We start from the raw sequence: 143,138 nt of genomic DNA, 5'->3' as shown, positions 1-143,138 counted from the left end.
GTATTGAGCATGTTCGTCAACCACAAATAACAGTGAAACTTAAAATAGACTGTGATTAAAGCATTCAGAGAAAAGGCAACCTCGGGGCCCCCACACAGATTCTTTCCATCCCCAGAACAACAGGGCCAAACAGCTGTGGGGAATGCGACCTTGCCAGAAACGGGCAGAACCCTGCCAAGATGTCAGCAACAGCCTCTTGGGCGGCTCTCTGGGTTTCCTGTCCATTCTACTACCCCTAGCCAAGAGCAAAGGCTTCCCATGTGGTTCAGTGGTAAAGAATCTGTCTGCCAATGCTGGGGCTGTGGACTCGATCCTTGGGTTGGGAAGATCCCCTAGAGGAGAGCATGACAACCCTCTCTAGTATTCTTGCTTGGAGAATCCCCTGGACAGAGGAGCCTGGTGGGATACAATCCATGGGGTCACAAAGGACCGGGCGCAACTCAGCACACACACAGGCACCCAAGTCTCTCCTGACTCATTTTTATCTTCCCAGCCACACACGGGACATCTCAGTAGCACGAAAATGTCTAAAGCCAGTGCAATCCAGGTGTGTGCATGCTCAGGTGTGTCTGGCTCTTTGTGACCCCCAGGGACTGTAGCCGAGGACTTCTCTGTCCATGGGATTTCCCAGGCAAGAATAGTGGAGTAAGTTGCCATTTCTTTCTCCAGAGATCTTCCTGACCCAGGGAGCAAACCCACGTCTTCGACATCTCCTGTGTTGGCAGGTGGATTCTTTACCACTGAGCCACCTGGGAAGCCCGAAGTCTTGGCAATAAAAGGCAATGAGGGAGGAGGTAGCTCTGAAACAGCTCCAGGTTCCCACCACAGCCCCCCAACCCTGTGGTGGACACACATAGGCTCCCAGTTACTCAAACAGTAACCTAGGTGCTGCTGTGACTGGAGCTTGTTGATGGAATTCAGGTCCAAAATAAACTGACTTCAAGATCTGGAGATTATCCAGGGTGAGCCGGACCTAATCAGGTCAGCCCATACAAGGGATAAGGTTCTTCCTTAAGAAAGAGATTGGAAGCATCAGGGGGACGCATGTGAGGGGGTCCCTCTGCTGCTGGCTTTGAAGATGGAAGGGGATTTCAGATGGCAGGGAGTGTGGATGGCTTCTGGGACCCAGAGTCCTCAGTCCTACAGCCGTAAGGAAACGACTTCCACCAACAGCCTGTAGGACTTGGAATCATAATCTTCCCTGAGCCTCTGGAAAGGAAGGAAGTCCAGCCAAGAGCCCAATTTCCCCAGGTGGGACCCTGAGCAGAGAAGGGCCCTCTGAACTGAAAAATTACGAGCTAACACAGTAAAGAATCTGCCTGCAATGCAGGAGATCCGGGTTCAATCCCTGGGTCGGGAAGATCCCCTGGAATAGGAAATGGCAACCCACTCTGGTATTCTCACCCAGAGAATCCCATGGACAGAGGAGCCTGGCGGGCTACAGTCCACGGGGTCGCAGAGTAGGACACGACTGAGTGACTGCATTTTCACTTTCTTTCCAGCAGCTTTTGGTGACTTTACACAGCAAAGGAAAACTGACGGAATCTGCTGGGTGATGTTCAGATGCCGACTCCCGAGCAGACCCCCACCGCACAGCTGCAGGATGTCAACGACCTCAGCAGAGAAGGATGACGGCTCCTGTCCTCCAGCCCCCTTGGGGGAGAGCAGGGGGCCGCCCAGAGAATGCACAGAGCTCGCTCGGAAGACTGGAAACTGCCTCCAAGATAGAGCGGATCCTGTCACCTTCTTGTCAATGAGCATCGTTAATTACACGTGTTTTCATTTTCACTCTTGGAGATATCATTTCATTTTCTTTTACAGTTTTGCTTGAAAAATTATGGTATCGGGAGACTAGCTTTGCCTGGGCTGCATTAGAAAGCTGGTGTTCACAGGCGTGCTGATGGCTATCGCTTGGAGAAGGTGCCAACGCAGCTGGCCATCATGCTCTCGGAGAGTCACAGGATGTTCGCAGATTAAAAGCCCTGAGAAGTCTGGCTATGAAGGAATGTGCTCGACGTGATTTATTTAACCAGGCACCTTCCAACCCTTCTGCTCCAGAAAGCCCTTTCCTCCAGCCACTCAGATAAATTAGGGGGGAGGGGGGAGGGGGGAGGAGCCCAGCGTGAAAAAAACGTGTTCAGAGATTAATAAAGGCAAAGAAGTAATACACAAAGATGCACAGACTCTGTGTTGTGTGCAATCCCGTCATGCTGTGTGTGATCATGGATGTGTGAGGGTCTACACCTTCCTTTGCCCAGGAGCCTTGACTTGGCCAGATTTTGGACATCCCCCCATGACCTTAAAGCTTGGGGGCTCAGACAATAAAGAACCTGCCTGCAATTCAGCAGATCCGTGTTCCCTGGCTGGAGAAGATCCTCTGGAGGAGGGCATAGCAACCCAGCCCAGTATCCTTGCCTGGAGAATTTCGTGGGTGGAGGAGTCTGGCCAGGCTACAGTTCATAAGGTTGCAAAGAGCCAGACATGACTGAGTGAGCATACCATGACCTTGAACCTAAACATTCTCAGACAATAAGGCAGAGGGAAAGGAGCTTTGGTAAGAATAGTTAAGACAGGGTTCATTGCCTTATATTGCACAGGAAGAAATTTCACTAAGAAGTGAAAATATCTTTCTAATAGGAAAATAGCTTGATAAGAAAATGAAAAATCACTGTCCTTAGAAAAAAAACTAAAGAATGCTCTTTTACTTACCTAAATCCTATACAAGTAGACAGTCTATCATTTGCAAATAAACGTTTTGATATTTCAAATGAGACCTACCCTGCCAGATAAAGAAGTCTATTATATATCAACAGTGATTTATGTTTTATGGTCTGGGGCCAAGACGCAGGCAGATCTAGAGGCCAGAACAGACAGTCCAGAAACAGGCCCTCCTGTACAGGGGCTTCACATATGAGCAATAGGACCTTAAAAATGAATTGTTACAGTTTCTAGAGTCAAGAAGGGGACAGCAGAGGATGAGATGGCTGGATGGCATCACAGTCTCGATGGACATGAGTTTGAGTAAACTCCAGGAGTTGGTGATGGACAAGGAGGACTGGCGTGCTGCAGTCCATGGGGTCGCGAAGAGTCGGACACGACTCAGTGACTGAACTGAACTGGAGTCAAGAAATTGGCTAACTCATTGGGGAAGAAATCTTATATCTCCAACTCTCATCCTATTTTAAAATGAACTTTAAGTAGAATACAAATTTAAATATAAAATAATAACTGCTAGATGTTTTGAAAGAAAGCACAGATAAATACAGCTGTCCCACTACACCCTTTGGTTACTGGTTCCAGGATACCCCCCATCTCACGCAAATCCTTCTGAGGATAATCATGAGAATATCTATGATGATACTTATGACAGTCCTTATGAAACGGAGTCAGGTGAACCATAATTTTATTCTTGGACTATTTTTTCTTGCTAATAAACTTCGCTGATGTTCAAGTCTTTTATATGAAATCGGCACAGTATTTGTACTTAAATTGGCACAGCATTTGTATATAACCTGGGCACATGCCCCGGTGGCTCACAAGGTAAAGAATGTGCCTGCAATGTGGGAGACCCTGGGCTGGGAAGATCCCCTAGAAAAGAGAAAGGCAATCCACTCCAGTATTCTTGCCTGGAGAATTCCATGGACAGGGGAGTCTGGCAGGGTACAGTTCATGGGGTTGCAAAGAGTCAAACACGACTGAGTGACTAATACTTTCTCTCTCAGGCATATACATCCCTATACTTTAAATCATTCCTAGGTTACTTGTGTTACTTAATGCAATGTAAATTCCATGAAAATCATTGCAAATACAACCAAATGCTATGTGAAGTGTTGCCGTGCGTGTGCGGCAAATTCGAGTTTTGCTTTCAGGAGCTTTCTGGACTATTTGTCCCAATTATTTTTGATCTACTGTTGGCTGAATCCAGACCCAGAGCCAGTGGGTACTAAGGGTAACTGTATTTTATCCGCATTTAAGAAAGGATGTTTCAACATAATCCCAGAGTTAAATCATAAGAAAAATACTGATCAATCCACTTATACACACATCTCTTTATAATTTTTTTTTAATTTCTTTGCTTGTGTCTGTGCGGGGCCTTGGTTCCTGCCAGGGCTTTTTCTAGTTGCATGGAGCAGAGGCTACTCTCTCGTGGAGGGCGTGGGCTTTCATTGCAGTGGAGCACAGACTCCAGGGCTCATGGGCTGCATCAGCTTCAGCTCCTGGCTCTAGAGAACAGGCTCAGTAGCTGCGTCACACAGGATTAGTTGCTCTGAGGCCTATGGGATCTTCCTGGACCAGAGATCGAACTTGCGTCTCCTTCACTGGCAGGCGGACTCTTTACCACTGAACCACCAGGGGAGCCCCTACAGACATTTCTGCAATAAAGAAAAACGAAACAAAAGGCAAAGGAACATTTAGAAACATATCTCTAACATTTAAAAGAAACACAGAATTGATGGATTGCAAACGAATGAGAACAAGTTGACCTCTCTAAAAGGAGAATGGACAAAGGACCTGAACACACACATTAGATCACGGATGGCCAGTGTGTGAAACTATTTGGCTTCAAAGGCAGTGAAATAAAGGGGGGAAAAGTAACGAGATATTCATACAATTGAATACAGTGTTGAATATAGTAAAATATATTTTGTGTGTATGTGTGTGTGTATGAATACCACTTGTGCATATGAATATATATTGAATATAGTAAAAAAAAGATTGAGAACCTACCCATTCATGCTGGGTACGGTTATGGGAGCTGGGTCAACTGAGATGAGAGCACACTTTAGAAAACTGCAGGAGGGCAATGTTAGGAGAAGAACCATCAGAAACGGCCAGTAGCCATGTAAGACCCACCTGACTCATTAGGAGCAAGTACCTTTGGTTTGCCTACATTACCTGTTGATTGGGGCTCCCCTGTGGCTCAGAGGTGAAGAGTCCACTTGCAATGCTGCAGAAGACACAGGTTCTATCCCCGGGTGGGGAAGATCCCCTGGAGAAGGAAATGGCAACGCACTCCAGTATTCTTGCCTGCAGAATCCCATGGCAAGAGGAGGAGCCTGGAGGGCTACAGTACCGAGGGTCGCAAAGAGTTGGACGCGCTTAACTGACCCAGCATGCACGAATCTGTTGATTACAGTATTTCACAGCCTTGGAAGAATCCGCACCCACACAAAGCAATGAGTGATGCTGGTAGCCTTGGGAAGGAGCCAAGGTTAGAGCTCACTTGTGTGTCTGATTGAATAACGTCCCTCTCCAGTGTCTTTGTGATGCTTTGGGGCACCATTTCTTCCCTTCCTTCTGAACCAGCCTCCCCACCCTGCTGGTTGTCTCACTAAATAAGACAAAGAAATCTTTGACACAGGTTCACTGTGTGTTTGTCTGAGAGTTGTGTTTTTAACTTCAAAAAAAAAATGATACTTTGACAGAAATTTGGCAAAAGGATATTAAAGTTCTCGGATATTTCTGCTCTGAGACAGTAATTTAGCATTGAGGAATTTACCCTCTGGATAGAATTGGATAGAGGTGGGAAGACAGCTATAAGGAAGTTCAGACAACTTTGTGTAATGAGAGCTGAGGGAAAAAAAAAAATTCCATACATCACTGGTTCTCTGTCTGGGGTGATTCTGCCTCTAACAGATTCTGAACACAGTTTTAATTGTCACAACAAGAAGATCTGCTCAATATCCCACCACACCCAAGACAGTCCCACTGCAGAGAATGACCCAGCCCAAAATGCCAGCAGTGCCAAGCCTGAGAAATCCTAACCAAACTGTACAACTGCCGGGACAAGGCTGAATCAAAGTGCAATACTTTGCAAGCGTAAGGAAAAACTATGATATTGTGGGTCTAGATTCATATTTATATTTAGAACTCGTTGCTAAGTGAAAAAAATATTTATAAAAATATACTTGAATCACCATATGGTTAGGAAATATAAATGTATTAATAAGATAGTTGTATATTTATAGACTATTGTCTCTCATATTTCCCACGGACAGAATAGATTCATTATATGGGTCTATAGAAAGTAGTATGCGAGTGAATGTGTGTGTGTGTGTGTGTGTGTGTGTGCACAGCCAGTCGTGTCTGACTCTCTGTAACCCCGTGGGCTGTAGCCCATCAGGCTCCTCTGTTCATGGAATTCTCCAGGCAAGGATACTGGAGTGGGTAGCCACTTCCTTCTCCAGGGGATCTTTCTGACTCAGGGATTGAAAGTGGTTTCTTCTGTGTCTCCTGCCCTGGCAGGCAGATTCCTTGCCACTAAGCCACCTGGGAAGCCATATGTACGTATTATAGTATTTATTATTCTGTATCTTTTGTCAGTTGATTTCTATATCGATTGATTTCCTCTGTGGTGTGATGATGCCTGAGATTCCTTCACTAAGGAGTCCTGTCTCTAAGACAGTTAAAGCTGTTATTATGCGTGTGTCTGGACAGATAGCACGTTGACCCCTTATAAACCATGAACCCTGCCTAGGAAGCTCCTGATTAAATCAGGTGGCCTGCCTGTCACTCAGCTGAAGAGCAGACAGCTTAGGTGTTGAGCTGCAGGACTGCTCCTTAGAAAGGTGGACCTCTGAGCAGCCCAGGGAAGGGACGCAGACAGAGTGGACAAGGGTCCTGTTGCTTTCCCTTAGGCCGGCCTTATCCATCCACTCACTGAATCAGCCTGAGAGCCTCAAGCTCATCAAGATGGGGGCACGCAGGATTGTCCAGCCCAAACCTGGCCTTAGCCCTGGCTCTGTCGCTGACTCCGGGTTCCTCGTCTGTGAAATTAGTGCACTAACCAGCAGCCTCCCGCAGTTTCCCAGGGCTCTGGTCCTCTGGATTCCCCATCGCACATCTGTCCCTGTGATTTCGCAATGAATGGGGTCCACCCTGAACACTGACGTGCCTGTTGAAATTGTTCCCTTGGCTTGACAACTTTCTTCTGTTACTTTGGAATGATCACAGACCTCAGGGAGGAGAGTTTAGGTAAACCTCTTTCCAAGTTCTGGGCCCCAAAAGTACCCCCAGAATTTCCTCCTTGCGAAGCCTTCTCAAGGTCCTGTGACCATGGAGGGCTGGAGGGTCGGCCAGCCCTGCTGCTCCCTGGGGAGGAGGCTGGCCGTGTCCTGCGTTCTCCAATTTATTGTGGGTTGCGAACCTTCACTTGATAACGTAATTTTCCCTTTTTTCCTTGAAGCCCAATAAATCTTCTCCCACCCTCCAGCAGTTTATTCTGGGAGTATACAATTTCTGCCTGATCTGTGAGTGCGTGCGACTATCTCCCTGAGATTGTCATGTGATTTAAAGAGTGCCGAATTCTGCAGATGCGCTGAAACCGGGTGGCTTTCATTCCGTATTTCCATGGGTAGAGCTGTGCAGTATGGTTGAGAGAGAAAGGGACACCTTTGAAAAGAAACAAAACTCCGATTGAGGTGAGTCGTTAACCAGTAAGTGATGACTGATACAGGCAGCTTCCTCTTCTTTGTGAATATATGAACGGAATAACCTTTGTAAGAGGTTTACAAAGAAAGCTGAGTGCGAAGAATTGATGCTTTTGAACTGTGGTGTTGGGACTCTTGAGAGTCCCTTGGACTGCAAGGAGATCCAACCAATCCATCCCAAAAGAAATCAAAGGACTGATACTGAAGCTGAAACTCCAATCTTTGGCCACCTGATGCGAAGAGCTGACTCATTTGAAAAGACCCTGATGAAAAGAAAGATTGAAGGCGGGAGGAGAAGTGGATGACAAAGGATGAGATGGTTAGATGGCAGCACCTACTCGATGCACATGAGTTTGAGTAAACTCTGGGAGTTGGTGATGGACAGGGAAGCCTAGCGTGCTGCAGCCCATGAGGTCGCAAAGAGTCGGACACGACTGAGCAACTGAACTGAACTGAACTGAACTGAAGAGGTTTATTATCTCCATCAGAGTTTTCCTAAAATAAAAGTAAAATTCAGGGCAACTTGTAGCTGGTGAAATCAGCTACCTGTCAGTGCTTCCTATCATCACTGATGTTTGGAATGAAGTGATCAGCTGAAATATGAAGCTAATGAGCTTCAATGTCATCAAATATCAAAGAATCAGCCAATAAACTATATTCACATAGTATATATGTGCTGTGTGCTCAGTAGCTCAGTCGTGTCTGACTCTTTGTGACCACATGGACTGTAGCCCGCCTGGCTCCTCTGTCCACAGGGATTCTCCAGGCAAGAATACAGGAGTGGATGGCCATGTCCTCCTCCAGGGGATCTTCCCAACCCAGGGATGGAACCCAAGTCTCCCGTATTGCAGGCGGATTCTTCACCATCTGAGCTATGAGGGAAGCCCTTAGTATATATATTGTACATTATACATATATTATAAATACTGTACATTATTGCATAAAGTAGGGCTTCCCAGGAGGCGCTAGGGGTAAAGAACCCACCTGCCAATGCAGGGTCATGTCAGAGAAGCAGGTTTGATCCCTGGTTAGGGAAGATTCCCTAAAGGAGGGCATGGCAACCCACTCTAGTATTCTTGCCTGAGAGTCTCGTGCCCAGAGGAGCCTGGTAGGCTGCAGTCCAGGGGGCCTCTCAGAGTCGGATGACTGAAGTGGCTTAGCATGCATGCACACACAGTGTAAAACAGGGAATTGTACTGTGTATTTTGGAAAGATTTGGGCCATAAAAGGAGGACAGGTAGAGGACTGTTGTCATGATCGCCACTTGCCCAAGCACTTTAGAAAGTCAGGAACGTGCTGCCCTACACAGAAACAGTGCATGGATTTTGGACCTCGGCTCCACCCATCATTTCCCACCTAAATTCTCTGCAGTGGTGACAACCAGCTGTGCCTAAATCTTCAGGCAGGAAGACCTTGTGCGGTTGCTTTGGGATGCTCCCTGTTCACTCATTCCAAGGATTCCCTGAGCCACAAGGGACACCCTTGCTCCCCACTGCCAAGCCCGCGCTGCCCCTCCGCTGGCTTGGCGGCGGTCATCCCCCTGGCTCCAGCTTCTCACACTGTCCGCACCCCCTTCCTCCCCAGCCCGGTCAGCCAGTGACGGGTGAGGCTGAGGCCGTCTCCAGCTCTGGCCTTCTGCTGTCCCAGTCCAGCTCACTCAGCGTTCCGTGCCTCTGTTGTTGAACACTGTGCTTGGGGGAGGCTCAGAACTACTCACCGTCAGAAGAAATGCGGTATCCAGGGAAGGAGCCTGTCTTGCCTGGGAAGATAAGGGCTGCGCCCCTTCCCAGAGGTGCGTCTTCAGGGCTGGGTGGCCACCCAGCCCAGGGCCGCCTGTAGTGTTGGCCTAAGACGTTCCCAGTGACTCCGAAGCACGCGTTCAGTAAAGATTTTAAAATGCTGATTGTTCCTACAATCGTGGGAAGTTTCTCTCTTACTGAGTAGGAGAGGAGATGGGTCTTTTTACGGCACCATAGGGAAATAGAATTCTGGAAGCCTGCTTTGGAGAATGTCTTTTTTTAATTAAACATTTTCAGTAATTAGCACAATGTACTCAAGCCTGGAAAAATTTAGATCTTCAGAAAATTTATCAAATTTTTCTAAAACTTAAAAAAAATGATATAGGATCAAAATCAGATTGTATATAAATGACTCAGTAGAGAAGATTCTGTGAAAAATTTTCTCAAGAAAGGAGAACTTTGTGATAGAAAAAATATAGTTATAAAATCCCATGATTCCATGCATCCTCAGAGACCATTTATAACTACAGCTATGTTGGAGGTACATTTGAGAAACCAGGTGATAGGTGGAGGAGGGTGTCAAGCACGGAAAATGTGAGCTGAAGCTTTGGGATTGGCCCAGCAGAGTCTTGCAGATGGCCACTGTCGTCAGACTGATGGCCAGTCACGGCTAAGGTCCTATTTGGGGAAAGTCCTGCGACGCTCACTGGCATGGGGTCAGAAGAGGGAGACAACCTTCACGGCTGACTCCGGGAAGTCATGCTGCCTTCAGTTTGCCTGCGTTCCCCTCACTAGCAAACCTCCCTCTTGTAAGAATACCTGAGATTACTACTAGGGCCCTCCTGGGTAATCGAGAAAAGCTTCCCACCCCAAATCCTTAACCTTATCACATCTGCAAAGTCCATCTTGCCATGCAAAGTAACAAGGATGGGAGATGGATAACTCTGCTGCTGCTGCTGCTGCTGCTAAGCCGCTTCAGTCGCGTCCGACTCTGTGCAACCCCATAGACGGCAGCCCACTAGGCTCCCCCATCCCTGGGGTTCTCTAGGCAAGAATACTGGAGTGGGTTGCCGTTTCCTTCTCCAATGCATGAAAGTGAAAAGTGAAAGTGAAAAGTCAAAGTGAAGTTGCTCAGTCGTGTCTGACTCTCCGAGACCCCATGGACTGAAGCTTACCAGGCTCCTCCGTCCATGGGATTTTCCAGGCAAGAGTATTGGAGTGGGGTGCCATTGCCTTCTCCAATGGATAACTCTAGGAACCGTTATTCAGCACTCCTCACCAACACTATAGCCAGGGACCCAGAGCTTCGTTGAGGATGACAATGCTAGTATGCAGTAGAGTCAGGACATGATGCAATGATCCTGTTTACAGCCCCTAGCGGTCCTCGGAGACACATGTCTTCAACATAGAGCCAGGAGCAGTGAGGCGACCAGATGGACCTGGGCACTGGAGCATCCGTGCAGTTGAATGCCCGCTCTTTGAAAGTCGCACCAATGCAGGCTGTTGGCAGAGCAAGGCTTAGTCTCCGCCAAGGAGCATGAGGACTCTACTTGTGTAATTGGAAATAGGGTCCGGCTGATCGCAGTTCACAAGCCAACAAGGCGGTAAGTTATTGGAAAGGAAAATTTGCTCTATTTTGTATGCTGGCGGGTGGGGCGGGCGGCAGGGAAGGGCAGACTGTAGTCCAAAGCCTGACAGAATGAAGGCAGCGTGGCTTGTGGAAGTCAGCCGTGAAGGTAGTCCCTCTTCTGTCCCCACACCAGTGAGGATCGCAGGACTTTCCTCAAATAGGACTTTAGCCTTGATGGGCCATCAGTCTGAAGACAGTGGACCTTTGCAAGATTCTCCTGGGTCAACCCCAAAGCTTTAGCTCACATTTTCTGTGCCTGATATCCTCTTCCACGTATCACCTGGCTTCTCAAATGTGTCTCAGACATGGTAATAGTTATAAATGATATCTAAGAAGTGGGCTGGAGCTTTTGTAGCTGCAGAGGGGAGCTGCTTGCAGGAACAGCACAGTCAGCTCTGACGGGCACCTTGAAATTCGCCATCAGTGGTCTGACCAGCGTCATCTTGATTGTTTTAGGTTCAGTTTACCTTCAGTTCCAGAGCTGGTTTGTCCAGTTTCTCAGAGGCCCGTTCTCAGAACTGTGGCAACTATCGTGGCTGCAGCGTGGTCGTCATGCCGTGAATTTCTCCACGTGGTGGGGGTCTCAGTATCTGTAAGACAGCCCACAGGATGTGGCCCAGAATAACTTTCTGGAATTGCAGGTCTTTGACTTTGCTTAATGAGGAAGCTATTGCTGTTTGGTCTCCTTTGACTGTTTCCCTCTGTTTCTGCATTTCTGCCAGAAGCGGAATTTTAATAAAGTATTCGGACAGTAATTCGAAGTAGAGGATTTATTTGGCAAAAACAGAACTATGTTCAGCAACATGGAACTGAACATTATTTTTCATACAAAGTTAAAAGCGCATTGTGTCTCCTTCTTGACCACTTGCCCAGTCCCCATCTCTTCAAGAGAGATAAGCTCCATCTAAATTATTTCATCTGATTGATGATTGTCATTTATAACTTTATTGCCCTTCTGTCTTAGGTATTCTTTTGGAAAAGGTATATGGATTCTTTATCTATTCTAATGTATTGTCTATAGATTGTAAGATAAAATCAAGCATATATCTGCTGATACTTTTTAAGTTGATCCGTCTTTATACTTGGAAATGTCTCTTAATAGTAAGCTTTTCTGGTGGCTCAGATGGTAAAGAATCTGCCTGCAATGCAGGAGACCCGTGCTGGATCCCTGGGTGGGGAGGAGTCCCTAGAGAAGGGAAGAGTTACCCACTCCAGTGTTCTTGCCTGGAGAATCCCATGGACAGAGGAGCCTGCGGGGCTACAGTCCATGGGGTTGCAAAGAGTTGGCCACGACTGAGTGACTCACTCACAGTATAGTTGCTCTCTGCCTAAAGTTTTCCCACAGACGAAAGGCAGCAGGGGACGTGGGTGTGGGAAGGACCATGGGGCGCTGCTCTGTTTCACCGTGAAGGCCTTGGACTCGTCTTGGAGGGGGGTGGCGCAAAGCAGGGACATTTATGAGATTTCTGATGTCTGGGCTAAGGCTGGTCTTTCAAAGCAGAGTGGGGTGGGATTGGGATGGCTTAAAGTTCGTGATAAAATATCTCGGGAGAAGCGGATTCAGCAAGTCTTGAGGACATATACACTACTATCCATCGTAGATTGGGCACATGAAGGTTCATTTAAATTCTTATTGGGGAAATTCCTGAGATTGGCAGTCAAGTTATTTGCAAGCTTACTCCTATCTGGAGAGAAGTCAGGCTGATGGAGCCCATGGGGTGGTAATCTGATGCAGTGTAGACAGTCAGTTCTGTGGGCATGCATTCCCACACTCATTTCGGTTTCCCAACACTCAGCCCACCACAAATTCCTAAATGAACCAGATTCAAGCAGAGCATGCTTATGAGGAGCCCCCACAAGATAGAAAACCCAGAAGGCACCCCTCGACACAGAGTCAGACCAGTGGTGAGGGCAGGAGGCAGCCCCGTGGGTCACTGGCAGCAAGGCCGCGGTCAGAGAAGAACATTCTCTCTGCATCGTTCCCAAAACCCGCAGCCAGATGGCTTCCAAGGGCGCGTGAAGACAACAGGAAGTGTGGACGTGAGCATGACAAGGGGGAAGAATTCCTAATGCAACAACCGCGCGTGTTGGAAGTGACGAGCACAGAGCTGGACGCCCTTCTGGGTGCCTTTCTGCTCTGAGAATTGAGCAGGTCAGCCCAACACCGGGGTGAATTCCAGATGAAGGCAAAGTGGGAGGCTTTTTTGTTTTATTCGAATTTTGTTTTGTTAACAAAACAAGCACTTTGTTAACCAGGTGGACCTGCTCCCAGTGAGAGCTCACCTGTGTGGCAGAGGAGTGGAGAGAAATGACCAAATTCTGGATCTGTGCACACGAGGTATGTCCACGATATAGCATCTACCACATACTAAGCATCTACTTGTAGGTCAGGTCTTAGGCATGCTCCTACGTCATGGACCAAAGGGAAGTCTCATTGCCCCAGCTTACAGAAGCATGAAGAAAGGTCCCCTCTCAGAGCTCAAGCGTCCGGCCAAGGCATCTCAGTGAGTGGCCACGTCCTAAGGCTGCGAGTCTTTGCATGGCCCCACGCTGCCACCTGGCATTCCTCAGAAGCTGCTGTAGTGGTTGCTGCTGACTCTGCAGGGTTTTGCACAATGCGTACATCTGATGTGTGCTGAGGTACCTGTGCAACTCGGCATTAAGCATCCGTGAGGCTGTGTGCACTTTTTGTCTGTCCTGCAGAGGAGGGAAGAAATCCACCTGAGAAGTTCCTCTTTTCTCAGTCCAGCAAGTTAGACAAACCCTTCTCCTCCCTGACTCTCGACAACACACAATATCCTTGGGGCCCAGACTGGTTCTTGGTAACTTAAGCACCCCACCACCCACTTCTTGTTCCGTCTTCCTTCACTTGGCCCTACACGCCTTCCCTCCTGCCACGTGCTATTACTCATCTCCGCTCAGAAAGCCGATACTTTCATACCCAGTGACTTGGCCAAAGCTGTTTCCTCCCCTGGAGATGTGCTGGCCCCAATGGTTCTGTTCTTGGTAAAATCCTTTCTTAACATCCATCCCTGAATTCTAAGCTTATCTCCTCCATGCCAGTTCCTGAATATCTGGTAAAAATCCTTACCGCACCCCCCAACGCTGCACCTTCCTGTTCTGCTCCTGAGGTCCCAGCACACAGGGCGCTCACCTGGCCAGGTGTGCCCCCCAGCCACCCCCAGAGCCCAGAGCTGGGCCCAGCCTGCAGCAGAGGCACTCAGTCCATGCTTGGTCAGCAGACCAAAGTGAGGTGAATGTGCTATTTCCAACATGGACCCTCACTTTCCTGGGGAGACGTTTAGATGAGGAAATCATGCAATCGACTCCTGTAAGAAATGGGAGTTTCATCAAACCTAGTGTGAAAAAGGAATTCCCCTCAAAAAGAACGAGAGAAACTTTTGGATAAGGGAGTTGAAAACATATGCTTGCAACAATAAGGATTCTTTTTTTTTTTTCCTTTTTCTTTGCCAAATTAGTACCATTTGGTTCAAAGACAATGGATCATATGTGTCAAGTTTAAAATTTGTTGGAACACTTTTACATTTCTCCAATTTCGGATCTATGACTTAAACACACTTCGTAAAGTAAATGACACCATTCTCTTCGTGTTGCTACTTAACAATGAGAAACAAGGTACTTTACAAATAACTGCATTTTGCAGGATTCCTGCTGCACGAGCCGATATACATACCTCCACTGGGGGCAGAAAATCTAAAACACGCACTGAAAAAACATGCTTTAAGCACACACGCAATGCATGCCCGCGTTGCTATTAGAACAGAAAGCATCTAACATCACCCTCCAAGTGTGATGGCAAGAGTTGCCGGGGGCCAGCGTGAGGAATTCCGCCCACGGCAAAGGTCATGAGGAAGGAGGCTTGGCATACGCAAAGGCGTGATCAAGCCTCAGGAAACCCCCTGTTCCCAAGCATCTAACCCCCAAACCAGAGTCTGTTTTATGCTCTCACCTACACCTCTGACTTTACGGGGGGCTCTCCCCCATAACCGTTTCTCTCTGAGAAGGAGTAAACGTGCAGCTCCAAGGCAATAAAAATTCTTGGGCGTGACAAGAGTGTTTCAGCTTACGGACTCCTCTGAAGGTTATCTAGCCCACCTGTATAGGTTCGTCCGGCCACATGTGATTGTTTACAGCCTCCAAATCTGAGAGGCATGAGATGTTTTAGACTTACTAAAGGCAAATTCTTTTGGGGAGTTGGAAATTATTAGTATAGTGTGTTGGTTAGGAATTATATTGGTGAAGGGTTCTTCATTTGTTGTGTCAATAATTGTTGCTAATTCCCTGCTCTGGGTGGGACAAGGATGTCTCAGGTCAAACGTCTCTGCTGAGAGACTAGCTTGTGTGACAGGATTATCCATACTCCTGCCACATGATTGTTTACTACCTCTCAACCGTAAACAGCACAGAGAGTTTTGGAGTATTTTGAGAGTCTTAATTAGCATAGGACTTTTTCTTCTTGTTGAGTCAATGATTGCCGCCAGGCCTCCATATCCTTAGGCACTTGGGAATATATTAATCAATGTATTTGAAATATAGCAAAGGGAAATATAGTAGTTTTTGATGTTAGCGATACTAGACTTTTTGAGTTAATGGATTTTCTCTTTTGTAATAGATCACTGTGCTTTGTTATATATCACTGTGTCCTTGCTATGTAAAAATGTAACTTTATCATATCTTAAGACTAAATAGATCTTAAGAGGAGCATTGGTGAAAGGATTTTCATTTGTTGGGCTGATGTTTGCTGCTAAATCTCCATGTTCCCTACCCTTATAATGAATATAACTAACATATAGGAGAAATAAGTATTAACCTTTAAACATATAGGAGAAATAAGTATTAACCTTTAAGCATATAGGAAAAATAAGTATTAACCTTTAAGGTTAATCATGTTAACCTTGGGTTAAATAAATTCCTTTCTTGATTGTAACTCACTACACCCTCACCCTATAGGAATGTAACTTTATTTGGAGGGTGGTGCCTGGTTTAAGAAAAAACACCCTTGGAAGAAATAAGTTTTTTGGTTATCAGAAAGAAAGGATCATAAAATGTCAGCAGGTCTCACTCATGGCCAGAAGATGATGTAATATCCCTAAGACCTTTTTTTTATACATTTATGTGAAGCACCTGATTTTGATAAAGGTCAGGACTGCTGACCCCTGCACGACTCTGTATTCATCCCTATGTGTAACAAAAGGTATATAAGCAAACCCAAAAATAAAGAAATTGGATCAGTTTCCGGAAAGACTGATTCCCCCATGTCGCTTCTTTCTTGCTCCCGTTTTTCTGGCTGAATTCCCATCTGCAGCATGATGCTATTTCAGGTAATCCAAGTTATTCAGCCTCCTTTTCTCCACTAATCTTCCTACTACACTATCCATTTCTAATCTCTCTCTATCTGTGATTAAATATGTATTTTTCCAAAGACGCCGACTCCGTCTCCCCACCTTCGAATCACCCTGGATCCACTGGGGCTGGACCCCGGCAAAGAGTCACGGTTCCCCATCCATTATCTCCAAGTGTTGAGGCCAGTTAAGTCATTATGGATTAGAGCCCGTCTTATGAATGGATTGTGATGTGCTTTGTGGAAGGTGGTGATAGCATGGACTTCTAAGCAGGAGGACCCTCCCGTTAGAGTGTAGAGAGACCCAGGATAAAACAACAGCAACACAGCACCCTGCGGGGTAGGGGGCATGGCCCAGCCTCACTCTAAGTCCTGTAGGAGTCACGGGACAGAGCAATTCCCCCCAGCTAGGTAAATTAGGGATTCCTCACGGAAGAGATGGGCTTGGCCGGGAGATCAAAGGTGTTGGCATTTGGGTGGATGAAGTTCTGGGTGGGCGGCACTCCTGTGAAGGAGTTGTGTGGCATGCAGGTACAAAGTGTGGCTGGGAGACCGGGGGGATTAAACGTACCCACTGGTAATAAAGCTTCAAGGAGGTGTGGGAAATGTGTGGGCAGGGGGAGGGAGCAGGCTTGAACCCCGTTCTATGACCCCTGGACTTTGTCTTGTAGGTGACCTTAGCGACAGCATTCTTAGGGAAAGAGAATAATTTGGTTTTGTTTTTGATTTTTTAAAACTGCTTTAAGAGAACAAATGCGTCAATGCTGTTAAGGACGAGTAGAAGGAGATGTCTGAGGCTGTGTGAGTCGGCAGTAATCTGGGTGTGAATGTGTGATGATGGAGCCTGCAGGAGCCAAGCGGTGAGGAGGCGGTGAGGAGGAATGGAGCAAGAGGGAGGGAACTGCAAGCTGGTGGGGGGAGCAAGGGATCTTTGAGGAAAATAAGAAAGATGGCTGAGAAACCAGCTCAGGAATTAGGAGTCCAGGTGTCGTTTGCATTTCTGCCTCCAAAGTCAACCCTCATGCTAACAAACCAGACACAAGAACCAGTCGATATTTCTTTTAAATATATTTATTTTTATTTATTTACATGGTTGCGACTTCCCAGGTGGCTCAGGGGTAAAGAATCTACCTGCCAATGCAGGAGACACAAGTTCCATCCCTGAGTCAGGAAGATCCCCTGGAGGAGGAAATGGTACCCGGCTCCAGTATTCTTGCCTGGGAAATCCCATGGACAGAGGAGCCTGAAGGGCTATGCGGGATCTGTTTCCCTGCATGCTTGATAAACGCATGCCTGCTCAGTCACTCAGTTGTGTCTGACTCTTTGCAATCCTGTGGACTGTAGCCTACCAGGCTCTTCTGTCCTGGGATTTCTCAGGCAGAAGTACTGGAGTAAGTTGTTATTTTCTTCTCCAGGCGATCTTCCCAACCCAGGGATCACACCCGCATCTCTTGCCTTGCAGGTGGATTTTTCCTGCTGAGCCATCAGGGAAGATCTATATCCCTGACCAAGGACTAGACCGGGGCCCCTGCATTGGGAGTGTGGGGTCTTAGCTACTGGACCTGATGGAAGTCCCCGAGAATCACTAGGTGTTTTAAACAAAAAGGGATTTAGTGCAATGGATTGTGTGCTTCCAGTAGAGTCAAAAGGAGAAGGGGTCTGTACAACTGGGCTCAGGGAATAACTTGAAGTCCTTTCTGGCTTGCACTTCTGCTACGAAGAGGATTAGAGGCATCGTGATGGAATCGGTGAGTTCAGGAACCTGTGGCCTTCTCTGTGTTCCAGGTACCAGAAGACTCAGCCTGCCGGTGCAGGAAGTGAGCGTCTAGACAGTGGACCAGGGCTGCAGAAGCCAGCGTCTTGGTCCCGGGCATCAGCTGACGTGGCTACGGCGGCAGCAAGGCAAGCTCTCTGCCCTTCTGCCTGGCAGCGGTCCTGGGAAGACAGCTGCTTCTCAGAAGCCAGTTTCATCCAGATCGTAACTGGAGAGGAGGCAGAGAAACATCGTCCCAACCTTGGCCCTCTGGGAAGGCACAGCTGGGGTTCGGGATGGACATTGAGAGAGGCACCTCGAAACGTGCCATAGCAACCCGTTCTGGCAGCCCCGGACCTGCGCCCACCACCCCACAAGGAATCTTCTCAGCCACCGGAAGGACAAGAAAGCTCTCACCAGACATAATGGATTTATTTCTTCATACAAATGAAAACTAACTCCATCTTCTCTGCACAAGAGGAGAGATCCGCACTCTTGTCCATCAGCACATCCGTCATCGGACCACGGCCTCAGCAGTCACAGTCTCCCCTTCTGCAACCGGAGACCGAGACGCTGACCACAGCCAACATGGCGCGTGTGAAATAAAAACAGCAGCGCGTGTGAAATAAAAACAGCAGCGCGTGTGAAATAAAAACAGCAGCGCGTGTGAAATAAAAACAGAAATGTGAGCGACAGAAAGGGGACTTGGCCAAGCCACCTGTACAGAATGGGAAAGAAACATCGGGCGTTACCATGGTGCTCACTCCTGCAAGTGGGCACAAAGCCATACATAGTATTTCTATCCATGTAACTATTTACAAATGACTTCCTTTTCTCCACTCGGAAAATACTGCAGCTATTTTCTGGTCAATCGCACCTTTACTCTTAGCAGACTTGAGCTCTTTGCGGTCCTGTTTCTGCCGGTTGATTGAATTTTCCGTTAGCCTTTGCCACTGGCTCGGCAGTTCTAAGAGTCGTCCCTGAGGATAACTGAGATTTAGCATTTCCTACCCAGGAATGAAAACCTTTAAGCAATGAAACCTGAAAGTTGGGGGAGCGGGAAGCAATTTTGCGTGATGGTCATTATGGGTAATAACAGAAGGACCCAGCCCTACCTCCAAGGGTCTTTGGTATGTGTATTTTTGCCTTTGGGGAAACAGCACCAAGTATCAGTCACCATTTCAAAGCGAGCAGTGCATCCTACAGGGCGTCACCCACTCTCACATTACTCCCACTTCAGCAATGCCCCCTGATGGATGTCTTGCCTGGGTACTCGATAGACTATTCCAGCATTATGAACACCCAGCTGCATGTGGATGTTTGGGTAGGAAGGGAAGACCACATAACCCCACAGGGATGTTGGAGTCAAATCTCGCCTCTGCACCCCAACACGGAAGTAAATCTTGGAGACAGAGATTTGGGTGAAACAGAAAATACAGCTTTATTGCTTTACCAGGCAAAGGGGGTCAGAGGGGACTAAAGTCCTGAAAATGGCGTGTCCCCACCAGTGAGTGAGTGTGGGGTTTTATAGAAATGCTTCAAAGAGGACATGATCAGCTTGTGAGCATTCTTCTGGTTGGCTGATGGTGACGTGAGTATGAGTCAGCATAATCGACCTTCAGGTTCCAATTGGTCTGGGGTTTGTGTGCTTGTGGGCAGCGTACCAGGGTTAACTGTTAACTTCTCCCGCCTGAAGGGGGTTTCCAGGTTATATAGAAGTTTTACGACAAGGGGCAGGCAGTCTGAACATCAAAAGCTTATTGTTAATTAAAGGAAGCCGGACATTTCAGGTTAAGGAATTCAGTGCTTTCCTATGTATGAGAAGATGCAAGAGTCTGGGCTCACTGAAACCAGTCCTTTGATCTGCACCTCAGCTGTCTGGGCCCAATATCCCTGCTTTCTCATCCTGAGCCTCCGCGGGCCGCCCAGTGGGTGGGGGTCAGTGGTGGATTCAGTGTGATGACGACTGGCTGGCATTCCTCCTGAGTTTCCATCCTGAGTTCCCTCAGGGCTGCCGGGGCGGGGGGGGGGGGGGGGGGGGGGGCAGGGCGGGTGGTGGTGGCTGCAATCGCTGATGGCTCTCTCATCCTTTGTTTTCTGATACAGCGGGCAACATTCCATTTCCCACTCCCCAAGGAATGACACTGTCTCTGACACTCAGCCCTGTCAGCTCTTGGCCGGGGAAGCCCGTGGCAGGCTGACAGATCAGCTTTGTGAAGGAAAGCCCGGGCTGTTATTCATCTTCATCCAAGATACCACGGCCAGCTTGCTGCTGGAAAACCAAGGTGGTGTGGGGAGAGGGTAACTGATCCACACAGACAGGTCATCTGAGCTACCTGTTTACTGAAGACTTTGGAGAGCAAAACTTTTGTAGGAAGCAGATTCTGTAGCTATGCCTGTGCTCCAGACCCCTTGTGACCAGGCCTCCAATCTTATTCCTTCCAAGTCCCTGAGCAGCCAAACTCCCTCGACTTCCCGTGGATCAGTTAAGGTCTACACCTGCGGCCATAGCTCCTTCCAATAAAAATGAGACGTTACAGGAACTGCTTGATTTCCACCCCAGGGAGAAACGCCCTTGACTACACATCAACAGGAACAAATGCGAGAGATGTCATTCTGCAAAGATCTATCCTAGGCTGTTCCTGGCATACTATGCCTGACCCTCTATTAATTAGGTTTAATGTTTTTGCAATTTTAATTGACCTTCAAGGCCTGCTAATGTTCAAGCTCTCCAATGTCATCTCCCTTTGACCCAGTGCTGTTCTGGAAGCCACACTTCATGACCAAATCAATCAGATCATAAGGACATACGATGTCCCACGATCTCTTCCGGGTTCCTGTAGCAATGAAGAGATATTTTAGAAAAACCACTGTGCTGAAACTCCAGTCCTTTCGCCACCTGATGTCGAGAGCTGACGCACTGGAAAAGACCCTGATGCTGGGAAAGATTGAGGGCGGGAGGAGAAGGGGGCCACAGAGGATGAGATGGTTGGATGGCATCACCAACTCAATGGACATGTGTTTGAGAAAACTCGGGGAGACAGTGAGGGACAGGGAAGCTTGGCATGCTGCCGTCCTTGGGGTCACAAAGAGTCGGACACGACTTAGTGAGTGAACAGCGATTTCCATAGAAGGCATTACCTTTTGTGCCGAAAGTCTAAGGCTCCCCAGCTCCTCCAGGAAGGCCTGCAGTGGGTCTGATGGCTCACTTGGTCAGTGCTTCCGCGTCTGCTAGGAAGCCAGGTGTCAGAGCAGCTCGCCTCCTGCTCTGCATTCCTCAGAAGCTGGTTGTCTTCCAGGTTACTCAAATAAATGGGTCAAGGCTGCATTGAGGAGCCTAGGGGTCTGGAGCAGAGGCCCTGACACAGAGTGTAAGGGAATCTACTTCCTGCAAGTGCTCCCCAAAACACCCACACGTAGTGTATTCTTCCTCAAAACAGAAAAAGCATCTGACCAAGCCCTGAGCTTCTTTCTCCATGGCAGAGTCTCAAGCACCCACGACTCATGCCCCGCCTCCCATGGAGGCTGCATGGGGGTCTGCAAGAAGCTCAGTGCTGGTGGCGACCCCTGGAACTCTTCATCAGTTCTATCTTGCCTGCTCTTACACGCGATAGGCTATTTCTGGCCCCCCAAGTTCAATGAGCACAAAGCCATCAACAAATTGAATAAATATGGCACCCTAAGGGATGATGGCGGTGGTGGTGGTTTAATTGCTAAGTCATGTCCAACTCATTGCGACCCCATGGACTGTAGCCTGCCAGGCTCCTCTGTCCCTGTAGGATGGTAAGATACTCAAATTTCCTATAACTAATTGTCAGAGAATGAAAATGTTGACACAGATTGAAAGTGAGAGACCAGAACAACTGATACATTTTGCCCAAACTAAAGATATATTCCTTTCCCTCTAGTTTATTTAGAGTGTTGCCAAATGATTCCAAAACATATTACCCAGGCTTCTCATCTAATTAAATACTATCCTTCCTAGATATCTAACCCTTCCCTTCCCTTTTCCTCTTGGCTCAGACCGTAAAGAATCTGCCCGAAATGCAGGAGACCCGGGGTTTTATCCCTGAGTCGGGAAGATCCCCTGGAAAAAGGAATGGCAACCCACTCCAGTATTCTCACCTGGAGAATTCCATGGACAAAGGAGCCTGGAGCGCTACAGTCCATGGGGTCACAAAGAGTTGAACATGACTGAGTGACTAACACTTCCTAGATATCCAGGAGGGATTGGTTCCAAGACCCCTCCCAGGATACAGGAGCATCTATGGATATTCAGGTAAAATGGTAAATGTAGAATGGCCTAGTGTTTGCCATATAAGCTACAGACATCTTCCAGCATACTTTAAATCATCTCTAGACGTAATACCTAATGCAAGGTAAATAATTGTAAGTATAATGTAAATTCTATGCAAAGAGCTCTAAATACAATGCAAATACTATTTACACAGCTGCCAGTGAGTGACACAAGTTTTGCTTTTTGGTAATTTCCAGAATATTTTTCCAAATATTTTCATTTCGTGGTTGGTTGAATGCATGGATGTGAAACCCACGGATACAGAAGGCTGACTGTAAAAACAAATGATGATTCTTTTGATTAGTATGTCTTCTCTTCCTGAGTCAGATTCTATTCTTTGCCTCTGAAGCATGTGGGGATCTGATTCTAATTACAGGTCTAGGGGTGACGAGGAGGTAGGAACAGGCAAGGAGAGAGCCAGCATTCCTTTCCAGGAGACTATGTCAGATGTCTATAAGATTGACCTCGTCAGACAAAGAAGGAGGAAGTTCTCTTAGCAAGGAAATCTCTCAACCAAAGTTCTCCAGTTCTAACTCTTAACCAAACAACCTCCTGTATTTCAAAGGAGCCCTGACAAGGCTTTGAATTCAGCTGACTCTGCAAGTCGGCAATGAGAGTGATCATTTCGGTCGTGTCCTCGGCTACCAGGAAGAAGCCCTATTTGTCAGACTTAGGAGCTCCTTGTCCAACTGTCACTACAGCAGAGAATGTGAAAACCCGGCCTAACTCTTTCTCTCTCTGAAACCTCGTTCAGCCACGTGCTTCCCGCCCACCCCCCACCTTGTGCTCCTCATTTTGCCACGAGGTTGCAGCAGCCGCTTGGTCCACTGGTGTCTTGCTTTCAACAGACTTCACTCCTGGACACTTCGGGGTGAGAATTTCTGTAGCTTTTCCTACTGTCTGCCACACCTATCCAATTCCTGTCATGGTGACTGAATCCTCACTGCCCTCAAATTCCACTGACAGATCGCCTCACCGTCTCAGTCCCCCAGGGTCTGTTGCCTGTGATGACTTTGATTGCCAACTTCTGGATGAGTGAGAATTACATTGCAAGGGATAAAAGACACCACAGCTATTTTAAGCATGAAAGAATTTAAAACAATGAATCCATAGAGCTGTTGCACACTGAATTGGAAGTGTCTCCAGGCTGGGTGGGCCTCCAGGAACAGCCCAGTGCACCACAGGTCCAGACTCACCAGGAGCGGCCACCTGTGCCCAGTGGGGAAGGTACAGGGTCAGAGGGACAATGTCAACCTGGCGGGACCTCTTATCCTAGGTGTCCAAAGATGTTCCAGCCGTCACTGCTGCAAAGGGTTCTCAACAGCTAAGAAACTAGTCATACCATCCTGGAATACTGCTGGAGAAAAATACGAACAAACAAACCTAACCCGATCACAGCAGCAGAAGCATGGCCTCCCCCTTGCTTCCTTCTTCTGTGACCACTGTCAATTCAGTTCAGTTCAGTTCAGTTCAGTTCAGTTCAGTTCAGTCGCTCAGTCGTGTCCGATTCTTTGTGACCCCATGAATTGCAGCACGCCAGGCCTCCTGTCCATCACCAACTTCTGGAGTTCACTCAAACTCTCGTCCATCGAGTCGGTCATGCCATCCAGCCATCTCATCCTCTGTCGTCCCCTTCTCCTCCTGCCCCCAATCCCTCCTAGCATCAGAGTCTTTTCCAATGAGTCAGCTCTTCACATGAGGTGGCCAAAGTACTGGAGTTTCAGCTTCAGCATCAGTCATTCCAAATAAATCCCAAGGTTGATCTCCTTTAGAATGGACTGGTTGGATCTCCTTGCAGTCCAAGGGACTCTCAAGAGTCTTCTCCAACACCACAGTTCAAAAGCATCAATTCTTCAGCACTCAGCTTTCTTCACAGTCCAACTCTCACATCCATACATGACCACTGGAAAAACCATAGCCTTGACTAGATGGACCTTTGTTGGCAAAGTAATGTCTCTGCTTTTGAATATGCTATCTAGGTTGGTCATAACTTTTCTTCCAAGGAGTACGCATCTTTTAATTTCATGGCTGCAGTCACCATCTGCAGTGATTTTGGAGCCCCCAAAAATAAAGTCTGACTGGCAGACGCTAATTCACATCCACCAGCCTCGCTGCAAGGATGTACAAGCACAGCTGGGTTAGCTTTCTAGACCCTCTAATCTGCGAAAGACACACCAGGGAGATCAGGAGAGGATGTGATCGCCAATTACCTCTTTCTACCACGTGAAGTCACCTTTAAACAGACAGCATCTACTCTCATTTTACGCAATCCATTTCCTTGCATGTGATTTAAATTTATTTACTATGTGTATAATTTTTCTCTCGACTCCAGGTAAAGATTTGCAAATGTGGGACCACTGGAGAATTTTGCTGTTTTCTTCTCTATTACTTCATCTACAATCTGATTAAATCGCCATAATGTAAGTTTTGGTGTCCTGGTTTTATAGCTTCTTAATCTGAACGACTAATCATTGTAGGGCAGTCAACTAAACAAGTGCTGAGCAAGCATTTTTGCTTATCCTTTAAAAATAACTGCCTGTAAAGGGCCAAGCCCTGATGTTCATGTAAGCAATGGCACCCCACTCCAGTACTCTTGCCTGGAAAATCCCATGGACTGAGGAGCCTGGTGGGCTGCAGTCCATGGGGTCGCTGAGTCGGACACGACTGAGTGACTTCACTTTCACTTTTCACTTTCATGCATTGGAGAAGGAAATGGCAACCCACTCCAGTGTTCTTGCCTGGAGAATCCCAGGGATGGGGGAGCCTGGTGGGCTGCTGTCTGTGGTGTTGCACAGAGTCAGACACGACTGAAGCGTCTTAGCAGCAGCATATGCCTCTTAAAATAAATATCCAGGTATGACTCAATTTCCCAATGCTATTTGACCATTGAGCTTCTTCAAGATATCCTTCTTATTCTTGTATGGTTTCAATGACAGACACTCTTCCCTCCTAACTCTCAATTAAGTGAGCTCCTGGGACAAGGTAAGATGAGCCTGCATCTCCTTATCCCAGCACAGAACACAGTGCCTGCCATAGAGGAGAGTGCTGTCCCCTAAAATATACCCAATAAATGAACAGATGAAAAAAATCTGCTTTCATAATTACCCTTTCAAATCTGGTTCCCTTTCACTAAAGCCCCTGCTACAGTTAGTCACCTGAGGAATAAAAGTAGTCACTGCCCACCCAGGGCGTTACATCCCAGTCCTGTCCACAAAGTGGGAAGGCGCAGAGGGCAGCGCAGTGGGACAGGGTCCCCCGGAATCGCCACCCATGCTGGAGGGTGGACAGCCAGCATCGTCTTCTCACAGGCGTAGAAGCACCTGAGTTCGTTTCAGTTTCTGGCCCCACACGCCATGGTCACTCACTAGAAAAGACCCTGATGCTGGCCAAGACTGAGGGTGGAAGGATAAGAAGCAACAGAGGATAAGGATGGCATCACCGACTCGACGGACATGAGTTTCAGCAAAGCCCTGGAGATGGTGAAGGACAGCGAAGCCTGGTGGGCTGCCATCCACGGGGTTACTAAGAACCGGATATGACCAAGCGACTGGACAACAACATACCCCACGGTGTGGGCGGCTGCCTGGCTGTCCAGCAAGGCGAGTGACCCAGACCTAAGCTTCTCCCAGCCGCAGAGGCTGGTTCAGGTGTGTGCACCTGGCCTTATGGAGCCAAGGTTTTGTTTGTAGGAGCAGGAACTTCGCTCCTAGTGCAGGAGAATCCTGAGGACACAGCTTATCACGTGCCTGGGCAGGGAGGGCCTGTCTGATCACTGACAGAGTTAAAAGCTCAGATCTGCTAACCCTGGATCAGACCAGTTAACAGGAGCCAAGACATTCCTTTAAAAGTCAAATGAGAGTATATTTCCTGTTCCTTACAACTGAATCATTCCCAAGTGACAGAGCTACCTGGCTTTAGCAGGGCCTTGGATCATTTGGCTCAGATGGTAACGAACCTGTCTATGATGCAGGAGACCTGGGTTCGATCCCTGTGTTGGGAAGATCCTCTGGAAAAGGAAATGGCACCCCACTCCAGCATTGTTGCCTGGAGAATCCCATGGACAGAGGAGCCTGGCGGGCTGCAGTCCCTGCGGCTGGAAAGAGTCATACACGACTGAGTGACTAACACTTTCAACACTTTCACTGAATCACTTTGCCTGTTTGAAAGGCCCCATGGTTGTTTCCTTGCTGTTGTTCAGTCGATAACTTGTGTCTGACTCTTTGTGACCCTCATGGACTGCAGCATGCCAGGCCTCCATCTTTCATTGTCTCTCAGAGTTTACTCAAACTCATGCCTACTGAGTCGGTGATGTCACCCAACCGTATCTGTTGCCCCCCCAACTCCTCCTGCCCTCAATCTTACCCAGCAATGGGGTCTTTTCCCATAAGTCAGTTCTTCGTATCAAGTGGCCAAAGTATTGGAGCTTCAGCTTCAATGTCAGTCCTTCCAATGAATATTCAGGGTCGATTGCCTTTAGGGTTGACTGGTGCAAGCTCCAGGAGTTAGTGATGGACAGGGAAGCCTGGTGTGCTGCAGTCCATGGGGTCACAAAGAGTCGGACAGGTCTGAGCGACTGAACTGAAGTGACTGGTTTGATCTCCTCGTAGTCCAACGGATCGTTTATATTTGCTGCAAAGAAAAAGGAAGCATCATCCCTCACCTCGCCTCTTGCCTTTCACAAAAACTGGATGTCCTAGTTCTTGAGAACAAGGATGAACTTAACAGCCTGCAACTTCTACTTCCAGAGTTAGATAGGATGTAATCTGTCTTCACAACAGCCCTTCTCAGATTTTACTTCTGAATTTTCAAAAAAATTTTAAACTATGCTTAAACAGATATTTAATTCTTTTCCTCAAAAGCTATAAAGTTCCTTACTGGCTACAAAAGTTCTTTTTTTAACTAGGAATTCAAAATATAACAACCAATTCAATAGGATATGTCCTAGAGGCATTTGGAGTTCACACTTTCCTATTTTTTTAAGGAAGAACATGCAGCTATTTTTTCACTCTAGTATATGTTGAATGATTACCTCCAAGACTTGGAGCGTCTGCCATATATCTGGAATGCATTGTTAAAGCTTAGCACCATTTTTCTTTATGTCAGGGCTTGAGGATGAGGCCAAAGGAAAATTTCTGGCCAAAGATGTTTGGTATCATTTTATCTAAAATTCAAACAATTGCTCAACATTTATTCGAAATGAAAGATATAGATATATATATTTTTCCCTCTTTGGCAATCCTTTCCTGCCTGGATAAATTATGGAATGGGCTATATTCTCAGGATCTTAGAATAAAACCATCCCAACTCACAATCTGGACCTTCAGGTTCAGAAATGAGAAAGCTTTGAGAATCATGGTTTCTTAAGGCCGGTTTTTTTGTAGCTATTAGTCTTGAAGTCTTGTTTGATTCTTTTTATGAACTGTAGCCCACCAGGCTCCTCTGTCTGTGGGATTTCCCAGATAAGAATACTAGAGTGGGTATCCATTTCCTTCTCCAGATCTTCCTAACCCAGGGATTGAACTCATGTCTCCTGCATTGGCAGGTGGATTCTTTATTGCTCATCCACCAGGGAAGCCATGTAAAGGCTAGTAAGAAACTTAAAATACTACTTTTCAAAATCTTTTTGTCATTCAGGGGCCCAGATAATTTTATTGTGTAATCTCTCTTGTGAAAGCCACAAACAACCTCTTAAGTTACACGCGTCTTTAGGGGAACTCATCCTTGCTTCTCTGCCCAAAGCTGATTACTCTTTCCCAACTCAGGAAAGAACTCCCAGTCTCCTAGGCTATTTCCATTAGACAGCCAGAATGAAATGTTTTTAATGTGAATCTTATTAGGCCGCTCCATTTCTTAAAACCTTCAATGGCTGCCTACTCAGAGCTATGGTTTTTCCAATAATCATGTACGGATTTGAGAGTTGGACCATAAAGAATGCTGAGTGCTGAAGAATTGATACTTTTGAACCGCGGTGTTGAAGAAGATTCTTGGGAGTCCTTTGGACTGCAAGGAGATCCAACCAGTCCATCCTAAAGGAAAACAGTCCTGAATATTCATTGGAAGGACTGATGCTGAAGCTGAAGCTCCAGTACTTTGGCCACCTGATGCGAAGAATTGACTCACTGGAAAAGACCCTGATGCTGGGAAAGATTTAAGGCAGGAGGGAAAGGGGACGACAGAGGATGAGATGGTTGGATGGCATCACCGACTCGATGGACATGAGTTTGAGCAGGCTCCTCGAGTTGGTGATGGACAGGAAGGCCTGGCGAGCTGCAGTCCATGGGGTTGCAAAGAGTCGGACACGACTGAACTGAATGACTGCCCATGGAGTGGGCTGCCATTCCCCTCTCCAGGGGATCTTCCCCACCCAGACGTTGAACACGTCTCCTGGATTCCAGGCACACTCTTTCTTTCCCATCTGTGTTTTCAGAAGGCTTCTCAGGTGGGACTAGTGGTGAAGAGGCTGCCTGCCAATGCAGGGGACATAAGAGATGCGGGTTTGATCCCTGGGCGGGGGAAATCCCCTGGAGAAGGGCATGGCAATCCACTCCAGTATTCTTGCCTGGAGAATCCCATGGACAGAGGGGCCTGGCAAGCTACAGTCTATGGGGTCACAAAGGGTCAGACTAGACTGAAGCAACTTGACCTCTTTACCATCTGAGCCACCAGGGAAGCCCAGTGGCTGACCATTGCACTTCAAATCTAAAGCATTTCTACCCTGGCTTACCAGACTCTGTGGTCTGTCTGTGCCCCTACCATCACTTCAGTTAATCAGTATTGCTGGCCCCGGGCTCACTGCACTCCAGAGGCCCTGACTCGGAGACTTATTGTGAGTCCCACTGCCTGAAACTTCTTGCATACGTATGTGAATCCACACACTATATATATATCAAATTTTAATTTTTAGACATTACAGGTTCTCTGCAAAATGGTAAGTACAGATATATCCCCTGTCCTGCCCCTCCTCCACACAGCCTCCCCCATTGCCAACACCTCCCTCCTTGTGGTCCATTTGTTATAACTGATGAAGCCACACTGATGAGTCGTCATCACCGAAAGTCCACAGTTTAGGTGAGTGTTCATTCTTGGTGATGAACAGCCTACGGATTTGGACAAACATAAGACATCTGACCGTTATTATCCTCTAATACAGAAACTATTTTCACTGCTCTAAAAACCCTCTGTGCTCTACCTGTTCACCTCCCCTCCCCAAGCCCTGGAGACCACAGTCTTTTCACCGTCTCCATGCACGCGTGCTAAGTCACTTCAGTAGTGTCTGACTCTTTGTGAGCCTATGGACCATAACCAGCTGGGCTCCTCTGTGCATGGAATTCTCCAGGCGAGAACACTGGAGTGGGGTGCCATTTCCTCCTCTAGTGGATCTTCCCAACCCAGGGATCGAAGCCTGTCTTAAGCCTCCTGCACTGGCGGGCTGGCTCTTTACCACTAGCACTGCCTGGGAAGCCTTTATTGTCTGCATAGTCTGCCTTTTCCAGAATGTCTTAAGAGTCAGAATCACACAGGATGTAGCCCACTAACACTGGCTTGTTTCACTTCGTCATGGGCACTTAAGTCTCCTCCATGTCTTTTAATAGACCCTGATGCTGGGAAGATTGAAGGCAGGAGGAGAAGGGGACAACAGAGGATGAGATGGTTGGATGGCATCACTGACTCAGTGGACATGAGTTTGAGCTAGCTCCAGGAGTTGGTGATGGACAGGGAAGCCTGGAGTGCTGCAGTCCATGAGGTTGCAAAGAGTCAGATTTGACTGAGCGACTGAACTGAACTTTTCATGGCTTAACGTGCATTTTTTAGTACTGAATAGTATTCCATTGACTGGATGGACCACAGTTTATCTATTTATGCGCCTACTAAAGTCATCTGAATTGCTTTCAAGTCTCAGCAATTATGAACAAAGTTGTTATGAACACCCACGTGATGACATGCATTTTTCAGCTAATTCAGCTGGAAAAATTGTCATGGAGCACAACTGTGGAGTTCCTGGTTTTTAATCTGACTAACCTATATTTTTTAATCCAGATATTTGTTAATTAACCGCTCATTTGTTAATTAGTGATTAGTTAATTGTTAATTGATCACTCATTAATTCTTTCCACAATGAGACCTGTTGAATAACCTGTTGAATGTTAGGCACGTGAGGCGTGCTCTAGGTGCTGAGGACCCGAAATGAATACAAAGAGCTTCTCCTCCACGAAGTGCCAGTTCCAGCCGAGTGAAGCCATCAGCACACAGGCAGATCACGTGGGGTGGTGACGAGAGCTCAGAAGACTGAGAGCCAAGCTGATCTGGACAGACTCCCCTGGCAGACCCTCTGTTTGGGGGAGGGGGGCTGCAGCAGAGAAGTGGATGAGGTGGGGGAGGGGCCCACAGATGGGGAGGAGAAGGAAGAGCCCCTTGAAGGGGGTCGGAGGTGCCTGGAGCCGGTCGGGGCACATCTGAGAGGGGTGGGGGACGGTGAGAACGCAGAGGCAGCGAGGTCGGCCTTGACTTCACTCTTTCCTGGTCCGCTGGGGAATCTGAGACGACTTGTGTGTCAACGCACTGCTGGGATGAGTAAAGGGGGACGGGGCGGGGGAGGGCGGTGGGCACGGTGGGAGCCTGGGATGCACGTGCTTGGACGGCCCAGCTGCCCGCGAGCTGGACGTGCAGGAGAGGAGAGGAGGGAAGGGACCTCCTCTGCTCTGGGCCTGTAAGTGGAGAACACACGGTGGCTAACCCGGCCAGATGGTCAGGACGCCCCTTCCCCGCTGCGGGAGTGCGCACAGAGGCGGGGACCTGCCCCTGTAGAGCTCAGGCCGGTGGACCACGCTGTGTGGTGTCAGCCGGGACTCGAAGCAGGGCAGACTGAGGAGTTCCCCGCACCGGGAGTAAACGCGGAGGGAGGGGAGGAGGCGGGCTGCTCCAGGTCTGCCCGCATTGACACCCTGCAAGGGCCAGTCCAGGGGGCCAGTAAGAGAGACTGAGGAGGAGCAGCCTGTGGGATAGCGGGCGTCCAGAGGAGAGGGTGTCTGGGCCCCAGTAAGACCCCAGGGAAGGGGGAAAGGGTCACCAGCAGCTACGACAAAGGCAAGCGGTGCAGGCTGAGATGCGCATCCTCCGTCTTTAAGAAATACTCCCTCACCTCCACGTTTTCCCTTCCAGCCACCAAGAAAATTAAAGACGCAACTTCCGTGAGGCAGTGCAGTGGTTCTCAAGCAGGGGTGGTTTTGAACCCCGCACCTCCACCCCGGGGATGTGAGCAAGGTCTGGAGAGAGTTTTCGTTTTCACAACGGTGACAAAGAGTGAGGGGCTCCTGGCATCTGGTATACAGCCTGGGGGCTGCTGTTTAATATCCTGAGGTGCACAGGGAGGGCCCACCATCACAACTCTCCAGAATTACCCAGTCCCAGGGGGAAGGCAATGGCAACCCACTCCAGTATTCTTGCCTGGAAAATCCCATGGATGGAGCAGCCTGGTAGGCTATAGTCCCTGGGGTCGCTAAGAGTCCGACACGACTGAGCGACTTCACTTTCACTTTCAGGGTTGCTGAAGCCGAAGCTCCAATACTTTGGCCACTTGATACGACTCATTGGAAAAGACTTGATGCTGGGAAAGACTGAAGGCAGGTGGAGAAGAGGGCAACAGAGGATGAGATGGGTTGGAAGGCTGAGTTTGAGCAAGCTGTAGGACCTGGAGAAGAACAAGAAAGCTTGGAGGGCTGCAGTCCATGGAGTCACAGAGAGTTGGGCATGACTCAGCAGCTAAAGAAGAGAACAGCTGGTGAGGCTGGGAAACCCTGATGTGGAGTGAGAATTTGCAGTGTGTGAGGCTGACGCCCAGTGCCCCTCAGAGCAGGGCCCAGCTGGGACCCAGGCTTAGAGGCAAGCTCACAGGTGCGTGAAGACACTTACTGGGATGGGACTGAGGCCACCAAGGGGCAGTGTTGTGTCAACCTTGAGTGGGGCTCACCGGACCTCATATTTAATAACCATTAAAAGATGATGGTGAAACATTGTTGAACACACATGCCAGTTCAGGAGATGTTCTGGTTATATTAGTGAGGATGGATCCCTTTAAATAGTAACAAGAAGGATGCTCAGTGCACAGAGGCCACGGGGATCACAGGCATAACAGGTCATTCCCAGAGTCATTCCCCAAGCGCTCAAAGATACAGGCCAAGCCAGCAGGGACTTTGAAGACCAAAGCTCAGCTCAGAGCAGACTCTGAAGAGGGCGGGAGGGAAGGTGAGGCCCTAGGGAAGGCACAGCAGGGAGTGGATCCATCACTGTCTCCATAAAACACTGGGACACAGTATGACTTGCAGCAAAAATCGGGGCAGAGGGTTTCATGTGCCTGCTACGGAGGTGCCCGCAGGACTCCAGGGTGAGGACTGAGCCAGCAGTGGAGTGTGAAGGGCCGGGGGGAGAAGGGAGGCTCCCGCAGCTCGTCCAGCTGGGAGGACAGCCTCCCTGGGCCTGGGGATGCTGCGTCCGCACCGGCTTTGATTCCCATGAAGCGGAAAAAGGAAGCCTGTCTCAAAGGAGCACCACTACCCTCAGACCGTGTCTGCCAGAGACCCTTCCTCCCTCTGGACCTGCCCAAAAGGATCAGGGGTTGGAAGGCGCCACGGTGCCCTGTGGTGACCTCTGTCTTCCCTCTCTCACTGTGGGTCCAGCCTTGCTGTCACCGGTGCTGGGACCCACTGGCAGCCTTGAAGTGCTAACAGGGAAGGCTATTCTTATCCAGAAATGTCCTGGTGGATTTGCCCTGGTGACTCAGGTGGTAAAGAATCTGCCTGCAATGCAGGAGACCTGGGTTCGACCCCTGGGTCAGGAAGATCCCCGGGAGAAGGGAATGGCACCCACTCCAGTGTTCTTGCCTGAAGAATCCCACGGACAGAGGAGCCTGGAGGGCTACAGTCCATGGGGTCACAAAGAGTCAGGCACGACTGAGCAACTAACACGACACAGAATGGCCTCAACAGAGCTCTCCTCGTCCTTGGACTGAGCGGTGGCTCTGAGAGAGAGACAGGTCCCCAGGCTTCCTCCAGGAGAGAGCGCTTCGCTTCAGGTGACACGTGGAGGGGCGGGCAGAGCAGACCCCAGGAGTGCGGCTGCTGCCGCCCGCCAGGTCTCCCCTGCACAGGCCTCCTCTGAGCTGTCCTCTCAGTGTGGCCCTGACCCCCGGGCTTCAGGGCTCATCTCTGCCTGGTTGGATCTGAGGCAGAGTCTTGTTCAGTCACTTGGATCAGGAGGCCCCACCCTGGGTACGGGACCCCAGAGACGTCTGATCATGCTCCCCATCTTCCACGTTCCCCATCTTCCACGTCCCCCACGTGAGATCTGCCCACCCTGCCTGCCTGCAGCTAGAGTCCTGTCAGGATGCTTTAGCCAGGACCCCTGCCCCCACCCCTGGAGGCTGGATGTTTTCTCTTAGAAACGCTCCACCCCCTGCCCCACCCCCACCCCGCTACCGCCCTGCGCTGTGGCTGCAAATCCCCACCTTTCCTCTTGGTTGCTGGCATGGGGCCCAAGCCCTCTCCTGGCCGCAAAAACCCAGCAGGGCTCCTTACGCCTGTCACCAGGGCATAAATAAAGGCTTTGCTGTTCTTTGTCAAGTGTCAGAAATAACATGTTTTTTTTTTCTTCGACAGTTAGAACAACATTTTGAGCCGTCCTTCAGAACTTTCCTGGGGTCACCCTGCAAGTTATCCCAGGGTTCCGTGGAGTTTTACAGTCACAGACGTAGGAGATGGGAGTGACCCACAACACGGGTGGCTGAGACCATGTGCAACCAGGATCACGAAGGGCCTGGACAGATGGATGGACAGACAGGGAGGAGAGACGCGAGACCTAGGATGAGAGCCTTCGGTGAAGCGAGAAGTCCGCCCACGATGTCTCTGGACTGGTTGGACTCTGGTGTTGGCGTCTCTTAGGACAGGAAGCGAGGACCACCTAGTGGGCTGAGGGTGGGAGCAGGGAGGACGTAGCTCTGCGCTCCAGGCGTCGGGGAGGGTGGACCATGGTGGGAGGCGAGGGGAGCTGGGGGCAGGTCTGGTTCCAGACAGGGAGGCGGCGGGGCCACTTTCTCAGCATGCTGCCCATTGTCAAGACTGACCCTCGCTCACAAGAGGACTGCCCCTGTTTGACGCTTTGCTGTTGCATCTTAGAATTCATCAGAAATTCTGAACAAGGGGTCTGGCATTTTCATCTTATATCTGGCCCCCCAAACAGTGTAGATGATCCTGGTGCTGGAAGGGGCCAGAAGTTACTGGGTCTGTAGGGTGGGAACTTTCAGGATGCAAATCCTGGAGACCATGGAAGAGTCCCAGGTGACCGGGAGTTACAGCTGCCAGACGTTCACAAAATACCTCACACTCCCCTGCAGAGGGCTTTAGCAACCAGGAAGTCCTTTACATCGCACTTCATCTGTATCAGCTGTATCAGTTCTGCCTTCCATTCCAAATCACGCTTGTTTTAAAGCAAAAGCTGGTCTCCCAGGTCGTTGTTCAGTCGCTCAGTCCTGTCCGACTCTTTGTGACTCCATGGACTGCAGCACGCCAGGGCTCCCAATCCTTCACCAACTCCCAGAGACTGCTCAAACTCCTGTCCAGCCCATCTCGTCCTCTGTCCCCTCCTCCTCCCGCCTTCAATCTTTCCCAGCCTCAGGGTGTCTTCCAAAAACTGGTTCTTCAGGTTTCTCAGTAAACTCAATCTTTCAGGTAAGACCCCTTGACTTAAGATGTAAAACTCATTCTTACCTGGCAGGCTGTGCAAAAACAAGTGTAGTTGTAGTTCATAATGGAAACTGGTGTTGGCCGCTGGTTAGGGAATGCTGGAAACGACATTTTTCCTCTCCCATTAGAATGGCCACCCCTGCTGTGTCATACTGTACCCCCTGATGTGAAGAGCCCACTCATTGGAAAAGACCCCAGTGCTGGGGAAGAGACTTCTTGATAGTCCAAAGGTAAAGAATCTGCCTTACAATGCAGGGGACACAGGTTTGATCCCTGGTCAGGGAACTATGACCCCCAAGTGCTGCAAAGCAAACTAAATCTGCACACCAAAACTAAAGAATCTCTGCCCTGCAACAAAAGGTCCTGCATGATGCAGCACAGATCTCGTGCGCTGCAATTAAGACCCAATGCTGCCAAATAAATAAATAATTTTTTAAAAAAAGAAGCAAAGGCATGGAGCCCACCGCTGATCCCTGGGGAAAACTCAGACATCGCTCCCCACCCGGAAGGGATTGTTGCTGTTGTTCATGTCTGATTTGCTACAACCCCATGGACTGCACAACGGCTACCCTTCCTTCACCGTCTCCCCGAGTTTGCTCAACTCATGTCCACTGAGTCGCTGATGCCATCCAACCATCTCATCCTCTGTCATCCCCTTCTCCTCCTGCCTTCAATCTTTCCCAGCAATTGAGTCACCTCCTTGCATCAGGAGGCCAAAGTACTGCTACGCTACGTCGCTTGAGTCATGTCCGACTCTGTGCAACCCCACAGACGGCAGCCCACCAGGCTTCCCCGTCTCTGGGATTCTCCAGGCAAGAACACTGGAGTGGGTTGCCATTTCCTTCTCCAATGCAGGAAAGTGAAAAGTGAAAGTGAAGGCGCTTAGTCGTGTCAAACTCTTAGCGACCCCATGGACTGTAGCCCACCAGGCTCCTCCATCCATGGGATTTTCCAGGCAAGAGTACTGGAGTGGGGTGCCATAAGTCATAAACATGGTTGGAAACTCCATTTAGGTCTAAACCAGAGACAGGGAAAGACAGACATCTTGTGGGCTTATGTTAGCATTACATCACAGATGCAGAAATTAGCACAACTTAATCAGATAACACCACGGAACTGCAGACTGCTAGAGTTACACACTATTCCGTAACGCGCCTCTCAGGAATTTAAAAGAAGGAAGAAACACAGTTTATTTTGCTTGTGGATAAAGGCAGCAGGTGAAAGAATAGCTCTCCATAAAGCAAAATATCAGAACATCCAAAGAACAAACAGCTTTCCATTCTGAGTTCTTGTGATATAAGCCTTGACTTCTAGACAAAATCTATTAGCCATTCAGTGGAATCATGTTAATAAATTAAATAATCAATTTCATTAACCTTTAAATTTTGTTATTCTTCAAAGCATTAACTTTGAGAAGCTACCAAGGATATGGGGGGTGATGATGAGGATGTGAGGCAAGAACTGAGATTATTATAGTTGGATTCTCTCAATAGCTTCCTGGACTCCAGGCACAGGGGTCCCCAAAATCAGAACCAGAATCTAGACATCCCTCCAGGTCTTAGGACAGTCTGACAGAAAAACAGTTTTCCTTGGAAGCTTGATCAAAATTTTAAAAAAATTGCAAAAAAAAAAAAAAAAAACCCAACCCAAACCAAACCTCTTCCCCCTCCCCCTTTTTCTTCTATTATTTTTTTTATGTGAGTTGGATGGAGATATTATCTATTTTCCAAACTAGATGACACCATCAATAAACTGTGAATACCTCTTCACTGTATGGTAGAGCTTATGGGCTTGGCCTTGCCATTTTCATTTTACCCTTAAATTATAGCTACTCCTCTGTAAGGAAATAGCAGCTCAAAGACATCACTTGCTTGAGAGTTTAAAGCCAGGTGTGTGGTTCCAAAGTCACTGCTTGCCATTTTCTGCATGTAGACATATGCTTGTGTGTCTCCATCACAACGACACAATGTTACTGTCGCTCAGTTGCTAAGTTCTCTTGGACTCTTCGTGACCCCATGGACTGTATCACGCCAGGCTTCCCTGTCCTTCAGTTATCTCTCAGAGTTTGCTCAAACTTGTGTCCATTGAGACAGTGATGCCAGCCCACCATCTCATCCTCTGCTGCCCACTTCTCCTCCTGCCCTCAATCTTTCCCAGCATCGGGGGCTTCTCCAAGGAGAGGGCTCTGCGCATCAGGGGCTACAGGATGACACAGTAGGGGTGGCCATTCTTACAGGAGAGGAAAAATGTCGTTTCCGGCACTCCCTAACCAGCGGCCAACACCAATTTCCATTATGAACTACAACTACACTTGTTTTTGCACAGCCTGCCAGGTAAGAATGAGTTTTACATCTGTAGATGGTTTCTCAAAAACAAACAAAGAAAATGACATACGCAGTAAAGACCTGTATGCTCCCCAAATCCTAAAATATTTACTGTGTGGCCATTTATGGAAAGTTTGCCCACACTACATTACACAAAACAGACTGCTGTCTTTCTTCCCCCTTTGAATATCTTATGATAAAGGTAGAAGATGGAACAAATGCACTTTCACTTCTGAGTGGAAGTACTTATTATTTTTCACTTTCAATTAGCCGCAGCAAATCTGACTCACTCTGCCATCCACGGAGCACCTACTGTGTACAGCACTTGCTGCTGCTAAGCTCCTGCTAAGTCGCGTCAGTCGTGTCCGACTCTGTGTGACCCCATAGAGGGCAGCCCACCATCCCTGGGACTCTCCGGGCAAGAACACTGGAATGGGTTGCCATTTCCTTCTCCAATGCATGAAACAGAAAAATGAAAGTGAAGTCGTTCAGTTGTGTCCAACTCTTAGCGACCCCATGGACTGCAGCCTACCAGGCTCCTCCATCCATGGGATTTTCCAGGCAAAAGTACTGGAGTGGGGAAGCCATTGCCTTTGCACTTTGCAGTGTTTAAAAGGAAAACTCACCTCTAAGACATAAAGAACACCACTATCCAAGTCAAAATGTGGTATTAATAAAAAAAAAAATTAGTGATAAGGAACAAAAAGGGGCTTCCCTGATGGCTCAGCGATAAAGAATCTGCTTGTCAATGCAGGAGACAGTTTCAGTCCCTGGGTCAGGAAGATCCCCTGGAGAAGGAAACAGCAACCCACTCCAGTGTTCTTGCCTGGGAAACCCCGTGGACAGAGGAGCCTGGTGGGCTATAGTCCATGGGGTCACAAAGAAGTTAGGATATGACATAGTAAGGAAACCACAAGCAGACAAAAAAGGACATACACACTGTGGTCGTGGAGGTAAAACGTGCGGCCTGGCAGGACAGGAGGGTTACAGAATGCCACGCTGGCAGGAAGGGCGTTCCAGGCAGGTGCAGGGGACAGGAAGGCAGCAGCGAGTTCCCAGTTCCTGCAAGGGTAGGGATGTCGTGTAGGCGGGTGGACAGTGCAGAGCGAGCCAACGCTGGAGCATAAATAAGCTGGTGCCTCCCTGGCTAAGATACCCTGGGCTGGGGAGGGGTGGGGTGGGGAGGGGGGTGGGGGGAAACATTTGGGGAGGGAAGCTACTGTTAAGACCTGTTTGTCCGAGGTTGGAAGGCAGACATGGAACATGTAAAGTCATCAGGACCACAGGGGCTCCTCTCCCCTTTCTCGCTTCTTCTTTCACTTTAACCCTACTCCTGTCTTCTGCACATCCCACATTAGCCCCTCGGACGAGTACAGACGTGTCTTCAGTGCCAAGGGCAGGTGATCTAAGCGACTGCTGGACACCTGGTCCCTCCACTTCACAGCCAGCTTCAACCGCAGAGCGTGTACAAGCAAGGACAGGGATGCCGGCGTTTGGAGAGGAACACAGACTGCTTTCTTGGAAGTGGCGGGGGGTGGGGGGGTGGGTGTGGGTGGGTGTGGGTGCTGTTTTCAGTTGCAATTTCCATCCGAAGATTTAGAAAGGAGCTGATAGGGCCTGGGACGTCTCCTTAATGCATGCAGTTCTTGTATGGGACGCTAAGAATTCGGACTTCCTAACCAGACGTCGAGAAGCGACGTCTGAGGCTTCCGAGCAAGGTAACCGATGGCAACAAGCTGGGATCATCCAAAAGATTCTGGTGGCAGCGGATATCGGGGGAAACTTCGATTCAAACAAGAGAATGAGGACTTGGGTGTATCCGGGAATTGCTGTAAAGTGAAGATTTTCTTTTTCCCTTTGCAAGATATTTTAATAACATTTGTTAGCAGCCGGCCACTGCCCAGGATTCGGCCAAGCGCTGTGCTTGGCAGGGCTTCCGGAGTGGGGGTGGGGGTGAGGAAGAGGCCGAGGAGCGCGGGGCCGGACGGCAAGTGGACACGGAAGGCGGGGGGGAGCTGTGAGAAGAGAGACGTCTGGGAAGAAGGGCTGGTCAGCGGCGACGACGACAACGTCTAACTAGGCGAACCGCCCCCTCAGGGGCGCCCGCGGCGGCAGGAAGAACTGCTTGGGGTCCGCCCGGCGCGCGGGGGCCGCCGGGAGACGTAGTCCTCGGGTCTCCGCCTGGGCCCGGTCGCACTCTGACGGAGCGCGCCGCTCCAGTTAAAACTTGCGCACCGGCCCGTCAGCGTGCGGGGTCCTTCAGCGCCGGGAGGCGCCTGCAGTGACGTCACCTCAGGTCACCTCCCCCTCGGCGAAGGTTTTAGGTGTCTATCGAAAGCCGTCTACACAGCAAGCCGGCAAAGGAAGACTAAACGCTACACGGCGGAAGAGGGGGCCCGTCCGACGCCTCTCCGCCCTGCGCTGTTTCCTCGGGGCGTGTGTCCCCGCCGCCGCGGCGCAGCCCCGCGCCCCGTTTTCCCTCAGGCGGCGCGGCGGGCAGCCCCGCGCCGCGGCGTGGGGGCGGGGCGAGCCGGGGCGGGGCGGGGTCCTGGCTCGGAGGCGTCGCACGCTCGGGGGGCCGCGCCGGGTGTACCGTTTCTGTCTGCAGCGCCTGAGGTGGCTCTGGCTCGGAGAGCCGTTCGCCCGGCTCCACGGGGACCTCGGTGCACGGATGGACCCGCCCGGACCCGGCGGGAAGCGGCCCGGGAGGGCCAGGCGGCCCCGGCGGCGTCAGCAGAGGCAGGACGGGGCCGAGGCCGCCGGCCCCTGAGGCGCGCGGGCTCTGCGGGCCCGGCGGCGGCACCATGATGCCGGGCGAGACCCATTCGGCGGCGCCGGGGACGGCGGCGGACCTCTCGCGCTGTCAGGGCTGCGCCTCTCTGCAGCAGGTGAGGCGTCTGCCCCTCAGGCCGAGGGCGCGGAGGGGCTGGGCCTGGCCGTGCGGGGCGCGGGGCGGGGGTGGGGGTGGGCCTCGGGCGGAAGCCCCCCTCCCCCTCCCCGTTTTGGGAAAGGCTAGGGCTTCTCTGGTGGCTCAGCTGGTGAAGAATCCGCCTGCAATGCAGGGAGAGACCCTGGTTCGATTCCTGGGTCGGGAAGATCCCCTGGAGGAGGGAAAGGCTACCCACTCCAGTATTCTTGGACTGCGCTGGTGGCTCAGCTGGTAAAGAATCCGCCCGCAATGCGGGAGACCAGGGTTCGATCCCTGGGTCGGGAAGATCCCCTGGAGAAGGGAAAGGCTACCCATTACAGTATTCTGGCCTGGAGAATCCCATGGACATAGGAGCCTGGCAGGCTACAGTCCATGGGCTTGCAAGAGTTGAGCATGTTTTAGTGACTTTTCGCTGCGTTCTTCAGGCTTGGAATCTGGGATTCATTTCCTAGGTGCAGCGCTGGTGGAGGGGTGGGGGGGCCCCCCGGGGTTCCCTTCTCCAATCCCGGTGTTTCCCCCAAGGCTGACTCCGAGGGAGATGAGTGGTGGTCAGAATGCCGAGGAAAGCTAATCTCTCCCAGGAGAAGGTGGTTGTTTTTTTACTGTGCTGGCCAGTCCTTCCGTATTTCTTGCTTGTGGGGGTGGTGGGGGCGGGTGCTCATGTGGCCTGCGGGTTGGCCAGGAGGGTCATTCGTCCCCCGAAGGCACGTGGACGCTGCAGGTCTCTGAAGTGTAGCATGGAGTGTGCGCGCCCCCGGCAGAAGAGGAGCCGCTGCCAGCGTCGGCCTCAGGCCCTGAGGAGTGCCCCTCCCCAGCTGGACTTCTCGCAGCCATCTGATGTCAGGAGTCTCTCTTTTTGCTTCTGTCATCAGTGTTTTTCGGTGGTAAAGTAGCGCTGTGCTCCGTCTGTGCCTGTGTGTGCAGTCGTGTCCAGCTCTTTGTGACCCATGGGCTGTATGTGTAGCCCTCCAGGCTCCTCTCTCTGTCCATGGGATTTTTTTTTTTCCAGGCAGGAATATGCTGGCGGGGGTTGCCAGTTCCTTCTCCAGGGGGTCTTCCCAACCCAGGGGTCGAATTTGCGGCTCCCCCATTTGGCAGGTGGAGTTTTTACCATCTGAGCTGGCAGAGCCTCTGGTTGTAGTCCAGCGTGGTACTGATGTGTAATTGAATTACTCCTGTTGTACCCGGTGTTCTGGGCACCAGGGACATAGTGGTGAATAACGCAGTGGTGACCAGAGCGTCTTGCAGATGTGCTGTGTGTGTGAACGTGAGACTTCAGAAGGCTTGAAGTGTTAGGAAAATAAGGGAGGAGTTGGAGTGGTGGTGTTTTCTCCGCTGGGGGCTGCCGGGAGGGCAGGTTGCTCTTGAGCTGGTGACATTCGGACACGTGAATGGTGAGAAGCAGACTGGATAGGTGTGGAGGAGCTTCCTAGGTAGAAGGTTTGACAGGTGATCGGGTTTGGGGGTGAAAAGGAGCGAGGCATCTGAGGAACCGGAGGAGCTCCGGCTGGGGCAGAGGCAGAGCTCTGTGAAGGCAGGAAGGAGTGTAGGCCCCGAGGCCATCAGAGAAGCTGAGGGTTTGGGGCTTTGTTTTTCTAACAGCATCATCTATGAGCTGATCCCAAACATTTTAAGGGCTTGGGAGCAGGGAGGGAGAGAAGAAAGTCCTGCCCTGGCACTCTGAAATAGAGGGGGAACAAATGGGAAAGTCACTGTCTGAGCTGAGATGTCTCATGGAGGCATTCATAATGTGCTTTTGTTTTCCCCTCAAAACCCAGGTCCATGAGGGAAATTCTCTTGAATCGTTTGTAAGTTGTATTTATTCTCTGGGCTGTTTATTCACTCAGCAAATGTTTTTTGATCCCCTGCTGTGTTTTAGGAAGTGCAGTTACAGCAGTGGGTGAAAAGGCAAGTATTCATCTCAGAGCCTCTGTGTTAGGAGGTGGGGGGAGGAGATGGTCAACAAGTTATGTGAGAAGGTAATAAATGTGCTGGAAATAAATTGAGCCGAGAAAGGGAGAGGAATATAAAAGGCTGAGGAAAGGGCCAGTGTCTGGTAGAATTTAAGTAGGGAGTCCTGGAGGCTTCAGGGAGGTTGTCTTTGGGCAGGGAGGGTGAGGATGAGCTCTGGAGACGTCTTTGGAGAGGAGCACCCCAGACGACCGAGAGGTTGCTGTGGTGGCCAGTCGCTCGTGTGCTTGGGAAGACGTGGAGGCACGGCAGCTGGGGTGGAGCGCGCGCTGGGGTCTTGGTGGGTTTGGGGCCATCCTGGCCGGGTGACTCATAAGTGACAGGGATTCACTCCTCACAGTCACGGCGGCTGGCAAGCCCAGGATCCAGGGGCTGGCGGGTCTGCTCTCCGGTGAGAGCGGCACTCCTGGTTCGTGATTCCTGCTGCGCCCTCAGTTGGCAGCTCTAGGGCCTCCTTCATGAGACCACAGATCCCATCCCCGAAGGCTGTGCCGTTCTGACCTGTTCACCCAGTGGAGGACCACCCTGCTGTGCCTGTCCTGTAGCTGATTATACGTCAGTGTATGAATTTGGTGGGGGGCACAGTGAGCTACGGAATTTGATGAAGTTAGAGGAGAGGCTGACGGGGGATGCCCTTCGAGTCTGTTGTAAGGATGTTGGCTCTTCTGAAAGGACAGTGAGTCACAGGTTTTTCTGTAGAACAACGAGTGTAAATAACAGTGTCCAGTCATGGGTCCGAATCTCCTTCAAAGACCTGGTCTTCGTTCAGAGTAGGAACTGCGTCCTCCTGGTGGCTTGGCCAGAAACTAGATGTCCCCCTTGGTTCCTTGCTTTTCTCTCACACCCTGCGTCCAGCCCATCAGCTTACTGTCGTCTTCTCCTGGTCCACCTGTTTCTCCCTGTCCCCACTGCTTACCGCCTCGTGTGAACCTCTGTGATCTCTGGCCCAGAGGCTGTTGCAGCCACCTCCTGGGCACCTCCCTCCTTCCTGCTGCGCCACATTCTTCTGTTGGTTCTCAAGCCAGCCAGCAGCCGTAGGGGTCGTCCTGTGAGGTCTCTAAGTACAGGAGTCTGCAGGCCTTTTCCGAAAGCGGCAGGATCATAAATAGTTAGGTGCTGTGGTCTCAGCCTGTAGTGTGGAGACACCCACGGGTAGCACTGGAGGGCTGGATGTGGTTATGCTCGGGGGAACCCTAGTTTGTGGGATGGAATGGGCACTGGAAGTGTGGACTGAAACCCTGAGGGGTTTCAGCTGTGTTCACGCCTGGTGTGGAGCCTCCAGGTACCACAGGCCCCTCTGGGGAAAAAGCGAAGCGGCTACGTCAGATGTGCTCTGAGTTCACTGTGAGAATCTTCGTTGGGGAGAAGCGGGGACGGGAGAGTGGAGGAGGGTGTTCGTCCACGCCTGCTGGTCACTGAGGTGGGTGTGGGGTCATGAGGCCAGGAGCAGCAGACAGACGGAGGTAAAGAGGATGCGTGGGGGAGATCAGGGTGGGGAGACCGGAGGGTGAGGACAGGCATTTGCCAGTCAGGCCCGCGGTCGGCCCCGCAGCAGAGACGCTTCTGCAGGGTCGCGGGGCACCACAGCACGTTGTGGGCCTCAGAGAGAGAGGGTCTGTGGCGAGCACACCCTGCTGTGAGCTCTGGCGCACCGGGAGTCCTGGGTCTTGCAGAAGTTTCCCGTGCACATCAGGAGGGTCTGCCTGCAGGAGCCCCCGGGCCAGCGCTGTGGCTCCCCCCTGAGCCCATGGAGGCCAGCTGTGCCCGCAGAGCAGCGCTCTGCGCGGGCTGCGCGGCTTCCTCCCCGTCTCTCTCCTCCCGGCCCTCTTCTCTCTCCCTCTCTCTCCCTCTCTCTCCCTCTCTCTCCCTCTCTCTCCCTCTCTCTCCCTCTCTCTCTCTCTCTCTCTCTCTCTCTCTCTCTTCCCTGACCAGGGATTGACCCCGAGCCCTCAGAAGTGAAACTCTGGAGTCTTAACCACTAGATTGCCAGGGAATTCCCTGCCCTCTTTTTCTTCAGCGGGTGCAGAGATACATTGCTTTTGTGGCTTGATTTAGAAGTTTATAGATTGACCACGTTTTCCTCTAGTCTCTCGTATCACCTCATCTGTTTTCTCATCCTTACTGGTTACGATGGTTGATCACTGATCTGTAGCCCAGTGTCTGTATGGGTTGCCAAACTTTGGAAATCCTAAACCTGTGTGGATCCTCACACTGGTGGTATTATGTACTGTTAAACAAATCTTAAGCTGAGAGATTTTAAGTCAAGCTGGTGGAAGCCCCTTTATTCTGGTGAAGGAGAGGGCCTCTCCACCCCCACCACTTTTTTTTTTTTTTTAACCAGTTTTAGTTATTGCAGAGTAAAACATTTTAATTCTCTGGAGAATCCAGATGAGAGTTTGAAGCACATAGTCGTACTGTTTAGCTTATGTAACTAGAATAGATTCAGAATAAATGGTGTTTGGCTGTCCTTGGAGCAGCTTTGAGCCAATTGTTAATAGAAATTTGTGTTGGACTTCCATTGCTAATCACCAGTGGTTTCAACTTCCCTTATTTGCGACTTGAAACATACCTGTTCCGAAATGTAAGTGGTGAGAGCAAATGCCCACGGAGTTGAGATTCATTCAGTAACTGGTTTTCGAGCGCCACCGTGTTTGTGAGGCGGTGGTATGTGTTGGAACGTGAGCATGAACAGAAGAGGCACGGAGCGTGTGTTGTGGTTGAGGTTACAGAGGATGAGACAGCACCCACAGTGTCCGTGTCTTGTAATGAGTTCTTAGAGAATCTGAGTAAAAGGTGGGACCCACACAGTTCAGACCCTGTCGGTCAGAGGTCAGCTCTTCTCTTCCAGGGGACGTTCAGGGTAGGCGCCCTGGCAGCATCCAGGAGGGGCAGCTGAAGGCTTCGCGGAGGAAGTGCGTCGAGGCCTGAAGAACCATTTGTGATAAACGAGAGGGAAGAGATGGAAGGGGTGTGGTGTGGGCAGAGGAGGTGTGGGCAGAGGAGGCTTCACGGGCAGAGACTAGGAGGGGAACGGAATCCCTGAGTGATTAAGCCCCAAGCAGAGGGATGGGGAAGAGGCCCGTGAGGCTGGAGCCTGCCCTTCCCCGGAGCCAGAGCCGCTCAGCGGTCCCAGCAGGTGTGTGCACGTGGAGGGGTGGGTGTTACCACTGTGCCAGGGGCATCACCCGGGGCCCTGGCTGACCGCTCGGGGACAGGCTTGGCCCTCATGAAGCTCGACCGGACTCCATTCACCCGCAGTTGGTAAAAAGTTAGCAAACAGGAGGAGGAAACGCGGCTCACTGGAGAGGATTCAAGCTGGTCATTTAGCCAAGTCACCCACAGCACAGCAATCAGAGAGATTTGTGGTTTTTAAAGAGTTCATTTTGAAATAGTTTAGAACTTCCAGGACAGTTGCCGGCAGAGCGCAGAGAAGGCCGATATTCTGTTCCCCCCGCTCACAGGTGGCCAAGGCGCCTGGGTTCACGTCCTCCTTGGTCTGCACACACACACAACGCACACGCACACACTGTCTCCCCACTCCACAGTCTCGCTGGTCTACACACACAGACACGCGCGCACACACACACACACACACTGTCTCCCCACTCCACAGTCTCGTTGGTCTACACACACAGACATGTGTGTACACACACGCACACGCACACACTGTCTCCCCACTCCACAGTCTCGCTGGTCTACACACACGCACACTCACACGCACACACTGTCTCCCCACTCCACAGTCTCGTTGGTCTACACACACAGACGCGTGCACGCACACACACACACACATACACACACACACTGTCTCCCCACTCCACATTCTCGTTGGTCTACACACACACACACACACACACTTTCTCCCCACTCCACATTCTCGTTGGTCTACACACACACACACACACACTTTCTTCCCGCTCCAAATTCTCGTTGGTCTATACACACAAACGCGCACACACACACTTTATTCCCTTTCCACATTCTCATTGGTCTACACACAAACACGCACACACACATACACACACACAGTTTCTCCCCGCTCCACATTCTTGTTGGTCTACACATACACGCACACACAACTTTTTCCCCACTCCACATTCTTGTTGGTCTATGCACACACATGTACACACACTTTCTCCCCCTCCACATTCTTGTTGGTCTACACACACACGCACACACACACACACACACGCACACACACACTTTTTTCCAGCTCCACACGCAGTGTGCTTCCTCGAGATCTGAGCGCTTTCCAGCAGAGCCTCAGCTCTCCCATCGGGCCAAAAGCCTTCCTGCCGCACTTTCTCTGGCCTCTCCGTGTGGCTCGATTTCCCTCAGGTCACTGTCTGCAGACCCACCTGAGGGGCCCACATCACGGCCAGGTGTGGCTTCCCCCTCCTGGTGCGAGGTCCTGTCAGGGAGATGTATTGTGTGTCGTTGTGTCTCTTCTGCCTCTTGCCGTTGGTCTTTCTCCCATGTGTTGGGAAGTTGCAGGGCAGCTTTATATTCTCTGCGGAACACTTGGCCAGGTCTGGAGACGTTTAAGTGGTTACCCTGTAGTAGCGAGCCCCATGACCGCCCCGGGTTTGGTGATGCCCAGGAAGGACTGATGCAGGGTTAGGTTAGTGGTTTATTGTGGTGAAGCACACCCAGGAAAGGCGAGCGAGGTGCCATGTGGAGGAAGCCAGCTGAGTGCTTGACTCAAGGGTTGTGTAGCCGTGTGTTGTGACGCATGTCAAGTATTGTCCGGCAGGGCTGCTTGTTAGAGACTCCGAGCTCAGAGGCTGCTGTGGGCTGGCCATGTGGTTACGCCTGCCTACATGCCCAGGCGCCAGCCTCCCGGGAGGAGAGCAGGTTTCAGCAACAGCCACGTCGCACCATCGGGCCACTGGGTACCACTCTTACTGGTTTGGGGAATGGTGGGAACCCTTCAGAAACCCAGGTTCCCGGACGCCAGCCAAGGCCCTCCTCCTCGCAAGCAGGCCTTTCTGAGGGCTGCAGTCTCAGGCCTGCCCTGTGGGCTCTGGTCTGCACCAGTCCCGGCGGGTGGACAGCCTCTGGCTGTGGGGTGAGGAGTGACCGTGAAGGTGGCAGGCCCTTACGGCGGGAAGGGCACTCCAGAGTCAGCCAAGAACCTTCCCGCCCCAAACGTCAGTGCTCACAGGCGGACTCAGGCAGTTTATTTAGCCCGCTGTCATCCGTGTGTTTCCTTATTTGCTCGATGTCTGTGTCTTGTAACTCCGCTTCCCTAACTCAAGGGCCGCCCTGCCCGCCTCTCAGCCCTGGGCCCTCGGTGTGCCCCCGCCCCGCGTGCACAGCCGCTGTGTGGAGGGAAGGTGGGACTCAGAGAGGACCGCATCTCTCCCCGTTCTCTCGGTGCTCATATCCTCACTGACTCGGGGCCGGGGGCCTGGCTCATGGAACCACGTGCTGTGGAGCAGGCGGCAGGACTCGGGGGCTGCCCTGGGGGCTGGGTCAGCAAGCACGGGAGTGAGCAGCGTGGGCTGGAGCCCGAGGAAAGCCGGAGGAGGGAGTCAGGACAGCAGAGGAGACTGGGGGACGTGAGGTTTCCAGGGGATGCTGAGGCAGAAGCCCCCGAAGGAGAGGAAGCTGTGTCCGCACAGAGACATAGAACAGAGACAGCGGCAACGGGGTTCCAGAGGAGAGCACGGGCTGCTGGAGAGTGGTCTCAGGACACCTCCGCCTGGGCACCGGGAGGGCACAGCATGCACGTGCGGGCGATCAGTCAGCCAGGGCCTGCCGCCCCCCGCTCCACAGCGCGGTCACGGTTCCCAGACGCATTGCTAGCAGCCCTGACTGCGAGCGGGGTCGGAGAAGCCCCAGAGACTGTTCCATGAGGACAGCACAGCGGCAGACCTGTCATTCGGGCCAGAGGAGAGGTCAGGGACTGGGGTGCGGTGGCCGCCACGGCATAGTCCTCACCTGGTGTTGTATGCTGCTTTCCTGGGTAATGCTGCGTTTTGTGATTTTAAGTTTTTAAAGTCAGAGTACTGTGTGAGCATAGTTTAGAAAGACAGCTAGACGCGCCAGATTTGTTAAGCCCCCAGCCAGCCTGCCTGTGTTCTCGAGAGATGCCAGTTTTGTTTGCACTGTTGCATATTGTTAAGTAATAGAGGTATGTTGCTGCTTCTTGTTTTTCAGTTTCAGACTTATTTTTCCATTTCTGCCTTTGGAGGGTGAGGCTGGACCTACACCCCCACCTGCAGTGGAAAAAACAATCCTCTCAGTGTAGCTGCAATGCCCCTTAGATCACTATTCAGAGTTGACATCATTATGACTATTTGTTAGAGCCAAATATGGAATAAATTGCAGTTATTTTTCCTTACCTCTGTGTTTTCTAGTGTTTCCCCTGATTAATAGCTATATCCTTAATTCAGTGGATTAATCTTGAGAATGTTAATATGGCAGAGATGAAGTTAAATGCTTTATATGGCTGCTTCTGTTTAATCTGATAGCAAGCCAGATACATAACCTGCCCCACCCCCAAACATACGCAAACCAGTGTTTCAGTCCTGGAAATAGTACTGAGGCAGAGAAAGTTAAGTTGGTTTTCCCAGTGCACCCTTCTAGAAAGTGGTGGAAGAGGAATTTAAGCCCAGCTTTGTCTAACCGCAGGGCCTGAGGTGTCTGGAATGTGTCTGGCACAGTTCTGGACATTACAGAATGGCCCCTGGAAGCGAGGCTGGGGAGATGACGTTGACCTGCAGAGAGCTTGAAAGAGAATTGGGGGCGGGTGGGAAGAGGTTACTTAAAAAATAATCCATCTCAGTGCGTGATGACGCCACGCTCCCTTGCAGCTCTGTCAGTTAGATCCGCGTAATGCCTTCAATCAACTGGGTTTTCAAGGAGAACAATCCCCTCTGAGCCCTTGGGCCTGCCCCAGTCTGGCGCCCAGCTGCCCTGCTGGGTTCTCCGGACCTCTGTTTCGTGCCTGCCTCGTCCTCTCTCCGTTTATCTCATGATTAGGGTGGGCTCTGTTCACGTTCTTGGGTACCTCCCTGAGCAGGGTCGTCTGGGGAATGAGTTTGCGGAGACTCCAAGTGTTAGAATATCTGTTTTCCATCGTGATTGATTGATAGCTTGTGTGGAATTTTACCTTGGAATTTGTTTTCCCCCAACATGCTAAAGGCTTGCTTTCTCAGGTCTCTGGATGATTGCTGGAGTCAGAAGATATTCTGATTCCAGGTTCTTTGTATGTGACTTGTGTGATTATATTCTTTGCAGCCAAAGATGGAGAAGCTCTATACAGTCAGCAAAAACAAGACCGGGAGCTGACTGTGGCTCAGATCATGAACTCCTTATTGCCAAATTCAGACTTAAATTGAAGAAAGTAGGGAAAACCGCTAGACCATTCAGGTATGACTTAAATCCCTTATGGTTATACAGTGGAAGTGAGAAATAGATTTAAGGGACTAGATCTGATAGATAGAGTGCCTGATGAACTATGGAATGAGGTTCTTGACATTGTACAGGAGACAGGGATCAAGACCATCCCCATGGAAAAGAAATGCAAAAAAGCAAAATGGCTGTCTGAGGAGGCTTACAAATAGCTGTGAAAAGAAGAGAAGCGAAAAGCAAAGGAGAAAAGGAAAGATATAAGCATCTGAATGCAGAGTTCCAAAGAATAGCAAGGAGAGATAAGAAAGCCTTCCTCAGGATCAATTCCAAGAAGTAGAGGAAAACAGCAGAATGGGAAAGACTAGAGATCTCGTCAAGAAAATTAGAGATACCAAGGGAACATTTCATGCAAAGATGGGCTTGATAAGGGACAGAAATGGAATGGACCTAAGAGAAGCAGAAGATATTAAGAAGAGGTGGCAAGAATACACAGAAGAACTGTAGAAAAAAGAGCTTCACGACCCAGATAATCACGATGGTATGATCACTCACCTAGAGCCAGACATCCTGGAATGTGAAGTCAAGTGGGCCTTAGGAAGCATCACTACGAACAAAGCTAGTGGAGGTGATGGAATCTCAGTTGAGCTATTTCAAATCCTGAAAGATGATGCTGTGAAAGTGCTGCACTCAATATGCCAGCAAATTTGGAAAACTCAGCAGTGGCCACAGGACTGGAAAAGGTCAGTTTTCATTCCAGTCTCAAAGGCAATGCCAAAGAATGCTCAAACTACTGCACAGTTGCACTCATCTCACACGCTAGTAAAGTAATGGTCAAAATTCTCCAAACCAGGCTTCAGCAATACGTGAACCGTGAACTTCCAGATGTTCAAGCTGGTTTTAGAAAAGGCAGAGGAACCAGAGATCAAATTGCCAACATCCACTGGATCATGGAAAAAGCAAGAGAGTTCCAGAAAAACATCTATTTCTGCTTTATTGACTATGCCAAATCCTTTGACTGTGTGGATCACAATAAACTGGAAAATTCTGAAAGAGATGGGAATACCAGAGCACCTGACCTGCCTCTTGAGAAACCTATATGCAAGTCAGGAAGCAACAGTTAGAACTGGACATGGAACAACAGACTGGTTCCAGATAGGAAAAGGAGTGCGTCAACGCTGTAGATTGTCACCCTGCTTATTTAACTTCTATGCAGAGTACATCATGAGAAACGCTGGATGGGAAGAAACACAAGCTGGAATCAAGATTGCTGGGAGAAATATCAATAACTTCAGATTTGCAGATGACACCACCCTTATGGCAGAAAGTAAAGAGGAGCTAAAAAGCCTCTTGATGAAAGTGAAAGAGGAGAGTGAAAAAGTTGGCTTAAAGCTCAACGTTCAGAAAACGAAGATCATGGCATCTGGTCCCATCACTTCATGGGAAATAGATGGGGAAACAGTGGAAACAGTGTCAGACTTTATTTTTGGGGGCTCCAAAATCACTGCAGATGGTGATTGCAGCCATCAAATTAAAAGATGCTTACTCCTTGGAAGGAAAGTTATGACCAGCCTACATAGCATATTCAAAAGCAGAGACATTGCTTTGCCAACAAAGATCCGTCTAGTCAAGGCTATGGTTTTCTAGTGGTCATGTATGGATGCGAGAGTTGGACTGTGAAGAAAGCTGAGCACCGAAGAATTGATGCTTTTGAACTGTGGTGTTGGAGAAGACTCTTGAGAGTCCCTTGGACTGCAGGGAGATCCAACCAGTCCATTCTTGAGAGTCCCTTGGACTGCAGGGAGATCCAACCAGTCCATCCTGAAGGAGATCAGCCCTGGGATTTCTTTGGAAGGAATGATGCTAAAGCTGAAACTCCAGTACTTGGCCACCTCATGTGAAGAGTTGACTCATTGGAAAAGACTGTGATGCTGGGAGGGATTGGGGGCAGGAGGAGGGGACGACCAAGGATGAGATGGCTGGATGGCATCACTGACTCGATGGACATGAGTCTGAGTGAACTCCGGGAGTTGGTGATGGACAGGGAGGCCTGGCGTGCTGCGATTCATGGGGTCGCAAAGGGTTGGACACGACTGAGCGACTGAACTGAGCTGAACTGTGTCACTTTGACTTTTTCTCTCTCAGGACTCTTACAGGACCCTTATTTTGCCTCAGGCTCTGATATTTTGTGCTTCTGTTTCCTGGTTTGGATCCAGTTTGGATCCTTGTGCTGGGCCCTTTCAGTTTGGCAACTGTGGCCGCAGTTCTGGGTTTTTCTTCTTGAAATTTTAGTGTTTGGTGACCTCCCTATCTTTTCCATTCTTCCCCGAGACTCTTTATCAGGCAGGTGAGACTTCTTGCACTGACACACCGATTGCTTTTACTTTTCTGAATTCTTTCCCATGTCTCTGCTTTTTTGGAGGGAGGGGTTTGGAGGGCCTTTTTTTTTTTTTTTTTTTTTCAGTTTTACCACCAAATCTTTTGAGTCTTTTATTTTGCTTTCCTGTTTTTAATTTAGCTGAAACAGTTTTGTTGAAGTATAGTTCACATACTATAAGTTCTTCCTTTTCATGTGTACAGTTAGGTGGGTTTTAGTATATTGACAATTATGGAAACTGGTTACCACTTGTTAAACACGTCTTTCTTGCTCCTGTGCCCTCTCCAAGAACCCATTAAGCATCAACAGTCATCCCGCTTCCCCAGACCAAGGCCCTGGTGGTTTCCAGTGTACTTTCTTTCTGTCTGTCTGTCTCTGCCTGTTGTGGACAGTTCGCATGAATGGAGCACACAGCGTTAGCCTTTTGTAACTGGCTTCTTTCACTTAGCAGGTTTTCAGTGTTCATCCACGATGTAGCATGGGCCATCCATTTCTGCTCATTGTCAGATATTCACATTGCACGGCTGTACCACGTTTTATTTTTTCCTTCATCAGATGATGATTCATCCATTTATCAGTTGATGTTTAGTTTATTTCTACTTTTTGGCTAGTGTGAATAAATGCTGCTTTAAATGCCAACTTGTTTCAGGGGTGTCCAACTCTTTTGTGACCCCATGGACTGTAACCTGCCAGGCTCCTCTCTCCATGGGATTCTCCAGGCAAGGATACTGGAGTGGGTTGCCATGCCCTCCTCCAGGGTACGTTCTCTATCCAGGGATCAAGCCATGAAGCCCGCATCTCCTGCATTAGTAGGCAAGTTCCTTACCCCTAGCGCCACCTGGGAAGTGCTTTAAATAAGAGTGTACAAACTTGGCCTGGACATGTGCTTTCACTTCTGGGTGTATACCTTGGAGTGGAATTGCTGAATCATATAGTTAGCTGTTCAGCATTTTGAGGAGCTGTGACATTATTTTCCACAGCAGCTGTACAGTTCCTGTTCCACTAGCAGTGTTAGGAGAGTTCCAGCTTCTCTGCATGCTCACCAGCGCTTGTTATTACCTGTCAGTTTGATTTTAGCTGTCCTAGTGGGTGTCTGTTTTTAATTTTTAAGAGCTTTTAAAATTTTTTCTAAGAATGGCCACAAGAGACAAGGGTGATTTCTCAGTTTCACTCGTGAAGAAATATAAATGAAAAACACGGTTCTGAGATGATCGAGCTTCCAGCTATCGCTAATGCAGGGAGCCTGTTCGGATTTGAAAATAGAGGTGCCTCCCAGAAGACTGGGCAAGAAAATATATTGCCCAGTGTATTATTAACAATATGGTAAAGACTGAAAAGGACCCAACCTGGTCTTCCATGGGAAAATGGTGAATTGAATACATCCAAACATGTTTTAAATGTACAGTGAAGTTCTGAAAAGATATGTACAAAAAGTAAGAGTGGCTTTTGACAGGTGTTGAGATTATATAAGAAGGTACATACTTTTTAATCTGTTGATTTCTTATTTCAATAAATGTTACATGTATGATTGCAAAGAAAATGTGCGTTAGTGTGAAGGGAAATTGTTCTGTAATTCTCAAAATAAGTTAGATAAAGACATTTTGGGGAAAATTAATGAAAAATAAGTTCTTAGTTCTGAAATGTTTATCAATGAAAAAAGGAGACAGTAAAGGAAAAAGTCACTTAAAAAATATCTGTTCAGTTTTAAGTATTAGAAACATTTTGAACAGTTAATTTTTTCCATCAAATTGGTAGCAATGATTCAGAGCCAAATTTGTAGTTGTCCCTAAAATATAAAATAGATCCTTGTAGAAAGAAACTTCACTGACTCTTGACCCTATTTTAATATTCCTGTTTGTCTTTCCCATGTTATTTTTCATTCTTTGCTGTTTTTGAGTTTACGTGTATTTTTGGATTAAGTCCTTCTGGAAATAACACAGAGTGAAGTGTAGACTGGTGGTTAGTAGTGGTGAGTGAACTAAACCAGTGACTGCTTATTGAGCTCTCAGTGACAGAGCACGCACAGGCAGAGCATCTTGCTGTTAATGTGTGGTTGTTCAGGTAAAGAAGGAGCTTCTGAGCGATGGAGCAAGGGCCCAGTGTCACACAGAATATCCCAGGGGGGTTAAGTACAACGTAGATAATAGACTCACATATTTCTGCGTTTGTATAATATAGTGAACTGTATGTTTATATTTTATCATAAATGTTACAGAAAAGTTTATATTATAAAAACAAATGGCTAACTGCAGCTTTTTTTCTTGCAGAATTTGAATGAATACGTTGATGCATTAATTACCTTGAAGCAAAAAATTATTAACACTGAGTGAGTATGTTTTCGTGTGTTTGGCCGAACCGCATGAACCTGACGTACAAGCTGAAGCGGGTGGTGGTGGTGGTGCCCTGGGCTGAGGGTAGACCGGGGGTTGCTCGCCCAGGGCCCACGTGGTGCTGTGGGGGGCAGTGCAGCTCCTCGGGGCCTGGTCTGGTCTCGGGGAGGCCTCTGGTCTTACGGGTGTGCACACTTCTCTGGTGTGTGGCCGCACCGTGGAACTTGCACGGTCTCAGCTCCCTGGACCACTGGGGAACTCCCAGTGCTCTCAGACCTTTACAGCAAAGCTCAGGGGCTAGGACATAATTTCTGCTAAGCTGGAAATGTTAAAAATTCTAAGAGCTTTAAAAATTCTTTAAAGCCTTCTTAGCTTTAGGACTGGATGGATTTCCTTGTGGTATTTCATGGTCATGGTGTGAGATTGTTTTTTTAATCCTTTAAAAATCACAGGAATTTATGGGCAAAGATAGTATTTAGATCAAAGGAATTTTAAATTAAAAACTCATACGTGCAGTGCTTTTAAGGAATTTAAGGTTCTGCATATGCGTGCGTGTGCACATATATTTAATGAATTAAATTTGTTGCAGGAAACCTAGGGAGAAGAGTGCCTTGTACATTTTGAAAAAAGCTTGAAACCTAGTGTGTTTTCTAGATTCAAAAGTAACGTAACTCTTTTCTTTGTTGCAGTAATTTGTTAACAGAATATCAGAAGAAATGTGATGATATCCTTTTACTGGCTTTTTCCTTTGAATTTTTAAGAATGTAAACAAATGTGATAATTTTCATGGTTATCCTTTGGGAAGGGGTGTTTACAGATTCAAAGCAGAAAGTGCCTCTAATAAGCTCAGTGAGCAGCTGTCTTCTACTCTAGACACATGCTAAATCAAGGCTGCTCGTCTCCTTATTTCAGAATGTTTTGTTTTTGTCATTAATGCTGATTTTCTCAGGTTTTGTAAGCTTTTTAAAGAGTCGGTCTTTTCCATTTGCACTGAGGACATCACCTATGTTCTTTAGGTTTAGGAGTAATGTGAAGCTGAGATGATGCTGTGAGAAGATTTGGGAGTTTCTGTAAGAATTACACTGTAGGAGTATCAGGATGTTGGAAGGTTAACTTTTGTTAATTAGCTTTGTGATTTGTAGAGAGTAATAAATATTTGCCAAGTCATAGTGTACTTTTGTATACGCTGGACAGTTCTTGGGCTCTGAGTCCCCACTTGTTCAGGAGCCATCTGGAGCAAATCGGCTTCTGTATTTTCTTGAAAGGGGGGAAATTGTGTGCCCAGTTATTCTGCCACATGCTGTGCTAATACTTAGCAAAATTAAGTCTCTCCTATGACAGTAAACATACGTATTTTTAGGGATTCACTGACCTGCAGCTCAAGCTTCAGTGTTGGAGCAAATGCTCCTATTTAGGTTTTGCACTAACCTAAGACTGGTTTCAGTTTTGTTTCTGGCATTCCTAAACTCACATGTGATCATCAGTTATTGGTTTGTGTTGGTACCATCATATCTGATTTGTATCATTGGAGTAATAAAATCAAAGCGTAGCATTCCAATCTCTTTAGTATCTGAAATTTTACATTTAAAACAACAGGCCTCTGAAAATCTCCTCTTGTGTTTTATTTATTGAAACTGTCCATCTGTTTAACTATAAGTCTGTGTTACTACAAGAGTGATACCTTTGGTTTTGAAAGCTGTGTGAAAACTGTAAATACCTTTAATTAGCAAAACAAGGAAATAGGCAGTTGATTCCAGTAGGAGGCAGATATGTACTCATTGTGTCCTTTCTGGAAGAAATGGTATGGACTTTCTGAGGTGATGACAGATGTCTTCTAGCAGGGAAGTTATTGAGCTGCTTTCCTAAACTTTATGAAATTGTAAAGATCAAAATTATTAGAATAGTTTATTAAAAATTGATAAAACATATTCTTGAATTCCTCCTGTAATGGGGTGATCTGCTTCAGCCTCAACTACAGGTAAATACAGATACTTTTTTTCAATAAACACGGCTGACATTTGCTTACAGTGCGTATTCACTGCACCTCCAGTATGCAGTGGTTTACTCTGCAGCCTGAGGTACCAGTGCTGTCGGTTTAATACAGCATCTTATGTGACTTGATTCTGTACTCCTTTTTTTAAAAAAAAATTTATTTTTTATTGAAGGATAATTGCTTTATAGAATTTTGCTGTTTTCTGTCATGCCTCAACATGAATCAGCCATAGAGTCAGACATGACTGAGTGACTGAACTGAATGAACTGATACGTATATCCTCTCCCTTTTGGAACTCCCTCCCTCCCCACCTCACCCCTTTAGATTGATTCAGAGCCCTTGTTTGAGTTTCCTGAGGCATACAGCGAATTCCCACTGGCTATCTATTTTACATATGGTAATGTAAGTTTCCATGTTACTCTTTCCACACATCTCACCCTCTCCTCCCCTCTCCCCATGTCCATAAGTCTATTCTCTGTCTGGTTCTCCATTGTTGCCCCGTAAATAAATTCTTCAGTACCATTTTTGTAGATTCTGTATATATGTGTTAGAATGCAGTATTTATCTTTCTTTTTCTGATTCACTTCACTCTGTATAATAGGTTCTAGGTTCATCCACCTCATTAGAACTGACTCAGACGTGTTCCTGTCTATGGCTGAGTCATATTCCATTGTGTATGTGCACCACGACCTCTTTATCCATTCATCTGTCGGTGGGCATCTGGGCTGCTTCCGTGTTCTAGCTATCGTCAGTAGTGCTGCAGTGAACGATGGGATATGTGTGTCTCTTTCAGTTTTGGTTTCCTCAGGGTGTATGTCTAGGAGTGGGATTGCTGGGTCATCTCACCATATGGCCTAGTTTTATCCTAGTTTTTAAGGAATCTCCATACCGTCTTCCACAGTGGCTGTATCAGTTCACATTCCCACCCACAGTGCAGGCGTGCTCCCTCTTCTCCACACCCTCTTAAGCATTTGTTGCTTGTACACTTTTTGATGATGGCCACTGTGACTGGTATGAGGTGATCTCTCATAGAAGTTTTGCTCTGCATTTCTCTGATAATGAGCGACCTTGAGCTTCCTTCCATGTGTTTGTTAGCCACCTGTATGTCTTCTTTGGAGAAATGTCTGTGTAGGTCTTCCCCACTCTTGGATCGGCTTGCTTGCCTTCCGGTGTTGAGTTGTACGAGCTGCTTGTGTATTTTGGAGGTTGGTGCTCTGTCGGTTGCTTGATGTGCTGCTGTTTTCTCCCATCCTGAGGGCTGTCTTTTCACCTCGCCTTAGTTTCCTTTCTGTACTCTTTTGTGTCATTTGACCGTCGTCTTGTTTATCAGTTTCTCTTTCTATAGGACAGAGGGTATATTTTATTTCATCAGAAATCTTTGTGACTTTTTATTTCTTGCAAAGACTGCAGTAATTTAGGATGAATAATACATACTCCATTAGAAGTTTATATTCTAATAGAGGAGGATACAGACATGTTATGACCAATAGGCATTTCTGTATTGTGATATGAGAGTAGGGTTTTACAGGAGATGAAACTTAAAGATGAAACTGCTGTCTTCGGTAATATTTTACTGGCAGCGTGATGGGAAATGAAGTTATCAAACTGTGCCGATTGTAAAAGTGAAAGGTTTTTCAGATTTTATGTTCTGCTTGTATTTCTTTTCTCAGATCTCCCGCATTGGAGACTAATTCTTTACCATCTGAGCCACCTGTATTCATTAAACATATAGATACATAAAGGTATACGATTTTAGTAAGTACGTAACTCTTATTTGCTGGAACTGTGCTCTGGACTCTGAGAAAGGCAAGGCAGGATGTGTGGGGATTCAAGGTCGTTTTCGTTAGTTGTTTATTCCTTGGTCTTCGCTTTTGTCTAGAGTTTCATATTAATCATACAATTAATTAAGAATCTTTTAATTCAGAGAAATATATATTTCGACTTATGCTAATGCTGTAAGTTAGGAGTAGCTCAGTAAAAAGCTTTTTATCATATGCTACAGGTGGAATTTTGAATGCTGTTTTCTAGAAATTATGATCTTACCTGTATGTGTATTGAACACAGATTATCACAGTTTTAAAGGGAGTTTTGTCTTCAGACCGGTACCTGGTGCCTGTAAAGTGGTCACAGTTTTCTTTAACAAGTTTTACAGCTGCAGTTTGCAAGAAGGTAAGCTGCCTGCTTTCACAGTCGATTCAGGGTAGACATTTACTGGATTAGATTTCTACACAAACTCAACAAAGTGCCACATAGAATTGACCCATGATGTCGGCTTTTTGAGCACTCATAATAAAAGATGTACATTTTCCTTCCTGTTAAGTTGTTTGAATGAATGCTTACTGAGATCTCAAATTACGAGCCAGGGTTTGGTTTTTCAGTTACTTTTACTGACCATGTGGCTTGAGTTGAAGCTTATTGCTATCAGTTAGTGTCTCTGTGAATTGGACAATTTAATGTGGTTGTTCACTGTGTATATTTTAAACAATTTAAAATGATCTTATTTAGAATGTAGTAGTGTTGTGTACAACGCTACTGATTACACTTAAAATTAGAAGGAGGCAAAGTGTGGTTATAAAATGAATCACAAAGTTGCCTGTCATTTAATTTAAATCAGTGGTGATGAGTTTATTATTGGAAAAGCTGCATCGCTTGACAGACAGTCCCAGTATTCTTATGTTCTCCAGTGGCTTGAGAGCCTGTGGTGTCTGCTTCTCTGATGGCTTTTGATGTGCTTTTATTAGAAATAGAGTCATGTCAAAGAAATAAAAAGTGATATGTAAATAATTTTGGTATTAAAAATACCAAAATAAATAGAATACATTTAAAAAAAGAGATTCTTATTTTCTTTTTTGTTTTTAGAAAAAAAAATTGAAACTCACCAGTAGATATATTTAATAATTTATCATAGATACTTCTCATAATAACGTTAATGCTTTGTCCATTTTTAGAGAGAATAGTACTCTGCATCACCAAGTGGAGCAGATGCTTCAAAAAATTTCTCCTCTGCAGAAATGTCAGGAAGAACTGGGATTTTTAAAAGCCGAATTGGAAGAGAAAAAGGTACCTAAAGTAATTTTCCTACACAGGTTTATCTTCAGTAAAATAAGATCTGCTTATTTACTATCATTGAGATAAGGGGACATTGTATATCTTAACAAAGCAGAGAGAAATGAGAGGACTGTTAAGTGCACTGCTGTCCTTAGAGAACACTGAACTAGTTGACTGATGCATCAGTCCTTAACAGTAATTATTAGTGATCAATGCAAGGCTGTATTTATTAGTATGCTTTTTGAGAGATTTAGTAGAAGAACCTTTTAGCTGTGAATTTGTATGACTTTGTGTCCTGCATTGCTTGCTTTCTCTGTTTTTCTTTCTGCCATTGTGGTGACTCAGACGGTAAACAGTCTGCCTGCATCGTGGGAGACCTGAGTTCCATCCCTGGTTTGGTAAGATCCCCTGCATGGGAGGGCATGGCAGCCTGCTCCAGTATTCTTGCCTGGAGAATCCTCATGGACAGAGGAGCCTGGCGGGCTGCAGTCCACAGAGTCGCAAAGAACAGGACATGACTGAGCGACTAAGCACAGCACATAAGTGTAAAATAGCACGCAAAAGTTCAGACTTTGTTAAACTTAGGGAAAAATTAGGTTCTCTGTTTCAAAACCCAGTTGGAATAAAACAGTTTTAAGTGCTGTAAACTTATTTTTTAATATAAAATTCATGTTACTCTTACTGGAGCTCTAGAAGAGAATTCACGGCTTTTACAGGTTAAAAACTCTGAAGCCGGTAGTTAGGTGTTTAGCAGGAGATGAGTGGTAGCCACGCTGATTCCTGTCTCCTTGACCTGGCAGCACTTGTGCCTCTTAGTCTTCAAGTCATGCCGTGTGCCTCCTTGAGGTTTTCCTACTTTAACAGTGCTTGATTTTCCTGTTTGTTCAGAAAGTATTATATATTTATCTACATGGTGAAAGATAAACAATCGTGCTGAATTTTGTCTGCCCCTGATGACAAAGTAATGTCATCAACCACACCTGAGAGGAAGCATTAATACTGGAGTCAGAGTTGAATAATAAACCCTCAACAGTCAATCCTGTAGTTTGGCTTTCAAAGAATTCCTCAGCTTCTGAATCCTCAGGCCCCTCACCTGTAAAAAGGGGTCAGGAAGACCGTGTCTCCGAGCTCTGGCAGTTGAAGAACTGTGTGCACAGGAGGACTGTGGCCAGGCTCAGTGTGTTCCTTTCCCATCCCATGGTGCCAGTACCCACGGTGCCGGTACACGTGCCTGTGGTTGGTGTGAACACAGCTCCCTGGTTACCAGGAAGGGTAAGGATTGATATTTCTGCACAGTGGTAATAATTGCTGTGTAGTTGCTCAGTTGTATCTGACTCTTTGCAGCCCCATAGACTGTTGCCAGGTTCCTCTGTCCCTGGGATTTTACAGGCAAAAATACTAGAGTGCATTGTCACTTCCTCCTCCAGGGGGGTCTTCCTGACCTAGGGATTGAGCCTGCGTCTCCTGCATTGGCAGGTGGATTTTTTGCCACTGAGCCACCTGGGGAAGCCCAGTGGCAATAGTAACTTACATTTATTAAGCTCAAAAATTGCTCTAGGGTTGTTGAATTCTAATTGGTTGAGACAAAAATATTAGCTATTCAATGTTACGAAGATTTGGATTTAAAATTAGCATATTTAAAATTTTATAGCTCTGTTTGACTAGACTGTTAATCATGTTACCTCTGTTGAGAGTTTGGTTATATCTGTTAAAGTGTTCAGTGTACTTTGGTTTCCTGCCTAAACATATTTATTCATTTGGTTAATTTCATGCTATTAAATGATAATGATTTAGCTTATCAAGGTCAAAATCAGTTATCACTGATGGTCAGTGACTTTCACATTGGTGAATGTCAATCAATATGTAAATTTCAATATATAAAATTTCTTTTCCAGAGTTCTCTAAAGTTGTATCAGGACACTCATCAGGAATATGCTCGTGTGAAAGAAGAATGCTTAAAAACTGATGCTCAGTATGTATTTTAAAATTACTGTGAAAATAAGGTGTTCAACCTTGACGCTGTCTAATGCTTGTATGAGTAGTGTTGTCTTCTCTGTCTTTGGGTTTATTCGCCATAATTAATGGGGTGATCTTGAGCTAATCTCTTAACCTTGGTTTCCGCATGTCTGGAAATTCTGTGTTGAAAGATTAATAGGATAAAATACCTTGTCATATGTTAAGGGCCTGCACAAAGAAGGAACTCCATAAAAGTTTTTATGTCTATATGTGGGTGTGTGTCTGTGTTACATTTCCACAGAGAAAACGTAATTGTCATCTCCTTTTTTGGTAAAAAAAAAAAAAAACATAATTGTCATCTCCTTTAACACATATTATGTGGAATGGGTGTCTTTGTTCCATTAAGGCAAAGGGCTCTTCCAAAATGTCAGTTAATTGTTTTGAAGTCTAATACTATGTTCACATCATTTACAAAGCTCGTGAACTACACATACAGTTATTTCACAGTAACTCAAGAGACTTTCTCAGAGGGTTTCCTACCTTCTCTGACTCAAAAATCTTGCCTAAAACTGAAAAAGTGTAGTTTTCTAGCCACTATCTCCTATAAAATGATGGTGTGACTGTTCCCATCAGACATGCTTCTTAAAGTAACCTCACCTGATCAAGATATCACCTGGACACATGAGCTTGGCTTAGATGAACCATGCTCAACTAAGTCCCAGGTGTGGCATGCCTGATAAACAGAGAATTTTAAATCCATTTTCCAAATACTGCATGAAAACAGCATACTGTTCTTTCTGTGGTTTGCTCTGCCTTCTGAACAGTTGGTGGTGTTAGTGGTTGGTATGTGATGCTTGTCATGGCTAACGTTTTGTTACATAAATCTCAGTAATTTAAAAAAAAAAACATGTACCACAGATTTTGAGGTTGTCATATGTTTTTTCCATTAATACTTCCCTCATCACGTTAATGTGTACAATTTTGTTCTCAGGAAGAAGAAGCTAGAAGCCAAAGTGAAGAAGCTGGAAGGTAATTGGCACTCTGTCACCCCGCTGGTGGGGGCTGTCATCCTCGTGCGAGTGATTGGTGTTTGTGCCGGGCTGCAGGTCTCAGTCAGGCGGTCCAGTCCTGCTTGTGACAGCGTATCCCTGGGAGAGCACGTTCAGGGTACCCTTGGGCAGAAGTGTGAGCACCACGCTCCTCTGAGTTCCTGAACAGACGTGCAGGTCCTTGTCGTGTCCACTCAGAACACAGCCCACATGTTCCGAGTAAGAAGCGGCAGTCAGTCAAAGGACGTAATTTTGAAAGCTGAATCTCATGGGGCCTTCTTATTTTTTGTGATGAAATCAGTGGTTAGTAGGAAAGGATACTCCTTTTAGTACTCAGAAACTCAAAAGAGTATTTGGATGTGCATGACTCCCGTGGTGGAGAGATCTCTGTGAGGCTCCCTGCATCGGGGCTTTCCGCCTTGTCCCTGACAGCCCACCCGCCCACCCCTGCCCCGGCCCAACGCCGCGTTTGGTCAGGGCCCTGTGTCTGCGCTGAGCATGCGGGGTGTGGGCCACACGGGGGTCTGCTGCGCCGTCCTGTGGCAGCCAAGAGCCCTTCAGGAGTCGAGCTTGAGACCTTCCCTTCTGGCTCTCCCCATTCACTCTGTGGTTGTGATGTGGAGATAGCATCAAGTAGAGACGAGGGAGCCCTGCAGACCCTCCCTGGTCCCGGTGCCCCGCGCTCTCAGCCAGGTGTGGGCCTGGGCTGCCCTCTTACTGCAGGCCTTCCTGACCCTGCACTGGCCCTGTTTTCACACCACTAGTGCTCTGCTTCAGAGAACGGTTCATTTTTTTTAGTTAATTTTTTTTATTGAAGTACAGTTGAGGTATAGCATTGTGTTCATCTCTGCCATACAGCATAGTGACTCACATAATATAAACATTCTTCTTTAAAAAAGCATCCTTTTTCATCTTCTTTCCATCATGGCTCCCACAGCAGGTTGAGTTTAGTCCCTGTGCTGTGTGGTAGGACCTTGCTGGTGCCCATTCTGTGTATACTGGTCGGCATCTGCTAACCCCACACTCCCGCTGCCTCTCTCTCCATCCCCCTTGGCAACCAGGAGTCCGTCAGAGAACAGTTTATTTTCATTTCGAGTGTGAATTAAGAATTTGAATAGACGTTGCTGAATATGTTTCCAGTTATTAGCTTGCCTAAATTGACCCCGGTTTTTCAGACTTAAGCTCTAAATATTTTGGTAACAACTTTTCCCCTGATTTGGTTTTTGCAAAAGCATTGTGGCAGTAAGTACAACATCACTGTGTTCCTTCCAAGATGACCTCTCGCTAGTGTGTGGGGATAAGTGTCTATTTATGGACATGTTTTAAAGGGATCCAAAGTGCCTGTGAGAGTGTATGAAGCTATTACAACAAACTTCCTTTGAATCAAAAATATATTTTCCATGTGACAAAAACATGTTTCTAGTAAGTGATAGGACATCGAAATTAGATGAAGAAATAGACAGGTTTGTTAGAGGAATCAGGAGGGGACTGTCTCTATGGTGTTTATAGGATTTTACTTCTCATAGCAATTGTATGTGAACATATTTGGATGCAGTCAGTACTGGTCAGGTTTTTATAGTATAGTTGAACCCTTTGGTGCTTCAGAGCCAAAAACCTGAGTGAAGAGTTTGCTCTTGGTCGACAGGGGAGCCACACAAACGTGTTAGAAGTGCCTCTGTAATAGTTACGGGACGTGGGGTGAGTTGACTTGAGGCAGGGTAACTCTGGGCAGGAAGGCACAGCGGTGTAGTAAACACCAGGAAGGCTGTCCCTCCCCCCAGATAAAGAGCAGGGTATGAATGAACCACTGCTTAGCAGAGTCACACTTCTGAGTCTCTGGCGCCGGAGTGTTGCTGGTTGTTGAGGAGTGAGCACGGCAAGCTTCTCCTCTGTAGGTCTTGAGTGTCAGCCTTTTGCCTGACTGAAGGGTCTGGGTTGGCTTGTTTGGGGATTGGAAAGGTTTCTTAAGGCCTGTGACAGTTCTTCGTTTTTGTAGGTAATAGTTTAATCAAAAGTGTTTCTTCCTTTATTCCTGATTGCGACAGAATACTGAAAGAACGGTAACTTTACAAAATCTGTTTCAAATTTGAAAAAAAATGAGAAAAGCTCTCAGTAGGTTTTTTGAGTATTTCATCAATGGTGCTTATAAACTTGGTAAATTATTTTTCTCTTTTACTTCACTGTACTCTTTAAATAAAGAGGCTGCTGTCAAGCAAACTCAGGACTTCAAGCAACTAAGGAATGAAAAGAAAATACTTGAAAAGGAGTTTAAGAAGACACAGGTAATGGGTCACAGCAGTGCCGCCTGTGTCCGCGTGTCCTCTCCAGACCTGCTCGTGTCCTCTCTCAGTGCAGTGGGTCCCCATCATGCAGAGTCGGAGGCCCCACGGATGCAAGGGCAGCGAGGGGCGCCCCTGGGCTGCCCCCGTGCATCCATCCAAAACAGCTGCCCTCCTATCCACTGCTTACACTGCTTCTGTTTTGTTTTCACAGGAAAGACTCGATGAATTTTCTAAGCAGAAAAATGAAAGGGGTGAGTATTCAGTTAATGCTTACTTAAAAATGCTGTTTTGACACACATTATTCTAATTGTTTTTCCCCACATTTTAGAACTGAGACATATTGGAACACAAATTTCAAGTGATTCTTACGGAAGCATCGATAAAAGTGAGTATATTACAAATGTAGTTTTAATCTCCGTGCATTTCTTTGAGTGGTTTGGGAGGTTGCTTGTTACTCTCACCTATAATGATGGGGATTCCAGGACTTGTAATGATTTTGTTAGAAAAGACCCCTCCTGTTTCCTGTCGTGCTTAGATCTGTAACCTTGCCGTCGGATAAAGCAGTCCAGTGAATGAAGGAGTCAGTAAGCTGAGAGAGGTATAATTTCCACACTTGGCAATAAATAAGTCGAGTTTCCTTGTTAGGTTATAGTTTATTGAGTTAACGCTCGATTTCTTAGGTGCCAGGTGTATAGAAGTGGCTGAAGGCAGGCAGGGAGACCATGGAGTCTGAGCCCTGCCGGGTGTTTTGGCAGACAGAAGACCTGGGGAGGCTGGACGTCCCACGGAGGGTGCGGGGGAGGCTGGACGTCCCACGGAGGGTGCGGTGGTCCTCTGACAGTAGGGTTGCCCCGCGCCCTGCTCGTCGCCTGCTGCGCCCGCCGCCACATGGTGGAGGCGTGATACGAGAAGTGGGGACCCTGGGGTTCACATCACCACTTCCACCTGTTGTGGGACCTTTGGCCATGTACCTCCCTTCTGTGTGTTTTCATTCTCAGTTTTGAAAAAGGTAGGAATTTCTGCTGTGCTATCTTGTGCTTTTTTGATAGAGATAAGTTCAAAATGATTAATAAGTAAATAATGGTCTTTTCATGTCATCCATCCATGTTTTCTCAAATGGAAATTATTAAAAACACATTGTTGTGTGCAGGTATGCAGTATCTCTCCAGAAGTCTCCTTTACCTTTTTTCCTTCCTCTATTTTTTTTTAGTCCGCAGTTCAAGGTTTCAGGTTAGACAGACAGTTGGCGCATTTCAGTCGCCTGGGGCCTGGTTCCGATTGTCGCCATCACTGACACTTGCTCCACGTGTCTTTGGCTCTTCCTGCTCTGAGGTGTGGAGGCTTGCGTACTGGCGCTGCTGAGGAAAGCGAGCGCTGGAAAGTGCTTGGCTCTGCCAGCTGACAGCCAGCTTTTGAGTTTGGTCGTCTCAGTTTTAGGAGTCAGCTGTTATCAGGCCTTCCTGTTTAAAACAGAACCCTCACTCCCTTCCATAGTTGCTCGCTAGCCTCATGTTCTGATTTTTCGTCAAAGAACTACTTACTAGTTTTACTAGAACTAGTAAAATCTTTTTTTTAACATATCTTCTCTGTGAGGGAAAGGATCTTGTTTATTTTCTTTTATCCAAATAAATGAAGTCTTTAGGAATCTGCTGATTATTTAGCTGTGGAGCTTGGTGGGTTTAATTCCCAATGTTTAAGTATGTCTTTAACACTTTGCTCTGTTAATACTGGACTTCTGAAGGACATTATGAGTTGGAAAGAGCATTGGGCTGGCTTCACTGTTGAAAAGACTGCCTGAGTCCTGTGTTGGCCTGTCTCTCTTTCATATTCCTTAACTAAAGATGGCAGAAGATTAAAAAAAAAGAATAGTTAAAACGTGCTAACAATTACTGAGGAAGGTGTAAAGCAGACGGTGGCAATTGGTGATGAAATCCCCAGTCATAGAGAAAATGGCAGGCTTTGACTGCGGGAACCTAGAGTCCCCAGACTGGGGGTAGTGTCGGGGCGAGGAGGAGCAGTGTGGCTGATGGGGTGGGGGTGCTGCTGCCGTCCGGCTGCACGCTGTCACGGGCTGTGACCCAGACTGGCTGCAGGCTGTGGCCCAAGTTTCGTCTTCTGATGAGTTAGGACACGGGAGAACCCAGGGTGGCTGTGGGTGTCAGAAAATTGGGTTAATGGTGCTGCTTTGAAGGCTAGCTCCCCCTGTTTCCAGAGAGTGAGGTATGTGTGCGCCTTGTGGGTCCTCACCATTCTCACTCTGCTTGCCCTCCTGATGAAGGCATGTTCTGTAGGTTCATGACACGAGGACCTGCGTTCATTGTCAGAGGAACAGGACTGTGGGTGGAGGCTGAAGAGACGTTCTCTGGCTGTGCGTGGTGCTCCTGTCCTGAGGAAGGGCAGGGACGGGAGAGAAAGACACCAGTAGCGAGTAGGCCCCGAGTAGGCCCCGAGGCCGGTCGTGAGCAGGGAGAAATGTCTCCAGCGGAAGTCGAGTCCTGAGAGGGCATCTGGGGGCATAGCCGTGGGCCGCTGCTGTGCCGTCTGGGTCAGTTCTCTGATACTAAAAGCACGGCTGTAGAAGTGAACCACTGGAAAGGCTGGGTTGCTGAGTGGGCAAACAGAAGGTTGCTGTGATGAGCCAAGGGGTTTGATCGTGGATATCTCTGAGTATGTGGTATACAAACATAAGGAAATAAAAGGCGTTAGGGAACATCTGAGCTGTTGGAGTGTAGAGCCAGATGTTGTGATGGTCACCTAGGACTTCCCAAAGCGGAGAACAGAGCTACTCTTTCCAGAGAGAGTGTGATCAAGAAATGATAGGAAACTTCCCAGATCAAGACCCTGATGTGATAGTTATATTAGAAGAACCTGTCAACTGTAGAGCATGATTTTTATGTACAGTCTCCATCCCTGACTTGTTCAGAGGAAATACATTTAAAAACAAATGACACAGAAAGATTGAATAGAGGGGGATGGATATAGAAATTGCAGTTCAAGCAAATTCTAATTTGAAAGCGGTCATATAACACAAAGGGCTTCCCTCATATTTCAGTTGGTAAAGAATCTGCTTGCAATGCAGGGGACCTGGGTTCGATCCCTGGGTTGGGAAGATCCCCTGGAGAAGGAAATGGCAACCCAGTCCAGTATTCTTGCCTGGAGAATCCCATGGACACAAGAGCCTGGCACCATGGGGTCGCAAGAGTTGGACACAACCTAGCAACTAAACCAACCATATAACGCAAAGAATAATTCACGCCTAGGAATGAATTTGCCTGGATTAAAAGGAACTGTCTAGAATGGTCAGCAGTACAGTTCGTCAAGAAGATACTGCTCTTGTGACCTTCAGGCATAAAACTGCATTAGGTGAAACGCTTGGATATTCTAGGGGAAAGAGCCGAATCTGACTTCACGAAAGACTTCAGTGTGTTTGTTAGAAATAGAGAGTAAAAGCAAACAGAATGGGAGATGGAGTGGGAATCATGATTGCAGGATGGATGATTTGCATTAACTCTTAAAGACTGGGGATTCTTTAAACCGCTTTTCAAACATACCTAAAAGCAGACTGTTTAGTAAATGAAAAGCTGCAATCTGAGATTAGGTTATAGATATTTGAAAAGATATTAATAAAAATCTCTCCTACCTCCTTCCTGAAAAACTGATAACAGAACACACACAATAAACCGCTCTTGGATAACAGAAAAGATAAAAGCTGAAGTAGTAAATGGTTTTGGAAATAAACAAAAATAAGGCAGCATTTATTGAAATCTTTGAGATATTGCCAGTATTCAGTGAGGGATCTGTGGACTTAAGTGATGTTATGAGGATATGAGGATAGACACAGGGCAGCCTTGGAGGAAGGATCCCTGAGACACACCCTTGTGTGCCAAGTGGCTTCGGTCATTTCCGACTCTTTGTGACCCCATGGACTGTAGCTCACCAGGCTCGTCTGTCTGGGATTCTCCAGGCAAGAATACTGGAGTGTGTTGCCATGCCCTTTTTCAGGGGATCTTCCCAAGACAGGGATCGAATCCACAGTCTCTTTAAGTCTCCTGCATTCACAGGTGAACTCTACCTCTGGCACTACCTGGTAAGCGATGTTAGGACGCAGGAATTACAGTGAATGAAGCAAGAATTCCAGGAAATGAATGCCTTAAGAAGGTAGGAAAATACAACAGAAACCCAAGGAAAATAGAAGGAAGGAATTGATGAAGATGGAAACATAAATGATGAAATAGGAAACAGAGTAGTTAATTTGGGACCATGGACATGAAGGGCTGGCTCTCTGCAATGCTGGTGAAGCTGACCAACCTTTGGCGAAGATGATCAAGAAAGGAAGGCAGAAAAATGTAATAGCACCAGGACTGAGGAAGCTGTCAAACTACATTTGGAGAATTTCTGAATTTCCAAATTTCAGATTTTATCACGTTTATAAAATGGACTGTTTTGTAGGAAAACACACTCAGATTGACATAGAGCAGTTGTTGGAATATCCTGAACAGAGAAATAACCCGTAAGAAAGTTAAAAATTAAAGATAATACTATGAAAGATCTGGACGGTTCACAGGTGAGCAGGTCTTCAGTGAAAACCTGATGTCTTTATTTTTGCTTTAGAGCTTAAAAACTACGGACTGCTTCCTGTCTCATTCTTTTAGACTAATCGTGTACCAAAACTAATTGTATATGTGAAGATATGCACACATATCTTCAAGACTCAGAACTGTCACTTAGCAACAAAGCTGTGAAAATACTAAAATTTTAAGAACTCACATCTATTAGTAATTTAGAATATGGACAAGTTATGACGGAGGATTTATCTCAGGACTACCACAACAACTGGTTAAGAGCGCATGATAGGGTCATCTCAATTCAGCATCCATTCCTCATTAAAAAAAAAAAGACAATAGAAAAAACACTTTGAACTTGAGAAAAGTGAAACGCTGAGAGTGTAGTCTTTGCATCAGAAACAAGGCAAGCCTGCTCCTCCACCCTTTTTGTGTATGCTGGAGACCCTGAGCCATGCACCCGAGCGGACTCACAGAGCAGGAGCTGTGGGTGCTAATAAGGAAGAGTCAGATTGTTGTCATTTTAAATGAGGGGACTGACTAGGTAGAGAAGGGGAAATAGCGGTGTTGGAGCTTGGGCAAGCGCTGGTGCGTACAGTGAGGACGCACGGTGGGTCGTCACTAGTCTGTTGGAACAGATGGGATAAGAACAGTCCGTTCTCAGGTTGCTGCAGATCGGTCAGACGCCCAGGGAAGTACCTGAAGGCAGCGTGCCTGCCTCTGTGAAGACAGCTCTAAAACCGCCGAACATGCACACAAATGCTGTGTTCCTGGGTCCAAACAGTGGAGGCACAGAGATGGGAGTTTTCCCCACATGTATGTATAAATATATACTCTAAGACTGGATGGGGATGGCTTATCAGAAGCAATAGACTCCATGATAATAATTTAACCCTGAGCCACAGTCATGCCAGCACAGTACTAAAACATAGTTACAAAGTTGTCGTGATTAAGGATGCGTGCCATTGATGTGGACACTGACAAGTCAGTGGAGTAGGCAAGTCTAGAAACACTCTCCTCAGAGAATCCTGGCATTTGGTAAAGGAGGCATCTATCAAAGGGTCAGGGGAAGGTGTGTGGTTCAGCCGAAAGGTTTTCACGACTAAGTCCTGAAGGTGTGACGGAGTGGGCTGTTCTCTGCTTGCTGGTATCAGATAGCTCTCATGTCAGACTGGAAGTAGTGAAGGAGTGCTCAGTTGGAATAGGCATAGTTCTGGTTGATTGCCTCTGTAAGAACAGAGAAGGAACTTTTCTTGTTTTTTCTTTAAGGTTCCTTGTTTTCTCTTTGGGTATTTGTAACAAGCAGGGTTTTCCAAATTTGCTGGCATATTGAGTGCAGCACTTTCACAGCATCATCTTTCAGGATTTGAAATAGCTCAACGGGGATTCCATCACCTCCACTAGCTTTGTTGGTAGTGATGCTTTCTAAGGTCCACTTAACTTCACATTCCAGGATGTCTGGCTCTAGATGAGTGATCACACCATCGTGATTATCCGGGTCATAAAGATCTTTTTTGTACAGTTCTTCTGTGTATTCTTGCCACCTCTTCTTAGTATCTTCTGCTTCTCTTAGGTCCATTCCATTTCTGTCCTTTATCAAGCCCATCTTTGCATGAAATGTTCCCTTGGTATCTCTAATTTTCTTGAAGAGGTCTCTAGTCTTTCCCATTCTGTTGCTTTCCTCTGTTTCTTTGCATTGATTGCTGAAGAAGGCTTTCTTATCTCTTCTTGCTATTCTTTGGAACTCTGTATTCAGATGCTTATATCTTTCCTTTCCTCCTTTGTTTTTCACCTCTCTTCTTTTCACAGCTATTTGTAAGGCCTCTCCAGATAGCCATTTTGCTTTTTTGCATTTCTTTTCCATGGGGATGGTCTTGATCCCTGTCTCCTGTACAGTGTCACAAACCTCCATCCATAGTTCATCAGACACTCTATTTATCAGATCTAGTCCCTTAAATCTATTTCTCACTTCCACTGTATAATCATAAGGGATTTGATTTAGGTCATACCTGAACGGTCTAGCGGTTTTCCCTACTTTCTTCAATTTAAGTCTGAATTTGATAATAAGGAGTTCATGATCTGAGCCACAGTCAGCTCCTGGTCTAGTTTTTGTTGACTGTATAGAGCTTCTCCATCTTTGGCTGCGAAGAATATAATCAATCTGATTTCAATGTTGATCATATGGTGATGTCCATGTGTAGAGTCTTCTCTTGTGTTGTTGGAAGAGGGTGTTTGCTATGACCAGTGCATTTTTTTTGGCAAAACTCTATTAGTCTTTGCCCTGCTTCATTCCGCATTCCAAGGCCAAATTTGCCTGTTACTCCAGGTGTTTCTTGACTTCCTACTTTTGCATTCCAGTCCCCTATAATGAAAAGGACATCTTTTTTGGGTGTTTGCCGCAAATTTGGAAAACTCAGCAGTGGCCACAGGACTGGAAAAGGTCAGTTTTCATTCCAATCCCAAAGAAAGGCAATGCCAAAGAATGCTCAAACTACTGCACAATTGCACTCATCTCACATGCTAGTAAAGTAATGCTCAAAATTCTCCAAGCCAGGCTTCAGCGATATGTGAACCGTGAACTTCCTGATGTTCAAGCTGGTTTTAGAAAAGGCAGAGGAACCAGAGATCAAATTGCCAACATCCGCTGGATCATGGAAAAAGCAAGAGAGTTCCAGAAACATCTGTTTCTACTTTATTGACTATGCCAAATCCTTTGACTGTGTGGATCACAATAAACTGTGGAAAATTCTGAAAGAGATGGGAATACCAGTCCACCTAACCTGCCTCTTGAGAAATCTGTATGCAGGTCAGGAAGCAACAGTTAGAACTGGACATGGAACAACAGACTGGTTCCAAATAGGAAAAGGAGTATGTCAAGGCTGTATATTGTCACCCTGCTTGTTTAACTTCTATGCAGAGTACATCATGAGAAACGCTGGACTGGAAGAAACAAGCTGGAATCAAGATTGCTGGGAGAAATATCAATAACCTCAGATATGCAGATGACACCACCCTTATGGCAGAAAGTGAAGAGGAACTAAAAAGCCTCTTGATGAAAGTGAAATTGGAGAATGAAAAAGTTGGCTTAAAGCTCAACATTCAGAAAACGAAGATCATGGCATCACTTCACATGGTCCCATCACTTCATGGGAAATAGATGGGGAAACAGAGGAAATAGTGTCAGACTTTATTTTTGGGGGCTCCAAAATCACTGCAGATGGTGACTGCAGCCATCAAATTAAAAGATGCTTACTCCTTGGAAGGAAAGTTATGACCAACCTAGATAGCATATTCAAAAGCAGAGACATTACCTTGCCAACTAAGGTCCGTCTAGTCAAGGCGATGGTTTTTCCTGTGTTCATGTATGGATGTGAGAGTTGGACTATGAAGAAGGCTGAGGACTGAAGAATTGATGCTTTTGAGCTGTGGTGTTGGAGAAGACTCTTGAGAGTCCCTTGGACTGCAAGGAGATCCAACCAGTCCATTCTGAAGGAGATCAGCCCTGGGATTTCTTTGGAAGGAATGATGCTGATGCTGAAGCTCCTGTACTTTGGCCACCTCATGCGAAGAGGTGACTCATTGGAAAAGACTCTGATGCTGGGAGGGATTGGGGGCAGGAGGAGAGGGGGATGACAGAGGATGAGATGGCTGGATGGCATCACGGACTCGATGGACGTGAGTTTGAGTGAACTCCAGGAGTTGGTGATGGACAGGGAGGCCTGGTGTGCTGCGATTCATGGGGTCACAAAGAGTCAGACATGACTGAAAGACTGGACTGAACTGAATAAGCAGTGATCCTGGTCAGGTCATTTAAGCAAAGGGGGTCACGGTATTTGGAAGCAGACTTTTGGGTGGGTTAATCGAAATGTAGATAAACTACTTGATAATAAAATTCTGCAACTTAAATATGGATGCACCTCACACAGTGACTGGATAATTTGGGTCAAGAGAGGTCAGTTCAGTTCAGTTCAGTCGCTCAGTCGTGTCCGACTCCTTGCGACCCCATGAATCGCAGCACGCCAGGCCTCCCTGTCCATCACCAACTCCCGGAGTTCACTCAGACTCACGTCCATCAAGTCCGTGATGCCATCCAGCCATCTCATCCTCTGTCATCCCCTTCTCCTCCTGCCCCCAATCCCTCCCAGCATGACAGTCTTTTCCAATGAGTCACCTCTTCGCATGAGGTGGCCAAAGTACTGGAGTTTCAGCTTTAGCATCATTCCTTCCAAAGAAATCTCAGAGCTGATCTCCTTCAGAATGGACTGGTTGGATCTCCTTGCAGTCCAAGCGACTCTCAAGAGTCTTCTCCAACACCACAGTTCAAAAGCATCAATTCTTCGGCACTTAGCTTTCTTCAGATTCCAACTGTCACATCCATACATGACCAGTGGAAAAAACCATAGCCTTGACTAGACGGACCTTAGTTGGCAAAGTAATGTCTCTGCTTTTCAATACGCTATGTAGGCTGGTCATAACTTTCCTTCCAAGGAGTAAGCGTCTTTTAATTTGATGGCTGCAGTCACCATCTGTAGTAATTTTGGAGCCCGAAAAAATAAAGTCTGACACTGTTTCCATTTGGAAATGCCCAAATTTTCCAAGTTATGTAAGTTTGCCCTATTTGTCCTGGTCCTCTTTCTGTAGAATTTATTTATTCATTGTGGAATTCGGCTATAGATGTAGTTTGCCATTAAGTAGGGCTGTCCTGTTCCAAAATTTGTGATTCCTTGGAGATATTTTGGTTTAGAAGATTGATCTTTTTAGCTTCTCTAGAACCGGATTAAAGATTTCAGTGTTTTCAAGAAATGATTCTTTTTAATAACCTCAATGGAGCTATAACAAGTTTGAGATGACTTGAAATTACCAAGTACTTAATAACTATTTTCAGTTAAACTTTAAGTAATGTGGCGTGTCTTTTTATGTGTATTTGACACAAACTATTCATATTTATATTTTGATGAATGTTTTTTGCTTGGAACATTTTGGGGAATTTGTATTTTTAATGTTAAGTTTACTTTAAAACCACAATGTGATATTCTTATGTTATATGACTTTCATTTAGTTACCATTGTCCTTTGCCTTTCAACTTGAACCAGTGATTCTTAACTGCTTTAGGAATTCAGACCTGTTTGAAAAAAACTTTCAAAAATTCCGAAGCTCTCACTTTGCCTGTATAGATGTAGATGCTTCTTTCTGTGTGTCTGCTTCCGCGGGTGACTCTCTCCCTCTCCATATATCTATACCCACACGTTTGTCTCCTCCCATTTCCCCTTAAGGCCATTAAAGAATTTCCCAAGACCCACAAAGCCCCTAAGATAATTACCGCCTGGTCACCTCTGGTGGCATTTCTGATGACCTCATGGAACTGAGTGGATACTGTTTGTTCCGTGTGGAATCTGTGGAGCAGTGATCTACACCGGTCATTCTAGCTGGGCTTCCTCCCTGTGCTCCCCAGTCACATGCCACTGCCTGTGGAAAATGCAGAGGCCAGAGATTTATTCATCCTGTGCCTGTGTAATGGTGGGGAAGACCTTTCCCAACAAGCACGTTGGGTTTTCTGAGTCCTGCCATGGCGTGCACCGATCTCCAAACAAAACCCAGGCTTGTGTTCAGCCTTCAGTCAACATGCCTTCAATTGAGTAGCCGGCTGAATTGTGTTCAGTGATTGAAGGAGGGGAAGGGGGTTTAAGTTACCTAGCTTTCTAATTCCGTGGTAAATCCCGATTTCCCAGGAGTGTGTTTTGGCCTTGGGCTGAGTGAGCCGAATGCCATGACTAACAGTTGCCTCTCTTCCACAGGGAAGGTAAAGCTGCTTCTGAAGGAGCTCTGGCTGTGCATCAACACCACACACAGACTCCCTGGTGAGGGCGGCAGATGCATCCCAGGTGAGGGGGAGGCTTCCAGAGCTTCATTTCATACGGCTGTGGCGGTGTTTACTGTGGACGTTGTACGTCTTTAGTTTTTAATTTCTTGAATCTCTCACTGAAAGAGTGAAATAAACTGAGATGGGCACTTGCAGTCATCCAGAGCTCTGCTCCTTCCAGCGTGACTTCTAGTCTCGCTGAATGCGTCTGGCTTTGAATTTTGTAATAGCTGCTTCATCAGGGAACATCCACGGACACTGGAAGGACTCATAGAGGGGGAGTGTGTGTGGCTGGTGCAGGTGGAGACCGAGTTTCCCTGTTTCCCCGCCCATGTCCCCTTCCCCGGGTTCCTTTAATTGGGCTCCCTGGTGGCTCAGATGGCAAAGATGTCTGCAGTGTGGGAGACCTGGGTTCAATCCCTGGGTCAGGAAGATCCCCAGGAGAAGGGATTGGCTATGCACTCCAGAATTCTTGCCTGGAGAATTCCATGGACAGAGGAGCCTGGAGGGCCCCAGTCCACAGGGTCGCAAAGAACTGAGCTGTGGCTGAGCGACTGGTGCTTCCACTGTCATTTCTTTCTGCCTTTAGTTGCCCGTGCTCTGACAGGTACTTATCTTTCCTTGTCTCCTGACCCTTTTGGAGAGTACCGATCGTTGGGTCGAAAGCCTGTGGGTTGTGGCATGTTTTCTTGTATTAGAGTGAGGCTGTGTATTTTCCACAAGAACTCCTAGTGTGTGCTGGGGAGAGAGCGTGTGGTCTGCCTTGTCCTGGGGGCTGTTAACCTTGATCTCTGTGGAAGGCGGTGTCGGCCCAGTTCCTCCTGTGAAACTGCTGTTGCCTCTTGACTCAGTGGCCCCCCGGTGGAGGCGCTGTGACCTGGCACGTACGTACTCGGTTTCTCTCCAGCGCCGGCCCCTGATTTTAGCCCTGCTGGCGCATCTTGTAGGCTGCGATTACTACTTGGTCGAATAGCGGCTTTTGTAATTCCCTCGTTTACCGGAAGGTATTAACTGCAATTCTTCCGTAAGGAGGAACTGTCATTTTTCTCCACTTGCTCATTCGTTCACTTTTCATTCACTCGCTTCTGTCAGTATGGTCTCAGAGACACTTGTTTTATTCTGTGCATTATAATCCAGTACTTCTAGTATTCATCTTATCGCTCAGGTTGCCGCAGGTGCAGTCACTGGGACCATCTGGGGCTCTTAGGCATGTCCATCTTTACATCTGGTTCTGCAAGCTGTCTCGGGCTCAGCTTGTGTTTTCCCCTGCCCAGCCCTGTAATCAGCCACTGCTCCAGGGAGCCCTGAGGCCTTCTACGAAAGGTGTTTTTGTAGCTTTCATATATTTTTACAGCTTTCAAATATGACAGGTGGTAGTTTCCAGTTAATTGCCAGGACACAATATTTTTACTTACAATTAGCATTGCTGTTGCTCACCAAAATCAAAACCCAAAGATAACTGGCATTTTATAGTAGTTTTCTGTTGTGTTACAGTGCAAAGTATTTCTGTGACATAGTCAGGTTCCTTAGAGTACTGTACAAATACTTTCATGGGGTGAAGGTGAAAGTCACTCAGTTGTTTCCAACTCTTTGTGACCCCATCGACTATACAGTCCATGGAATTCTCCAGGGCAGAATAGTGGAGTGGGTAGCCTTTCCCTTCTCCAGGGGATCTTCCCAACCAAGGGATCGAACCCAGGTCTCCTGCATTGTAGGCAGACTTTTTACCAGGTGAGCCACAAGGGAGGCCCTACATGGAGTAGGCCTGGTATCAGTTGATTTTAGAAGGAGAAGTTTATTTCTTGCCGCCTTGTTGCAGAAGGCTGTTTCTTCTCGATGCCGCTGACTCCCCGAGAGCACGGGCATGCCAGCGAGGGCCGTCACCGTGGCCACAGATGGAAGCCGTGGCAGGCGCACCCTGCTGCCCGTGGGCAGGGGCGTTCCGCCCTCCCCCCGGCCGTCTTCTCGTGGCAGGCGCACCCTGCTGCCCGTGGGCAGGGGCGTTCCGCCCTCCCCCCGGCCGTCTTCTCGTGGCAGGCGCACCCTGCTGCCTGTGGACAGAGGCGTTTCGCCCTCCCCCCGGCCGTCTTCTCGTTTGCTTGTTGAGGGAAGCATACTTTTGTGGAATATGTTTAGTTCTATAGGATATTCTTTAGGAAGGGATTATTGGCTTTTAAAAATGTTTCTACTTGGATTTAATACAAGCATTTTGAACTGTTAAAATAGGTGTTTTTTTTTAAAATTGATAACTGTAAATAATTTGATATTCACTTTTTTTCCCCGCAGAAAATCCTGCCCAAGAATACTGCAGACCCATAGAGTCCGGGGAAGATGGCATGCCCCCTGCAGCAGACGGCAGCCGCGTCCGCACCTCGGCCGTGCAGACGTGCCTGGCAGAGCTGTCTATGGAGATCGAGGGTGACTTCTCTGCCTGTGAGGACGTGGGCAGAGCAGCAGGTCGTGACAGTGGCCTCTCTCAAGAGGACCTGAATCCTGAGGCTGCGGCGTGGAAGAGTGGGGCTCAGGGCCCGGGTTTCGACGAGGACCTCCAGGCTGCGGTTGACTTCTTCAGGCTGCCTCCGCCTCTGCTGTCCCCAGTGCCCTCCCCGCCGCTGGCATCGCCGCCTCACCTGGGCGTCTCACCCTCCCTGCTTGCACCTGTGAGTGGGTACTGTGTACTGGCCTCACCAGGTGCCCACCTCGTCCACCCTGACACGTGGGCGTGCCCCACACAGTGTCAGGGAGGAACCCGGGAGTTAGCGAGGCACATCAGTGCCCCTGGGGTCCGCATCTTAAACCCACACACGTGCACACGTTATGGTCTTCATTTTGTGCTGGGGGTGCATTTCACTGTCTCCATCTGCAGCGTGCTTTAAGTCTCCTGTGGAGGACTGTGTCACAGTTGTTTACTCTAACCTTTAGGTTTGGACACGTGGCGGGGATGGAGTGAGAGAGTGAGTTACACAGGTGTTTGTCAGCCTGGAGTGTTTCAGAGGCAGAAAGTCCATGTATGGCATGCCCGCCTGTTAGCTTAGGTTGCTGTATTCTCCACCTTCATGCAATGAATTCATCATCTCTGTATTTGCAGAATGGTTTATGTGATTTCTTAGGAAGTTAGTCTTTTTTTTCTCTTTCCTTTTTATTGTTTAAATTGTGAAAATGATAGGGGTCACAAAGAGTTGGACACAACTTAGCAACTTTTACTTGACAACATACTTACTAGGAGACTTGGAAAACACAGAACCAAATTACGTATAGAGGAAGTTAGGACAGAGCAGATGTGTATGCTTTTTGGCTTAAGGAAGAAAGAGATTAATGGCTCCTTTGAATCACTTCATTTAGGAACCGTAATGCATGTCTGTTATGTTGTGGACATGGTGCTGGACACCGTGGGCACAGAGGTGACAGGACCTGGTCACTCTTGCTTGGGTCTTGGGTGATTGCCCATGAGGGCGCTGTGGTGGCATCTGTGTTGCCGAGGGCTAGGCTGGGCTGGGGGCTCACCCTGGCGGGAGGCTAGCACACACCTGATAGGAGAGGCCCCCGGGTGCTGGCTTCCGGCCGCCCGTGAGGAGGTGCCGCTTGTCTCATGCTGTTCTCAGAGGTGTGACGCTCGGGGCACGTGGCGAGTGTGCACCCAGACCAGGCCCAAGCCCATGTGCATCTTAAGGGCTTGGCGTTTTCTCCTGACAGCAGTGGGGAGCTGTTGATGGGTCCAGAGAAGTGGACCTAAAGGTCGGGTTCCATGTGAAAGTTTCTGTTGAGTAGCGGTGGGGATGGGAAGAAAGTGGGAGACTCCGGGGAGAGGCAGGACCATGGACTGGAGTCTTGGGATCAGCAGTGTCCTGCGTTCTTAACCCCTGAACCCAGTTGCCACTGGAGTTAACTGGTAGGTACTGGTTTGGAAAAGGTCTCCAGGCTGAGAGAGCAGTGAGCCTGGTGAGATTTGTGGTGTGGCTGTGAGAGGAGGGGCAGCCAGGGACGCTGGAGCCGGCACAGAGAAGAGGAGCCTCTCTGGGCAGGAAATGGTCCACCTTAGGGGTGGGCGGGCCTTCCCTGGGGGTGCCGGGGGTCGGGGCGGGGAGGGGGGGTGCAGCGAGGGCTTGGGGCCGGCGGTGTCACTCCCTCAGAGTGGGCAGGAGGTGAGGGCCGCATCCTGACTGAATGCCAGTGAGGCCACCGCAGAGGGAAGAGGCTGGAAGCGCCGCTGGCCGTAGAGGAAACCAGGATGGGAGGCTGCCCTGGAGCCCACGGGAGGAAGGGCTTTTGTGGCAGGAGCCTGTTTGGGTCCCGGCTGGTTACTCCTCATCCCTCTGTTGCACAGGGCTGAGGGCAGGGCGGTGGTGCACTGGCTCTCTGGGGCCGGGTGGCGGAGGCAGGTCTCAGGACGAGAGGGGTGGTCGCGAGTCGCGGAGGGCTTCTGGAGCAGACGTGGAGGTCACGGGCCACGGGGAAGGGGCGTAGTCCATACACGGAGGGGAACTGGAAGGGTCCAGGGATAACTGCAGTTGGGGTGCAGCCTCGGTGAGAGGTGTGGGCAGAGGGGCTCGCAGGGCAGCCCCCAGAGCAGGGGCCAGGCTGAGGGGGCAGGAGGGGCGAGCGGAGGTAGAGAGGACAGCTGGGCAGCTGCCGGCAGTGGGCCTTCCGAGTTGAGGAGGATGGTTCAGAGTCAGGACAGAGCGAGCCCTCGGCTGCAAGTGCAGCAGCGCCCGGACGCCCCTCGGGGAGCAGCAGTGCGCGTGCGCGGAGCCCTGGCGGGTTTCTCTGAGGAGAGAAGGGGAGAGCGCTGGCTCCCCGACCCCTGCCCACCCACCCGTGGGGCGCCTGGGGTGGCCTGCCTTCCTCAGAAGCTTGCGGAGCGTATCTGTGTCCAATGCATTGAAGCAGTAACTGTGTAGTTGGTTGAAGTGGTATTTAACTGACAGATACAATTCCTTTGTTTTTAAGGAACCCTTCTTTGGAGAGGGTGCTGACTCCAGCGATTATGACTCGGCCCCACGTGGGAACTCGGAGCCTGTGGCCAAAGAAGATCCGCCTGAGGCCCAGGACCACTGTGGCTTACCTGGAGAGAGGAAAGGAGCTGGAGCCTGGGAGGAGCGGCCCCACACCCGCGAGGCCACCCCGGCTCTCAGCGCAGGGACCACGCTCGGCTTTGGGACCTTTGCAGCAACCCTGAGGGGGCCCACAGCCTCATTCACCTTTGCTCGGGAGCCGCTCTGGACCGTGTCCTCTGAGCTCGGGAGTGGGAGAGAGAAGGGTGTTGTGGACGAGCCGGGCAGGCCCAGAGAGGTCGGGCAGAAGGACAGGTTGGTGCCCACAGTGTGGACACGTCCCAGAGCCCCGGGCGGTGAGCCTGCTGAGATGCTGTCGGGCGGCCTGGCTCAAGAGGAGGGCATGGCTCGCGGTCGGTCAGACCCACGTCCCCCTGCCCTGGGCCTGCAGCCACTCAGGGAGCCCGGGGCACCTGATGGGAAGACCCTGCTGGTCCCAGGGATCGAATCACCCAAGTTAGAGCTGGCCAGGTGGACGCTCACTGATGGAACTGCTTCAGAATCAGGGCAGCAGTCAGCCTCTGGTCATTTCCAGGGACAGCCTAGAGCCTTGGAAAAGGAAAGAGGAGCCACGCAGGGGTGCGTTTTGGGCGCGCTGCCCACCCCGGCAGCCGCGGGGCTCGGCCTGGGAGATGTGTGGCCTTGCTCCTTGGCTTCAGGCGCCTCCCCTCGCTGTGGCCGCCACCCATCTCCCTCGGGGCTGGAGGATGGCGATGGTCCCGCTGTTCCCCCTGCCGTTGGCCCTCCCCGCCCTCGCGGCTCAGAGCAGACCGCGCCCGCTGCCAGGGTGACTGCGGTGGAGGTGCCCCCGGAACCCCCGGGGTGCTCCTCAGGAAGGGCCCGTCTCGAGAGCAGCTTCCCAACTCTGAGTCCCCTGTCGGGGGCGTCTGGTCCTTTTGGTCAGAGGAGCGGGCCGCTGGGATGCGCAGCCTCTGTGAAGGACTTGAGCGATGCCCGCTCGCTCCTGCAGCCTCTGTTCCCCCCGCGCTCGGCGTTCCCTGGAGCGGCCGGCATTGGGCTAGCTGCGGGGCAGGCGCTGAGGGTGGAGCTCGCGCCGGCTCGGACAGGTTTCAGAGCGTCGCCGGGGCCTGCGTCCAGCTTGGTCAGGAGCAGCTTCGGCTTTGGCAGGAGCGCTTCCTGGCACCACAGTGACCTCTTGCGGCGGGGCGGTGAGGCCAGGCCCTGGGCCGCGTGGTCTTCGGAGGGCAGTAGGTCGGCGTCCATGTTTGCCGGGGAGGACCGCAGTCCCGCTGCGCCCCAGGCCCCCGCATCCGTGCTGCCCAATCAGGTGTCGGTGATCACCAGGCAGGCACGGCCTGGCCCCGCACAGCCTGCCCGCCCGGAGCCCCTGGCGACCCACAGTGACACCCGGGCTGGCTGGCCAGAGTGTGGAGCGCAGCGTGGCAGGGAGAGGGGGTCCCCCATGCAGAGCAGCGCTCGGAGCCCTCCCTCAGGAGCCCCCGCCTCCTGGGGAAGGTTAGATTTTGATGCTCCAAGAGGTTCTTTCCCAGTAGAAAATTCCCATCATCCTACAGACTGTAAATCCTCATTCTCTTCTGAGAACATCCCAGCCCCAAACCGGGACGCTGTGACGGGCGCCGCGGTGCAGGAGGAGGCGCAGAAGCGGAGTCCCGGTCTTCTGGCCACAGGCATGGACACGGCCAGCTTGGATGTAGATAAACGTCCAGACATGGAGCTGACTCTCTCCAGAGGTTTTCCTGCTGGAAAGGCAGTCAGGTGCCCTGGGGCGGCTCTGGCGGTTTCACAGGCCCCACCTGCCCTACAGCATGGCCTGAGGGAACACCTGCAGCTGGAGTCTGCGAGTTCTGGCCGCACGCCTCCTGAAGGCCTGGGCGCCGCTAAGACCGCGTCTCCACGCACTGCCCCGTGCTGTTACAGTGGCATCCGGGAGGCGGGCGGAGGCGACACCGAGGTGGAGGAGAGCGAGGCGCCCAGCGGCAGCGAGGGAGAGACCGAGCCCGAGCCGGACCCGCACAGTGGGCCCCCCAGGTGGGGCGCGGGGGCTGCAGAGGCTGGGCCTTCTGTCGAGGTGGGCTCCCTGACCTCAGCTCTGCAGGACTTCAACATCAGCACGCTCTCTGAGATGGACAGGCTGTCCACGTCCGAGGTCGCCATGTTTCTTGAAAGCTGTCAGCTGAGAGACTATAGTTCAGCGGACTCTGTTTCAGAATGTTCTAGCAAAGGAACACTGACTAGAGGAATGAAGGAGGATTTGAAGCACAGCAGACCGTCAGGAGAAGGGCATGGAAGTCAGCTCTGTGAAGAGGAAGCGCTGGAGACCTCTGAAGAGTGGGTGGAGTCGGAGGAAGACGACTGTCCTTTGCGGGCTCAGCTCCCTCGCTGCTCCCTGGAGACGCTGTCTGAGGTGCTCACCAGGCTCGGGCAGGAGATGCAGGCCAGCCAGGAGGACAGCGAGGCGGAGGAGGCTGCGGGGCTCCTGCTCCTCAGAGGGCCTGAGAGCGCGACGGCAGAGCACCTCCAGCAGCAGCTGCCACCTCTGGACACAGCCATCACTGCCTCGCCCACGCCAAGGGCTGGCACGCACACTCAGGGTGGCTCTCCCACCCGTGCTGAACCCGGCTGTGAACGCACGCAAAGCATGCCTGAGGGCCGCATGGACGCGGTCGGGCCGGCAGGCAACAGGGAGGAGGTCCAGTCAGAACCTGCGGAGCCCTCGGTCCCCACCGCTGACCCGGGGGCGGGGCCAGAAGAGGTGAGGCTCCAGTGTCAGATATCCACGGTGACCTCTGAGGTCATCAACGTGCTCTTCAACAAGGATCAGAACCTAGTCATTGAGAAAGGGGACAACTGGACCATCATCAATGGGGTGGCGCTCATGCCGGAGCTGGGCCAGGTGATCCTGTGTGACGCCCCGGAGGACCCCCCCCTTTCCACTCATCCGGAAGAGCTGGCGGCTGGTTTCCTTTTGGTTCCTCCCGTGGAGAGGTCCCCAGAGGCTGGTTGCCCTGGCTCACCTCTTCAGGAGCCCCCATGTGCCCACAGTGCGACTGGAACCCAGGAGGATATCTCAAGCAGCGGGCAGAGTGGTAACTTTGATAAAAGTCGTTTGCGAAACAGACCTGTTAAACCCAGCGTGAGGATCAGCTCTGAGATATATGATCAGAACTTTGAGTCGCAGACTGCTCCGTTTGATCACACTTACTATAACTCGAAACTGGAGCCACTGGGCAAAAACAAGAATCGATCAAAGGTTTCAAACAGAGATCAGTCCAACAAGCCAGTGAAGACTCTGGCATCAGGCCGAGTTGAAACCACTCAGCGTGAAGTCTCTCCATCGTCTTCAGGGGACAGAGGTCACGGAAAACCCCAGAGAAGTCACACGCAGACCATCCTGGCCAATGCCGACACGTCCACACCTGCAGACTGCTGCGTGGACACGCTGAGCAAGATACGGCAGGAGGTGGGGCCCCCACTGCCCCCGCTGCTGGCCCCCCTGATCGCCACGCCGCCAAGGACATCCCGGCTGGCATCTCCCCTCATCTCCAGCTCCAGCCCTTCCTCGCCACTGTCCCCACTCTGCCCAACGTCCCCGTCATCCGAGCCCCTGGTGCCTCCTGTGGCATCCCCGCTGCCGGAGGAACCAGGACCCTGCTCTCCTCCGTGTGCCTCCCCATCCCCATCGTCCGCGCCGGCCGGGGACAGGGTCTTGTCGTCTCCACTGCAGTTCTGCGCAGCAACCCCAAAGCACGCCCTCCCAGTGCCTGGCCGCCTGCCCCCACTTGCACCTGCCCATCCTGCGGTGGCAGCGCCCCCAGAGAACTCTGTGAAGATCCTGGACACGATGTACCCGGAGCTGTCTGCCCGGGCCCGCACCCTCAACATCCTCAAAGGGAACATCCAGCTCACGCGTGGCCCGCCGGCCGATCGTAAAGGTCTGTCGGGGCCTGTGGGCACCATCACAGGCTTCCAAGCCATCGCTTCCAGCTCCACCGCCTTCGTGAAGGCAGGGGGTAGCTCCAGCAGCGACGGCAAGCACGACAAGGCGGGAGGCCTGGGGCCTCCACAGGACCTGGCTGGGAAAAGGACGCTGTCTGCCAGCACACTGAGGAGCGCCAAGAGGCTGCGCCTGGACAGTGGGTCCCCAGAGCCAGAGCCCACCCCGGAGGGCATGGGCTGCAGCCCCCGCACAGACACCCCCCAGGCTGCAGCCCTGAGCACAGAGGACGACAGGCATCCTCTCCCAGCCTCGCATTCCCCCCCCAGCCCTGAAGAAACCACAGAGTCCCCCGAGAGAGCCATTGCGGAGGCCCTGAGAAAAATCGGGGAGGCGACCTTTGACCTGTTACCTGTCATCCGGAGTCACGTGTATGTGGGAAACATCTCCACAAAGCCGGTGATGCGAGACCAGGAGAAGGACGTCGTCTACGAGTTCAGCACCACAAAAAAGGTACGCGGCGCCTCCCGCCAGCAAGGGACCCACAAAAAAGGTACACGGCGCTGCTCGGAGAGCGCTGGGATTGCCCGTCTCCCGACAGAGGCTGCCTCCCGCCAGCAAGGGAGGCCCTGAACAGAAGGCCCCGTCCCCTGACACAGGCTGCCTCCTGCCAGCGAGGGGGCCCCTGAATAGAAGGTTATTGTCCGGGTTGGACAGTCACCCCTGTAAGCATCAGGACCTGTGCTCTGTTTCTAGCCAGCAGTTTGTACATCTGAGAAGTGGTCAGACATTGGAGACTTGGTAGTCTGTATTCACTACATGAGTTAAAATTTTAAAGGGAAAAAAAAGGTGCCTGTCAGGACTTAAAGTGCACAGTTCCCATTGGTTCTGACATGTTTAAAGGCTCAAAATGGTTTGCTTCAGAGCATCAGTTGCTTTGTAATAGAGCCTTTTTGTCAGTGGTGTTACATACACATTTGAGAATTTTGAGAGAAAGTGTGTGGGTCCCCCCCTCTCCCCCCATACTTAATGCAGGTCACCAGTCAAATAGGAACACACGCTTAGTTTCAAGAGGAGGTGGGGAGAGAAGTGTATAGGTTTGCATGTGGGGTTTCTTAGGAGTTTCCTAGGTTATTATCTCTTCCATGTTCATGTTGATGGTGGGTGGGTGACTTCCAGTGTCCCTGGATTAACAGTATTGGTATCTGTATATGCCTGGAATCACAGTGGCATACATGCTGTTCATTTCAGAAAGCATAAAGAGCAATACAGGTAACTTTGGAAGGATATGTATTTTCCCGTGATTGAATGTATCAGGTTATTTAGTACTCCTTTACCTGAGTAAGGAAACTTTAACCCAATATTCTAAGGTCTCCCTGCAATGTGGGAGACCTGGGTTCAATCCCTGGGTTGGAAAGATCCCCTGGAGAAGGGAAAGGCCACCCACTCCAGTATTGTGGCCTGGAGACTTCTATGGACTGTATAGTCCATGGGGTCACAGAGTTGGACATGACCGAGTGACGTTCACTTGCACAAACGGGATAAATGTGTAGAGTATATTGCAGTTCAGAAAACAAGGATGGCGGTAGAATTAGAGTGGGCTCCACACACAGATTAATTTAGTAAAAGCCAAAAAGTGGCAGCTTGTTGGAGTGGCAGTAGTGACGGGCACCAGGAGTCTGACCAGCTGTGGGCCCCACGCCATGCTGACCTCTGCCGAACCGCCCGTCTGCCCGCTGGGGGCCCCCTTCTCCGCAGAGCCTCCTGGCTTCCCTGCTGAGGGCTTACTTAACCGCAGTGGCAGCTGGCCTCTGTCCGAGACAGTACCCCTTTTATTTTTCCAGCTTTCCCAAAGACTTGATTTTGTAGCTTGTAGCTGTTCCATAGTAGGCTAACGATAAATATCAACGTACATCGTCTTTTTTTTTTCCCCCAATTCAGCATTTAGCAGAGAGCTTGCTTCACTCTATCCTCTCAGAGCTGAAAAGTCAGAAGATGTCCGTGGAGCACAGCTACATCCACGCGCTCTGCAGGGTGTACGTTGGGGTCTGCCGGCAGCTGGGAGACCTGGAGAGGGCGCGCCTCTTTTGCTACGGCCTGCTCAAGGAAGGTACGCGGGGGTGGTGGCGGCCTGGCCTCGGAAGCAGGGGCTTGCTCTTTGGCCTGGTTACACGTGCCTCTGGACCTCCAGCGGAGCTGCTGCGTGTCTTCTGTGCGTCTCCCTGGTTTGCAGTGGAGGAGTTATGTGACTGAAGCTTACCGAGGTCAGCACACACATCCCTGCTGTGCGTGGGAGGGCCTCTCCCCACTGCGTCTTGGTGCTTGTGTAGCTGCTTGTGTAGCTGCTTTGGAGTCGGACATGGTTGGCACAGGAGGGGGTCATTGTGACGCAGCAACTGCTCTGCTGTGTCCCTGGCTGGAAAGAGCAGAAACTGGTGGAGTCACGGGCTCAGGAGCGGTTTCAGGGAGACGTGGGGAGGAGTGCTGCCCTTCGAGTCTTTCCTTTCAGTGCTGTGCCTTCAGTCTGCTAATGGGGAGCAGGCCTCATTCTTTACATCAGGTCGTCAGGGAAACGTTGAAATAGCAACATGATACGCAAATGCAACTGATTGTCGTATCAGAGTCTAATCTCGATTGCAGAGGCTGATAACCTTGTGTCACCATAATGGCTATGGGGTTTTTGAATCTGGATGAACCTACCACGTATAGACTTGTGCGTGAAGCTGCTGTGTTGGTTGCCCGCTTTGTTTTTCTTTATTTTTTCAGTCACTGTCTTATTAGCAAATAGTTACAGGGTGTACATAAGCGTGAATGCTTTGATGGTAACCCGACCCAGGTACAGCCTTGCAGTGATGTACACCTGGCCGTGACCTCATAGGAGCACCCAGCAGGGTTACCGCGGTGGAGGGCGGTGGGGAGGCAAGCCCCGCGGGGCGGCCAGGCCCGCCTGGGTCTCTGTCTCTCCCTCAGACGCGCCCAGTACCCTCTCCCGTGCGGATCTTTATAACCGTGTCTCTCTCGGGGAGCGTCTTTCTCCACTTGGTGCTGGTCAGACAGCTCCCTTTCCCTTTGTCCTCTCTTCTCCGCTAGATCCCGTCAGAGTACCAGTTTTGTTTCTCTTGTTCCTGTTACATCCTCTCCCCGAAAAAATGCGTTGTGTACTCCCACTAAGTGTCCATTGAATGAATGAGAGGTACAGTGGAAGGTGGCTTCGAGCGAGTCTTAGGCCTGGGATGCTTTCCTTGTCAAAGTGACTTTTGAGCTTTGATGTGAAGACAGAAGCGAGGGAGAGAATTCCAGGGGAAGGGAACAGCCTGTGATTTCCTGGGACAGGAGGAAGTGTAACCAGATAAGCAGTTTCCCAAGTTACAGATCAAAGTAGCCCAGAGAGTGTATGCTTTGGGTTACTCTCCTTCTAAACACATCGCAGCCTTAGATAAAATAGAACAGAAAAAATGAAAAAGATACGGCTTCATGCCAAACAGGATACAAATATTTGTGTTGACTGGTATAACCACTCGAAAACACTTAGTTTCTTATAAGACTAAACATTAATTTATCATCGTCATTGTTCAGTTGCTAGGTCATGTCTGACACTCTGGGACCCCATGGGCTTCAGCACACCAGGCCTCCCTGTCCTTGACTGTTGCCTGGAGTTTGCTCAAATTCATGTTCACTGAGTTGGTGATGCTGTCTAATCATCCCATCCTCTGTCGTCCCCTTCTCCTTCTGCCTTCAGTCTTTCCCAGCATCAGGGGCTTTTCCAGTGAGTCAGTTTTTCCCATCAGGGGGCCAAAGAATTGGAGCTTCAGCTTCAGCATCAGTCCTTCCATCGAATATTCAGGGCTGATCTCCTTTAGGATTTACTGGTTGGATCTCCTTGCAGTCCAAGGGACTCTCAAGAGTCTTCTCCCGCACCACAGTTTGAAAGCATCAGTTCTTTGGTGCTCAGCCTTCTTTATGGTCCAGCTCTCACATCCGTACGTGACCACTGTAGCTTTGACTGTACTGACCTTTGTTGGCCAAGTGATGTTTCTCTTTTTAATACAGTCTAGGTTTGTTACAGCTTTCCTTCCAAGGAGCAGGCGTCTTTTAGTTTCATAGCTGCAGTCACCATCTGCAGTGATTTTGGAGCCCAAGAAAATAAAGTCTGTCACTGTTTCCACTTTTTCACCATCTATTTGCTATCAGTGATGGGACCAGATGCCACAATGTTAGTTTTTTGAATGTTGAGTTTTAAGCCAACTTTTTCACTCTCTTCTTTCACCCTCATCAAGAGGCTCTTCAATTCCTCTTTACTTTCTGCCATTAAAGTGGTATCATGCATATCTGAGGTTGTTAGTATTTCTCCTGGCAGTGTTGATTCCATACTGTGATTAATCCCGATGGGCGTTCTGCATGATGTGCTCTGCATAGAGGTTAAATAATCATGGTGACACTATACAGCCTTCTCCTACCGCTTTCCCAATTGTGAACCAGTCCATTGTTCCATGTAAGGTTCTAATTGTTGCTTCTTGACCCACATAACATATTTTTCAGGAGGCAGATAAGGTGGTCTGATATTCCCGTCTCTTTAAGAATTTTCCAGTTTGTTGCAATCCACATAGTCAAAGGCTTTAGTGTAGTCAGTGAAGCAGAAGTAGATGTTTTTCTGGAATTCGGTTTGTCTAGAATCCAGTGAACGTAGACAATTTGATTTATGTTTCCCCTGCCTTTTCCCAACCCAGCTTGTACCTCCGGAAGTTCACCATTCAGTTCACTGCAGTTCAGTCACTCAGTCATGTCTGACTCTTTCCCACCTAATGGGCTGCAGCACACCAGGCCTCCTTGTCCATCAAGAACTCTCAAGCTTGCTCAGACTCATGTCCATCCAGTCCATGATGCCATCCAGCCATCTCATCCTCTGTTGTCCCCGTCTCCTCCTGCCTTCAGTCTTTCCCAGCATCAGAGTCTTTTCCAATGAGTCAGTTCTTTGCATCAGGTGGCTAAATTATTGGAGTTTCAGCTTCAGCATCAATCCTTCCAGTGAATATTCAGGGCTGATTTTCTTTCGGATTGACTTGTTTAGACTGGTGGTAAAGCCTAACCTGAAGGATTTTGAGAGTAATCTTGCTAGCCTGCTAAACGAGCACAGTTGTATGGTAGTTTGACCATCGTTTGGCATTGCCCTTCTTTGGGATTGGAATGAAAGCTGACCTTTTCTAGTCCTGTAGCCACTGCTGAGTTTTCCAAATTGGCTGACGTATCGAGTGCAGCACATCACGGTTTAGGATTTGAAATAGTTCAGCTGGAACTCCATCACCTCCACTAGCTTTGTTAGTAGTAATGCTTCCTGAGGCCCACTTGACTTCATGCTGTAGGATGTCTGGTTCTAGGTTAGTGACCACACCATCGTGGTTATCCAGGTCATTAAGGTCTTTTTGTAGAGTTTCTCTGCGTATTCTGTCCATCTTGTCTTAATCTCTTTTGCTTCTGTGAGGTCCTTACCGTTTGTGTTCTTGCATGAAGTGTTGGTATCTCTAATTTTCTTGAAGAGATCTCTAGTCGTTCCCATTCTGTTGTTTTCCTCTGCTGCTTTGCATTGTTTGTTAAAGGTGACCTCTTTATCTCTCCTTGCTATTCTCTGGAACTCTGTATTCAGTTGAGTATATTTTTCTCTAATCTCCTTTGCCTTTCTTTTCTCTTTACTTAGCTGTTTGTAAAGCTTCCTCAGGCAACCCCTTTGCCTTCTTGCATTTCTTTCTTTTTCTTTGGGATGGTTTTGGTCACCGCCTCCTGTGCAGTGTTACAGATCGCCTTCTGTAGTTCTTCAGGCACTCTCTGTCTACCAGATCTAATCTCTTGCATCTATTTGTCACCTCTACTATATAATCATAAGGGATGTGATTTAGATCATACCTGAATGGCCTGCTGGTTTTCCCTGCTGTCGTCATTCTGAGCCTGAATTTTGCAATATAGAGCTGATGATCTGAGCCACAGTCATCTTCAGGTCTTGTTTTTGCTGACCATATAGAGTTTCTCCATCTTCGGCTGCAATATAATCAATCTGATGTCGACCATATAATCAGTGGTGTCGACCATCTGGTGATGTCCATGTGTAGAGTCACCTCTTATGTTGGTGGAAGAGGGTGTTTGCTCTGACCAGTGCTTTCTCTTGGCGGAACTCTGTTAGCCTTTGCACTCCTTCATCTTGTACTCCAAGGCCAAACTTGCCTGTTACTCCAGGTATCTCTTGACTTCCTGCTTTTTCATTCCAGTCCCCTATGATGGAAAGGGCATCTTCTTGGGTGTTAGTCTAGAAGGTCTTGTAGGTCATCATAGAACCGTTCAACTTCAGTTTCTCTGGCATTAGTGGTTGGGGCATAGACTTGGGTTACTGTGATGCTGAATGGTTTGCCTTAGAAATGAACTGAGATCATTCTGCAGTTTTTGAGATTGCACCTAAGTCCTGCATTTCGGATTCTTGTTGACTCTGAGAGCTACTCCATTTCTTCTAAGGGATTCTTGCCCGCAGTAGTAGATACAGTGGTCATCTGAGTTGAATTTGCCCATTCTGGTACATTTTTGTTCACTGATTGCTAAGATGTCCGTGTTCAGTTTTGCCGTCTCCTGCTGAACGTGCCCAGTTTACTTTGACTCATGGACCTAACACTCCAGGCTCCTGTGCAGCATCATTCCTTGACAGCATCGAACTCTCCTTTCACCACCAGACACTTGCGTGGCTGAGCACTGTTTCTGCTGGCCCAGCCTCTTCATCCTTTTTGGAGCTATCAGTAATTGCCCTTCACTTTCCCCCAGTGGCAAATCGGACACCTTCTGACCTGGGGGACTCATCTTCCAGTGTCATATCTTTGTGCATTTTCATACTGGTTATGGGACTCTCATGGTAAGAATCCTGGGATGGGTTGCCCTTCCTTTCTCCAGTGGACCGTGGTTTGTCTGTAGTCTACGCTATGACCCATCCATCTTGGTAGCCCTGCAGCTTCACCACAACGAGGCTGTGATCCATCAAGGGGTCGGCCTGAAAGGACACTCGTCTAGTAGCAGGGTTCTGAATGTGGACTCTTGAGACAGGGTGTCTGCCTTCTCTGCTTGCTTTAGAGTTTATTGCTCTTCTCTACAGTGGTGTATACTCATGCTGGGTTTCAAATTTGATTAAAGAAACTTTGCCGAAGGGAAAAGTTGGCTGGAGGCTGGGGAAGAGGACTGCAGGGTTAGGTGGGAGGGACAGTGGATTTGAGGCAGCTGAGGCTCCGGCCTCATGGGGCTGCCTCTTCTTCAGGTGTAGGCGGCCTTGCTGTGCACGGGGAGGGGGGGGGCATTGTTTAAATATGTTCTTGCTTTGTAATTTACTCACTTAATCAGACATGAAGGTTTATTATCTTGTTTTCTTTCTCATAGATTTTCCAGAGTCTGAGAAATTGACTTTGTTCATTGCAAACATGTGGCATGATGTATTCATCTCTCAGTCGGTGATTAATAAGGCGATGCAGCTGGTAGCCAGGCAGCGCGCCAAGGGAGAAGTTCTGAACTGTTTGCGCGCCTTCCTCAATTGGGAGAAGGTGAGGTTTCTCTTTATTGTGTGCAATATTGCACACATAGACCTTATATAAGTGTTTTCTTTGGTTTTGTGTTCGTGAGCATTTTAGAGTTACTATTCTTCATATTAGATCCTTCAGAATATCATTTTAGTCCAAGCTTGTGCATTTTGTTCATTAAGTATGTCCATTGAGCTGAGTTTATCTTGGGTACTAATTTGCCGCTGGTGAGAGCCATACCCATGCTTACATATGTAAGGGCCCCGAGAAGATGCAAAGCTCTGCTTCTAAACGTGGTACTTAGGTGAGAAAACTGAGATTGCCAACTCCTTCCTTTGATGATTTTTCTGAATGTAATCTGTTCTTCCCAGTTGATGAAATTTGTAGTTTTTTGGAGTGTTGTGTGCTTTCTTTTATTACTTTATTTTCTTTAGTGACTGATGTGCTAATATAATATGTAGATTGGTGTTCTGTTCATAGATTTTCTCTAATGAGAATTGCTGGGTGCTGAATTGATAGTGATAAACTATAAGACGAGATATTGAAGAGGCACCGAAGTGAGTGACAGGTTGATTTTCACTGTGTTCTGCCCTGTTTTAGGACTGTATCACTGTCCTTTCTTAAAAAAAATACTGGCTTGCACCTGTGGACAGTGTTTCTGTGCCATCGTGCTTTCCTTTTTAGTTCTTTCTGGTGTTACTGTCAATTAGACTTTAATTTTCTTAAGAAAGGGGAAGGGCTTGGTGGGTAGAAAGTTAGGGAAGTATTAAACAGCGGGTCTGCAGTCAGCCCTCCATCAGTCCACCTCCACAGTCTGGAGTGTGTTGTGTGGGGTCCAATCTGATTGTACTCCATTGGCCGTGAGCAGAGCCCTCCCACGTCTGGCGTGCGTCCCGCCCTCTGTGGTTACCTGCCGGCCGGCCGGGCGCCCTCCCCTGCTGAATCCTCCCGCTTGTGCACTGGGGGTCTCCTCCTCCAGCCCGTTCAGGTTGAAGCTAGATAGGATAGGGTGGTAAAAGCCATGATTAACAAAGAAGGGAGAATTTTAATAAGTGTATTTTTTCTGTATCATGTCAAATAAAAATATAAACTCAAAGCTATTTAAAAAAAGAGAGAAATACCTGGGGGGGAAAATACCGTTATAGTCTAAGATGTCCATATTCTGTCTTACAGAACTCAACAGATGTGATACTCAAAAAATAAGTAAAGAGATAGCAGAAATCAACAACACAAAAAGTAAACTTGAATGAAGGCTATTTTTTCATATCTATGACATTTACAAAAGCAGTCATAAATTTGGCCACACAAGAACTTTAATTTTTAAAAAGTAAATATTTTACACTCAAAATTGTCTGGTAATGATTTAGTAAAATTAGACATAAATAATTTAAAAATTATATAAAAATTCCCCAGAGATTGAGATGCACAGTCTCTGGACAGTCTGTGAACAAATAGAAACTCAAAGTAAAATCTCAGTATCTGGAATCCTTCATTAGCAGAGACCTCTCATTTTTGGAAGACTCACACTCATTTCGATAGTTTAAATGTCTTCAATATTAAACACAGGAACAAAGTTCTTTGATAACCATCTTGAAAATTAAAAATTTGAGAAGGAATCTAGGAAAGAAAAAATGTGATTTTATTAAAAAGTAACAGTAATGAAGTTGAGAATGAAAAAAAAAAACACTGCCTTTAAAAAAATGCTGATAAAACAGATAACTCAGTTCAAATGACTATAAAAAGAGAAAAGCAAAGTCAAGATTTCAGGATGAGAGGAGATGTGAGTAGAGACAGAGGGTGAAAAATGAGAAGACTGCCACCTGCAGCGTCACAGAGGCAGCTCGACCCGGGCGGCCTCTTAGCAGTAGACACACACAACAGTTGGCTTCAGAGTCGAACACTGCAGTAAGCCAGTTTTCAGTTACAAAAGGCTGAAAAGATAATTGGAAACAGTATACAAGAAGGGTGTATAGATGTTACCTGAACATTAAATCTTATCTTTAAAGAACCAATTAATTCCAGTCTTTTTCAGGCATCAGAGATTGAAAGCTCCTTGTTCAGTTTATATCACAAAACCCAATAAAAAAAAAACTGAAGAAAGAGAAGAACATTATAAATCCACTGCTGATATGAACCCAAGGGAATTCAAGTTTATGTCCACAAAAAGGCTTCTACAGAAATGTCCAAAGCAGCGTTATTAACTGTAGCCTAAAGCTGTAAATGAGCCACATGTCTTCAGTAGGTGAAAGGATAAACCATGGTATATCCATGATTTGGTATATCCAAACCGTGGTATGACCAGGTCCCTGCTCAGCAGTGAGAAGGCATGCTGAAACTACCTCTACATTCAAGAACGTGGAAAGACAGGGCTCAGCTGTAAAAGGAGGCAGACGAAAGACTCTAGTACAGTCTTGTTCAGTTTTTTGAATTTCTGGAAAAAGCAGGTTGATACATACGGTCAGAAAGATGGCTGAATGAGTTTATTAAAGAATTTTTAAATATTAAAAACTTTTTTTTATTTGTAACTTTAATTCTCTGGTTTGAGTTAATGACACTTTGCGTTCCTGTGTGGATTGTGGAGTCTTTTCTATCCTGGTTGGCTTCTGCATTGTGCCTGGAGCTTTTTACCTGGCCTCTCTGGCACTATTGTATAATTATTTAGGGACAGGTACTACGCCTAGATAAACACAGTTCCCTCTTCAAAATCCAGCTTTCAAAGGGTGTCTTTTAAAGTGACATGATGACTCATCTGATGCTCGTTATGTGCCTTAAGATCACCCACAGAAGGTGCGTTACATTCGAAATTCTAAATTCCCTTTTTTTTCCCTTTATTTGCTAGAATGCGCCTGTAGATGTTGGCTTCATGGTTTCTAAGCTGCTTTTGACCATACAGTTATGTCCAAAAACAGAATTTCAGCCCAGTGCAAGGTTTGGGGAAGACCTGAGTGATAGCACTTGGGAGCACGTATGTGCCATCGATCTGCTCTGCTGCCATCAGAAGTGGGTTTGGACGCACGACAACATTATCAGGTACGACTGCTCTCCTGACTCAGGCTGGATTATTTGAATTGTCAGCAGTACGTTCAGCGATTGCCGAATTGTGGTTTAAATCATTTTTCCTTTTAAGGCAGCTGAACCGTTTAGAAGGCACATTTTGATTTGGTAAGAATTAATAAAACTGCTTGTAAAATGCCAGTGTCGCTGTGACAGCCCCTCACTTTATTTTCTTATGGTACCTTTCACTACTTTTCATTGTATTCGCTCATTACTGTCTCTTTCCCAATGGGAAATGGATCTGATGAGTGGGGGGCCTTTGGTTCCCTGGCCTCCCTGGCACGTGGAGACCTGTGCCTACTCAAGCGAGGCGCTCCGCGAGCACGTGTAGATGGAATGCCGTGATCACTGTCATAACGTTCAGGTGCTGTGGAGAGGCCATAGGAGCAGGGCTGTTCGGGATTCTGCCCTGGCGCCTCTTCTTGCTGGAGTTGCAGGAGAGAGCGGAGTCTGATATGCTCAGGCATCTGTTTTGTGTAATGAGCTAACTTTTCTCTGTGCATCAAATATGCAGCATCTTTGGAGAATGGAAAAATAGTCAAGTATTTATAATTGTTCCGTGGTTGAATATAACCTTAATTTTCTTACAACTCTGACTGAGAGAGGCTGGTTTAAAGGGGCTTATGACATTGAAAAGGAGTCCCCAAAGGATTGATAGTATGTATCTTGATATCCTGTGGAAACTTGTTTTCTCCTAACACTGGGAAAAGATGCCATATCTAAATGTGAAGCAACAGATCACTGAATTCTGGGGCGTCTGTGTAAGGAGGCACAGCCATTTTAGAATTAAGAGCCGTGCTGCATAGATCTGTATGTGTTGAGACGAAAGTGTTTCGTAGCCTGTTACTAAGAAAGTGCCAGGGCCATCTGTTCTGTGCTGTGTAATGACGAGCGAGTGGCTACCCTGGGTCCCCTCTTCCTAGGAGCTGGGGGCAGGGCCCTTCTCCCAGTGAAAGGTGAGGCCACTGTGGACGGTGCCAGGGAGAGCTGCTTTGTCCAGGGCCCCCCCGGTGGAGTGGACAGAGTGGTGAAAGGCAGGATCCCTACCTGAGCGACTTGTGACCCTGATCCCTGAGCTCTGTGGTCACTGTGTGTTTCTTACATAAATGCAGGTGTAGACGTGTGTGGAAGGAAAAGCCCCAAATTAAAAGAATGATAGTTAACTGACAGTGTGTTATTTGGGGTGCTTTTAATTTACATTTTCCTTTTGTTTGTCTGTATTAAACTTTTCTACTGTTATAAATACTGTGTAAGAAGTTAATACATTTTTGAAAAGAGCAAGCAAAGAGGAATTGCCACTGTTCAGTAGAAAGCTCCTTTAATCCCTGTGAAGTGTGGTTCGTTTCCTCTGGTTTAGTTCTTCTTTATGAAGTACAGACTGCCCTTGCTCCTCCCCAGGAAACGAGGCTTCTAGAACACAGGTGCTCCTGGTGTCTAGAGGGCGCACATGAACTCCAGACTCCGCGGCCCACTTCTGCAGCTCGGGGGCGGTGCCGCGCGCTCTGCCCTGTGCAGAGGGCCTGAACAGAAGAAAGACGCCGGCGCGGGTGTTTGCAGCTGTCCTGAAGCCGCTGTGAGCACTGAGATCCTGGATGGCTGGAAAGTCTGAGCTTTCAGAGTCTGTTCTATTGTTAGCCAAAAATGCTGCGTCTTTAGAAGTTCCTCTTCGTCACTGGTTGTCACTTATACACCATTTTTAGATAGGTTCTTAATATTTGAGCCATGGTGGGCGTGCATACTTTCATACACATACATACGTGTCTATATTTGTTGTTATCTTGCAGCAAGGAGCTGTGGCCTGTAATGGATAGGTGGATAAAGTACAGAAAAGGGCATCCGAACATCGCCTACACTCCTGATATCATCGTAGCGTCAGTTCTGAGGCTCATCGGTGAGTTGTCTCTTGTACTGAATTTGTTCTTGTTATTGATGCTGTCTTGGTGGGAGAGTAACTGTGGAATAATGGTAAATGTTGACTGAAACTTCACTATGACTGGCTTTACAGCCATTAGCGTTGGTACTTTTGCAATAAATTAATTTTCATTACTCATACTCTTTATAAGTTAACATTTTATTCATCTTTGTCAGAGAGTCAAGATTTTTCTTGTTAGTACATTTTATTTATAATCGAAGTCTTGATTCCCAGATACTAATTTTAATATACAGACAGATATATACATATACATACCAGGATACATAAATTGCTATAAGTTATAGTCTAATTTGATTTATAAAATAAGTTTACCTTCCCTACTTTCACCCTTTTTTTTTTTTTTGGTTCTTGCTTAGCAAGGATAACAATGTACTTCCGTAATTGGAACTAGTTTTATTTTGTTTCTATAATTCTAAGCTGAATATACAGAAATTAAAATCACTGCTTAAAAATATTTTAAATGAAACGGATTGTTGTTAGTCTCAGGTCTGAAGAGGACCTCGGTGACCCTTTAGTTCTGCTGCTCTGTTTGCTCCTTACAGGTCTTTACTTTTTACTTTGACTTACTTTCTTCCTTTTTATGCCACATCTCTGACAAACTGCTCTCCATTCCTTATGTTATTTCATTATCACTGATATGATCTATTCATTATTAGAAGGCTGTCTTTACTATGAACTGACTCTCTGCCATGTATTCATCTCCTGGGAGCAAACAAAACTGGGTTCACCCAATTCCTTTGTCAGGGCCCATTAGGTCATTGAAGATAGTCATCATGACTACACACACATCTTGGAGTGAGAAGTCACGTGGGCCTTAGGAAACATCACTGTGAACAAAGCTAGTGGAGGTGATGGAATTTCAGTTGAGCTGTTTCAAATCCTTAAAGATGATGCTGTTAAAGTGCTGCACTCAGTATGCCAGCAAATTTGGAAAACTCAGCAGTGGCCACAGGACTGGAAAAAATCAGTTTTCATTCCAATCCCAAAGAAAGGCAATGCCAAAGAATGTACAAACTACCACACAATTGCACTCATTTCACACGCTAGCAAAATAATGCTCAAAATTCTCCAAGCTAGGCTTCAATAGTACGTGAACCAAGAATTTCCAGATGGTCAGGCTGGACTTAGAAAAGACAGAAGAACCAGGGATCAAATTGCCAACATCCGTTGGATCATAGAAAAAGCAAGAGAAAAAACATCTGCTTCATTGACTATACTAAATCCTTTGACTGTGTGGATCACAACAAACTGGAAAATTCTGAAAGAGATGGGAATACCAGATCACCTTAACCTGCCTCCTGAGAAATCTGTACGCAGGTCAAGAAGCAACAGTTAGAACTGGACATGGAACAACAGACTCGTTCCAAATAGGAAAAGGAGTAAATCAAGGCTGTAAATTGTCACCCTGCTTATTTAACTTATATGCAGTGTACATCATGCAAAATACTGGGTTAGATGAAGCACAAGCTGGAATCAAGATTGCAAGGAAAAATATCAATAAATAACCTCAGATATGCAGCAGAGAAGGCGATGGCACCCCACTCCAGTACTCTTGCCTGGAAAATCCCATGGACGGTGGAGCCTGGTAGGCTGCAGTCCATGGGGTCGCTAAGAGTTGGACACGACTGAGCGACTTCACTTTCACTTTTCACTTTCATGCACTAGAGAAGGAAATGGCAACCCACTCCAGTGTTCTTGCCTGGAGGATCCCAGGGATGGGAGAGCCCAGTGGGCAGCCTTCTGTGGGGTCACACAGAGTCAAACACAACTGAAGTGACTTAGCAGCAGCAGCAGATACACAGATGACAACACCCTATGGCAGAAAGTGAAGAGGAACTAAAGAGCCTCTTGATGAAGGTGAAAGAGGAGAGTGAAAAAGTTGGCTTAAAACGTTCAAAAAACTAAGATCATGGGATCCAGTCCCATCACTTCATGGCAAATAGATGGAGAAACAGTGGAAATAGTGACAGATTTATTTTCCTGGGCTCCAAAGTCCCTGCAGATGGTGACTACAGCCGTGAAATTAAAAGACTCTTGCTCCTTGGAAGAAAAGCTATGACCAACCTAGACAGCATACTAAAAACCAGAGACATTACATTGCCGACAAAGGTCCATCTAGTCAGAGCTATGGTTTTCCCAGTAGTCACGTATGGATGTGAGAGTTGGACCATAAAGAAAGCTGAGCACCAAAGAATTGATGCTTTTGAACTGTGGTGTTGGAGAACTCTTTGAGAGTCTCTTGTACTGCAAGAAGATCCAACCAGTAAATCCTAAAGGGAGTCAGTCCTGAATGTTCTTTGGAAGGACTGATGCTGAAGCTGAAGCTCCAATACTTTGGCCATCTGATGTGAAGAACTGACTCACTGGAAAAGACCCTGATGCTGGGAAAGATTGAAGGTGGGAGGAGAAGGGGATGACAGAGGAAGAAATGGCTGGATGGCATCACCGGTTCAGTGGACATGAGTTTGAACAAACTCCGTTAGATGGTGAAAGACGGGGACGCCTGGCGTCCTGCAGTCCATGAGGTCAGAAAAAGTTGAAACAGTCTCATCCTCTGTATCTTTGGCATTTAATTAAAACTGAAAGATAATACCATTTGAAATGAGGTTTAAGAATTTTTAAGTCGTGTGAATCAGTCTTGTAAGTGGATCACAGGAAGAAATACAGTGGCTCTGACTGCTTTTGTTGCTGTGTCTGCTGACATGCACTGTGCGCGTTCGCCTGCAAACATAGGAATGTTGCAGATAAATACTTAAGCTGAGTCTTGACAACAGCCTGGTTGCAAGGTGGACATTTACTAATTTTCACTGGAGATAACCCAACATATACTTTGGAGTTAAGATTCCGAACAGGAAAGCATGGAGGTGTGGGAGCACAGATGGCTTCTTAGGGTGCAGCTCTCCTGAGCCTGTGAGATCAGTGTCCCCGGCGGGGCCGCCAGAACACGGACGGGCCAGTAGCTGCGTTTCTAGCTGTCAGGTGATGGCATCAGTGTGTCTGGAAACCCTGGTTTCAGTAGCAGCTTCTCTTACGGATTCAAGAAGGATTGTTCGTACCTCTTGAGAATTCTCCTCTGTGTCTAGAGAATTCCATTCACAGAGGAGGCTGGCGGACTATAGTCCTTGGGGTTAAAGAGTTGGACACGACTGGGATTTCTTTGGAAGGAATGATGCTGACGCTGAAACTCTAGTACTTTGGCCACCTCATGCAAAGAGTTGACTCATTGGAAAAGACTCTGATGCTGGGAGGGATTGAGGGCAGGATGAGAAGGGGATGAGACAGGATGAGATGGCTGGATGGCATCACTGACTCGATAGACATGAGTTTGAGTGAACTCCGGGAGATGGTGATGGACAGGGAGGCCTGGCGTGCTACGATTCATGGGGTCGCAAAGAGTCAGACACGACTGAGTGACTGAACTGAACTGAACTGAGCAACTAACACTTTGACAGAATAGTTTGTAAGATTTGATGACATATTATTTAGAGTAATATATATATATATATATATATATGCACACACATAATTAAGAGTGACATATAATGCAGTTGTGTATCTTACAGCAATAATTCATGTCCATCTCTTTGTGACCCCATGGACTGTAGCCAGCCCAGCTCCTCTGTCCATGCAAGAATACTCTCTCCAGGCAAGAATACTGGGGTGGGTTGCCATGCCCTCCTCCAGGGGATCTTCCTGACCCGGGAATCAAACTCCGGTCTCCCATCCTGCAGGTGGATTCTTTACTATCTGAGCACCATGAAAGCCCATAGGAGTAATTAATAATGGATAATTAATATTTAGTTAACAGTACTGTATAATAAAACAGTAATGTAGAGGTAAATGTAGATCAAAGGAAGGGTAATTAGGAAGCAAGTGTCACGTGGAAAATAACAAGAGTCTGGCCTACCTGGCAAACGCTGCTTGGTCACAGGAGGACCAGGGTGGGTGGAGCTCACATGCCTGAAAGGCTGGTGTGCAGAGGGCAGGGGGCCGCCAGGCCGTTCCAGGAGGGCCTCAGCGAGCTTTGCTCAATGTCTGTTGGCACTGAAGGCTCTCCTGACCCCCATGCACAGCAGGTGCTGGGGGCTTCCTTAGTGGGGGACTGGGGCTGGGCACCCGTGAGGCCCAGTCTGAGGACGGGGCGGAATCCTGAGAGATCTTTAGGGCGGGACAGGTGCTGTCCTTCCCATGCACTCATCTCAGGTGGAGTTTGAGCCGTTTCTGAGAAGAAAGAGTTGGAGAAGCATCTTAACAGTTTCTGAAGCTGACAGTTACTAAAGAATTTAGTGAATAATTAAGTTGGTTAGTATGACTTCATAATAATAAATGAAGTCACACAGCAGGTGTTCATGAAACAGGAATCATCTGCATTCTTAACTCTAAATGTGTAAATCCCAGTGGGGTTTCTGCTCCTTGGGAAATAAAGCAGGATGATCCAAGGCCATCTGGTGCAGGGTTGGAGTGTGAATACCACCGTGAGCACACACCGTGGGCACGCCTGATTATTAACCTGCCTGAATGCCAGTGGAGCCCAGGGCTCTGGAGGAGTGGAGAGCCCGGCAGAGCTGGGGTGTGGGGACAGGTGAGTGCGTCTGAGGTCCTGAGTCGAAAGGGAGTGGAGTGAGGCTGGAAGTCGGCCTCCACTGGACACAGAGGCATATAAAGCCACATGATACCACTTGCTGCCCCGAGCGTTCTAACTCTTAAACAGCCCGGCTGAGGTCAGCAGAGCCCGGAGCTCGGGCGGCCCTGTCCCTCCCACCAGGGTTTGCACGTCTCCTGTGGTAGCCGGTCCTGCTTCATTTCTGTCCAGGGTCTCGCCACGTCATTCAGCTTTTCTGTGGAACTGTCTTAACATCCTTTCCCTAACATACCTGCATATAAAACCGTGACAGAGAGCCCTGGGTGACTATTCCGCTCTGAGCCCTGCCCTGTAGACTAGGCCACATTCCCTATGACCCTCAGCTCTCCTCAGGCCTCCCTGAGTGTGGAGCGTGTTGTCTTTGATCTGAGATCACCTCCATGTTTCTTACCTGAATTTCATTGTGGCCCAGCTGCCTTGGACTCGCCCACATTCCTTCTGGGGGGGGACCTTCTCTTCCCATCTCTTTAGCATATTTATCCATCATCTTTGTCAAGTCATCATATGTGTAAGTGCCAAGTCCTGAACCGTATACTCAGATTCATGAGTTTTTCTTACTGTATCTCTGATGTACTCTGGTAGATAGCTTCTGAAATCCGACTCATTAAGCGTCTTTAATTAAAAGAAGAGGACCCAGTATAATACAGTCAGGTGTTACCTGGCGGTGATGCTGCAGTAGCTGAGTCGTGTCCGACTCTTTGCGACCCCGTAGATGGTAGCCCTCCAGGCTCCTCTGTCCATGGGATTCTCCAGGCAGGAACACTGAGGTGGGTTGCCATTCTCTTCTCCAGGGAGCTTTCCCAGTCCAGGGATTGAACCCACATTCCCTGCACCAGCAGGTGGATTCTTTACCGCTGAGCCACCAGGGAAGCCCACGTGTTTCCTAGGGACACAGCCACGTGGCCCCACAGCTGTGGAGGCATGCACCCTACCGCTTTCTCTGCTGTGAGTCGTGCACTGAACACTCCTCATAGATGGTCTCAGGGGACAGGGCTGGGGACAGGCACTTAGCACTTCGACCTCATGCAAGGAGGTATTTAAGAGTGACAGTGCCTTGACTTTCTCATCTCTGAAGCCTGTTACTTTTCAGCCTCAGAGAAGGACTGCCTGAGACAGGATCCAGACGCTTACGGTTTCACCCCGGGTTGGGCTTTACCCGGGGAGTCCCTGGTAGAAAGAGTTTCCTGGAGGGCTGTGTCTGTTGCAGCGTCCAGGGTGCATGTAACCAGCACAACGAGCCCTTATGGGGGATGCAGAGTGACCAGCTCCTGTGGTGCCCTTTGCCTCGGTTTCTCCGTGGCCAACACAGAGGGCCAGGTAGACTGGTTCACAGACAAAGCTGTGGGCTGTCTGTAGCACTGAGATAGCACGTGGGCACAGCGGTGCCTGGGCAGGGTGACCTGGCCGCAAGAGCCCGGGGAGTGGCCCTGGGCACAGCGGCATCTAAGGCTCGCCCTGGAACCCCCCTCCCACGCGAGAGGGGGCAGGCCACACGGCTGGCCCTGGGGCAGGGAGGGCTCCTGCTCTGGAGCAGGCCAGTGCCCCCAGGTGAGTGGCGGCTCGGCGAGGAGCGTTGTCCTGGTGAGTTCCCTGGTGAGACCCCCAAAGAGCTTTCGTCAGCCCAGGTTTTGTGTGTCAATGACTGTAGTTGAAGTTAGAACTCATACTTTAAAAAAATTTTAGCTATTCATTTGAAATTAATAAAATGATACTAGTAGTTGTAAATGGCATTTTTAATGAAAACCAGCCATCTCCAAACAAAAATAGAATGGAACCTTATCTTGTTGTAAGCCTCTTCACTGTCTGGTTTCCCATAGCTGCTTTGCATTCTCTTGTGGCTGCACGTTGTTCCGGTTGAGGTATTTGGAGAAAATCTGGTCTCGGGACAGTCTGTAGCTGATGAGAGGAGTACTTCAGTAGCCTGTTGGGTGTACTTAATTGTGGGTGTACTTCTTTGACACTGGGCTTTCTGGTGGCTCCGTGGTAAAGACCCCACCTGCAATGCAGGAGACCCGGGTTCCATCCCTGGGTCAGGAAGACCCCCTGGAGAAGGGAATGGCAACCCATTCCAGTGTTTTTGCCTCGGGAAGCCCATGGACAGAGGAGCCTGGTGGGCTACAGTCCGTGGGGTCTCAAAAGAGTCGGACACGACTGAGCAACTAAGCAGCAGCAGCAGCAACAACCTGGTTTCAGATCCTGAAGCTCAGTGCACATAATGTTGAACAAAAGGAAACATAAGTTTTAAATTCTTATGAAAAGTTAGCAGTTAACCCAAGGTTGTTTACATTTTTTTTTTCCCCCTCTAGGTCGTTTAGGTCAGTTGGGTTTGAAGGAAGGGTTCCCGTCTGCGGTGAAGAACATTAGTACGGTGATTGGTATGTTTATCCAGCATGCGCAGGATGAAGGTACAGCTTCTGTCTATCACACTTATTTTCAGATCATTTGCATTCCTCTCATCCAGTGTCTCTCGCGTTCTTAACCGTGTGCCGTGCTCTGCATGTCCCCCACTGCTTGGGCGTGAGTTTGACGAAGCCACACTCTGCCTGTGTTCTCAGCACCGGCATTAGAACCTGTGTGGGTTTCCTGCCGTTTCCGTGGTCGCCACTCATGCCCTTGGGTGGCGAACCCCTAAGGAGGAAGGGACTCTTCCTGACCTGGTGCTGGCATTCTGTCTCAGCAGCCGTTGGCGCTGGCTTCATGCCGCCCCATGACCCCCGCTGTCCCCACGCGCCCAGCCGAAGGTGTGTCCTGATGATAAGTGGGGTCACACATGAGAAGCAGCGGCTTCACTGCAGCCTGGGTGTCTGTCTGTAGCACCCGGGAGAACTCGGAGACTGGAAACCCCTGAGCCAGTCTTCACGCTACCTATTTCCTTTAATGTGCATACCGCATAGCATGTAATTTTATAGTCTTATTCGGGAAGAGCTTAAAGCTCAAAAAGTGACCCTTTGAAGCAGTGAGTCCCTCTTGTTTTTATTTGAATGCTGTGCCATCAAGGGGTAATGCGTTTACACAGCTTCGTGAGGAGCGCACAGTGACATCTGAAATCTACATCCCAGATGAGCTTAACCTCTGGATTGTCCTCTTCCAGGGTGAGACTCGGCAGGTTGAGCTGCTGAGAACTTCTTTCTCTTTGATCTGCTGAGATAATGCCCGTGAGAGTGTTCCCTTCCCGCTAGACGGTGTTCCCCTCCCATCTAGACAGGGTGTTGTCATCTTAGAGTTGCTGGAAGGTGGCTGACGGACTGTCCCCAGAGCCGCCAGCTCAGACATTTCCTATGAGGAAGGAGGCTCGAGGGAACTCACTTGGGCCTGCCGCCAGTGCAGCATAGGGGTCCCCGGACAGCCCTCCTGGGCGGCGCTGGCTGTGTTATGCTCAGGAAGCGGACGCCCCAGGAGAGACCTCGAGCTGGATCATGCCGCCAGCTCACAGCTGGGCCTGAGGCCAGAGCCGCAGCTGCGCACGCACTCCTGCTCATCACGGTGGCTTTCACGCCCCGTGTGACTCCTCTGTTAGGCTTTTTGTTTTAGCCTTGTGTCCCCTTCTCTGGTGGCCATGTAGCTGAACGGGGAAGTCACTCTAAAGCTGGAGCAGCACTGCCCGCACCCACAGCATCGCCATCTGAGCCTGTGGGTTGTGTGACGCTTCCTGTTGAACACTGCATCACTAACAGTGTATAGTGAATAATAAGGTTAAAGAAATGACTCCTAAATTTTTTAAACTAAATAGTTTAGTGAATTTAACTAAAATTGGAGAAGGAAATGGCAACCCACTCCAGTATTCTTGCCTGGAGAATTGTATGGACAGAGGAGCCCGGCAGACTCCAGCCCACGGAGTCGCAGGAGTCGGGGACAACTTAGCGAGTAAAATTGAACTAAATTAAGCTTGAATTAAATAACTCCTAAATAAACTCAGGCTAAACGGGAACTCTTACATACCATAATCTCTACGCTAGCTCTGGTCTACAGTGAAATGCCATGTCTGTGATCGTGCACTGTGTTCAGGTGTGTAAGAGTGTTTGCTGTACTGTATTGGGCTCCACTGGTCGCTCAGACAGTAAAGAGCATGCAGACAAAGCAGGAGACCCAGGTTTGATCCCTGGGTCAGAAAGATCCCCTGGAGAAGAGAGTGGCAGCTCACTCCAGTATTCTTGCCTAGAGAATCCCATGGACAGAGGAGTCTGGCAGGCTACAGTCCATGGAGTTGCAAAGAGTTGGACACGACTGAGTGACTAACACTTTCATACTAAAAACCAGTTTCTCATTTGCTCTCATTTCATTGTTTTTCCTTTCCAAAGTCCATGTGTAAATACTTGCCTTGGGAAAATGAAGTTGTTTATTTGATGGATGCTGTGGGATCCATATTCTGTTGAACCTTAAGTGCTGGGTGTGGTCCTTCCAGAGCTGCCACTGGAGAGCTTGGCTGTAGTCCGGAGGAGGGGCACTCCCTATGTGCCCTCTGCTCCGCACGCCATCCCAGGGTGCCAGCATCACCAAGGGCCTGTCAAGACTGGGCTCCGTTTTGTTTCTTCCATTCCTGGGAGGACTTAATGAGCTTTTCTTTCATTGTCGATTTTGTTTTTATTATTATTAGTTTTCATTGCTGGCAGAAAGTATATGAATAGCGATTCACTAGATTAACAACATTAAGATTGTGAACAGCAGAGCTTTTCTCTTGTGATGATTGATATGGAAATGCTTTTCAGATATCCCATGGGGGGTCCAGCTGGCAGCAGTGTATGCCCTGTGTGACCTGAGCCCCAGCAACCCGGCGGAGATCTCCAAGATCCTGGAGGCCTGGCGCAGGGAGACGGCGCGCAGCGTCCCCGCCGCGGTGCTTGGTGCCCTGGACGAGGTGGGCGCGCTGTGCGCGGAGGGGCGAGGCTGAGCGCCTGCGCCGCGCCCAAGTGCCTTCATGTGTTTCGGGGCCGGTGGTCAGCTGGCCTCCAGGATGCAGCCCCGGGCCCTGGGGAGAGGCCGGGCTGCGCCCCCTGGGCCGAGGCCGAGAGACCGGGGCTGGCCCCGAGCCACGCAAGTCTCCCTTCCGGTTGTGGTGGGCACGGACGTTTGGACTGGAATTTGTGTGTCTTGGTCAAACAACAGAAACTTGAACTTAGCCCTTTTTTGCTGCAGAAAGTTTTTTTTTTTTTTTTGTCGCTTTTTGAAACTGAGTGGCATTTTGTAATGAGTTTAATATAAAAACATTAATTTGGTTCCTGAGCCAGTTTTGGACCTTGTGCCCAAACAACTGACTGGGAGCACGTGCGGCGGAGGCTGAAGACTCTGCCAGTGTCCTCACCGGCAGGGGCCGCCGCTGCTCAGGGTCGAGACCCGGGGCGCCTCTCCCGCCGCTCAGCCCCCGCCCCGGGAGGAGAGAGCGAGTCCAGACTCGCAGAGTCTGCACCCAGCCCTGCGCAGGCGGGCCCCCGCGTGTGCCCTGTATATACGGACAGCCAACAATGTGTCTCACATTTGATGATATTCCACTTTTCGGAATTTTAGTATTTGTACAGAGAAAAATGGGTTTAATAACTCACCCTGGTCCTGATTTGTCCACTAGTCATCATTTCTTAAAATTCTTGTATGTGTTTTTTTATAATAAAAAGTGAAAGTAAGCCATGCACGAGTCCTGGTGAGTACAGAGTGACCCTTGCCCACCTTCTACTCCAGCCAAAGATGAAGTGAGCGCCCAGTGCTGACCAAAGACGGGAGCCGCCGCCCCGGAGCCTCCTCCGCGGACACGGGCACGGACACCGCGGGGTTCTCACTGCCGCACCCTCCAAGGCTTTCGGGGTTGGCAGACCCCGCGCTAGCACTGCCTGGCCCTCAGTGTTGGACGTCTCCGTTTAGCTAGAGATGCTCCCCTTAGAAAATTACCTCTGACAACTGTTTTGTTACTCCTTCCCCCGTTTTTAAAGGAATTATAACAGATGGAGATTTATAAAAAGAAGCCTCTGCCTCGCCCTTGGGATGCTTTTTGTCTGTGTGTTCCTTCTTTCTCCCTCTGTCTCCGGAGCGCGTGGTCCGGGCCAGAGCCTGGCTGGGGGGAGCTGGTGAAGAAAGCGGCCAGGTTCACCAAGACTTGTGTGATCTGTCACCCCAGACTTCGGTTACGTGCAGTGAGGGGGACAGGGGGACCTGGAGCAGTGTAGCAGGCCCAGGAGAGCTACCGCGCGGAGGCCACTTGTGAGTTAGGCCCTGAGAGGAGGGGCCCTGGAATGGTCCTGGTGGACAGGTGTGCTGGCTCTGAGGGGGAAGGGCCTGCCCTGTGTCAGCAGGATGCTCACCCCTCCCTGGGACCTGGGCAGCCCTGGGCTCAGTCACACTCCGAGGGAGGTTTGAGCAGGTGTGACGGGGAAGGGGGCTGACGCTGGTGGGCACAGACCATCAGCAGGGGCAGGGGGCAGATGTCACACGGATCTTGGGGGTGAAAACAGTGCTGAGTTGGATGAAGGACAGAAAGGAGTTGGGGGTCCCACAGTTTTGAGTTGGGGATGGGGGTTCCAGGTTGGTGATAGGAGCCACAAACCATGGGCGTGTGCTGGGACGCAGACATCCATGTGGAGGCAGCCGGGAGCCTGCACCCACAAGAGTTGAGCTGGGGCAGACGTCAGGAAGGTGACAGAGCTCGGAGGATGTTTAAAGCGAGTGGTCACCTAGGACAAGTAACTTCCCTCTCTCAGCACCTCCTGTGATTTGAAGACGCCTGGGAGGGGGCAGAGGAGGAAGCGCCAGGAGGGGCTGGCCGAGAAGCACGTTGGCACCTGCGCCCTGGCCCGAGTTGGGAGCAGGAGGGCAGGCAGCAGCCCCTGAGCTGCCGGAGGCCGTGAGGTCCACGGTCCTGGAGGAGCGGCTGGGGTGGGTGGATTCTGCTGCTTGGGGCAGGGGGGGGGGGGGTGCTGAGCTTGGAGGGTTGCAGAGTAAAAGGAGGTGAGGAGGAGAGGGCAGGTCTGGGGACACTGGGGGTGAACTTGCCTGGCGTCACATGGTTTGTCATGGCCACAGCAAAGAGGGCTTCCCTGGTGGCTCAGCTGGTCAAGACCGCCTGCAGTGCAGGAGACCCAGCTTCTATCCCTGGGTTGGGAAGATCCCCTGGAGAAGGGAACTGCTACCAGCTCCAGTACTCTTGGGCTTCCTTGGTGGCTCAGCTGGTAAAGAATCTGCCTGCAATGCAGGAAACCTGGGTTTGATTCCTGGCTTGGGAAGATCCCCTGAAGGAGGGCATGGCAACCCACTCCAGTATTCTGAAGAATTCCATAGACTGTACAGTCCATGGGGTTGCAAAGAGTTGGACATGACTAAGTGACTTTTTCTTTCACAGTAAAGAACCCTCCCGCCAATGCAGGAGACTTGGGTTCCATGCCTGGGTCGAGAAGATCCCCTGGAGAAGGAAATGGCAACCCACTCCAGTATCCTTGCCTGGAGAGTCCCATGGACAGAGGAGCCTGGCGGGCTGTATAGTCCATGGGGCTGCAAAGAGTTGGACATGCGTACGCCCCCTCCCTCTTGAAGCCTGCTCCCACCTCCCTCCCCATCCCACCCCACATACACATGGCCAGCCCTCTTAACTGGACTTGTCCCCAGTACTCCTAGGAAGGCCCCAGCTTTTCATTCGGAGCTCAAAATCAGCTTGGAGGTGACACTTGAGGCTGTAATCCCCCTCCCCAGGAATGCTTGGTCACATTGCCTACTTGGTTTTTTTTTAGATAGGGTGAAACAGCATAACACAAATTTCCTGCAGAAACGTGAAAGGGACTTTGTGCCTGGCCGGGAAGGAGCAGCGTGGTGCCACTAGAGGGCGCTGTGGCCCCACTGCGAATCGCAGGGCCCCAGACACAGAGGGCTCCTTGGGCTGCGTTGAGCTGTCTGGAAGACGTCTGCCCACATCCGCGGCCTTGAACAGAGGTGGTTTTACTGCCCGGGCCCTTTTCTCTAGGAGTTAGGTGGGGAAAACGTGTGGAAAGAGTAACTTGTAAAATAGATGGTATTCAAGAGCATCAGACGGATGTTGAAGCTGAAGCTCCAATCCTTTGGCCACCTGATGCAAAGAACTGGCTCATTGGAAAAGACCCTGATGCTGGGAAAGATTGAAGGCAAGAGGAGATGGGGACGACAGAGGATTAGATGGTTGGATGGCATCACTGACTAAACGGAAATGAGTTTGAGCAAACTCTGGGAGTTGATGATGGACAGGGAGGCCTGGCATGCTGCGGTCCATGGGGTCGCAAAGAGTAGGACACAACTTGTCTACTGAATAACAACAAGCTCATAGTAATTCCTTCGTCCTCCCATCACCACCACCAAAAAAAAATAGAAGCAAATATTTGCCAGTTTGGTCAGATTATTTCTTGGATATTTTCTAATGATCCTAAAACAAAATACTTCGACAAAAGTAAAATGTGCCAGGTGGGCAGTGCTGATGATGGGTGTGGTGGAGGGTCGTGTGACGTGGCCCGATGCTGTGAATAAAGGTGGATAACTCCCCCTGCCCCCCCGGGATGCGTGCCGTTCTCCAGGGGCACGTCCTCTCGTGAAGAACCACGGTGCAGAGAGAGCCATGACCCAGAATCTGGTCAACCTGCCTGATTAAGGCCAACGATGCTGCACAAGTGCCCCTGAGGAACGCTCTAGGAATTGGGACTTTGGAAAGGAAGAGCCGTCCAGCTAAACACCTCCGGGTTGCATTTCCTTCACTCCCCGGATGCTTTCTCGGAGAAATTCAGCATGCTTGTTTGATGGTGGAACAAGCAGGAAGTTCCTTTGCTTGCCTCTGAAAGCGGGTTTTAAGGGAGCCCTGCCTTCGTGGCGTGACGTTTCTCTTCTCATGCGCGCGGCTTGTTTTCATGAATCGGCCTTCACGGTGTTGCAGTCAGTGTGCTCACCAGAAGGGGGCTCTAGTGAGGCAGACAGAGTTACAGTGGAGGGCGGTGAGGGATGCTTCGGCTCCGTTCATGGAAATGGCAGCATCCTCTTGCTTTTACGAAGGACCCTGGGCTTTTGTGCCCGACTTGAGGACCAGGGCTCCCTGCCTGTGCTTGGATCCAGCCCTCCCAGGGGGCCTCTGCTTCTCCAGCTGGGAAGGGTGATGCTACCTTGGACCTGTCAGGGTCTGTGCCCTGGGGGATGAGAGAGGGGATGCCTGGCGAGCTGGTCCCCAGACCAGCGGTTCTCAGAGGGCACAGCCTTGCCCAGGACATGCTGGGCACTAGATGGGGCTGTCCAGTGCACCAGCCCCGGGAGAGGTGTGCAGTCTGCAGCCCAGGAGCCCAGCCTGCCCTGGACACCCGCAGCTCAGACTCTGGGCGCAACCTCTGCTCCCCCATCCATGCTGCCTTCAGGTCAGAGCTCCACTCTCCAGGCAGCCTCCATGATCCATTTCAGTGGGGATTTGGGAGGAAGAGGAGGTGAGCACATTGATCGCCTTCTGCCATCAGGAGATGAGTCTTCGTTGTTGTTGTTCAGTTGCTGAGTCGTGTCTGACCCTTTGCGACCCCATGGACTGCAGCATGCCAGGCTTCCTTGTCTTTCATTCACTATCTCCTGGGGCTTGCTCAAACCCATGCCCATTGAGTTGGTGATGCCATCCAACCATCTCATCCTCTGTCGTCCCCTTCTCCTCCTGCCCTCAATCTTTCCCAGCACCAGGGTCTTTTCCAATGAGTCAGTTCTTCACATCAGGTGGCCAAAGTATTGGAGTTTCAGCTTCAGCATCAGTCCTTCCAATGAACACCCAGGACTGATCTCCTTTAGGATGGACTGGTTGGATACCCTTGCAGTCCAAAGGACTCTCAAGAGTCTTCTTCATCACCACACTTCAGAAGCATCAGTTCTTCAGCACTCAGTTTTCTTTATGGTCCAACTCTCGCATCTATACATGACTACTGGAAAAGCCATAGCCTTGACTAGACGGACCTTTGTTGGCAAAGTGATGTCTGCTTTTTAATACACTGTCTAGGTTTGTCATAGTTTTTCTTCCAAGGAGCAAGCATCTTTTAATTTCGTGGCTGCAGTCATCATCAGCATTGATTTTGAAGCCCAAGAAAATGAAATCTGACAGTTTCCACATTTTCCCCAGCTATTTGCCATGAAGTAATGGGAATGGGTGCCATAATCTTTGCTGTTTTGAATGTTGAGTTTTAAGCCAGCTTTTTCACTCTCCTCTTTCGCCTTCATCAAGAGGCTCTTTAGTTCCTCTTCACTTTCTGGCGTAGAGTTGTATCATCTGCGTGTCTAAGGTGGTTGATATTTCTCCCAGCAATCTTGATTCCAGCTTGAAAGAAATCTAGTCCCTGCCCATTTTTCTTTTTTTCAGACTCTGGCTTTTTTTGTGTTCATTTTTGGGGGGTGGAGCACAGGTTCTGGGCACGTGGGCTTCAGCGCTGGTGGTCCTGGGCTCCAGGGCACAGCCTCAGTAGTGTGACGTGTGGGTTAGCTGCTCCCTGGCCTGTGGGTTCCTCCCGGACCGAGGCTCGAACCTGTCTCCTGAATTGGCTGGCGGATTCTTTGCCCCTGAGCCACCAGCGAAGCCTTTGTTTTTCATTCTTTATGTTGTTTTTAAGAACATTATTTTTTTCTAACGAAAAATTTTTTCCTAACAAATCGTCATTGATTGCTACTCAGACTATCTCACCCTAAACTGTGAGCAGATGACAAAAATGAAGAGGAAAAAAAAACGGTGGCTGAAGAAGTGAGCCCTGACCCCACCATACCCTCAGTGTTCACAGGAGGCCCCCTCTTGATTGCCATGGTTTTATAAGTAAATTAGTAGTATTAAACATCCACCTTGATAGTTTAAATTGTAATCCAGTGTGTTTTGTTTGTTTCATCTTTCCACGCTAGTTCTGTATGCCTACAGTGAATTAACCATTGAAACAGCTGACACACTGTCTACCCCATCACCCGGGTCATGCAGTTCCAGGCAGCTCTGTGAGCAGGCTCTGGATTTCCTTGCAGAGACGCCCGGTCCGGCTCAGGTGGAGGACTAGCAACGCCAGGGACCTTCCCTGCTGTGCTCTGCTCCATCTGATGGCCTCAGGGTTAGCAGCTGTCTAGGCGCTGGCTCTGTCTCCGGAGTGCATTTCTGCCTGGGGAAGTGGTCCCAGAGGGCCCTGGAGCTGCTGCTCGCTGGCCCCCTGGAGGAAACGGAGCCCCCTGGGTGGTCTCCACGGGGCCCTGCTCTCCATCAACTCCCCTGAGCCTGCAGCTCGCTGTGGGTGCGGCTGGGGCAGCCCCGTGTTGTCAGCTGTCACCCCAGGCGGCCTGCACACCTCAGCTCCCAACTTGGTGGTTATGGTACTTGAGTTATGGTTCCCTACAGTCCAAGCCCACACCAGTTGTTAACAGATCCTTAAAACCATCGTTAGTAAAAATGCAGCAAAACCAGAAAGGAGGTGAAAAAGTGAAGTCGCTCAGTCTCTAACTCTGTGACCCCATGGACTGCAGCCCACCAGCCTCCTCCATCCATGGGATTTTCCAGGCAGGAGTCCTGGAGTGGGTTGCCAGGACTTCTCCAGGAGATCTTCCCAACCCAAGGATTGAACCTGGGTCTCCTGCATTGCGGGCAGACTCTTTACCATCTGAGCCACCAGGGAAGAAAGGAGATAACCCTTGTGATTTTTGAGTAACAGTCACATTTAAAGTTTGAGGACGGTTCTTCATGGAAAAGCTTCCTGTGAGGCTTCCAGGGTTAGGGCGTACAGGCAGTCACTGCGTCCTTGGTGAGGTCACCTTGTTTGCGGGGACGCTGAGATGCTGTCTGTCCATTTACACCCATCTGCTCCCCCTGTACAGAAGACACCTTGGTCACGTGGACTCTGGAGGCACTGGGGGATGGGGGGCAGCTGACAAGACAAGGCCCATCACAGGAACGCCAGGCAGTCAGCCCCGCCCTGGGTACCTCACCCAATTTGTCCCTCAGAGGTCAGGGACCTGCCCCACATGCAATGGGCAAAGCTCCAGCTCGGCCTGCCCACCAGCCACCTACCTGGGATCAAGACTTTTCAACAGAAAACAACAGTCATTTGCAAAGTGTTTGGACTTAGAACCCATGACTGACCTCCAGAAGCATCCTTCATAGGGAACCATGGTAAGTGTCTGTGTGTTTCTGCAGGAGAAAGGTCTCCTGACCCATCTGTAGCCCTGTATGTTTTTCAACCTTTGCTTCAACTTTCGAGGGGGCGGGGGATGTTTTCACAAAGAGGCATTTTGTTTTGTTAAGTGAAGCAAGCTGCCAGCTCTCACTCCCGACCAGGCAGAGGAAGGTCCAAGGGGCCTGGATCTCGAGCCCCGTCACTGAGATGCTTCCCCTCAGTCATCCTGAGGCTGGCAGGACTTCTGTTCTCCCGTCACCCTCAGATATTGGAGAGAGCTTGCCCATGTAGAGTGTGCTTCCTCCAGAGTCTTGTTGCTGTGGAAACATCTAGAAAAGCAGTGTTGGGTTCTGCGGTGGAGACAGCCTGCTCAGGGTGATGGTATCTGCTCCAGAGCTGTGTCATCGGCTGAGGGAGAAAACCAAACTGGACCGTGTCCTGCCTTAAAATCCTGCAGGAGTGCTGGATGAAGTGTGGTCCACGCCTCCTGCAGGTCAGGTCATAGCTGTTCTTCCTGCCTGAGACTCGGGGAACCTGGGTTGAACCGAAGGGCTACCTGCAGAGTCAAGCCTCCACCCTGAGTATCTGCAACTGGGAAGCAGCCTTGATGTGCACATTGAAAATCTGTCTATTAAATCAGCAGTGGAGCAGAAAATAGAATTTTTAAAGAACTCACTCTTGACCTTTCCTATTCTGTATTTTTAAAGAGACTGAAATTTAGCTCCTACGATCTTGCCAGATCATCCAGAATAATATTTTTAATGTGTCTTCTGCTCATAAACCTATTTGATTAGTGACAGGGAAATGAATTTTCTGGATTTGGATGCAATTTTGCAGTGCATGACTTTAATTTCTAAATAGAGATATTGGCATAGGAAAAACTAAGGTAAAATGAAAAATAATACAATTTCAGAAACTGTAGGTTTGCTTCCTTTTTTCTGGCTTTAGCTAAATATGACATTCTTAAAAGCTTTTTTATTTTATATTGGAGTATCATGGCAACCGGTCCCATCACTTCATGGCAAATCAAAGGGGAAAAGGTAGAAACAGTGACAATTTTTTTCTTTTCTTGGGCTCCAAAATTACCACGGACAGTGACTGCAGCCATGAAATTAAAAGACACTTGCTCCTTGGAAGTAAAGCTATGACAAACCTAGACAGTGTATTAAAAAGCAGAGACGTCACTTTGCCGACAAAGGTATAGTCAAAGCTATAGTTTTTCCAGTAGTCATGTACAGATGTGAGGCTTGGACCATAAAGAAGGCTGAGCACCAAAGAATTGATGTTTTCTAACTGTGGTGCTGGAGGACTCTTGAAAGTCCCTTGGACTGAAAGAAGAACAAACCAGTCAATCCTAAAGGAAATCAATCCTAAATATTCATTGGAAGGACTGATGGTGAAGCTGAAGCTCCAATACTTTGTCCACCTGTTTCAAAGAGTTAACTCACTGTAAAAGACCCTGATGCTGAGAAAGACTGAAAGCAAAAGGAGAGGGGGTGGCAGAGGATGCAATGGTTAGATAAGCATCCCTGACTCAATGGGCATGAATTTGAGCAAACCCCAGGAAATAGGGAAGGACAAGGGAAACTGGCATGCAGCAGTCCATGGGGTCAAAAAGAATTGGATGCAATTTAGCCACTGAAAAACAAGAGCTGGTTAACAGGGCTTCCCTGATGGCTCAGTGGTAAAGAATCCACCTGCCAATGCAAGAGACAGGTTTGATCCCTGGGTCAGGAAGGTCCCCTGGAGAAGGAAATGACAACCCACTCCAGTATTCTTGCCTGGGAAATTCCATGGACTGAGGAGCCTGGTGGGCCCCAGTCCATGGGGTTGCAGAGAGTCAGACATGACTGAGGGACTAAACAGCAGCATCACTGATTAACGATGTTGTGATCGTTTCAGGTGGACAGCAGACACACGTATCCTTGTATCCATTGTCCCCCAAACTCCCCTCCCATCCAGGCTGCCACGTAACATTGAGCAGAGCTCCCTGTGCTCCACAGTAGTGCCTTGTTGGTGATCCATGTTAAATATAGCACTGTGCATATCCCCCTTTCAATGAACTTAAGAAAAGGGACATGTCATCATGAATGATTTCTTTCTCACAGGTCGAGCTTTGCATTTTGTCCTTACCTGGCGTTCCTTTCCATTCAAATTCCACAGTCTGACCAAGGGGAGAGAAAGGAGAGGGAGAACAGAATCTTCAGATAATAAAACCCTTGTGCCCGGCTCGAGTTGATACATACGTATTTTTCTTTTTCATTTCATGCCAGAATTTTCGATGGAAAATACATTGACCTCATCGGTTCCCTTGCTCTACTTCAAGCTGGGGTCAGCAGCCGCCTAACCTTCCCAGCAGGTGGCGCTCTACACCTTGGTCTTGAGCCCAGAACCACCCACGCATCCACTCAGATACAGAGACACAGGTTTAGGAGAGAAAAGAAACCGGAGGGCATCAAGGCATATTTCACATGCTCCCGGTGTCCTGCAAGGAAGAAGTTTCCACGAGGCAAAGGCTGCGTCCGTTGGTGGTGGCTGGGTTTCCGAGGGGTCTGGGAAGGGCCCCCCAGCTCCCAGGTTTTAGGGGCGCACTGGGCAAGTCCACCCTCCCCTGTTACCGGATCGCAGGGCAGCTCACCCGGGGTCGCTGACCCAGTCTCTCGGGTGGAGGCTGAGTGGGGAACGTCTGCCTTCCTTTTGTGGCTTCGCGTGGCTCCTTGCACCCCTGGGCCTTGTCTCCTGTCTCAGGGTAGCAATGATGAAAAGCCAGGTATCCCATAGATGGTGTTTTAGAGTCTGACTACCCAAGAAATGTCGGTGAGGTTACAAAACTTTTTTTTTTTTCTATAGAAAATACAGATGCCCCTAAGAATGCTAGTGGAACCACTGATTGAAATTGCCCGCCCTGACCAAGGACAGTAGTTACCACTTGCGTGAGTTATCTTAAAGGAGAGGGCCTGGTAAGGAACACAGAACTAACGAGCTACCACCATCCGGAAGAGCCCGGGGAAGGTCAAAAGAAGAGAGTCCTTGCGGCCCATACGTCCGGCCGCCTCCCAGAATCCTCCTCGCTGGCAGCCATCTTGGCTGAGCGATGCCTGCGCCACCAGGAAGGACCCCAAGTCGGAACGGTTGGCAGGAGACAGGCCAGAAACTAACCTCATCAGCATAAAACCCGAGGCGCCGATCCACGTGGCAGAGCCGTCCTCCTGGGTTCCCTTCCCCAGCTGCTCTCCGCCCTGCGCCGCTTCCCGATAGAGCCTCTTGCTTCGTCAGCTCGTGTGTCTCCTCCGATAATTCATTCCTGAGTGTTAGACAAGAGCCCACTCTCGGGCCGGAAGGGGTGGGTCCCCCTTCCTGTAACACGAGTGCCCACGCAGGTGACGAGGATCTGAGCTCAGGAGATATTCGGCCCTGGAGATGTCTCTTCCGTTAGCTGAGAGCGTGGTCCACTCAGTAACTCAGTAGCGGTCCTGCTGCTTTGTTAGTTGATGCCGACGCTCAGCTTTGAAGTGAAATCATTTCCATCCCTTTCTTTCACCCTTATTATTTTCTTGTTTCTGAGGGTATTTTCTTTTTTGCTGGATTGAGGGGAGAGAAGGAAAGGGAATTTGCTTTAAGAGTTCAAGTTCCTACACAAATATCACAATACTCTTTGTTAACTATCGAAGCAAAGATGTGCTGCCAACTTCACCTGGCTAGCTTTTAAAAAGTATTACTTGGTAGCTTGTCAAGAAAAACTTCTACCAGAGAGGCATGCTCTATCTCTGTCTTCCTGGGAGCCTGCTTGGAAATCAGGTGCTGCTGCATACCTACGCACAGGAGGGCAAGGCGACCTCAGCACCGTGGATTATGGGCTTGCAGGGAGCCCTGAGTGGGACCCTAGAAACCCGAGGCTGCGCCTCGCATCCCGGAAGGTCTCTAACGTCTAGGGATGAAGCACGTTTTCCGCATCCCAGATCGAGCGTTTCGCCATATGACATTTCCCTATGAGTAGAGACCAGATGTGAGGAAAGATGGTGGAAATGTTAGAACTGGTTTAAAGGCACTTCATTGTCTCTTGGCATCTGCTAGAGGAAGAAGGGCTTCCCTGGTGGCTCAAAGGTTAAAGCGTCTGCCTGGAATGCCGGAGACCCGGGTTCAATCCCTGGGTAGGGAAGATCCCCTGGAGAAGGAAATGGCAACCCACTCCAGTACTCTTGCCTGGAGAATCCCATGGAGGGAGGAGCCTGGTAGGTAGGCTACAGTCCATGGGGTCACACAGAGTCGGACACGACTGAGCGACCTCACTCACTCACACACTCACTCACTCACTCAGAGGAAGAAGGAGGCTGGCATAGCCCCTGCCAGTAGAGCAGGACAGCCAGCTGACCGCACGAGGCAGAGGAGACGGCAGCAAGAACCAGGCCAGGGCACCGTCCCCTCAGTGGCCCTCTGCAGCAGCTTCTCCGTGACCCATCTCACTTGGTCCACAGCATCAGGGACCCTGCAGGACAGAGCTGATGGCAGCAGCAGGAGGATGCAAACCAGTCTCTGGCTTCAATCTGGAGCCTGCCTGGTTTTCATTGCCCCATAGTGAGTCTAATCAAAGCTATGGTTTTTCCAGTAGTCTTGTACAGATGTAACAGTTGAGCCATAATGGAGGCCAAAAGCCAAAGAATTGATGCTTTCCAACTGTGGTGCTGAAGAAGACTCTTGAGAGTCTCTTGGACTGCAAGGAGGTTAAACCAGTCAATCCTAAAAGAGATCAACCCTGAATATTCGTTGGAAAGACTGCTGCTGAAGCTGAAGCTCCAGTACTTTGGCCACCTGATGCGAAGAGCTGACTCATTGGAAAAGACCCTGGTGCTGGGAAGGATAGAAGGCAGGAGGAGAAGGGGGTGGCAGAGGATGAGATGACTGGGTGTCATCACTGACTCGATGCATGAATTTGAGCAAACTGGGAGATTGTGGAGGACAGAGGAGCCAGGCATGCTGCAGTCCCTGGGGTCTCAAAGAGTCAGACATGACTGAGCGACTGAACAACATGTGAGATTACTTGTCTGCAGAAACGGAAGATAGAACATTTTAAGAACATCACAGTTACTTCCACTTTATCAGATACATTTTACTCCAGACTATCTCAAAACATTTCTGTGTAATTCCAGCTTGATTATGTGCTTCCCGTCTAAGTTAAGCTTGCACAGACTTATTCAACCTTTTAAAAAAAATATGCAAGCACAGTTAACACCAGACAATGTCCAGTCATTATTTAAGTGTATATTTCTGCCCAACAATTACTGTAAAATTAGACATAGTTTGTTAAGGATTGTTCTTTAAATCATATAGTCTTGTTTGAAATTTAAAACAGTAAGTTTGTAGTAATGTAAACTTTTAATGTAGTAAAAGTTTACCTTTTAAACTTAGTAATATCTATATTCATGCCAACATTTACAGTTACCAAGATAAAGACTAATATGAAAATCACTTCCACATGATAATTTTAAAGTTGGAATGGTCCAGCGGCTTGAGGCAAGAGCAGGCTGCCCCATTTGGAAGATCTGCACAGTGGATATCCAGATGAGTGTGTAAGTACCGTATCAGATTTTTGAAATGTGTTGCACAGTTGAGCCCACAGAACATAAGGGAATCTCTTGAGAGTAAGAACAGACAAGGAAGCCGAAATCCATGGTGGGAAGGATCACTGAAGTGTTGGCCTGGATGGGAATGGGGAATGGGTGGGAGGAAACTGGTCCGAGAGGCAAATGAGATTAAAGTTTACAGGCCATGAGGAAAGTCAGCGGAGCTGAGTCCTGGGGCCAGAATAATGTGATATCCCTGACAGTCCCACCCCATAAACACAGGAGGTCTCAGGTCAAGACCAGGAAACATCCACAGAAGGAGCAGGTAGGAATAGGAAACCCCTACCATCTTAGCTACAGGTGGAGCAGGACCCCAACCCCACTTCCGCTAACGCTCACTGGGGTCTTACGTGAGAGTTCCTGCCCACAGGCCTGTTCTCATGGGAGCTTGGGCCGGAATGCACACCCTCTGTGTGGCCCCAATTCCACCACGTCAGTTGCTAGTGCTCCCAGTTCAGTCCCACTAAAGCACCTGGGGAAGATCTTCTCAAAACCCCATCTTTGAAGAATCCCCACAGATAAAAGTTCCAAGGAGCATGAATTCATACTCATACCCACAAAAGTACTAAAACAGATGAAAAAAAAACAAAACAAAACCAAACCTACTCCATGAATGAGACTTTCCAGAAACAACCACCATGTTTGAGGTCAGATCTATGGAGTGTGTATTGTATGTTTTTATTTACCAGGTTTAGAATACATGGAATAATTGTGTTCAACATGTTTAAAAAATAAGGGGACTGTGAAAGTATGACAAGGGAAAAAGAAGATTATGAAAATTGATCAGACTGTAGATTAGAAGAACTAACAAACTTTGGAACTTCTAAAACCAAAAAAATATAAATACATACGTGTGTGTTTCCAAGTATGATATAGAACCAAGGGACAGGATGGAAGCTGACTGGTTGCAAATGATGAGATATTGGTATAAGATTGCTCTGAATATAACAAGAAACAACTCAGAGACAGAACGAGAGAAAACAGAGAGAAGGTAAGAAACATGGAAGACGTCCGTTTGGTTAGAAAGTGGAAAATGACTAGAGCTGCTGTTTTTAACCCAAACAAGATGCATAAGGCATAAAATCATAGTCTCTCTGAGCCAGTCAGAGCTGAGGACGCAACTACGAAACGAGGGGAGACCTGAGATAAGTCAGCCAAAGGCACATTGGATTTCCAGCTGCCAAGGGCTGTGGATAAGCAAGAGACCCGGAATCTTCCACTCCCGAAACACATCAGATTTTCCACAGACAGCAGCTGTAGGTGGGGCAGGAGGCCTGAAGGAGTCCCTCTAAAGTATTCTGGATGGAACAGGGTCTTCACAGGTGTCCAAAAGCCTGAAAAGCAAAGAGAACTACCCAACAATGTACAAAGACGTCGATCAAGTTGCAAACCAGGGAGAGATCTACAGAGACAGAGCTAACTTGGTGTGGAGAACTGGTGGAAAAGATGAATCAACTTGGTAGTGTTCACGCCTAGAGCCCCACAGAATGCAAACTCCCGAGCCCAGCACCCACTCTCGTATCTGTAGCTTGGTCTTGAACTGAAACAAATTACACTTGCCAAGAAGCTTAGACCAAATTGACTGTAGAACAGATTTACTCAGTCACTCCAAACCAGTGACCTGACACAAGGAAGAAAAGCCTTTTATGAAGGGAACTATTATTTGCTTTAGACTCCACTGTTCTGACATCTCATGACAAAGAAAGAAAACAGGCAATAGAAGTAGAACTGTAGGTGACACGATGTTGAAATTATTTGACAGGAGCTTTAAAATAACTAGAAACAAGCTGAATGATCTATCAGAAAAGCATACAGAATAGATGAGGAGATGGTGAATTTCAGCAAACACAAAGAAACTACAAAAGTGAATCAAGTAGAAATTCTAGAAATGAGATACACACTATAAGAAATAAAAATTAAATCAGTTTTAGTAGCATAATGATTCAGCAGAGGAAATAATGAGTGAACCTGAGGACAGGTGAATTCAGAAAAAAATAGCAAACCAAAAATAAACGAACAAAAGAAAACATAACAAAACAAAAACCCGGAATAAATAAGAGTCTCTTAATTTATGGGACAATATCAATGACTCCAGTACTTTGGCCACCTCACGCCAAGAGTTGACTCATTGGAAAAGACTCTAATGCTGGGAAGGATTGGGGGCGGGAGGAGAAGGGGATGACAGAGGATGAGATGGCTGGATGGCATCACCGACTCGATGGACATGAGTTTGAGTGAACTCTGGGAGTTTGTGATGGACAGGGAGGCCTGGCGTGCTGCAATTCATGGGGTCGCAAAGAGTTGGACACAACTGAGCAACTGAACTGAACTGATCAATTGGTCCAACATATCCATAATTGGAGCCCAAGAAAGAGAAAAGAGAACAAGAAGAAATATTTAATATTTGCTGAGAACGGTATAAAATTGTTGATGATGTCAACCCCCACATCCAAAGAGCTCAGAAAACACGAATCAGGAAAAATAAAGCAGACACACACACACACCCCTCACTCATACACAAAGAAATGTCAACCTAGAAGTCCATATCTTACAAAAATAGCCTTAAAAATAAAGGTAAATCAATCTCAAACTGGGCTTCTCTGGTGCCTTAGCTGGTAAAGAATCTGCCTGTAAAGCAGGAGACCTGGGTTTGATTCCTGGATTGGGAAGGTCCCCTGGGGAAGGGAACAGGTACCCACTCCAGTATTCTGGCCATGGACTGTATAGTCCATGGGGTTGCAAAGAGTTGGACATGACTGAGCGACTTTCATTTATTAGGCTTCCCTGATAGCTCAGTTGGTAAGGAATCTGACTGCAATGCAGGAAACCCAGGTTTGATTCTTGGGTCAGGAAGATGGGCTGGAAAAGAGATAGACTACCCACTCCAGCATTCTTGGGCTTCCCTTGTGGCTGAGCTGGTAAAGAATCCACCTGCAATGCGGGAGACCTGGGTTTGATCCCTGGGTTGGGAAGATCCCCTGGAGAAGGGAACAGCTACCCACTCCAGTATTCTGGCCTGGAGAATTTCATGGACTGTATAGTCCATGGGGTTGCAAAGAGTTGGACATGACTGAGTGACTTTCATAGCACACAGCAATCTCAAACTGTTCCATCCTAAAATTTCATTCTTGAAATGGCAAAATTATAAAGTGGGGAGACAGGCTGCTGCTACTGCTGCTAAGTCACTTCAGTCATGTCTGACTCTGTGCGACCCCATGGACTGTACAGTGCATGGAATTCTCCAGGCCAGAATACTGGAGTGAGTAAGCCATTCCCTTCTTCAGGGGATCTTCCCAACCCAGGGATCGAACCCAGGTCTCCCACATTGCAGGTGGATTCTTTACCAGCTAAGCCAATTTTATCAATGTGTGTGGAGTTTTGAAATTGTATATATATGCATATATATATACATCTATTCACATATGTGTATGAATAGCAAGTTCCATAATTTAAAGCAATAGAAAAAGGAAGAAATCAAGAGAGGTGACCCCATCTGGAGACTGGCACGTGTGCTGTACTGTACACAGGAGGGGTGGGGAGGGCCGCCGTTTTAACAGCAAGAGACCGACAGTGATAAATACGTGTGGTTGGTGAGTCAGAGTGGTCCCATGCAGAGGAACTTAAAATGCAAGAAGAGGCGTTGGATTTTGTGAGGTCGCCTAATGCTCCCAGGTGTATTAAAGCAAGTTGTCAAAACTTGTGTTAATAGCTAAGTTAAGGAAAGATTTTATTGTTGCTATGTATCAATACCTTTTAAGCAGGGTCTAAAATGTGCTTATGTGAGGTGCATTTGAATAAAAAGAAAAGAAAAGAAAAACCTCAGTCACTAATTCACTTCAAATGATAACCTACTTGAGATAAACTGTAGACCTAAATGTAAAACCTAAAACAAACAATCCAAAAAAATCATAGAAGAATATATTTGTTACTTTAGGGTAAGAAAAGTTTTCTTGTGAGACAAAAGTCACAGTCATGGAATGAAAGAGAAGTCAGACTTCATCAAATACAAAGAAGAAATCTTCCTCATAAAACACTGTCAATATAATAAGCAAGCAAGTCACAGACTGTGAGGGTGTGTTCATAAAACAAAATATTTCTATCCAGCACCTACAGTAAGAACTCCTGAAAAATCAATAACAAGAAGATAGCTCAATTTTAAGAGGCAAAGGCATGTAGGCGCCTCATGAGAGAAAATATGAAGTTGTCAATAAGCCCATGAAAAACTCTTCACCTTCATAATTTACCAGGACAGTGCACACTAAAAACCCAGTGAGACGTCATACCTGCTCCACTAGGAAGTCTGAGACACAGGAGGTTGGCCACGGCAAATCTGGAAGAACTCCGAGGAAGCTGGTGCCTGCACACGCTGTTGGCGGGAAAGTGAGACAGTTCAGCCACTTTGGCAAAGCATCAGTTTCTGAAGGGTTAAATCCACTTCTGTGTGTGTGTGGGGGGTGTGTGTGTGGGTGTGCACTGTTTCCTCAGTCACGAGCAAATCTTTGTGACCCTATGGACTGTAGCCCACGAACCTTCTCTGTCCATGGGATTCTTCAGGCAAGAATACCACTGGCAGCGCCTGGGAAGCCTCCCCAGTAACTCCACTCCTAGGTGTGTGTGCAAAAGAAATGTGTGTGTATGTCCATGCAAAGCACTTCATAAGACTTTTATAATAGTGAAATCTTGACTATTGAGCCGCACAATGAATTGTTGCTGTTCAGTTGCTCAGTCGTGTCCAACTCTTTGTGACCCCGTGGACTGCAGCACACCTGGCTCCTCTGTCCTCCACTACCTCCTAGGATTTGCTCAAACTCACGTCCATTGAGTTGGTGATGCCATCCAATCATCACACCCTCTGTCGCCCCCTTCTCCTCTTGCCCTCCATCTGATGGAAACACATCAGAGTCTTTTCGAATGGACTGGCTCTTTGCATCAGGTGGCCAAAGTATTAGAGTTTCAGCTTCAGCAATATTGCTTCCAATGAATATTCAGGATTAATTTCTTTTAGGATTAACTGGTTTGATATCCTTGCTGTCCAAGGGACTCCAAGAGTCTTCTCCAGTGCCACAATTCAAAAGCATCAATTCTTCAGCACTCAGCCTCCTTTATGGTCCAACTCTCACACCCCTACATGACTACTGGAAAAACCATAGGTTTGAATATACAGTCCTTAGTCGGCAAAGTGATGTCTCTGCTTTTTAATATGTTGTCTAGGTTTGTCATAGCTTTTTGTCCCAAGAGAAAGCATCTTTTAATGGATAAGCTGTGCTTGTTCCAAATGAAGCAGGACAAAAGCTAGCAGAGTTTTGCTAAGAGAACTCACTGGCCATAGCAAACGCCATGTTCCAACAACACAAGAGAAGACTCTACACGTGGACATCACCAGATGGTCTACACTGAAATCAGATTGATTATATTCTTTGCAGCCAAAGATGGAGAAGTTCTATATACTCAGCATAAACAAGACAAGGAGCTGACTATGGCTCAGATCATGAACTCCTATAAACCAAATAGACTTAAGTTGAAGAAAGTAGGGAAAACCACTAGACCATTCAGGTATGACCTAAATCAAATCCCTTACAATTATTCAGTGGAAGTGAGAAATAGATTCAAGGGATTAGATCTGATAGAATGCCTGAAGAACTATGGGTGAAGGTTCATGGCACTGTACAGGAGGCAGTAATCAAGATCATTCCCAAGAAAAAGAAATGCAAAAAGGCAAAATGGTTGTCTGAGGAGGGCTTACAAATAGCTGAGAAAAGAAGAGAAGCAAAAGGTAAAGGAGAAAAGGAAAGATATACCCATTTGAATGCAGAGTTCCAAAGAACAGCAAGGAGAGATAAGAAAGCCTTCCTCAGTGATCAATGCAAAGAAATAGAGGAAAACAATAGAATGGGAAAGACTGGAGATCTCTTCAAGAAAATTAGAGATACCAAGGGAACATTTCATGCAAAGATGAGCACAATAAAGAACAGAAATTGTATAGACCTAACAGAAGCAGAATATTTTAAGAAGAGGTGGCAAGAATACACAGAAAAACTATACAAAAAAGATCTTCATGATCTAGATAACCACGATGGTGTGGTCACTCACCTGGAGCCAGACATCTTGGAATGCAAAGGTAAGTGGGCCATAGGAAGGGTCTCTACGAACAAAGCTGGTGGAGCTGATGGGATTCTCAGTTCAGTTCAGTCCAGTTCAGTTCAGTTGCTCAGTCATGTCCGACTCTTTCCGACCCCATGAATCGCAGCGTGCCAGGCCTCCTTGTCCATCACCAACTCCCGGAGTTCACTCAGACTCATGTCCATCGAGTCAGTGATGCCATCCAGCCATCTCATCCTCAGTCGTCCCCTTCTCCTCCTGCCCCCAATCCCTCCCAGCATCAAAGTCTTTTCCAATAAGTCAACCCTTCACATGAGTTCGCCAAAGTACTGGAGTTTCAGCTTTAGCATCATTCCTTCCAAAGAAATCCCAGGGTTGATCTCCTTCAGAATGGACTGGTTGGATCTCCCTGCAGTCCAAGGGACTCTCAAGAGTCTTCTCCAACACCACAGTTCAAAAGCATCAATTCTTCGGCTCTCAGCCTTCTTCACAGTCCAGCTCTCACATCCATACATGACCACACGAAAAACCATAGCCTTGACTAGACGGACCTTAGTCGGCAAAGTAATGTCTCTGCTTTTGAATATGCTATCTAGGTTGGTCATAACTTTTCTTCCAAGGAGTAAGCGTCTTTTAATTTCATGGCTGCAGTCACCATCTGCAGTGATTTTGGAGCCCCCAAAAATGAAGTCTGACACTGTTTCCACTGTTTCTCTATCTATTTCCCATGGAGTGATGGGACCGGATGCCATGATCTTCGTTTTCTGAATGTTGAGCTTTAAGCCAACTTTTTCACTCTCCTCTTTCACCTTCATCAAGAGGCTCTTTAATTCCTCTTCACTTTCTGCCATAAGGGTGATGTCATCTGCATATCTGAGGTTATTGATATTTCTCCCGGCAATCTTGATTCCAGCTTGTGTTTCTTCCAGTCCAGCATTTCTCATTATGTACTCTGCATAGAAGTTAAATAAGCAGGGTGACAATCTACAGCCTTGACGTACTCATTTTTCTATTTGGAACCAGTCTGTTGTTCCATGTCCAGTTCTAACTGTTGCTTCCTGGTCTGCATACAGATTTCTCAAGAGGCAGGTTAGGTGGTCTGGTATTCCCATCTCTTTCAGAATTTTCCACAGTTTATTGTGATCCACACAGTCAAAGGCTTTGGCATAGTCAACAAAGCAGAAATAGATGTTTTTCTGGAACTCTCTTGCTTTTCCCATGATCCAGCAAATGTTGGCAATTTGATCTCTGGTTCCTCTGCCTTTTCTAAAACTAGCTTGAACATCAGGAATTTTGCAGTTCACATATTGCTGAAGCCTGGCTTAGAGAATTCTGAGCATTATTTTACTAGCATGTGAGATGAGTGCAATTGTGTGGTAGTTTAAGCATTCTTTGGCATTGCCTTTCTTTGGGATTGGAATGAAAACTGACCTTTTCTAGTCCTGTGGCCACTGCTGAGTTTTCCAAATTTTCTGGCATATTGAATACAGCACTTTCACAGCATCATCTTTCAGGATTTGAAATAGCTCAACTGGAATTCCATCACCTCCACTAGTTTTGTTCATAGTGATGCTTTCTAAGGCCCGCTTGACTTCACATTCCAGGATGTCTGGCTCTAGATGAGTGATCACACCATCATGATTATCTGGGTCATGAAGATCTTTTTTGTACAGTTCTGTGTATTCTTGCCATCTCTTCTTAATATCTTTTGCTTCTGTTAGTTAAGCCATTTCAAATCCTAAAAGATGATGCTGTGAAAGTGCTGCACTCAATATGCCAGCAAATATGGAAAACTCAGTAGTAGCCACAGGACTGGGAAAGGTCAGTTTTCATTCCAATCCCAAAGAAGGGCCATGCCAAAGGATGTTCAAACTACTGTACAATTGCACTCATCTCACACACTAGCAAAGTAATGCTCAAAATTCTTCAAGCCAGGCTTCAACAGTATATAAACCATGAACTTCCAGATGTTCAAGCTGGACTTAGAAAAGGCAGAGGAACCAGAAGTCAAATTACAACATCCATTGGATCATAGAAAAAGCAGGAGAGTTCCAGAAAAACATCTACTTCTGTTTTATTGATTACACCAAAGCCTTTGACTTTGTGGATCACAACAAACTGGAAAATTCTTAAAGAGATGGGAATAGCAGACCACCCTACCTGCCTCCTGAGAAACCTGTATGCAGGTCAAGAACCAACAGTTAGAATGGGACAGGGAACAATGGACTGGTTCCAAATTGGGAAATGAGTAAATCAAGGCTGTATACTGTCACCATATATGCAGAGTACATCATGCAAAATCCCAGGCTGAATGAAGGACAAGCTGGAATCAAGATTGCTGGGAGAAATATCAGTAACCTCATATACCTGATGACACCACCCTTATGGCAGAGAGCAAAGAGGGACTGAAGAGCCTCTTGATGAAAGTGAAAGAGGAGAGTGAAAAAGCTGGCCTAAATCTCAACATTCAAAAAGCTAAGATCATGGCATGTGGTCCCATTACTTCATGGCAAATAGATGAGGAAACTATGGAAATGGTGAGAGAATTTATTCCTTGGGCTCCAAAATCACTGGAGATGGTGACTTCAGCCATGAAATTAAAAGATGCTTACTCCTTGGAAGAAAAACTATGACCAACCTAGACAGCATATTATAAAGCAGAGAGATTACTTTGCCAGTGGAGGTCCATCTAGTCAAAGCTATGGTTTTTCCAACAGTCATGTATGGATGGGAGAGTTGGATTATAAAGAAAGCTGAGCACCAAAGAATTGATAGTTTTGAACTGTGGTGCTGGGGAAGACTCTCGAGAGTCCCTTGGACTAGAAGGAGATCCAGTCAGTCCATCCTAAAGGAAATTAGTCCTGAATATTCACTGGAAGGACTGATGCTGAAGCTGAAACTCCAACACTTTGGCCAACTGATGCAAAGAGCTGACTCATTTGAAAAGACCCTGATGGTGGGAAAGATTGAAGGTGGGAAGAGAAGGGGACGACAGACAGAGGATAAGATGGTTGGATATAGCATCACAGTTGATGAACATGAGTTTGAGCAAGTTCTGGGAGTTGGTAATGGACAGGGAAGCCTGGCATGCTGAAGTCCGTCGGGTGGCAAAGAGTTGGACATGACTGAGCAGCTGAACTGAATTGAACTGTGCTTCTTAATACAAAAAAAAAAAAAAAGGAATCAATTACTGTTAAACAAGCAATAGATATAAGTTTCAGAATAATAGACTTACTGGAATAAACCAAAGACAAACATACATATTATATAATTCAACAGGCAAAATAGTCAAAAATAAGCAACAGAGACCCACGGTTTCTGGGTGGGAGGGAGGCAGTGAGAAGGGGATGTAGCTGCTGGTGAAAGTGTTATGTGTCTTCATAATATTCATAGAAGTCTTGTCGAATAGTTCACCTGATGTCTGAGCACATCAATGTGTATAAATTATATTCAAAAAAATTTTACTTGTGTGAATTTGGGGCATTTTGCCATGCCTAGGGATTGGGGGCAGGAGGAGAAGGGAACGATGGAGGATGAGATGGCTGGATGGCATCACCGACTCAATGGACGTGAGTCTGAGTGAACTCCGGGAGTTGGTGATGGACAGGGAGGCCTGGCGTGCTGCGATTCATGGGGTCACAAAGAGTCGGACTTGACTGAGTGACTGAACTGAATGGAACTGAACTGAGAGAGCGCAGACCTGATGCCTGAAGTTGCCTTCACGAGGAAATTTCCAGAAGGGGACAAAAGCTGACCTTGAGACCATCACAGAGCAACCGACTCCTGCTCCCCCCTCTGATCTCCTGTCACCCCAGTTCTCTCTGGCCCCTGGACAGCCAGGTAGCTGATCCAAGAGCACAGCTGGCCTCTAGGAAAAGATGACTGTTCATCCCGAGGGAGTTCCACAAAGAAGGAAACTGACACCATCTGGGGTGCTTCGCTTTAGGGGTCAGTGTGGCTCTGCTGTGCTGCCCTGCTCTTTGATCAAGCATCAGTCCAGGTGTCGCTGTGAAAGTCCTTTCTAGATGTGATTAACATCTGCAATTAATTGACTTTGAAGCTGGTTGCACTTCATAGTGTGAGTAAGCCTCATCCAATCAGTTGAATTTCCCAAGGTCAAAGGCTGAAATTTCCCAAAGAAGCAATTCTGCCTCAAGACAGCCTTAGAAACTCTTCCTTACATTCCAGCCGGTGGCCCTGCGGGATTCAGCCTGGAAGGTGCAGTGTTAGCTCTTCCCTGAACTCCCAGCCTGCTCCATGGGCTTCAGACTTCCTGGCCCCGTAATCACGTGAGACAATTCCTTAGAATAAATCCCTGTCTCTATATAGCTATATCTATACCCAGAGATGAAGAGAATTGAATCCGTATCAAGCATCTTTTCTGACCACAGCACTAAGAGATTAGGTATCAATTAATCAATTAAGGGGAAAAAAAACGCCTAAAACCACATAGACATGGAGGCTAAGCAGTGCAGTTCTAAATAACCAAGAGATCACTGAAGAAATCAAAGAGGAAATAAAAAAGTGCCTGGAAACAAATGGCAATGAAAACATGGCAACCCAGAAACTGGGGGACACGGCAAAAGCAGCTCTAAGAAAGCAAATTTGCAGCAGTACAATCCTACGTCAAGAAACAAGAAAATCCTGAAATAAACAACCTAACTTTATACATAGAGCAATTAGAAAAAGACAGCGACAGCGACAAAAAACACCCAAAGTCAGTAGACGGAAAGGAATCATAAAGATCAGAGCTGGAATAAGTGAAAAAGAAATGAAGAAACAATGGCAGAGATCACACACACAGAGAGGCATAGGTTACACGCGGTGGCTGTTCAGCTGCCTAGTCGTGTTGGACTTGTGCAACCCCAAGGACCAGCCTGCCTGTCTCTGCTGTCCCCGACATTCTCTAGGCAAGATACTGCAGTGGGCTGCCATCTCCTTCTCCAGGGGATCTTCCTGACCCAGGGATCAAAGCTGCAGCTCCTGCATTGCAGGTGGCTTCTTTACCACTGAGCCGCCAGAGATTCCCACAGATTTCATATAGATATATGTGGATAGGGGCTTCCCAGGCTGCGCTAGTGGTTAAAAAAGCAAAAACAAACACCTGCCTGCCAGTGCAGGAGACATAAGAGATACGGGTTCAATCCTTGGTTTGGGAAGAGCCCCTGGAGGTGGGCAAGGGAACCCACTCCACTATTCCTGCCTGGTGAATCCCATGCACAGAGGAGCCTGGTGGGTTACATCCAAAGGTTCGCAAGGAGTTGTATATGAGTGAAGCAACTTAGCACGCATGCATGCATATACAGATATTTGATACAGAGATCTATACACATATATATCTATGTATCCAGAAATATATATATATATAGAGAGAGAGATCATATTTATAATCCTCCTTATCTATCTGTCCATCATCCATCCATCATCCACCATCATCCATCCATCCATCCATCCATCAGCATAGCGTGGCCTTCCACAGACTCAGAGCCACGTTCCACGACAAATATGTCCTATACTGCATGGCCCTGGAGAACCCAGACTAACCTCTGACTGTATTTCCCTCCACACCAGCCCCACAACCTGAGTCAGAGGAAGCAGGTGGCCCAGGGTGAAAGGTCGTTTATTTGGAAGGAAACGTTCCTGGAGTGATGGATGAGGGTGTCTGCCAGCTGGCATGTTTGGGGACAAGGACATTCATATTTCTGAATCCAGATTCCCTAGAATGGGATGCTGAGTGCTCATCACATAATTCTTCCTGATGTACCTGTTCATTATTTCCTCCATGAAAAATAGTGGTCAGGTGCAAAACTGTTACACCACAATCTATTCTCCAGGGGTTTGCGGGCTTTTTAATCAAAATGTGCCTCTTTCTGCTGACTGTTATGCTGTTGAGGGCTCCAGCATGAACTCAGCAGTGGGTGAAGGTCAGCTTCTCAGAGTCACGTGGGATTAACTGCTTGAGTGTGACTGGGACCCCAGAGTGAAGGCAGTGAGGGGGAAGGGGGTTTTGTCCACCCCTCCTGAACCAAGCCCATAGGACCACACAATGCTGGAAGGAGGCAGCCCCCCACCGCACCCCACTGCTTGGGGTGTACTAAGCCCTTTGCTTCTCTGTCCCAGGATCAGCAGCTTCTTTCTGTAGTTATGTGGTTGCCTTTGAAACCACGGCACCCTCCGTCTCATCTGTGGTGTGTGGTGCAGACCCTAGGATCCCACCTTGGGTCTCAGCGGCAGTCTGTAGTCCTCAGTGTATCAGAGGGGGCGGGATTGTCTCGCACCCACGGCTTCCAAGCTGGGATAGGATGCAGGCTGCAAAGCAGAAACCTGAGGCGGGGCCTTGAGGAAGAGGCTGCCCTCATCAGGACCTTCCTGCAGACCCTGATGTCCATTCCGCACTCCCACCTCCACCGCCACCACCAGGCAGAGGTGCCAGTGCTCCTGCCCTGTGCCCCCTCTGCCTCTTCTCTCTCCTTCCTCTTCGCAGGCATGGACAGGACCCGGGTGGGGCTGACACCCCCGCCCGCAGCCTCATTCTGGACCCGGGTCATTAATGTGTTTAGTTGGCTGCCTCTACCATCACCTGCTCTGTTTTACCTGTCATTCTGGATGACTGGAAGGCCCAGGAGAAGGCTATGTCACCTGCCCATTGCATCCCCAGCCTCGTCCTTCCAGCTCCTATCTGCACTCACCTGTCCTAAACACACTGCTGGGTGTGCTCTGACCGGCCTTATTACCTGGGGAATCCCTTCCCCCTCTCTCTCGGACAAGCACTAAGATTCCCAATCCACCGCCACAGTGTGCCCTCTTGGCTGCTTTCTTCTCTCCCTGCCCCGAGGAGGCTGTCTCCTGCCCTGCCCCAGACCCTGCACTTGGCCCCCCCAGCTCTGGCCTGGAGACCCTCACCTGCTCCCCTCCTGGACCTACTGCTCTCCTGCAGCCTCAGCTGGACTGTGCACCTGAAGAGGCCCAGGACCTGAGTAGAGCACTGCTTTCTCCAATAATGGTTCCAAATTTTCTGCAAGATGCGCACCATGGCTGGCTTCCTTGCAGTGAAGATAACGTCCTCTAACGCCGGAAAGGAAAGTGGTCGGTGGACTGCACACCTTGTGCGGCCCTTCTGCTGCACGTGAACCTTATGAGGAGACAAGGTGAGGGGCTCCAAACTCAAGTGTGGTTTGTGCCAAACCCAGAGCCAGCTTTCATCTGCTTTTTTTTGTGGGGGTGGGGGTGGATCAGAAAGTCGCTTGCACAATCACCAACACAAAGAACCCAGCATGACACAGCTGAATAGCTCTTCAGTATTGAAACACAAATCAAAACTTGCAAGTGTTTCAGAAACAGCCACCAGCTTCCAGGGACAAGTGATTGTCAGGATGGGTGCTCATGCATTTTTAAGGACCTTGCAGAAAGACGTTATGGTGTTTGCTCTACAGTCCATTCATTTTGTTGTTTCTGAGCCTCAATTCCCAGCGTGGTCCAAGCGCTTGTAGGGGATGTCACAGGACTAATTCTCCCCACAGCTGGAAACATGCATTTGGGGGTTACCAGCAATGGCACCCCACTCCAGTACTCTTGCCTGGAAAATCCCATGGACAGAGGAGACTGGTGGGCTGCAGTCCACGGGGTTGCTAAGAGTCAGACACGACTGAGCGACTTCACTTTCACTTTTCACTTTCATGCATTGGAGAAGGAAATGGGAACCTACTCCGGTATTCTTGCCTGGAGAATCCCAGGGACGGGGGAGCCTGGTGGACTGCCGTCTATGGGGTCGCACAGAGTCGGACACGACTGACGCGACTTAGCAGCAGCAGCAGCAGCATGCTACAAAGCTATGTTGAAGTAATGACAGCTCATGTTACACGATGATTGTAAAGACAGATGGAGGGAAAGAGAAGCTGTCATCTGTAAACCCCTTCCCTGTGCCGGTCTGTCCTGCTAGTGTCACCAATCGTGCAGAGGGGGTACAGAGGCGCCACCCCCAGGCCAGATCTCCAAGTGCGAATTCCTTCCCAGTTCCTGACCTCACTGCAATGTTGACCTTGGATAAACGTGGTCAAATCCCTCTGTCTCCCTCTCCTCATCTGGGTAACAGGTACAGGGCTTCGTTCATAGGTTGTTTGAGGACCAGAGGCTGTGACTGTGAAAGTCTCGGCACATTCTCTGTCAATGGTTAATGCCCAATAAATGATTATGCAGGTGGGTGTGATTTCATTCCCCATATGTTTGATTTCGTGCTCACGACAAGCATGCAAGATAGATCTTTTAATCTCCATTTTAAAAACTGAACACTTGAAACCAACGCTGTATCCTCCAGAGAGCAGAGTCTGAGGAAAGGATTATGAGCCGGTGCCATACGGGGCGCAAGGCCCCAGGGCTGCCTTTTTTTGCTCCTTTACAACCACAGCCTGGGCAGCTTAAGCACAGACCTTAATTTCTCACAGTTCCGGAGATAAGGTGCCTGCAGACTGGTCAAGGGCCACTTCCTTCCTGGTGTGCAGATGGCGGTCTTCTCGCTGTGTCCTCACGTGGCAGAGAAAGTGAGAGAGGCAGGAAGCGAGGTCTGGGGTCTCCTTCTTTGAAGGACACTAACTCCATTGCAAAGACCTGGATGCTGGGAAAGCCTGAAGGCAAAAGGAGAAAGAATAGGCAGATGATGAGATGGCTGGATGGCATCACCGACTCAATGGACATGAATTTGAGCAGGCTCTGGGAGATAGTGGAGGACAGAGGAGCCTGGTGTGCTGCAGTCCATGGGGTCACAAGGAGTGGGACACGACTGAGCAACTGAACAACTACAATTGACATGAAAACAGCTGTACATATTTAGTGTACGCAACTTGATGAGTTTGGAGTATACAAACACTGGGGAGCCAGCATTGCCATCTGCAAAGATAGCCATCGCCTCCTAGAGTTTGCACTTCTCCTCGCCTCTTCCCCTCCTCCTCCTCCTTCCTAACATAATTTGTATGTGTGTGATAAGAGCACTTAACATAAGATCTATCCTCTTGGCAAATTTCTAAGTACATAGTACAATAGTGCTAACTCGAGCCAGCTCTAATGTACAGTGGGTCACTAGGACTCATTCATCTTATAACAAACTTTGTAACTTTGATCAATTTCTCTCCATTTCTCACTTCCCCCAGCGCCTAGCAACCAGCTACCTACTCTTTGTCTTGGTGAATTTGACCTCCTTAGGTTCTCAGTATAGTGATACCACATGAGATTTGTTTTTCTGTGCCTGCCTTATTGCACCGAAGGTAATGTCCTCGGGGTACACACGTGCTGTGAACGGCATCTCCTCAGCTTGCGTTCCGTAACTGGGCAAAATGCTGCATGCTTGGTTTCCGAGTGTGAAATGGAATAGGACGGAGATCAAGAGTGGCAGACACAGCTCATTTAATCAGGATTTTACAGGATGAGAAGAGGGGAAGCACTTGGGCCGTAACAGCAAAGGTGACAGACAGCACCTCCCACGCACCCCTTGGAGGCTGGGGGGTCTCTGGTTCTCCCTTTCCGCCCCTGGGGTGGGTGCCTGAGGTCAGGAAATTGAGGCACAGGGTGGCTAAGTAGCCTGCCCAAGGCCACATCACCCTAAAACCGCGGTCACTTACCCAGGACACCAGGCCTCAGGGGCCCAGGCTTGCTCACTCATTGTGTTGACGTATACGAGGTTCCCCCCTTGGGCCCTGGGCCTGCACCAGGCTTCACAGGCATTGCATGGACCCAGGTAATGGTGCCAGCCTGGGCAGGGCTTTTAGGATCCCAGTTCTGTGGATAATACAGCTACTTCCATGCGGTTCCTCTGAGCTCCGTGTCATAAACCTCTGGTCTGCAGAACTGTGGATCCTCACCAGCGATGCTGGCAGAGGCTGCGGCAGGGCCTGGCCAGCACCAGTTGCCCACCAGCCCTTCTCTGGCTGGAAGCTGGCACTTGACTGGTAGAAGCACTGGTGTCTCCTGCAGCTGTTCAGGGCCAGAGCATCGGTTCTGTTCTCACCCGTGTCCGTTCTCATCGGTGACATCTGTGTTATAGTCGTGGAGCTTTTCCAGTACGACATCTTTCGTCGTGAAGGTGACCTGGTGACCAGCATCACACACAGCTTGTCCTCAGTAGGGGCAGATCCTGTGTGTGCATTCACCCACTTGCTAACATTTATCTGCAGCCCCAGGTCAATAGTCTCAGGGCTTTCATGGGTTTCTCTGTCTAACCGCAGAGCATGGGGAATTTGAGTTCCTGACATGGTCCCAGCAGAGGGGGAACCAAGGCACTCTGCCTCCTGGTCTCGGCTCCCATACTGAACAAGCAGCCTTTTCACAGTCTATTTAGTGACACATTTTCGCCATGTTTAGGCTTCTGGTTGATGCCTTTACTGTTTAAAATTTCCCTCAAGCATCATGCTGAAACACTGCCCAGGGTCCTAAGAACAAGAGGTTCTGAAAATACACGTGTTAGATGAGCTTCACTCAGACACAAGCTCCAGAGATGGTGGCTTGAATTCAGTGTTAGTAACTCAACCATATGTTAAACAAGTGTCTTTAAACAGAAGCGCACAGTGCAGGCTCAGTTTTGATCTGCTGACAAAATCGTGTTGGTCTCAGGACCCTGGCCGTGCATTTCCCCAGGTGCACTGACCTGGCATGAATCCAGGGTTCAAACACAAAACAAACCACCAAGGATATCACTGCCTGGACCAGGGCTTGGTGAACTGGGCTACTGGGCCAAGTCAGTGTAGAGCACGCACTGTAGTCCATAGGGTTGCAGAGTCAAACGTGACGGAGGGGACTTAACGCACACACACAAACGTACCGTGGGAGCTGGTCGGTTACATCCTGAGAAATAGGATGGAGTAGGTGCCCTCATACTGAGGTCTTGAGAAAAGGGAGTTAAATGTGCGTGGTTGCTCCTGCCTATGAGCGCGCGCTCAGTTCGCTTCAGTCGTGTCTGACTCTTTGTGAGCCCGTGGACTCTAGCCCGCCAGCCTCCTCCGTCCATGGGATTCTCCAGGCAAGAATACGGGACTGGGTGGCCATGCCCTCCTCCAAGGTATCTTCCCGACCCAGGGATTGAACCCATACCATATCTCCTGCATTGGCAGGCGAGCGCTTTACCGCTGAGACACCTGGAGAGCCCTTCTGTCTGTGAGCCAGTATCAGAGTGAACGTGGGCGCCAGAGGCTCACCCCACACGGAGCTGACCAGGCTGCGGGTGTCTGCTCCCCTTCCTGATTCTCCCTGCTCCTGCCCCGGCATAAGGCAGGGCCGCATCATAATCAATAAGGATTGTCTCCAACCCTCCTGGCTAGTTGCTTCTTTATCTTAGAGGAGGAAACAGGCTCTTGTGCAAGAGACGTGCAGACACAGGCCCTAATACCGGCCCAGGGCCAGGCCCTGCCTCCGGCAGTACGACCACCAGGGAACACAGCCTCAACCTCTGTGCACAGGTTGCCCTCTGTGAAGTCAGGGCAGTGAGGACTGTCAGGAGGGCAAAGGGAACCCACTCAGGAACAGTGCTGGCAGCAAGTGTCAGTGTTAGCCACTCAGTCGTGTCCCACTCATTGCGACGCTATGAACTGTCGCCCGCCAGGCTCCTCTGTCCTTGGGATTCTCCAGGCAAGAACACTGGAGTGGGTTGCCATGCCCTCCTCCAGGGCATCTTCCCAGCCCAGGGATTGAACCCAGGTCTCCTGCATCGCAGGGAGGTTCTTTACTGCCTGAGCCACCAGAGAAGCCCAAGTATTAAGCAATTAAATACCTGTTACCTGTGGAGGGCGATGCTGGTGCTTGATTCTGAAGCCCTCAGGCCCCTTCTGCCTTTGCACCCACCTCCCCAGTGGAGCTGTGGCTCTTCTGTGGGACGCTGACCTTGACCCCTCCTTCACCTGCACAGACAGGAAGTGCCCAGAGGTTAGGTCCTGCCATCCTGCCCCCCACAGCCACGACCCCGGAGACGTGGCCAGGTTCCAGGTCTGGAACTTCCTGGCTCCGGGCTGGAACTGCACTGGGGGATAACTCACACCTGGGGCCCCTTGGGATCAGGCCGGAGCCGCGCCCGCCTCGTGGCTTCCTGCTTCTCCTCCAGCCGGGACCTCACACCATTCATCTCCCGCCCACACCCCGTCCCATCACACGCCTCTGCCCCTCGCCTCGGGCCTGCTGCTGTGGAATCTGATGGCACAGAGCATCACTGAAGCCCGCCAGCCCCCAGCCGAAGACCCTGGGATGGACCCATGCTGCCCTCTGGCCTGGGTCCGGCTTCCCCCCACTTCCCCATCACATTTCCCAGCCTCGTCTGTGAAGACTGATGGAGCTGCAGAGACTGGGACCCACTGCTGGGCCCCTGGGGGACTCCCTGGGCCCCTGCCTCATAAGCAGCACCCCGCAGCTGTGAGAAAAGCCACCCGCTGTGCTTTCCCAAGGCCCGCAGGAGAAAGCGTCATTTCCCAAGAGGGGGTGTCAGCCGCGTGGAGGGAAAGCAGGTTGGAAAACAGCAGGCCTCTCTTCAAAGAGCCTCTGGACATGAGAGAGAGGCCTTGCTGCTCCTGTGGAGTGCTGGTGTAAGCAGGAGGGGCTTGTCCAGAAAGTGGTGTTCCAGGTGGTCCCCGGACCCGGAGGCCCCGCAGACACAGGGCCTTCTGCCCGCCGCTGGCCTGTGGAAGGTCCGCTCCTGGAAACGCAGGTGGTAGAGCTCATGGGGAGGGGTGCCTGGTAACCACAGTGGGCACTGCGAGAGGGAAACGGCAGCCCCCTCCAGGGCTCATGCCTGGAGAATCTCTTGGAGAGAGGAGCCTGGCCGGCCACAGTCCGTGGGGTCACACAGAGTCGGACATCGGTCATGCAGAGCGAGCAGTGCGGAGCAGGGCAGGGCAGCCGGCAGCTGGTGGGTCCTCAGGCAGGGCCCAGACCCCCTCTGAGGTGGGAGGTGAGATCAGCGTGGGCTGGTGGTATGAGGGCCCAGGTGTGGTGGGTTTTGAGGATACAAATGTGGTGTGTTCAGGTGTGATTAGGATCTGAGGGCCCAGGTGTGGTGGGATCTGGGGACTCAGGTGTGGTGGGATCTGAGGGCCCAGGTGTGGTGGGGTCTGAGGACCCAAGTGTGATGAGGTCTGAGGGTCCAGGTGTGGTGGGGTCTGAACACCCAGGTGTGGTGGGTCTGAGGGTCCAGGTGTGGTGGGGTCAGAGGGCCCAGGTGTGGTGAGGTCTGAGGGTCCAGGTGTGATGGGTCTGAGGGTCCAGGTGTGATGGGTCTGGGGGCCCAGGTGTGGTGGGATCTGAACACCCAGATGTGGTGGGGTCTGAGGGCCCAGATGTGGCAGGGTCTGAGGGCCCAGGTGTGGTGGGTCTGAGGGCCCAGGTGTGGCTGGGTCTGAGGGCCCAGGTGTGGCGGGGTCTGAGGGCCCAGGTGTGGTGGGATCTGAACACCCAGATGTGGTGGGGTCTGAGGGCCCAGGTGTGGTGGGTCTGAGGGCCCAGGTGTGGTGGGGTCAGAACGCCCAGGTGTGATGAGGTCTGGGGGCCCAGGTGTGGTGGGATCTGAACACCCAGGTATGGCAGGGTCTGAGGGCCCAGATGTGGCAGGGTCTGAGGGCCCAGGTGTGGTGGGTCTGAGGGCCCAGGTGTGGTGGGGTCAGAACGCCCAGGTGTGATGAGGTCTGGGGGCCCAGGTGTGGTGGGATCTGAACACCCAGATGTGGTGGGGTCTGAGGGCCCAGGTGTGGCGGGGTCTGGGGGCCCAGGTGTGGTGGGATCTGAACACCCAGGTATGGCAGGGTCTGAGGGCCCAGGTGTGGCAGGGTCTGAGGGCCCATGTGTGGCAGGGTCTGAGGGCCCAGGTGTGGTGGGTCTGAGGGCCCAGGTGTGATGGGTCTGAGGGCCCAGGTGTGGTGGGGTCTGACGGCCCAGGTGTGGTGGGTCTGAGGGCCCAGGTGCAATAGGAAAACTTTGGTTCTAAGTTGCATCAAATGGCAGTTGTAGTTTCCCCCCTCAGCACTGAGCTCCCCACATGTAGGCAAGCAGTTGGATTTATTTAGCACCAGTTTTTGAAAAAAGTGGGATGACTAATAGCTTTTTGTTAGAATTGTGGTGAAAACGTAATGGAATATAAGAAGGACATCACCTTAGCATGTTGTAGGTCAGTGTACAAATACAAGCAATCACACCTGACATGTAAATATCACTTTTACTATGAAGTAGAGTGTTTAGTTTGCCTATTTCCTGGCTCAGTAGGAAATAAAATATTGATTTGCTTGCACATGTGAGGTGTCTGTGCCAAGCCCTTGAGTGTGGTCTGGGGGAAAGATGTTTCTTTCTGCAAGTCCAGCAGCCTGCAATGTCCTGAGTTACACAGGTCCTAATGCCAGTCCAGAGCAAAGTTTAAACAAAACCGACTATTTTAACTGTCACTCTCTTCTTGTTTAGAAGACTTAATCGTGGTTTATCTCATATTGTTCTTAGGAAACTGGGGAGCTGATGATACCAGTTGCAATTGTGTGATGCATTTTTAAGCAGATATTTATTTACATAATATGCTGCTGCCAAAAACAGGCTCACCCAGACCAGATGTTTTTATCACCAGCCTTGGTATCTGGGAAGAAATAAATAAAACTGTGCAACAAGCTGACCGTTAAACAGCACGATTTCAAAAAATACACTCTTTGAAAAGACTGTTTGGAATTTTCTTATACATTTCTTAGTTCAAGGAACTGCATTTAACTTCGAGAAGATGGATTGTTAGTTCTTTCAGAAAATAACAGTAAGGGTATTCGAATTAAATTCACTTCCATTCCAAGTATTATTTGGAATATTTTGAATATTGAAAACATTTTTCCTATTGCTGTTTATCTAAAGCTAGTGTTCTATCCTCTTGCTTCTCTCTGATGAAAGTGTGAGGTGATAAACAAGTGGACATTTTATCACAACGACACTGCTGATCAGAATTTTTTTTTTCTTATTCTCTAAAAGACTATGCATCTGGGTCTCTCCAATACCTTGGTCTGATTCTCAGACACAGCTGAAAACCCCCTGGAGACCTGTCTACTACCTGACCCCCGGGAGCTCTGACCCACACAGTGACCCACACAGCCGCTTGGAATTCACATTTCTTTTCGGTTTCCTCTTTCTTCATGCATCTGGTCTTGCCATGGTCTGAGGGTCCCTTCTGCTGCCTCTCCCGTCTCCTTCTGTACCATCTCTCTCTCTCTCCGCCCACCGTGGGCTCAGCAATCTTTCCTTTTGCTCTTTCTCTTCTAAATTATATTCTGTCTGTTTTCGTATCTCGTGCTGTGATGTACCTATGATTCTAGCTGCCCTTGTCATCCCACCTCTAAATAAATTTGTGAGATAAACAAAATCGTGAATTTTACGCTTCAAATTAGTGTTTTCTTAATTATAAAGCTTAATTTAACTGGAGAGGGCAGAGCAGCACAGACATGCTCATAGATTATTGGTGTCACTCTGAATTGTTATAACTCTGAAAATGAATTTGCCAGTATGTCTCCAGAGCCTAAAGGCGTTAATCCTCTTTAACCCAGTAATTGAACTTCTGAAAATCGACCCTTCACAACAAATCTGAAACTCAAGCATAAAATCACATACAAAGATGTTTATGATGGCGTATTTATAATGGAAAAGAATGGAAACATCCCATGATAGTAAAATGGTTTTACAAATACATTTTGGAAATAAATACAAAAAAAATATCACGATGAGAAGAATATTAGTGTAAAGTTGGGTGAGTGTTAAGATGGGAAGTTTGTATTAGGACTGGCAGAGAATTCACAGTTGGGGTGTGTGCGTGTGTGTGTGTATGTACACATACGTACTCAGTCGTGTCTGACTCTTCGCAACCCTACAGACTGTAGCCCGCCAGGCTCCATGGGATTCTCCAGGCAAGAACGCTGGAGTGGGTTGCCATTTCCTCCTCCAGGGGATCTTCCTGACCCAGGAATCGAACCCACGTCTCCTGTGTCTCCTGCACTGGCAAGGGGGATTCTTTACCACTGAGCTGCTGGAGAAGCCCGTAGTCAGGATAGAAGCAGATTGAGAGGTGGACTCAGGACAAGTTTGAGCAACATGGGCAGAAGTAACGGTGGGTGTTCTGGTTGAATGCTTTGTAACAAATGACCCTAAGCTTTGTGGGGATAAGATACTATGTTCACAAATGCTGTGGGTCAGGAAACTGTATGGAACACAGAAAGGAGGTCTAGGGTCTCATTTGGAAAGATTTGAATGGCTGGGCTGGCCCAAGGCTGGGGACTGGAACCATCTGGTTGCTTCCTCACCCAGACATGTGTTACCTGGGCTGGATGGCTTGAAGCACGGGCTCCCCGGGAAGGTTGAGCGGTGTGCCCACACGTGGCTTCTCACTGCATGGGACTGGCTTCAGGGGACTGCAAAGAAGCAACATGATTTTTTAAGACCTTGTTCCAGAAGACACAGGGTCCCTTCCACCATACTGCTTGACTGAAGCCATCTCAAGCCTGCCCTGACTTGAGGGGAGAGGACACAGCCTCAGTCCTGTGATGGGGCAAAAGTCAAAGAAGTTGGGACCTTTTTTCTTTTGCCCACAAGGACCTGAGCACCAAGGCATAGCAGATAGAGAAGACGTCACTCCTAAGAGTGTCCATGATCAGAGATTTTAGGAATTAATAACACAGAAGACCCTTACCCTCTGCCTGGAGTAGACTAGTTCAGCCTCCAGACAAGCAGAGGGTCTCTCATTTCCAGGAGAGTTAAGGAATAAGATGGGTCATAGTCCCTGTTGGATAGTTTAAAAACATTTCTATTTAATGGTGGAAGGAATTACATCAAATTCTTGATTTCTGTGTTCGTTTGTAGAAGCTCTATTTGCTCTTTTACTAACCTTTGAAAATTTATAAGCGGAAATTAAAATCCATGCCATGAGTCCCAAGCTGAATTGGTTTATTATCAAATGCTCATTCTATAGGATCCCAGAAAGGTTTCAGGAAATAGACTTGAATACATTATAGACTGGGCTTGTTCATACCCACCTCCTCATCCAGGAGAAAGAAAACCACAGAGAGTCAGAGTTAATACATAAAACTGAGAGAGATGCTCTCTCTTTTTGGTTTCTTAAATTTGAAAGTACATCTTATGTACTTATAAAAGTCCATTCAGTAATCATGCTGAATGTTCACGTCCATATCTCCTGACTCAGTGATCTCCCATTGTATCTTCTTTGTGTCTCTCCGACGGCAAGTCTCATATCCTGTCTTGGATTTTAGTTATTTATACATTAATCTAATAGGCTTCCCTGGAGGCTCAGTGGTAAAGATTCCATCTGCAATTTAGGAGCCGCAAGAGACGTAGGTTCAATCCCTGGGTTGGGAAGATCCCCTGGAGGAGGGCATGGCCTCCCATTCCAGTGTTCTTGCCTGAATCCTATGGACAGAGGAACCTGGCAGGCTGAGGCCCATAGGATCACAAAGAGTCAGACACGACTGAAGTGGCCTAGTGCATACGCATGCAGGCATTAATCTAATTCATACCAGATTGTACTCTGGCATATTCTATGCATTTAGCATGTGACTCAAATATATGCCCTTAATTTAGTTTAACTGCTCTTTTCTGGCCTTGTTTTGGGCGTGCACAGAAATTAGCAGTCAGGATTTTCAATCTCTTTTATATTTCCTTTCATGTTGGGGCATCAGCTTCAGTTGACCTTTATTTATTTTTTTTATTTATTTGAAGGGTAATTGCTTTACAGAGTTTTCTGTCAAATGTCAACATAAATGAGCCCTACAGTTGACCTTTGAATAACATGGGGGTTAGGGGCATTAGCCCCCAGTGCAGTAAAAAATTCACATATAACTTTGCAGTCGGCCCTTTGTATATACGGTTCTACATCAGTGAATTCAACCAACCGTGGGTTGTGTAGTATTGCAGTACATATTTACTGAAAAAAAAAATCTGTGTATAAGTTCAAATACTATTCCATTTGCAAAGAAGTTCATATTCACGGTCATTCATAAGTCTTATCCTTTCATTATGCTTTGTCTCGGGTCTTAACACAGATGGACAGGATAGCTCGCTGTTCTTTAGGGAGTATTGATTGTGTTTTCCAAGAGCAATGCTATAAATACTGTTGCATCGCCCACGTTTTAACCTGCTCACCAGATGTTCAACTGTCTTCCTAGCAGCAGCGAGAAAATCACATAAAAATGGGGGCAGTGAGTCAGATCCTGTTACCTTCTAAAA

General features: G+C 48.5%; 1 protein-coding gene across 2 annotated transcripts; it reads left to right on the top strand.

Annotated features, from left to right (window-relative positions):
• The first annotated feature begins 39,833 nt into the window (after window positions 1–39,833).
• Window positions 39,834–107,085, top strand: ICE1 (interactor of little elongation complex ELL subunit 1). 2 transcript variants are annotated; one of them, XM_069556168.1, is made up of 19 exons: window positions 39,834–40,157; window positions 54,170–54,228; window positions 54,922–54,956; window positions 58,376–58,394; window positions 59,174–59,285; window positions 61,169–61,245; window positions 62,221–62,258; window positions 64,478–64,560; window positions 64,772–64,811; window positions 64,889–64,945; window positions 74,918–75,004; window positions 77,269–77,642; window positions 79,930–84,462; window positions 85,891–86,059; window positions 91,351–91,511; window positions 94,327–94,517; window positions 96,326–96,432; window positions 103,423–103,521; window positions 105,823–106,554. In XM_069556168.1, the coding sequence occupies exons 1-19, from the start codon at window positions 40,074–40,076 to the stop codon at window positions 106,002–106,004; spliced, it is 6,507 nt and encodes a 2,168-aa protein (XP_069412269.1). In that variant the 5' UTR covers window positions 39,834–40,073; the 3' UTR covers window positions 106,005–106,554. The 2 variants fall into 2 exon arrangements, with proteins under 2 accessions (XP_069412269.1, XP_069412268.1); XM_069556167.1 differs by lacking the exons at window positions 39,834–40,157; window positions 54,170–54,228; window positions 54,922–54,956 and adding an exon at window positions 106,787–107,085 and having other exon boundaries at window positions 56,815–58,394; window positions 105,823–105,971.
• Window positions 107,086–143,138: the final 36,053 nt, after the last annotated feature.

Source organism: Ovis canadensis, chromosome 16, assembly GCF_042477335.2.
Source record: "Ovis canadensis isolate MfBH-ARS-UI-01 breed Bighorn chromosome 16, ARS-UI_OviCan_v2, whole genome shotgun sequence".
NCBI lineage: Eukaryota > Metazoa > Chordata > Mammalia > Artiodactyla > Bovidae > Ovis > Ovis canadensis.
The sequence above is the reverse complement of the archived record's forward strand: the minus strand, read 5'-3'. Positions and strand labels throughout refer to the sequence as shown.

Excerpts from the sequence above, each read along its gene's own strand:
- ICE1 (XM_069556168.1), top strand. The coding sequence starts at position 40,074 with ATGATGCCGGGCGAGACCCATTCGGCGGCGCCGGGGACGGCGGCGGAC. Across the intron at positions 61,246-62,220 it reads TGCTTAAAAACTGATGCTCA|GAAGAAGAAGCTAGAAGCCA; the intron begins GTATGTATTTTA and ends TTTTGTTCTCAG. Across the intron at positions 64,561-64,771 it reads AGGAGTTTAAGAAGACACAG|GAAAGACTCGATGAATTTTC; the intron begins GTAATGGGTCAC and ends TTGTTTTCACAG.